This window comes from Brassica napus, chromosome C4 (assembly GCF_020379485.1).
Source record: "Brassica napus cultivar Da-Ae chromosome C4, Da-Ae, whole genome shotgun sequence".
In the NCBI taxonomy this organism is placed as follows: domain Eukaryota; kingdom Viridiplantae; phylum Streptophyta; class Magnoliopsida; order Brassicales; family Brassicaceae; genus Brassica; species Brassica napus.
In genome coordinates, this window is record NC_063447.1 from 28,787,160 (window position 1) to 28,908,183 (window position 121,024).

The 121,024-nt window shown below is 36.8% G+C and overlaps 18 protein-coding genes, 1 long non-coding RNA gene, 2 other non-coding genes and 1 pseudogene across 41 annotated transcripts; 11 read left to right on the forward strand and 11 right to left on the reverse strand.

Annotated features, from left to right (window-relative positions):
* Positions 1-10,576: 10,576 nt before the first annotated feature.
* Positions 10,577-11,698, reverse strand: LOC106421289 (putative nuclease HARBI1). Its single transcript, XM_013862133.2, has 3 exons — positions 11,450-11,698; positions 11,149-11,377; positions 10,577-11,064 (listed from the first exon to the last, which is right to left on the reverse strand). Exons 1-3 carry the CDS (start codon positions 11,696-11,698, stop codon positions 10,577-10,579), a joined length of 966 nt encoding a protein of 321 aa, XP_013717587.2.
* Positions 11,699-14,890: 3,192 nt separating this feature from the next.
* On the forward strand, positions 14,891-16,564 carry LOC106421392 (OVARIAN TUMOR DOMAIN-containing deubiquitinating enzyme 5). 2 transcript variants are annotated; one of them, XM_013862242.3, is made up of 3 exons: positions 14,891-14,998; positions 15,390-15,478; positions 15,552-16,564. In XM_013862242.3, exons 2-3 carry the CDS (start codon positions 15,399-15,401, stop codon positions 16,429-16,431), a joined length of 960 nt encoding a protein of 319 aa, XP_013717696.1. In that variant the 5' UTR covers positions 14,891-14,998; positions 15,390-15,398; the 3' UTR covers positions 16,432-16,564. The 2 variants fall into 2 exon arrangements, with proteins under 2 accessions (XP_013717696.1, XP_013717697.1); XM_013862243.3 differs by having other exon boundaries at positions 14,927-14,998; positions 15,349-15,478.
* An 832-nt stretch (positions 16,565-17,396) lies between these two features.
* On the forward strand, positions 17,397-17,988 carry LOC106421228 (monothiol glutaredoxin-S6). Its single transcript, XM_013862079.3, has one exon. It carries the CDS (start codon positions 17,490-17,492, stop codon positions 17,796-17,798), a length of 309 nt encoding a protein of 102 aa, XP_013717533.1. The 5' UTR covers positions 17,397-17,489; the 3' UTR covers positions 17,799-17,988.
* A 3,080-nt stretch (positions 17,989-21,068) lies between these two features.
* Positions 21,069-21,141, reverse strand: TRNAR-ACG. The gene has a single exon. It is a non-coding gene; the product is annotated as a tRNA-Arg (tRNA).
* Positions 21,142-21,290: 149 nt separating this feature from the next.
* Positions 21,291-24,246, forward strand: LOC106421383 (peptide chain release factor APG3, chloroplastic). The gene is made up of 15 exons (XM_013862233.3): positions 21,291-21,550; positions 21,631-21,687; positions 21,778-21,858; positions 21,944-22,001; positions 22,087-22,190; positions 22,353-22,404; positions 22,494-22,543; positions 22,785-22,850; positions 22,956-23,120; positions 23,224-23,296; positions 23,384-23,516; positions 23,608-23,665; positions 23,760-23,807; positions 23,903-23,986; positions 24,073-24,246. The coding sequence occupies exons 1-15, from the start codon at positions 21,395-21,397 to the stop codon at positions 24,136-24,138; spliced, it is 1,251 nt and encodes a 416-aa protein (XP_013717687.1). The 5' UTR covers positions 21,291-21,394; the 3' UTR covers positions 24,139-24,246.
* An 86-nt stretch (positions 24,247-24,332) lies between these two features.
* Positions 24,333-25,770, reverse strand: LOC106421385. The gene has a single exon (XM_013862234.3). The coding sequence runs from the start codon at positions 25,588-25,590 to the stop codon at positions 24,427-24,429; it is 1,164 nt and encodes a 387-aa protein (XP_013717688.1). The 5' UTR covers positions 25,591-25,770; the 3' UTR covers positions 24,333-24,426.
* A 14,140-nt stretch (positions 25,771-39,910) lies between these two features.
* LOC106421242 (outer envelope pore protein 16-4, chloroplastic) lies at positions 39,911-41,900 on the forward strand. Of its 7 annotated transcripts, none has more exons than XM_013862094.3 (7): positions 39,950-40,206; positions 40,292-40,343; positions 40,428-40,459; positions 40,583-40,616; positions 41,079-41,143; positions 41,292-41,442; positions 41,591-41,900. In XM_013862094.3, the coding sequence occupies exons 1-6, from the start codon at positions 40,135-40,137 to the stop codon at positions 41,439-41,441; spliced, it is 405 nt and encodes a 134-aa protein (XP_013717548.1). In that variant the 5' UTR covers positions 39,950-40,134; the 3' UTR covers position 41,442; positions 41,591-41,900. The 7 variants fall into 7 exon arrangements, 4 of the variants coding, with proteins under 4 accessions (XP_048609809.1, XP_048609808.1, XP_013717548.1 ...); XM_013862093.3 differs by lacking the exon at positions 41,079-41,143 and adding an exon at positions 41,144-41,211 and having other exon boundaries at positions 39,951-40,206; XR_007322136.1 differs by lacking the exon at positions 41,079-41,143 and adding an exon at positions 41,144-41,197 and having other exon boundaries at positions 39,911-40,206; positions 40,292-40,459.
* A 215-nt stretch (positions 41,901-42,115) lies between these two features.
* LOC106369161 (60S ribosomal protein L7a-2-like) lies at positions 42,116-43,656 on the forward strand. Its single transcript, XM_013809262.3, has 5 exons — positions 42,116-42,258; positions 42,435-42,476; positions 42,570-43,070; positions 43,168-43,260; positions 43,373-43,656. The coding sequence occupies exons 1-5, from the start codon at positions 42,256-42,258 to the stop codon at positions 43,502-43,504; spliced, it is 771 nt and encodes a 256-aa protein (XP_013664716.1). The 5' UTR covers positions 42,116-42,255; the 3' UTR covers positions 43,505-43,656.
* A 323-nt stretch (positions 43,657-43,979) lies between these two features.
* LOC106421286 (caffeoylshikimate esterase-like) lies at positions 43,980-65,444 on the forward strand. Of its 11 annotated transcripts, XM_048753844.1 has the most exons (11): positions 43,980-44,162; positions 44,255-44,596; positions 44,668-44,798; positions 44,891-45,348; positions 45,426-47,311; positions 47,416-47,509; positions 47,676-47,708; positions 64,183-64,329; positions 64,425-64,555; positions 64,654-64,791; positions 64,864-65,444. In XM_048753844.1, exons 5-11 carry the CDS (start codon positions 47,282-47,284, stop codon positions 65,338-65,340), a joined length of 1,050 nt encoding a protein of 349 aa, XP_048609801.1. In that variant the 5' UTR covers positions 43,980-44,162; positions 44,255-44,596; positions 44,668-44,798; positions 44,891-45,348; positions 45,426-47,281; the 3' UTR covers positions 65,341-65,444. The 11 variants fall into 11 exon arrangements, with proteins under 11 accessions (XP_048609801.1, XP_048609800.1, XP_048609807.1 ...); XM_048753843.1 differs by having other exon boundaries at positions 44,891-47,311; XM_048753846.1 differs by having other exon boundaries at positions 44,015-44,596; positions 45,073-45,348.
* LOC111202199 lies at positions 48,032-50,485 on the reverse strand. Its single transcript, XR_002655050.2, has 2 exons — positions 50,269-50,485; positions 48,032-49,656 (listed from the first exon to the last, which is right to left on the reverse strand). It is a non-coding gene; the product is annotated as an uncharacterized LOC111202199 (long non-coding RNA).
* Positions 58,836-60,836, reverse strand: LOC106421376. Its single transcript, XM_013862223.3, has 4 exons — positions 59,867-60,836; positions 59,695-59,794; positions 59,219-59,608; positions 58,836-59,139 (listed from the first exon to the last, which is right to left on the reverse strand). The coding sequence occupies exons 1-4, from the start codon at positions 60,448-60,450 to the stop codon at positions 58,960-58,962; spliced, it is 1,254 nt and encodes a 417-aa protein (XP_013717677.1). The 5' UTR covers positions 60,451-60,836; the 3' UTR covers positions 58,836-58,959.
* A 1,876-nt stretch (positions 65,445-67,320) lies between the features above and the next one.
* On the forward strand, positions 67,321-68,365 carry LOC106376377 (small nuclear ribonucleoprotein Sm D2). 2 transcript variants are annotated; one of them, XM_013816447.3, is made up of 4 exons: positions 67,321-67,456; positions 67,561-67,585; positions 67,864-68,046; positions 68,137-68,365. In XM_013816447.3, exons 1-4 carry the CDS (start codon positions 67,452-67,454, stop codon positions 68,251-68,253), a joined length of 330 nt encoding a protein of 109 aa, XP_013671901.1. In that variant the 5' UTR covers positions 67,321-67,451; the 3' UTR covers positions 68,254-68,365. The 2 variants fall into 2 exon arrangements, with proteins under 2 accessions (XP_013671901.1, XP_013671902.1); XM_013816448.3 differs by having other exon boundaries at positions 67,327-67,456; positions 67,867-68,046.
* Positions 68,366-68,547: 182 nt separating this feature from the next.
* Positions 68,548-71,429, reverse strand: LOC106376375 (UDP-glucuronic acid decarboxylase 2-like). Its single transcript, XM_013816446.3, has 7 exons — positions 70,727-71,429; positions 70,474-70,621; positions 69,798-69,877; positions 69,574-69,657; positions 69,401-69,475; positions 69,097-69,189; positions 68,548-69,005 (listed from the first exon to the last, which is right to left on the reverse strand). Exons 1-7 carry the CDS (start codon positions 71,333-71,335, stop codon positions 68,766-68,768), a joined length of 1,329 nt encoding a protein of 442 aa, XP_013671900.2. The 5' UTR covers positions 71,336-71,429; the 3' UTR covers positions 68,548-68,765.
* Positions 71,430-76,229: 4,800 nt separating this feature from the next.
* Positions 76,230-76,909, reverse strand: LOC106374585 (mitochondrial zinc maintenance protein 1, mitochondrial-like). Its single transcript, XM_013814582.2, has 2 exons — positions 76,563-76,909; positions 76,230-76,476 (listed from the first exon to the last, which is right to left on the reverse strand). Exons 1-2 carry the CDS (start codon positions 76,801-76,803, stop codon positions 76,397-76,399), a joined length of 321 nt encoding a protein of 106 aa, XP_013670036.2. The 5' UTR covers positions 76,804-76,909; the 3' UTR covers positions 76,230-76,396.
* A 174-nt stretch (positions 76,910-77,083) lies between these two features.
* On the forward strand, positions 77,084-78,474 carry LOC106374587 (protein SRC2 homolog). The gene has a single exon (XM_013814583.3). It carries the CDS (start codon positions 77,446-77,448, stop codon positions 78,241-78,243), a length of 798 nt encoding a protein of 265 aa, XP_013670037.2. The 5' UTR covers positions 77,084-77,445; the 3' UTR covers positions 78,244-78,474.
* A 6,096-nt stretch (positions 78,475-84,570) lies between these two features.
* On the forward strand, positions 84,571-86,859 carry LOC106376362 (autophagy-related protein 18a). Its single transcript, XM_013816433.3, has 4 exons — positions 84,571-85,487; positions 86,143-86,350; positions 86,430-86,556; positions 86,628-86,859. Exons 1-4 carry the CDS (start codon positions 84,651-84,653, stop codon positions 86,713-86,715), a joined length of 1,260 nt encoding a protein of 419 aa, XP_013671887.2. The 5' UTR covers positions 84,571-84,650; the 3' UTR covers positions 86,716-86,859.
* Positions 86,860-87,310: 451 nt separating this feature from the next.
* LOC106376366 (glutathione S-transferase F13) lies at positions 87,311-88,300 on the forward strand. The gene is made up of 3 exons (XM_013816438.3): positions 87,311-87,530; positions 87,619-87,667; positions 87,751-88,300. Exons 1-3 carry the CDS (start codon positions 87,384-87,386, stop codon positions 88,209-88,211), a joined length of 657 nt encoding a protein of 218 aa, XP_013671892.2. The 5' UTR covers positions 87,311-87,383; the 3' UTR covers positions 88,212-88,300.
* Positions 88,301-88,785: 485 nt separating this feature from the next.
* On the reverse strand, positions 88,786-88,856 carry TRNAG-CCC. The gene has a single exon. It is a non-coding gene; the product is annotated as a tRNA-Gly (tRNA).
* Positions 88,857-88,910: 54 nt separating this feature from the next.
* LOC106376364 (beta-glucosidase 10) lies at positions 88,911-91,652 on the reverse strand. Of its 3 annotated transcripts, none has more exons than XR_007322139.1 (12): positions 91,393-91,652; positions 91,190-91,253; positions 90,948-90,997; positions 90,766-90,841; positions 90,602-90,673; positions 90,437-90,524; positions 90,106-90,361; positions 89,914-90,029; positions 89,629-89,842; positions 89,447-89,539; positions 89,263-89,353; positions 88,911-89,189 (listed from the first exon to the last, which is right to left on the reverse strand). XR_007322139.1 is itself a non-coding variant. In XM_013816435.3 (12 exons), exons 1-12 carry the CDS (start codon positions 91,516-91,518, stop codon positions 88,952-88,954), a joined length of 1,497 nt encoding a protein of 498 aa, XP_013671889.2. In that variant the 5' UTR covers positions 91,519-91,651; the 3' UTR covers positions 88,911-88,951. The 3 variants fall into 3 exon arrangements, 2 of the variants coding, with proteins under 2 accessions (XP_013671889.2, XP_013671890.2); XM_013816435.3 differs by having other exon boundaries at positions 89,616-89,842; positions 91,393-91,651; XM_013816436.3 differs by having other exon boundaries at positions 89,616-89,842; positions 91,190-91,259; positions 91,393-91,495.
* A 673-nt stretch (positions 91,653-92,325) lies between these two features.
* LOC106376363 (beta-glucosidase BoGH3B) lies at positions 92,326-98,253 on the forward strand. Its single transcript, XM_013816434.2, has 8 exons — positions 92,326-92,539; positions 95,041-95,316; positions 95,402-95,597; positions 95,706-95,924; positions 96,009-96,357; positions 96,465-96,650; positions 97,045-97,291; positions 97,692-98,253. Exons 2-8 carry the CDS (start codon positions 95,058-95,060, stop codon positions 98,165-98,167), a joined length of 1,932 nt encoding a protein of 643 aa, XP_013671888.2. The 5' UTR covers positions 92,326-92,539; positions 95,041-95,057; the 3' UTR covers positions 98,168-98,253.
* On the reverse strand, positions 92,797-94,638 carry LOC106376365 (xyloglucan 6-xylosyltransferase 1-like). The gene has a single exon (XM_013816437.3). The coding sequence runs from the start codon at positions 94,339-94,341 to the stop codon at positions 92,971-92,973; it is 1,371 nt and encodes a 456-aa protein (XP_013671891.2). The 5' UTR covers positions 94,342-94,638; the 3' UTR covers positions 92,797-92,970.
* A 1,643-nt stretch (positions 98,254-99,896) lies between the features above and the next one.
* LOC106424656 lies at positions 99,897-100,749 on the reverse strand (annotated as a pseudogene).
* Positions 100,750-121,024: the final 20,275 nt, after the last annotated feature.

Genomic DNA, 121,024 nt, shown 5'->3' on the forward strand with positions numbered 1-121,024 from the left:
AAAGCGTAAGGGAGATCATGCTCGACAATTGCCACAGCAATCATTTCTCGAAATACCATCTGATCAATCTTCTTAGCCCCAGCTAGGGCACTACCAGGGGTCTTAGAGCAGAGTCTCGAATGGCGAAGCAAAGTATTAGTTCCACTTTTATGCAAGTTTAGGAAGTAATAGTGCTTACAGTAGTTGCAGACACATTTAAATTTACCATCAGCCATCTTATCTCCTTCTATTGTGAAGTAGTTCCAACACTTAGAATGTCTACGCTTGTGTTTACCTTTCACCATCTCGGCTGTACTCATGAGAGACTCGTCCACCACAGGATTGTTTTCGTCCATTTCCTGTTCTGAATCCTCATGCTCACTCATGTAGTCATCATCGTTGTTTAAACTCATGATATCCATCTGAAAGCAAACAAGACTCATTAGAAACAAGTCTAAGCGTGAGAATCAACAGCATGAGTACAATAAAAAAATCACGACATGATAAAACTGGATTCAAAGATCACGACATGATAAAACTAATCATAAATACAATCACTACAATCATAAATATAAAATTAAGGCATACGTACGTTCATGAACGTTTACTAATTACTACAAAAACGAACCACATTTTTACTCCAAACCCTAAACTAAGCATGACAGCTTGGTCGACAAGTTTCTCCAAATCCTTGGAATCACACTCAAGTTTCATCACATCACAAAAGGCATGCACAAACTTCACAATCAGACCCATTAACTAGACAATCAAACAAACCAAACCCAGTTGTTTTGATTTACCTGAAAGAAAGAGTCGAATGTTCTTCGATCCAGGAGAGTGAGACTCAAGCTGTACACAATCAGAGAAACCCATCAACACAAACCCATCAAGCTACATCAAGCTGAAGAAGAAGAGTGTTTCAATTTACCTGAGAGACGAGAGCTTGAGCCGGAGCCGGAGACGGTTCTTCGGATGGAGACGATTCAGACGCGAGAGTGAGAGGCGGGACGAGAGAGCTTCTTCGATCTAGGAGAGTGAGAGAGCCGAGACTCTGTGGAATCACAAACCCATCAAAATAAAAGAAATCAAATCGCAAAAGTGAGTGAGGACTGAGGAGAATGAGAACATACCTGAAGGCTGAAGCGAATCGAAGACTAGATAGAGTGAGAGACGGAGAGTCCAAGCAGAGAGAGGAGGGTCGAGACGGAGAGACACGGCTCCAGAGACGGGGAAACGAGGCGGAGAACGGAGAGGGACTCGCGACTCGCGAGAGAGAGATCGGAGAAAGTGAGAATCGATTTCAATTTTTTCCCCAAATGTTGCAACCCTAATTTTTTAAGATTATTGGAAGTCCATGTCCAAATGGATAAGCCCAATAAATTTGGGTTTAAATGGTTTTTATCCAATTGGACAACTTAAAAATTTGGGTCTAATTTGGTCAGTCCAATTGGAATTGGTCATGGATAAACCATGGTTATGAAGCCCATTTGACATCCCTATCGGTGACTTTAATTAGGTATTGGCAGTATCAGAGGCTTACTCCTTGCACCCTTCGGATTTGTCGATTGGAGGTATGAGAGATTTACAGGAATGTCTTCATGAGAGTGAGATCTTTGATCTAGCCTTCAGGGGATGTTTCTATACTTGGTCTAACAAAAGCCCTTCAAGCCCCCGATCTAGAAAATTAGACAGAGCTCTTATCAATGAGGCTTGGCTGGAAAAGTTTCCCAATTCCCTAGCAATCTTCGACCCGCCAGGATCATCAGACCACTCTCCTTGCATTGTGCAATGAACCTCCTCTAAGGAATGTCAGATTTACCTTCTTCACATTCTTCACTTCTCACCCGGACTACAATGATCTGATGAAGTTAGCCTGGACACTGCCGGTCTCATCCTCTCCTCCTATGGTATCTCTTTATCAGAAGCTCCGAGCAGCAAAGATATGTTGCAAAGGGATAAATAGAACTGGCTTCAGCAACATCGAAAAGAGAACCAAAGAAGCTCTTGAGAAACTCCAGGAAATTCAAACTCAGGTTTTAACGACCCCTTCTCCGCATCTGTTTCAAGCTGAAGCAAGTGCAAGAGACTCCTGGCTTCTCCTAGCAGCTGCTGAACAAAATTTCTTCAAGCTCAAGTCCAGGGTTAGATGGGAGACGAAGGGTGATCTGAACACGGCTTTTTTTCACAAGTCTGTCAAAGCAAACCTGGGTAGGAATGTTATACATTTCCTAACTGATGTGAATAATAGAAGAGTGTTTGATAGACAGGAACTGTAGAATATGGTCATACGGTTCTACACCTATCTACAAGGAAGATTCAATGTGGCAGTCATTCCCTACACAATCGACTATATACGGGCAATACACCCATATCGCCATGACTCCTCCAGAACTGATATTCTAGTGGCAATACCTTCTGCATAGGAGATCAGAGATATTGTTTTGTCTTTACCTAAGTGTAAAGCACCGGGGCCAGACGGATTCTCTTCTGAATTCTTCATCTCATCTTGGGATCTGGTGGGAAGGGATTTAACTGCGGCAGTAAGGAGCTTCTTTCTTACTTCCTCTATGCCTAGACAAACAAATGCAACGGTGATCTCTTTGATTCCAAAGACAACTGGAGCGTCATCCTTGTCCGACTTCAGACATGTCTCGCTATGCAACACAGTCTACAAAATAATCTCAAGGATCTTATCTGCAAGGCTGAAGACTATTATTCAAGATACAGTTCAAAGGAACCAAGTGGGGTTTGTGAAAGGCCGAGCTCTTGGAGATAATGTTCTTCTTGCATTTGAGTTGGTCGCTGACTTTCATAAGAGAGGAAGAATTACTAAAGGCTGTCTACAGGTGGATATATCGAAAGCTTTTGATAGCATTGAGTGGCAATTCATCCTCAATATTCTGGTAGCTTTCAACCTCCCACCGGATCTCATCAATTGGATAAAGATCTGCATCACAACGCCTTACTACTTTGTTGCTTCAAATGGAGAATTATCGGGTTTCTTCCCGGGAAAAAAGGTTTACGAGAGGGTGATCCGATTTCCTCTTCCCTGTTTGTTATGGCTATGGATATTCTTGCCAAAGAACTGGACATTGCGGTGCGTGACAAAAAATTCGGAGCCCACCCAAACTGTCTTGACCCCTTGGTAACGCATCTGAGCTTCGCCGATGATCTGCTTATTTTTTTCGATGGAACATCTACATCCCTTCGCGGTATCCTAGAAGTGCTCAGGGACTTTCAAAAAAGCACGGGTCTTGCTTTAAACCTTCGGAAAACTTGCGTTTTTGTTAATGGAGATGACGCTGACGCTTCTAGAAGTCTGGCTTCTGAGTTTGGTATTTCTCAGGGGTCTCTCCCAGTTAAATACTTAGGGTTGCCTTTGCTACCTCATAAGGCTCGGAGAACGGACTACCAACCATTGCTGGACAAGATTCGATCTCGAGTTACCTCTTGGCAAGCCAGGCAACTGTCTTTCGCAGGGAGGTTGCAACTAATTCAGTCAGTCTTATACAGCATCATAAGCTTTTGGGCTTCGGTCTTTCCCTTATCTAAGGGCTGTGTGGAGGATTTGGAAAAAATGTTAAACGCTTTCCTTTGGTCTGGTGCATCGGACTCAGCACGTGGAGCAAAAGTGGCATGGGAATCTGTTTCAACTGCCAAAGAGAGTGGAGGGTTGGGTTTGCGTCGGATAGCAGGACTTAATACAGTCTATGGAATCAAGCTCCTGTGGAACATCTTCTCTGGCTCTGGCTCCTTGTGGGTTGCTTGGGTAAAACGTCACTATATTCCACCAAACCTCTTCTGGACAGCGGACTTTACAACGGTTGGGAGTTGGATATGGCGTTGGCTGATGACTCTCCGAGATTTAGCTCGTCCTTTCCTCCTAACCCATCTCGTTTCTGGAAGGAACACTTCTTTTTGGCATGATAATTGGACCATTGATGGGCCAATTCTCTCAACAACAGGACCAACGGGACCCATGGTCTCGGGCATCCCCATAGACGCCTCTGTTGCATCCGCTGTAACAAATGGAGCATGGAATATATCATCAAGGAGTAGGCATTCAGTTCTTAGATACATTCGCTCTGTACTTCCAGCTCAGGCTCCGGACGTAAATTCACCAAATGAAGACAACTTCATGTGGCTCAATTCTCTGGCCGACCAACCTTCGGAATTCTCTGTTTCTAAGTTCTTCAGAACTCTAAATCCAGATCCTCCTGCAATACCCTGGCACAAGGTGGTCTGGTTTAAGAAGCGGATCCCAAGACATTCTTTCATAACCTGGCTGGCAATGAGAGATAGAATGGTGACACGTGACAGCTTAATTTCTTGGGGTATGGATGTATCTCCTTCATGCTTGCTGTGTGGAACGAGGGCTGAATCAGTAAAACATATATTTTTTGAGTGTGATTACTCTCTCAGAGTGTGGAATGACATAATGGCGAGATCAAGGCTCCAACCTCCTTCAGCTCTTCATGCCATCGTCAACTGGCTCTCCTCGCCTCAGCTTCAAGGGAAACTGAGAACCATGTTGCATCTCATCTTTCAGGCCACTATCTACCACCTCTGGAAGGAAAGAAACAATAGGCTCCATTCAAATATAGCCAGGCCTCCAGTACAAATCATAAAGGATATTGCCCTACAGCTGCGTTCGAAGTTGTTTTCACTTGACAGGGAGCCCACAGTTATGCAGAGACTTTCCACTTCAACAAGACAGCAACAAGAGACGCACCTCACCATTTGGTTTGATAAGAGTTCAACGCTAAGCAAAGGGAACTACTCAAAAATCTGCTTGCTTCACATATGTTTCATTCCTTATATGTAATATTCTCAGCCTATCAATTTCCATCCTTATAGGTCTGTAAAACAATCAAATTTTATTCAGAAATGGTATTCAAAAAAAAAAAATATATATATATATATATAATTGATATAGTACCCCACTCGAAATATATATTGTAATTGAAATGTCCTACAAACCAAAATTTCCTAGAAAGAGGCTAAGTTCTTTGTGATAGAATTTTGGATAAGAAAAAATGCTTACTCGTATGATTTTGTCTGATGGAGACTAGTGTTTTTAATTGATTTTTAATTTATATTAGAGGTGTTATTAGTTGAGTTGATCAAAAAAAAAAGAAGGTGTTATTAGTTTTCTCTTGCCATCTATTATAATGTGTATTATTTTGTAAGAAGAAAATAATAGAGATATGACATATATCACTTTCGGTCTGTGGCAGGCAGTAGCATCACATACCCAAATCATTAATCTATAATTATATTTTGTTCCTTTTTGAGGTCATAGTGGAAAACGTGGAAGGTTAATAATTTGCGGTAATGTGCCATGCAAAAAAGGGTGGTGTTAATTAATATATGAATGATATAATATAGTTAACATTGTCATGATCATATTTTAAAGCCTAAAGCATGATTATTGTGGGATTCTTAAAGTGGGGTTTTTAACGTAATATAAGAATTCGTCTCTTAACTTTTAACTAAAAAAGCTAAAAACCAGCTCTTAAATAAGAGTTTTAAAAAACCGGTTCTTAACTTTTTTAGTTAAAAGTTAAGAGATAGATTTTTATATTCCGGTAAAAACCTCACCCTAAGAACCCTCTAATGATCATGCTCTAAGACCATCATTATCTCAGGTCCTTAAGTAGGGTTTTTAATAAAAGCAATGATTTAATTAAATCAAAATAAAAGAAAATCAATGTAACCGATCCTTAATACAGAGTTTTGGCAACCGATCATAATAAGATTTCTTAATACACGTGTCAGCAAACTGTGATTTAGAATTTTTTTTTCTTTTTCTTTCTTTCCTCTTCTCTCGTGTTCGATTAGAAAAAGAAAAGCACAGAGATGCCCGCTTGATCGCCGGCGTTCTGTTTCTCTCCGGCCGCCGTTCGTTCACTCTCTCAAACCCTTATCAAGCAAAGTCCGTCAATCTTCTTCGTTTTGTTGTAAATCGTAAGCTTTCTTCTTCTCCTTGAAAGGTTTATCTCTAGAGAATTATTGTCTTAGATACAAACCCTAGTTCAAAGATTGGTCCTTTATTGAGTTTTCACCTTCTACCAGATGGTTAAGAGTCTCAATATCAAGATCCTAGTTCAAAGATTGGCCCTTTATTGATGAAGAATCTGAATATTTAAAGTAGCTTGACTTTGATTGATTATTGTTGTTGTTTAGTTTTTTAAGAACTGATTTTGTCTCTCTTTCGTTCTTGTTTAAATCAGACACCATCAACTATGGTTAGTTCTTGTTTAAATCATACACCATCAATCTGAACTTGATTTGTAGTCTTATTGTCCGAAGGTGTATGATGTTTGTCCTGTTTCAATGTTTTACTTTGTTTTTGTCTGGAGGATGCATTTAGCAAGTTTTTGCCTACAGCTTAGAGGATGCTTCTGGCTTCATTTAACTAAGGCTTCATTTTAACTAAGGCTTCATTTTTCTCCAATCTACAGCTCAGAGGATGCTTCTGGCTTCTTCGTTTCACTTCTCTTTGGTCTAGGCCCATTGCTTGGGGGAGTATTTCTGGTTGCATCGACACTCACCTTTCGTCTCCAGCACGCCCTTCTCATGGGAGTAGCCTCAGGCATTGCGTTTGTCCTCGGTCTCTGGCCTCCGCTTCAACTGCTTTTATCTGCAAAAATGGGATTCATCCCTCTGGTTAGTCTACTCGCTGTTGGAGCCGTGCTGAGCCATTTCATAAGCTCAACGATCCTGAATGTTACTTCTCGGAAGAAGTCTCGAGCTGGTAGTTTAATAACCCCAGTAACCAATTTTCCAATCAAAGATCATGAATGTTACTTCTGATGATGCTGTCTAGAGACAAGTTTCAAGAAAGTACATAACTTGGTAGTCAACTCTCTGGCTGAGTCATCAGACAACAACTCTGTGATTCTCGAGACTAAGTCATCTTCAGGTGAACAGCTCAATCTTCCTGCTACTATGTCTTGTGGTGATTGTGTACTTTGTTGATTGTGTAATGTGTTTTAAGAAACCTTATCTTTGTTCTATCTACTTCCTCTTAAGTGTTAGCAACGCTCTCGAGAGTTAATTGTTATTACCGTGTGTTGTGCAGATCATTACAGGGAATCAGAATCATCCAAGCAGCAGCTGGTGCTGGCCGTACAATATTGATAAGTGATAGTGGAAACGTTTACTCGTGTGGGAAAGATTCGTTCGGTGAAGCTGAATACGGAGGGCAAAGGTCTAATGTTCCTGGTGTTGATCTTGTTCTGTTTTCTCACTGTTTCAAATGTTCATGTTGATCTTGTTCATGCTAAAATGTTTAAAATTATCTTGTAATGCAGGTCTTGTTGTCTAGTTCGTATGTCAGGATCACTCACTCTATCTTCAAAGAACGTCAAGAATGGCTCGGGAAAGGTGTGTGTGTGTGTTGGAGTGTCTGTTGTAGTGTCACGAGATATGTGTGTCTGTTATAGTTGTTGTCTTGTGGCACATACACTTTATAAATCACAAGAGAAGTGTTGTTGTTGTCGTCTTGTGTCACGGGTGATTTATAAATCACAAGAGAAGTTGTAGTTGTTCTCTTGTGTCACAGACACTTTATAAATCACAAACACACTTGATTCTCTTTATAAATCACAATCAATTCTTCTCCTTCTCTTCACATTCTTCTCTCCATTTTCTTGCTCACATTCTTCTCTCCGATATGATGGGTGTTCGAATTACAATTCGTAATAGACAAATGCATCATCAACTCAAAGTTGATTTGGTTGAACATTTATGGAGTAAATTTGGACGTGATGAAGACAACAATTGAGTTCGAAATGTTTATTTCAAATTATTCTCGTTTATTGTACTAATCTTTATTTTTATGTTTTTTTTTCCAATCTATGTTTTAAATGTTATCTTTTAATATGTTTTATTTAATAAATAAATTTTATCTTAAAAATAATAATTTTTTTTTAAAAATCCCTAATTAAGAAACTCCCATTGGACTACTCAAAATAGGAGTTTCTTAACTAGAGTTCTTAACCTCACTAAAATACATTTATATAATTAAATTATCATTAAGAAACCCATTTAAGAGTCATGGGATAATCATGCTCTAAGTACCTGAAAGAAAAGCCACTTCTAGACAGAATCATCTCGTATTTGCTCTTTACGTGGATTACAAAATCTATCTAAAATAATGATTTCTGGATGCATGAATTTTGTAATAGGGCTATTTCAATGTATATGCATTGCGTTTTACAACTAAAACAATTAATAAAGGGGTTTATAAATTTAATGTTTCAAGGTGGCTACATTATAAACTAAAACCTAATTGTTTTAAACTTGAGAAGTGTATGCAAAGAAGACAACCCAGATGTTTGGTGGTGACTGTTGCGTCATCTTTGACATTGAAAAAATGTGAGATAAGAAGTTTATCCATATCTGACCCCACTCCACAAACATACACAGCCATAGTATAATCTGTTTACCTATAAAGGAATGTATAGAAGAATCTGTAAATGTATATGTCAATTGTCAATGATTAAAAAAAAGAATTGTCAATGATTCCGTCTATATGTAATATGTGTGTGTAAATGAAGATACTATCCATGTGTCGCCTACTTGTCTTGTTTCAACTGTAACCCATTCAATATCTAAAAGTTTTCTTTATATATTCCTTCTTTTTTCTATGAATATTGAAATCTAGAAAACGATAAATTTATTGAAATGAAACGGGGTTTGACATTTGTAAAAAGACAAAGAAGAGACGAGCCATTGGATATGACTGTAGACAGTAGGCCTGACAATTTTATCCGAGATTCGATCCGGATCCGATCCAAAAATTCGGATATCCGGAGGGGCCGAATCCGGATCCGGATAGTAAAATATTGGATCCGTCAAAGCCAGATCCGGATCCGGATATCTTAATTTTTAAGTCCGGATATCCTGATCTGTAAGTTTTATTAATAAATATTTCAAAAATAGTAATATCTATATAAAAAAATTAATTTTATTTAATATACTTTCATTTTTATAATAGTATATATAAATTTTATGTAAATTTTGTAATATTATACATAGAAATAATTAAAGACATTATATATATATATTTTTTAAAATGATTGTTAATATTTTATATATATATTAATATTATTTTTTATTTATTTTAAGGATCCAAATCTGGATCCGGATATCCACCGGATATTACAATTTTTAGAAGGATATCGACACCCGGATATCCGAGAACCCCGGATCCGGATAAAGATAGTAAAATTATAGATCCGCCGGATAAGGATCTGGATACCTTAAAATTGTCCGGATACCCGATCCGTCTCATGCCTAGTAGACAGTATCCGTCCCATTCCTAGTAGACAGTCCAGTCCTCTAGATACCGCTTAGGATCTAGTTTTACAATGTTTTTGTTTGGGTTAGATAATTGAAATCACAGTAAAATACTCTGTTGATGTTATCTTTCAGCTCTTTCAACTTTCTAATGAATTCTTTTGTTTGGAATTAGTTTTTTTTTTTGAAACTATTGTTTGGAATTAGTTACAAATGTTTTTATTCTTTAATTTTGCTACTATATACAATATTACAATATGAATGTCTCCCTGTTCATTTGACGTGTAAATCATTACAATTACCTATATTCAAAGTTTATAGGTATAGATTTTATACGATTCATATTTGCATATAGGAGTATAAAATATTTATAAATTTCGTAACATTTTGTTTGATGTGATCAAATAACGGGTGGATCTTGCCTTTTCTATGAGTTTTGTGGGTAAGATGCTTAGGAACCAAACCTACAGTTTAAGACACTATCTCCACTTGGCCATACACGAATCAATCTTTAGGCATATAGGTGAAACATATGAACAATTTTTCGTATTTATATAAATATATATACGTCTTTACTGATTGATATTCTTTTAAAAGATCTTTACCTACACAAATAGGTGAATAAATCTTTCCCCACTATCAGTGAATCGAAAACTACATAGATAATAAGGGGGATGTATTGAAATGTGGATTTTAAAAGTTTGGATGGATTTGAAAAAATATTGGAGTTTGAAGAGATTTGGGTTAAATCCCAAAACTATGGGTGGGATTTAAAAAAAAGGAAAATAGATTTGGATAGGATTTTTTAAAAATTTTAGAGTACTTGAGATCATTTGAACTTAAATTTCAGAGTACTTTTCAAAGTCCAATTATTTTAAAACATGAAGTAATCACTATTTTTTCCAACAGAGTAAAAACGTGAAATTTCAATATTTTGTCTTCTTCCTTCGTTTGTGAGAACGAGAGAGAGAGAGCTATAGATCAAAGTTTGCAGATACTCTTCCATATCCAACTTCCTGAGGTTGACTCATCGAGATCCCAAAAGCAAGAAAATCCAATGGCATATTACATAATCAATTCGTCTTGTACTTCTTCCAATTCAATCTCTGCAACCAGTTTGAACAGCAGTCTCTTGACAATATTCAAGAAAGCTCCAGAACTTACTAAAAGCCAATATAATAGATCAAAATTGTTTATCAAAAAACCAAATTCATAAACCATAACATGAAAGATAAATTTAAAAATATAGTAGCAGAGATAACATCTAAAAAAAACGTAAACAGTTGCTGCATCAAGATCCCATATGCATAGCATCTGTCCACATGGTTGCTGCTATATTTGCTCTCCAATTATTAGCATTCACTCTTTGTTGTTCTTGAGTGCCATTTTGAACATCATCATCCATGTTCTCATCTTCACCTATTTCCTGAACATCAATTTCATTATCATCAGCGACAACAACTTCTTCAGGAAACACGTCTGAACGACATTCTTTACGAAGATAATTATGTAAAACAACACATTCAAGAACTAACTCTGCTTGTGTTTTATATGGAAATGGTGGAGCAGATTTGACGATGAGGAATCTTGATTTAAAGATGCCAAAAATTCTCTCAATCACATTTCGCAAGGATGAATGACGATGATTGAACAGCTCATTTTGATTCACAGGATCTTTGCCTTGTCCCCTAAAATCTTGAAGATGATAGCGAGTACTTCGAAATGGAGCCAGAAAATTACGACGATTGGCGTATCCACAGTCGACTAAATAGAATTTTCCTGAAATCATATAACATATACAAATAATTTTAAGAAAATACAAAAATAACGCATCAATATTTTAATCATAAGAACCAGACATACCTTCTGGAACTTGTAATCTGTTAGAATTTCTTGTTAAAGCATCTTGTAATACTTTAGCATCATGAGCTGAACCTTCCCATCCACTAAGAACATATATAAATTCTAAATCAAAATTGCATGCAGCTAAAACATTTTGTGATAGTTGTCCTTTTCGATTGCGGTAGCTAGATGAATCCTTTCCACTTATCATCGCAAGAATATGCGTTCCATCAATAGCTCCTACACAATCCTAATAAAATATAGAAACATGTAAATTTTTTTGCGGTATTTAAAAAATGCATAAGAGAAGAACTACATGTACCTTAAAATAAGGATAGAATCGTGTGCTATCTCTTATCTTTGAAGGCACTGTTGTTTCAGGCTTGGCCATGTAACTTGGAGCAAGTGCGTTTAACACTTTCAGAATTGTATGAAAACTCGTACTTATTGAGAATCTTGACCTCTTGAATCTATCTTGAGCCTGAATATACCTTGAGTTTTGACCAACAATGAACAAAAAGGTGGCTAGCATTTCTTCAACTGAAACATATCTTGTATCTTTTAATCCCATCTTTACTCTTATAATAGAGCATAACTTCAAAAACACATCCGGATACATACGATATAGATGTCGAAAATGTTTAGGATCTTCAACCAAAGCATTTTGTATGTATTCATGTCCAAGTGTTGTAGTTGATCTTCTAATTTCACGTTGTATTTGTGGAATACGTGAAGCGACATTACGTACCTTCACAATGAATCGAAAGTTCAGTACTTTTCTAGAAACCTTCGTCTCTGATCTCTCGCTTCCTTGTTCTCTCTCTGTTCTCATAGGCGTGGTCAATTTTTTATTTGATTTTGGGTATTTCCAAATATCAGGTACAATGGTGGAATTTGTGTAACGATAGTTTTGACTAAAAATAACAAAAAAATAGTTTCAAATCCATTTCATAAAGTTTTTCTTTTAAAATTGTTTAACATTGAATAACAGTAGATTTGATTTACTTTTGGTAAATTGTTAATTGAATAACAGTGGATTACAAGTGATTTTAAGCTACTTTAGATAAATGTCATATTCAATAACACAGGATTTGAAGAAAAAAATATAAATCATTAGTTGAATAACATGAAATTTTAAAGAAATACCAAAACACTTTAAAATCCTCAATTCAATACACCCCCCTAAGTGTTGCGTTTCCTAATACTATCATAGTAAACCACATATCTTTTACTAAAAAAGTCATTTAAGAACATATTAAGAATGATAACTAAAAATTCCCTATATATTAATCCTGAAACATTACAACTTGTTTTCGTAGTCATGTGTCATCATTAGGATGATTCTTAGAATTCTTAAAAAAACAGAGTTGGCCATATAAATATATATTATGTTTTTTATTAAACTAACTATCAAATTGATTAGTAATGTACAAAATAATATTTTCAATTATTTCTTTAAATAAAAGTTACGAAATTACCTAATATGATTAACATATATATGACAATTAATGATTATGAATAATACATATTTGATAACAATTTTTATATGCTCTCTCTTTTTTGTTTAATTGTATATTAATAAAAGAAATTAAACAATCATATTACGCATATAATAAAAATGGATTTTTTCTCTATATGTTATATTTTGATTTTTTTAAACGACTATAAATTACTAAAAATGGTAAAATTCTCACACTGAAAATTTTATGATCAACAGTTTAACTTTTTTTTGTTCAAGCAAGATACAAATGATCATAAATTGTATGAATATAAAGTCTCATTAATAGATATTCATATTATATACATATATATATATATATATATTAATATCATTTAAATAAAATTATATACTATATACAAATATATAAATATGTAAATTTCAAAATTTGCATTGAAAAATTATTGAGATCTTAATATTTTAATTTGAAATGTGTAATGATAAATCACACATTAATATTTTTGTGATTAACCGTTTAATATTTTTGTTACGTCAAATATACAAATGTTAATAAAATCATATGAATATGAAATGTCAATAATAAATATTTATATTAAAACATACTATATATATATATATATCTACGTCAATACACTAAATTTTAATTATATACCATATATAAGTAAATACAATAATTTTTTTATTTATTTACCAAAAACATGATTGTAAATAAAGAAAATGTATTGGTTTTGATTTATGTGATTACTATTAATGTGTATACTTTTATGTATACAAATTATTTTTAAATAGGTGGTTTCTAATATGTTATTTGATCCTGAAAATCCCAGAAATACACTTCTTCAAATCGAAGTGATTTTAAATATTGGAAGCACTATATATGTATTATTTCACTCAGATTAAATATTTTAGTCTTGATTTTTATTCCTCAAAAGCTTTTAATTAAATATCATGAAAATATTCCAATCAACTCCTTTTGAGTTTGTTCAAAGAATGGGAGTTTGAACTATTTATTGTAAGTTTTCTGTTTAACATTTAATTAATCAAACATTTCTTAGTTTATACATAGTTTACATATACTAGAATGATAAAGTATTACAGTATAACCTCTTTAAATTAATACTCTATAAATTAATATACATTAAAAATCTCTATAAAATAATATAATTTTATAGTCATAAATTGAGTTTTTGGTTCAATTAGTATATCGATAAATTAATATCTCTATAAATTAATAAAAAATTATAGTTTTGGTGTAGTCATAACATTATTAATTTATAGAGGTTTCACTGTATATATATTTTTTGTCGGTATACTCTAGAGTAACTAAACCTCAAAAGCGTAGGTCAATAAAATAAGTGATTTGCTTTGTTATTCTAGAATTAGATGATTTTAAGACCGAACTGCTGAATATTTACTAGACAGACATTTATATTTTGAGTATGCACTTATATTCTATAACAGTTTGATATATTATATTTGAACACTAACTTGTGAATAGAGTTTCCGGTGATTTTCTTCAAAATTTTGATTCTTATATATGTATCTGGAGTGGAACTAATTTTATAGATGTCCATATTTTCTAATTGACAATTATATAATTCAACGAATACACATAAGAAGTTAAAAAGGAAAAACTCATATCAGTGAAATAGAAATGAGAACGAAAGCACAATTGTATAGAGGTAGAAAATAAATCACTTATGGAGAGTCAATAGTAAACAAACCGAGAGCAGAAAACCTAATCCATTTTCGTCATTTTATAATCGATGTTGTCTATATGGTTTTTGTGATTTGTGTTAGCCGCAAAACTTAATTTCTTTTGTGCATATGAATTCTTAAAAATAATTAAAATGACCTGTAACACGTTAACTTTTCAACAACGATGATACATTTAATAGACCAACATTTGTATTCTTCATTTTACAACCGATAAAGATTGTAGTGTTAATTGTAAAATGTTAAAGTTATTTAATGAACAAATATACCCCGCGCATGCGCGCAGGTTTTCCTTTAATATATTTTATACTTTTCATAAATACATGAACATATTTTGTGATTAAAAAACAATGGATCATATGGTTTATAAGATTTCTGTAACTTTGAGAAGTTCTTTATTGATATTTATTTGTTAGGTCTCGTCTCACCTAGACCATATCCACAGATTGGATTCTTTTTTGTTTCTTTTAATAAAAATCCAAGCTAGAGTTGACAGAATATAAAAGTCCACTTGTCAAAAAGGAAAAAAATCTGAGTTGATTGATCTAAATGGGCCTTAAGGTCCAATAAATATAGCCTGCACTGATTTCCTACTTGTATAGCCCACTTATATTATATTTTATTTCGGACAAATCCTTTATTTTTTTTGCAGTAAACCCTAATTTCACAAATTGAGCTCTCTCCCTCGATCAAAAGGTACGAACTTTGGTTCCTTGTATCAATGTTTTGCAAGTCGAAACCGTTAATTAAGTTAGAACTGTAGGTTACAATTTGGGAGTAATTTGAATGCCTGTTTATTTTATATAAAAAGACAAATCGGCTCTCGTGTAATTGTTTTTTAGTGTTTGGTAGAAGATTATTGAATTGATCAATGTGTTTCGATCTTGGTTTATGCTTTGGAGAATCTCTTCATAAAATGAGTTTTTTTTTTTGTTTACGCCGAGTGTTAATTATTGTCTTATTTTTAAAAAAAAATCAGGACCAAACTAAGTCATTGTTTTATTCTGTGGTTGTTTAATTATTGTTCCTTGCTCTTAAAATTTCAGCTCGTATGTTACGTTTAAGCCTCTTTTTGGTGTATTGTTAGGCTCCTTAAATGGCAGACAATAATGTATCCGAGGATGAAACCACCATGAAGCAACATGAAACGGTCGATGAGATGCTTGCTAGGCACAGGTAACACCACCTTTAGTTTCAGATTTATTCAGCTATGAAGTACTGTTGATGATGATGTTCGTTATACTGTTAGGCAAGAGATAAAACAACTACAGAACAAGGAGACAGAGTTGAAAAAGGCTGCTGCTAAAGGAAGCAAAGCCGAGCAGAAAGCTAAGAAGAAGCAAGTCGAAGAAGACATCTCCAAACTCTCCACAAAGCTCAAGGAGAAACAGCTGAAAGAGCTCGCCTCCCAAGGTTTCAGCAGCAGTGGCAACATCTCCAAGGACGAGACGAATGAGAAGAAAGGAGATATCGACACTCTAGTGAGAGCCATCGCTGGAGTCTCAGTCACTGCTCAGCAAGAACACTCAAAGCCGAGCAAAAGCGTGAAGAGGCGCGAGAAACGAGCTAAAGAAGAAGCCGACAGAGAGCAGAGAATCAAAGAGGAGCAGAGCAATGTGACAAGTGATCGTATGGTCGAGAACCAAAAGCTCGACAAGAAGCTTAAACCCCTGGGGCTAACCGTCAGCGAGATAAAACCAGACGGGCATTGCCTTTACAGAGCAGTAGAGAACCAGCTCGCCAATCTCTCAGGCGGTGCGTCTCCTTACACGTACCAGAAGCTCAGAGAAATGGCTGCTTCGTACATGAGAGAGCACAAAACAGATTTCATCCCCTTCTTCTTATCAGAAACCGAGTCTGAATCCGAGTCTGCGGAGGAGCGGTTTGAGAAATACTGCAGAGAAGTCGAGTCAACGGCGGCCTGGGGTGGTCAGTTGGAGCTAGGGGCGTTGACGCATTGCTTGAGGAAACACATAATGGTGTTTTCAGGATCGTTTCCTGATGTTGAAATGGGCAAAGAGTATAAGTCCAGCAATGACTCCAGTCTCATGTTATCGTATCACCGGCATGCTTTTGGGCTCGGTGAACATTATAACTCTGTCGTGCTCGTCAAGAACATGACTGGATGATGAGCTTTGGCGACTACTTTTGTTTGTATCTTTAATGTTTCTTGATCTCTTGGCTACCCTGTAACTTTAATTTTTCCTTTGTGCAACTGGAGAAGCATACTTTGTTCTAATACAGTTCCAAGTTTTCATTACATTAACACCAATGTAGCAGTTCTGTGGAGAAGATAACATTACTATGATGACCTTTGGGCAGTTCTTGGAGCCAATTTGGTAAAGACTGTTCTAGAGATGTGGAGGAGAATGTATGATGTCGAATCTATGCTCATAAGTGTGCTATAAGTCAAATCATGGTGAAAAATATGACACATGGCCTTATATCAACGATTCTACCAAAAGATTCCTCATTTTCTGTGGATTTTTCCAAATATGGTTTCAAGAATCCACAGAAATGGATTGGTGGTGGGTTCTTTATCTTTCTGTGAGTCAGTCCAACAACAAAGAAAAACTCTTTAGAGTTAAAGACAAACTCTCACATTCAGATGGTATTGAAGATTAGTGTAAAAGGTAAAAGCAAGAAGATCTTGGGTCTGATCATACACTCACTTGCTCTCTAGACTCCAGGTTACACCAGCAGAAAAAGTATCTCTGAGTCAATCTTTCTTTCTTTACCTTTCCGTTTCTTTTGAGCCTAAAACCTGTGGGGGGGAATCTATAATCCAATCTCCACCTCAGTAAATGCATCAAAAGCAATAAGGATATTGCAACAACAACAAAAGCAACATAATAATCACACTGTTTGTATACCACCTTGGATCACTACTAAACCATTGGCAATGATATTTCCATATTTAGTAAAAAAAAAAAAGAAGAGATTCTCATGAACTGTATATGCCACTTAGTTATCATATTTGAAAAATTGAAAGAATCTTAAGTTGATGCAGTTTTTAGTGAACGCCAAAGGGCACATCATTGGGCAAAGGAACAAAAGGTATAGTAAAGTAGTGACATAGATCTGATTTACACAATCTAACACTATAAATAGACTTACATTGTATAACACATCAAAACAAAAAATAAAAAAAACAACCATTGAGTTCCCTCTTACACTCTTCATCCAAATGGAAAGCATAAGAAGTTTAGTAGCAGAGAAACCAGTGGTGATATTCAGCAAAAGCAGTTGCTGCATGAGCCATTCAATCCAAACACTGATCTCAGGGTATGGTGCAAATATGACAGTGTACGAGCTTGACCAGTTGTCTAACGGCCAGGAGGTGGAGAAAGCATTGGTACAGATGGGGTGTAAGCCGAGTGTGCCAGCTGTGTTCATAGGGGAACAATTAATCGGTGGTGCTAACCAGGTGATGACTACCCATGTCAAGAACCAACTAGCTTCATTGCTAAGAAGAGCCGGAGCCATATGGGTTTAAAGATTGAGAAGAATATATTGTTTTACCTTTTTTCGGGTTTAGGGTGCACTGTCAAGTGTAGTAATCACACTCACACAACCCTGGTGGCTCTAAAGATCTAGAATTTGTGTATTCTAATAAATATCATACTTGTTATATCAGCAAATGCTTATTCATAATTAACAGAGAAACATATGCCCTTTTTGATTAATCTTTGAAGAATTGTTTTAACAAAATGAAAAGGCATTTCTATTCAAAAGTGAAGATGTGCTGACTTTTCAATTATAGATGAAATGAGATTTAAAACGCCATTAGCATTGTCAAGCTTTTGCTCAAAAAAAAAAAAAAAAAAAAGCATGGTCAAGCTTAGAATGTCTTCGCCAATTCTCGACTGATTTACACACTGTAGCTTTTGCCTGACGAATCTCTTGGGGCGTGAAGTTGTGTTCTATGATTCCCAATGGGCCAGGTTGCAGGACACTGATCACAGTTTCAGCTTCTTTCTCAAGCTGCCTGTCAAATTGAAAGTTTTAGAGCATGATTATTGCAGTTTCTTTTTAAATAAATTACATCATTTAATTAAATGAAAATTAAATGAAATTGCAGTTACCGATCCTTAATCCGATATTTTTGGCACCGATCCTTAGCTATAGGAAAAGCACACGTGTCAGCATGTGTGACTTCTTCCTCTTCTCTTTGTTTTCTCCTACGGCTATGGCGTTCAATCGTCTTCTCTAAATCTGATCTCTGTTCCTTCGAAACCCTAAAGTACTCTTCGATGGCGGAAGTAGAGAACAAAAGTCAAGAGACCTGGTTTCCTCGCGTCGAAGCTGAAGGTCTTTCCCAGCGTTTAGAGACGCTGCGTTGCAACACAGCACAAACAAAAGTTTTGACTTTCTATTTGACCACCAAAGAAGACGAAAACGAGTCTTTGACAAAATCACGACGAAGAAAAAAAAATGAGACTTTCTATTTGGTAACTATCTGAATTTTCGTTCGTTGTTCAATTGACATGGGATCAGTTTTAGGGGTTTTAATCAAGATCGATGCTTTGGTGCTAGTTTGGATTTGGGTAGTTGAATGAGTGTGTTCATGCAATTATGTGCGAATGTGCGATTCAGTGGGAAAGTTTTATCCTTTGTTACGGATTTTAAATGTTGGATCTTGACAGTAGCAACATTTGGATTTGTATTTGTATTTGGTTGGTGGGTTTGGCTTTAGATCCATAGGCAAGCTTTTGAGCTCTTAAAGATATGTTTTTGTTAAGCTATTCAAAAAAGCTCTTAAGCCTTTCAAGCTGATGATATATACTCTCTCTGTCTTGCTTCCTAGGTTTGTATATTTAATATAGAATCCAATCACCATGGATGAACACAATAGGAATCCATTTGCAAGTGCAAGTGGAAGAGCAGGGGGAAACACAAGTGCAAGTTCCAACTCGAGCTTTAGTAGCAGCGTGGCGGATACAGATGATGATCAAACCATTGCACGTATGTTAGCTGAAGACGAGAGCTTAAGAAGAGACGGCAGGCTTGGGAAGAGACTAAGCTTGGAGCAAGCTATATCAGTTTGCCATGGTAAGATATCTTGTGCATATCATTATATGCTGTGCTTTCATCTCAATGATCTTTTCTTTTATTGTTCACTTGATGGATAGGTGGGCTGGGCAAGCATTGTTTGGCACTCTTACACCAGACATTGTTGTTCTTACACTCTTGTACAATATAGCTGGGGTACTCTTCCTGCAAACTTTTATGAGGTTTTTTTTTTTTTTTTTTTTTTAACATTCTGGTTTCACATCATGTACTTGCAGTTGGGAATAGCGATTGTTAATGACTTCAAAAGTGCTGAAGGAGACAGAGCAATGGTACTTCAGTTCTCCCAGTAGCTTTTGGCACTGAGGCTGCAAAATGGATATGCGTTAATGCTATAGACGTTACTCAGCTCTTTGTTGCTGGTATGTAGTATGACTTCTATTTCTTGTGCTTGATCTTATGAACTACATGATCATTAGTGAATGTCTATTCTGGTTGAAGTGTATCTTGTAGTGAAAGTATTGTCTTTAAAACTTTTCTCCAAACAAGTGTAAAACAAATTCTCTTCCTTCTCTACATTTTCATCACAAAATTTATACACAAAAAAGTAATCAAAAACAATTTCTACTTTTATTCACATATATGACATCTTCTTCTCAAAACAATTTCTATTTTTACTATGTTTTATTTTTTAAAAAAAATTAAATTTTAATAAAACAATGTTTAATTTTTTCTTAACAACCCTTCATTAAAAAACTCCCAATGGAACACAAAATCTGTGAGTTTCTTAATTAAATTTCTTAACTAATTTTTATAATTAAACAAGTCATTAAGAAACCCAAATGGGGTGATAGGGATAATGATGCTAGCATTTCAACATAAAAAGCTAAGACTATGCTATTTGTACAATCTCATGTTTTCAAAGCTCGACCCTCTTCATTTCCACCAACATGCAAGCATTTTACAATATCTTCATCACCGGGGGTAGTTAAACGGGGCGATTTAGAACAAGGAAAATAAGAAGATGAAGTTGAACGAACCTGAATAACCCCGAGAAGGGTAAGGCTCTACCGATTCTGTAGATAGACATCGTCGCCGGAATGAGATGAAATTGAGGAGCTGCTGCCGCTGCTTCCAACCAAAAAAAAAAAAAAAATGTGGTTCCGACAACAGAAAGCTTCTAGATGCGTAAGAAGGTTTTGAACTTTTGGCTAGAGATGATGTAGGCATGGGCATTGGGGTCATTGGCCCGAATTCAGATAGAATCCTTCGGCTTTTAGATATTAGACCAAAAGGGTAATTAAAACTTTTTGGTTCGGTATCGGTTCGGATCTTTCCAAGTGCAAGTTGGTTTAGATCCAGTTATCCACGAAATGTTAATATCCGCTATTTTTTTGTTCCAAAAAATTTTAGTTCGGTTTCGGTTATTTAGAATCCGAAAATCCGAAAATACTTACAAATCTAAAAATATCCAAATACCCAAAAAAATACTATGATCAAAATCTAACCCATGAACCTGAAAATTATCCAGAATTTTATCCCATTACCCAATTATATTTTTGAAAATTTACAATTTTACCCAAAAATCCAAAACTTAAAAGTTTCGCATATTCTATCGAATTTCAAATTTGGTTCAAGTCCAAAATTAGCAGATCCTCCACATAAAGACTTGTATCTGATCCAAATCAGTTTTTCGGTCGATTCCGGTTTTCGAGTCCGAACAAATTGGCCATGCGTATATGAAAAATAATACATACGACTTCACTGGGGATCGAACCCAGAATCTCTGGTTTCGTAGACCAGCGCCTTATCCATTGGGCCATGAAGTCATCGATGCTTGCTCCTTTGTGAAACCAAAAACTAGTCGTGAATTATCGGAATAATGAGTTGAAATCTTGAATCACTATGGGCCGGAAGAAGGTTTTAAAGGCCCAATAAATAGGTTATAAACGAAGATACTATAGTCCTCACAGCCAAACACGTCTCATCATTCTAAACTCTAAACGCGTTTCTTCCTTATCCGACAAAAATCACGCGCCACTCTTCATTCTTCCACCACCACCTCTCTTACTCTTAACGGAGATGAATAGCTTCACGACGAGTCCAATGGCTCGAGCCTTCGTGCATCTTCATCTTTATTCACCATTAAACTTACGTTCGAGGCAGCCACCGTCAGGAGTATGTTTAAGACCGCATTCGCCGTCGTCTCGCAGGACTCCACGACTCGTCTGTATGGCCGTAAGTGGTGGTTGTAGATTCTAGGTTTTACGATATAATATATATATAGCTAATGATTTTTTTCCTGTTGAGAATTGTAGGAACCTTACCTGATTAGGAAAATGGAGTCTGTTGAGAAGACATGGAAGGAGTTATCTGTATGTCCTTTACACTTGTTGCATTGATTGGATTTTTTTTTGTTTTCTCAGTGGATACATCTTTACGAGTTTTGAATTTGTTTTTGGTAGCTAAAACTAGCTGACCCAGATGTTGTTTCTAATCCTTCTGAATACCAGAAACTTGCACAGTCCATGTCCGAGCTTGATGAGGTTTTCCCACTACTTATTTGCTGCAAAGTTTAAAACTTTTTTTTTTGGGTTTCTTTATATTGACTTTAGTTTGGATTATTCCTAGGTTGTATCCGTTTTCAGGAGATTCAAGGACTGTGAGAAGCAGTTACAAGAGTCCAAAGGTTCCTCCTTTTTTTTCTTTACTGCTTTTGCTTCATTATATTCTCTTCCTTGGAGTTTGTTTTTTGATTGGTTTTGTTGATTCAGTCTTGGCGAAAGAGGCTGGAGATGATGAAGATATGGCTGAAATGATAGGAAGTGAAATCAACTCCCTCTCTAAAGAAATTGAGGAGCTTGAAAAACAACTTAAGGTTTTACACTTTACACCCTTCATCATGTAACTAGGCAATGCTCTTGGACTTGGTTCCATAGTTCAGTCGGATGTTACTGACTTTTAATTATTTGAAGATGATGCCCTTTGTCCCTCTTGATTCGGATCCTCAAGTTGTAACATTATGTGTTGCTTGTGTCAGATGTTACTTCTTCCCACCAACCCTCTTGATGCCAGAAACATATTGCTCGAAGGTAACTGACTGCCTGTAGTGTTGACAAGTATAACATGTGTCAAATATATATACTTGTGAACGAGTATAAAGTTTTCGTTCCTTGTACAGTGAGAGCAGGAACTGGTGGAGATGAAGCTGCAATTTGGACTGGTGACCTTGTAGGTACATGCTTCCCTTTATTTCTTCCTGCTTCTCTATCTGATGCCAGTGTCTTCTGATCTCCACTACTAGGAATTTCCTAAATTTAAACGCAATCTGATGGTTATTCACCATTTTGTTTCACTTCTACTCATAATAACCTCTGTCTGTGATTGATCCTATATTTCATGGCTAAGAAAATGTAGTAGTTCTTGAAAGATTACTGAATCACTCTGCTACGCTTTATTATATTACTTGCAGGTGCGGATGTATCAGAGGTACAGCGAGCGCAGCTCTTGGAAGTTTTCTCTGGTTTCATGCTCTGAGGTAAGACGCTCTTTTTTCTGACACTTTAAAGACTGTTGTAAGAACACTGCAGCAAAGCATAGCAACTTAGAGACATAGCTTCTAATATCTTACCTACTTGATAAGGCTGAACATGGAGGTTACAAGACGTGTGTGATGGAGATAAAAGGAAACCGTGTCTATAGCAAGCTAAAATACGAATCTGGTGTTCATAGAGTCCAGCGTGTCCCTCAAACTGAGACACAGGGACGTGTACACACTTCTACTGCAACTGTAGCCATCATGCCAGAGGTCAACTACATTTTACATATGTTTTTGTTTTTTTCGATATTATGAAAACTTAGTGACCTAAAAACTGCCGTTTTTTTTTGCTTTCTGTATGCTGTTATTTTAGGCTGATGAAGTGGAAGTTGTGATTGACCCCAAGGACATTGAACTTACAACTGCAAGATCTGGTGGCGCTGGAGGTCAGGCTATAATATAAAGAAATTCACTCGATGTTTCTCTCACAGTTTCACTTGCTTATTATACTGAAGAATGGTGTTGGTGTGCAGGGCAAAATGTGAACAAGGTGGAGACGGCTATAGATCTAGTCCATAAACCATCAGGTATACGCATTTTCTGTACAGAAGAAAGGACTCAGCTACGTAACAAGGCTCGTGCTTTCCAGCTTCTTCGAGCAAAACTGTAAGCAACCTTATAAAAGTATCAGCCTCCTCTTTCTTCATCTTCAGTCTTTCTTATTGATGTGATGAGATATTGCCGTATAAATAAATAGGTATGAAATCAAATTAAGGGAACAACAAGAGAAGATAAGGGATCAAAGAAAATCTCAGGTAGGTGTTTGTAATAAATACTATTCCCATAACCTTTTTGATTCAAGCTCATCCAATGAATATTCATCTTTTTTGTTGATTCTTGCGAAAACAGGTTGGGACTGGAGCTCGTTCAGAAAAGATAAGAACATACAATTATAAGGTAATAATACACGGATTGATTATTCAGAGCGTTGCTTTGAAAACAGGATGACTTGTGTAGTGCTTATGATGATGATGTCTGAATGAAAATTACAGGATAGTAGAGTGACTGATCATAGGCTAAAGATGAACTTTGCGCTTACATCATTTCTTGAAGGTGGCTTAGAGGATGCAGTGCAGGTAACCTCCCCTACCTTGAAACTCCACAACCCATTTTTTGGTCTCAGAACTGTACAACTTGAAAACTTGTTCCGTTGTTATTGCAGGCATGTGCTGCTTTGGAACAAAAGGAACTCATGGAAGAACTGTCCGAGTCTGTAGCTGCTTCTTGATAAAGCCTCGTTACTGTACTCAACAGACATCAGAACTATAAAATATCTATTTATGTATGAAAGTCTTTGAACAGATATATCATATTTATAAAATCTCCTTTTTATTTATGTATACATCTAATCTACGCATATGAATGATTCTATGAAAAATACGGGTAAGCTTAGCAACTGAAAATCGAGCAACAAAGGTCATCTGAAACTAATATATGTTAAAACCACTAAAATCAACTCAACAAGAGATCAACAATGCAGTACATGCCACAATACACATAAAACAAAGAGAAGCGACTATAGGGATGGCTGGAGAGAAGAAACCTGCTGAAACTTGAGAACAAACTTATCCACAAAAACACATTCTTTAACCTTAAGGATCTGGAAATAGTTCAAATCCTCTTTCTTCACGAACCCTTTAGACAGAAGATCAGGGATCACCATGTTCCTTGGTTTGATTCTCTTCTCCAAACTCAGACCCAAAACAAAAGGCTGCATAGCAACTGCACTGGCCTTCAGACCAGCATTGTTTACAAGGTACTCCATGGTTCCCTTTATCTTCTCATCCGATATCTTCACACAGTTTGGAAACCTCATGAACGCTGCCACAAACTCGCCTCTGGACCAACCAAACTGTTGGTACAGCTCAAACTTGCGCTCCACAGTTGATTCACTCACATGAAAGAAAACCAACATAGCATGAATGAAATACATCTTCTTCGGATCAAAACCGAAGCTGCGTACTCTGGACAGAACCTCGTTAAACTTTCTCTCTGAGCAGAAGAACACAAGCGGACCATTTTGGACCAATCTTCTGATGCTTTGGTCTTTAACTCCAGCATCTCTACAAAGAGAAAGCCTTGCAGCCAAGTACTTCACAGTGTCCAAAGTGAAAATCCAATACCCGCGTCTCAGACATTTGAGGATACTCTCCTCCTCAACGAGTATGCTCTTGAGAGAATCATAGCAAGGGATCAGCCTGTTCTGCAAGCTGAGTGACAGCGTTGTGGGACAATTCGAGATCAGTTTCGCTGTGTCAGCGCTCGTTAGCCCGATTGAACGGAAGAACAAGAGCTTTGGCAAGAGAACTGCGTCTGGGTTAACTATGAGGATACTAGGGAATGATTTGACGACCCTGGTGATCTGTTCAAAGGTGAAGCCGTTGTTCTTGAGGAGGGCGAGGACAGAGTCTGGTCTCTTGGAAGTTGAAAACTTTACGAATCTAGACCTCGATTTAGCAGATTCCAAGGACAACCCACATGAATTCACGAGATAATTTACAGTAAACGATTTCAAAGGTGGTCTCTTTCTTTTGGCGTCCTCTGTTTTCGTGTCGGAGACTGAACTCAATGTTCTTCTTCTACTACTCAGCAGAAACCACGAAATGGAAGATGAGTGTACGGAATCAATCGAAGAAGAAGATCTCAAGAGAAAGCGTCGGCAGTATAGCAAACTTGACATGATTACATAAACCCCAAACGTGTCTGAAGAGACAAACAGCTGTTCTGTTCGCCGGTGAATTGATGAGAGAATGTCTTCTTATCTCGGACTTTAACTCGAAATGCCCCTCCCTCTCCGTTAGAAATGCTGAATTCACCCTGTAATAAAAAAGAATATATTTTTTATTTTTTTTTAAATATAAAATCGGGTAAAACGTGGTTAAAGACGCTAGGGACCTTAATGAAACCAACTTATTACCAACCCGACCTGCTCTACCCGACCCAACCAAACTGAACCGGATCCTATTCTCTAAACGAAGCGTTTTGTCTCTCTCCCTCTCCACCTAAATCTAAATCCCGTCTCGTTCCTCTCCGGCTTCTCTCTTGCGATTGCGACGAAACCCTAGCCTCCGTGCATTGTGGCTTTCGTCGTCGTCCTCCTTCGTCTAAATCAAGAATCCATTAATCTCTCCGTAGACGTCCTCTCTCCCTCTTATTTCTCGGGTCTCAACTCTCTAGAATCGAGAACCGCTTCGTTTCTTCTTCTTTCTCCGACGAAATTCTAGTCTCCATCTTCGTTCCTTTCGTAAGTGAGTAGTTTCCTCTGAGTATTGCATTGTTGAGATGTAATAATTGATGTTTGCTATGCGGTTTGCATTTGGAGTAATTGACGGTGACTTGTTGTGTTCTTAACAGCGTTTCTAACTTCTTGTACAGGAAATGAAGGGCCGAAAAAGAAAGAATCCATCTACTACGTGCGTTGGAGTCTCCAGTAGAACTAGAGCTAGAAAGGCGGTCTCAGCTGGGAATGAGCCGGCAAGAGAAACGCCTGTAGTTTCTCTCTCTGTTGATTCAGAAAGTGATGACATGTCTGCTGTATCATCTAAGGTAGTTTTTGCACTCGTTTCATTGTCAGTGTGAAAGTATACTAGTTTTAGTAGTAACAAATGACTAATACATATATATTATGATTGCAGGCAAGGCAACCACCACAGCCCCTTGAATTATACTTCAAGAGCACAGAGTTCACGAAGACTTGCAAGATTCAAACCAAGTGCTTTGTGAAGAATACAGTGGACGTGATTAAGAAGCTTAAGGAGGAGGTTAAATGGTTCACAACCCATCCTCAATTTCGTCACTTCTTCCACATGCCTGATGAACAATACCTGAAGCTCCAAGGAATGTGGATGTTACTCTTGCGCACCATTTCGACTGAAGAAGAAGATGTTGCATGGTTTAGTCTGAATGGTGTTCCCATCCGCTATTCTATGAGGGAGCATGCCCTCATCTCGGGCTTAGACTGCCATGAGTATCCAAGGAAATATTTGAAGCTCGGGAGTACGAAGTTTGTGGATTATTACTTCGGTGGACTAAAGAAGATCACCATAACAGATGTGGAGCAGAAGCTGTTGTCTATGAAGACGCCATGCAATGATAGATTGAAGATGGCTGTCTTGTTCTTCCTTGGTCGGGTTATCAGAGGACAGGCAAAGGATTCCGGACCAGTAGACCCGTTCATCTTAAGGATCGTGGAAGATTTGGATGTTTGCAGAACATTTCCATGGGGTCGTTTGACATTTGAAGATGCAATAAAGAACATTAAGCATATGATGGAGCTTCTGAAGGGTGAAGTGCACCCGGCATGCGGCTTTCCTGGATTCATAATTCCATTAGAGGTAAAGCATACAATCTAGTCAAATATGAGTTGTTTTATAACCGTAAATCTGACAGCGCTACAATATTTGTGTAGATTTTGGCTTTTGAGTGTATTCCTAAGCTGGGGAAAACATTTCGACTATCTGCAGACACACCTTCTGAAGATTGTCCTAGGATGTGCAAGAGCCGCTTTACAAAGAGTAGCATGAAGGGCTATCCTTTGGAAGATATATATGCTGCACTTGGACACACAAAGGTATATGTATATATACTTTGTAGTAAAAACTAGAAGAATATAATAAAATTTAAACTGATTTTCCTTTTCTGTTTTTTTTTTCAGGTTATTAACAGTGTGTTGGTTCCAACTGTGGGTGAGGAAATCATGTTGGCTCGTATAATTGATGAGGAGCGAGAGTATCATTGTGAGGGAAGCACAAGTGATACTTGGAACCACTGGCTAAATGTGAAGCAGAAGAAGATATTTTGGAAAGAGCTATACGACTTGGATGTTGCTGCACGAGTGTTTAAAAAGAAGAAGGACAAAGAAAAGGTGACGTTTTTAGAAGATTCGTCTTCTAAATCTGGGTTGGAGAGCTTGAAAGCTCTGGAAGAAAAGATTTTGGGGGCCATGAGTGAAGGGTTTTCTGGTCTTAAATCAGTGGTGGAGGCAAAGCTGGGTGATATGGATGTGAGGATGAGTAAATTTGAAAAGAACCAGCGCCAACTTAGAAGAAGGGCTAAGAAAATAGAAGAAAAGCTGACTTCTATTGAGAGCAACAAAAATGAGGAGAGGAACTATGGTGAAGATATGGATTTTGGATGGGATGATAGAGATTATGGTAGAGCTGAAGGGAAGGAAAACAGTGAGAAGGCTAAGGAAGACAAGGAAAACAGTGAGTCTGGCGAGGAAAAGGATGTGGTCTCGGGTGGGGAAAACAGTAAGGATGGTGAGAAAGAAAACAATGAGAAGGGTGAAGAAGAGAAAGACCAAGAACCTGAAAAAGACAAAGAAAACAGTGATTCTGTTGAGAAAAGCGAAGAATACGTGGAGGAATCAGATGGAGAAAGTTCTCTGTTAAGGCTTCAGGAAAGAGTGAGAGTGCAAGCAGAAGAATTTTGGAGGACAATTGATGATGAGTCTGAGGCTGAGGAAGAGGTTGAGAAAGAGGGTGAGGAAGAGGCTGAGGAAGAGGTTCAAGAAGAGAAAGAGGGTGAGAAAGAGGCTGAGAAAGAGGTTCAAGAAGAGAAAGAGGCTGAGGAAGAGGTTGAGAAAGAGGGTGAGGAAGAGGCTGAGGAAGAGGTTCAAGAAGAGAAAGAGGGTGAGAAAGAGGCTGAGAAAGAGGTTCAAGAAGAGAAAGAGGGTGAGGAAGAGGGTGAGAAAGAGGCTGAGAAAGAGGCTGAGAAAGAGGTTCAAGAAGAGAAAGAGGCTGAGAAAGTAGAATCCAAGGGAACTCCTACCTCTACCGGAGTAATAGTCATTACACCACGTGGTAGAACTAAGGCAGCAGCTGCGAGGAAAGCAATCTCTATATCACCAGAGATTGTTGTGGTAACAGGGATTGCTGAGCTAGCTGAGAAAGAGGTTGAGGTAGAAGCTACTCAGAAAGAGCAAGAAGCTATTCAGACTGAGATTGTTGAGAAAGAGGCTGAGGTTACTGAGAAAGATGCTGAGTTAGCTGAGAAAGAGGATCAAGATGTGGATGAAGAGGAGGAAAAAGCAGAGGAAAGTGAAGATAATCATGTGGAGAGTCCCTCTGAGAAACATGCTGAGCTAGCTGAGAAGTCAGTTGAATCTGATGTCGATCTAGATGTAGAGGAAGAGGAGGAAAAAGCTGAGGAAATTAAAGATAATCTTGTGGAGAGTCCCGCTAAGAAACAGACTGAGCTAGCTGAGAAGTCAGTTGAGGTAGAATTAAAGACTAAGCGCAAGCCTAAGGTCAAGGTCATAGCAGTGCCGTATGGCATTCCCAGAGCTGAGAGACTAGCAAAAATGAGAGCTGAAGCTGAAAAAAAGAAAGCTAGAGCTGAAAAAAAGAAAGCTAAAGCTGATGGTGCACCTAAGAAGAAAGGCAGGCCGAAGAAGACTGAGGCTACATTGAAGCCATGTACGCCGCTGCTGGAGAAGAGAAAAAGTGAACCATCACGGTGGGTGCAGTCTCCTTTCACTGAGGGAAAGACTGATGAGCTAGAAGTGCCAAAGAAGAAGCTTAAAACAAAAACCTAAAATGCTTAGCTTATGGATGTTATGTTTCTGCCTAAAATGCTTCTCTTGAACTTGTTAGGATGTTATGTTTCTGCTTCTGGATATTATGTTAAGTTTCTGGATGTTTTATGCTTTTTAAACAGGTGTGGTAACTCAAAATTACAGGGGAAACTCTGGTCAAAATTTTGGAAAAATACTTCATAATTTTGAAAAAAATTACTTTTTAAATTTTGGAAAATACTTCATAATTTTGAAAAAATTACTTTTTAAATTTTGGAAAAATACTCAATTTTATAAAATAATTAAAAACAGTTTACATGTAAAATGCAAACCACATGTAAAACGTGCATGGATAAAAAATGCACATGTAAAACGTGCAGCCGTCATATATTTTGATATTATATTTTGATTACACTTAGTAATTCTTGGTAAGTTTCAAGGACTTAGTAATACTACCTTACACATAGTAATCTTTTGGCAATTTTTAGGTTTATCTAGTAAAACCCTGAGAAAATGAGCTTTTTTGTAGTAAAACTGATGCTTTTACACTATAATAATTATTAAAGAAGACATTTTCAGGAAGCATTTGCCAGGAATACGTATTTTTTTAGATTTTCCTTACTATGGTCTAACCATTCATACAATAACAATGAAAGTTAAGAGAGTTTTTTGAAAAAATGAAAAGATTTTTCTTAAACTGCTGAAATAATCATAAAAAATAGTCTTAATATATATTTAGTAAGTAACTAGTCTACAAATTGATAATAATCATAAAATATATATCGATTATACATACTAAACATAAATACTCATACTAATATATATGTGGTCCAAATAACACATAGTAAACCCAGTATTCCTAGTAGTTCAAATAACACATAGTAATTCCAGTAGTTCTAGTAGTCCAAATAACATATAGTAATTCCAGTAGTCCTAGTAGTCGGAATAGCACAATGAAACAAATTTCAACAATCAAACACCTGAACCTAAACCACTTCCACATTCAAAATACGCTGCCATACCTCTTCCTCTGGCTCTCCCTGTGTCTGTGCTTGTGGCTCTCCCTCTTCCACTCCCTCTGCCTCTTTTTCCTCTTCCACGCGCTTCTCCTGCTGATGGTTTCCTTGTTTGTTGTGGTTTTCCTTTCTTGACTTCAAATTCTGGAGGAAGTACTTTCTTTGCTCTAATTTCTTCTGGTATAACCCAATCAGACATATGAGGAACATGATATATTGTCCGGTGATAAGCCAAAGCCCATTGCTCTACCAAATAGTACTTAGAACAATACTCAGATAGATGGAGTTCCTTTCCCGCTTTCTCAGTCATGAATGTGGCAGCAGCTACTGCATGAACACATGGATATTTGTCTTTATCAAATTGCCCACAGGTGCACGTGTTCATAGCCATGTCCACGGTATAACGCTTCCCGTCACTACCATGCACACTGTACTCGAGATGGAAGCTGTTTAACTCATCAACCCGAAGAAACCCTGCATCAACACATCTTTTAGTCATTTCTTCCTCCACTATAGGCACAAGCTTCAGTGCGGGTGGCATTTCAGCTGCCTCTTTCCTGTGCTTGTTAAACCATTCAGCAATTTTTCCAATGATAAAATCAAACATTGGAAGTAAGGTGAACTTTCTTGCGTCCTTAATAACACCGTTAAAAGATTCTGCTGAATTGGTGGTGTCAACATTGTACCTAACTCCTTCAAAGTAACATCTAGCCCATTTCTTTTGTTCACAACTTCTGTCAAGATACTCCGCTGCACTAGGATATTTTCTGCCAAAAGCGTCATAAAGGACCAAGAACTCCGCCTCTGTATAAGCGTGTGCGCACTCCATAAACTTAAATGCACATGTTTCTCTGTTGTTACGGACGTAGCCTTTAACATTTTGAGACAGATGCCATATACAATAACCATGAGCGGCCTGAGGGAACACTTGATGTACTGCCTTGATCAAGCCTTTGTTTCTGTCCGAAAGAAACACCAATCCAGGGAGATCCGATATCACTGATTTCAACTGTTCCATAAACCATAGCCAACTCTCATATTTCTCACCATCAGCAACACCAAACGCAATTGGGTAGTGGTGATGATTGGGATCCTGAGCAGTCGCAACAAATAACACTCCACCATAAACAGTCTTCAGGTGTGTTGCATCCACAACAAGGACTTTTCTCATCGCGCGGAATCCTTCTATGCTAGCTCCCAAAGCCCAAAACAGATACTTAAATTTTTTGCCCTCATCCACAACCACACGAGTTATTGTGTCAGGATTCACTTGCTCCAGCATGTGCATATAACAAGATAATAAAGAATAACTCTCTTCAGGAGTTCCGCGCACTTTATTAGCAGCTAGTCTTCTTCCTCTATATGCCGTTGTGTATGATACTTCCACAGCAACTCTCTGATGAACCAAATCGATCAGAGCATTGGGACGTGGTGTGTCAAAACTTCCAGGATAATCTTGGGCCAGGATAGATGCAACGATTTGTTGTGTGCCTCTCCTTCTATTAGGCAGTGTTCTTGTGGTAACAACAGAACATCTATGCTGCTTGATGTAACTTCTAACTGACCAAAGATCTGAATTCGTTAATTTTGCAACACGCACAAACCACTTGCAGCCTTCTTTGGCTCCTCGGCATTTTATCACATATCTCTTAGTATCCGACTTAATTACCTCATACTCAAAACACTTCACATGTGACGCCGCCTGAATATGAGTTTGCGCTTCCTCCTTGGTTCTAAATTCTTGATCTAAAACCAAATCCATACCATCATCCCACTCCTTATAGACAACTGGTGTGACTTCAACTGAGGGTCCTGCTTCTCTTTCGGTGGCATTCTCATGCATCTCAATGTCTTCGTAAAGTGTAAGCACACCACCAGTACCTTCATTATCAGTTGCATCCTTCTCAGTACCTTCTTCATCACCACCCTCTGTCTCAATAGCCTCTGTATCAATAGCTTCTGTATCAGTAGCCTCTCTATCAGTAGCCCCTCTTTCAGTAGCCTCTCTATCAGTGGCCTCTCTATCAGTAGCCCCTCTTTCAGTAGCCTCTCTATCCGATAGACTGCCATAGAAATCAGTGTCATCATCCCTTTTGTTGAACTCCACATGTAGAACACTTCTACAATTCTCTTGATTTACTTGCATTAGATAACAAAAAACGTCTTCATCTTCCCAGATATATGATGGCTTGTTCGAATACATTACCATTGGAAAGTAACTAATCTTCGCTTCCATCTTATAGTCATCTACCTTTATCTTTCTGCAAATACGCTCAACCAAAACAGAGCGTGTGATCTCATCCACTGATTTCTTCAACACAATAGTGTGAATTTCATCTTTCCCGTCACCATCTCCCGAAATCCATTTCATTTCAACCCCATCTTTAATATAATATCCTCCATAATCAAAACAAATGATTGTACAATGCGGATTTTGCATTTTCCTGAAATAAAATGAATTATAATTAGAATTAGCATTATTAAGAAGTTTAAATTTAATTCTCACGTAATATTTTACTGTTAGCATTCTTACTAATACTAATTTTTTCAATACTATATATATAGTAAAACCAGTAATACTAGTAATATTTGTAAACATAGTAATACCAGTAGTATCAGTAATACCACGTTGCCTTAGTAAAACGGGTTATCTTAGTAATACCCAGAAATTATTCTTGCACTAATTAATCAAGTTTTTAGTCCGATTTTGTTCGGATTTTGCATTACCCATGTTATATAATTCATATTAATGAAATTACACCGAAGAAATCATCAAAACGGGCTCAAAACGTACATAAAATATACCCTAAAACCAATAAATACAGTTTACAAAATCCTTTTAAATCTCTTAAAATTTGCATTCAACCTTTCTTTTGTTACACTAGCCGATATATACACTTATTTTTATAAGTATTCCAGCAAAAATTTAATCAAAAACGGACATAAATTAAACCCGAAATTCATATACACAGTTTTTAAATTCATTTTTTCTCTTTCAAATTTTCATCAATTCTTACTTTTTTAGGTTACCCATGGTTTACACAAACATTTAAAGATATTTCACACAAAATTTCATGAAAAACGGACAAGAATTACCTGATGTTAAAGCTTCAAAATCGGCAATGAAGGATGAGGAAGAAGAGCTCTTCACGCTGACAGAGGAGAGAGGAGAGGGAACATGAAGACATGTGGGCCAAGGTAAATCTGATTGGTTAAGGTTGTTTGTGGACCCCATTTGGTTGTTGTGTTTGGTTGAGTGTATTTAATTGAAAAATTAAATGAATTAATGAGGTGTAGAAGAAATATATTAAAGAAAGAAAGGTTAGTATAGGGAATTCAAAGACAAAGGGGTAATGGGAAAAGAGAAGGGACAAGAAGAATGAATTTTTTTCCATAAGGGCATTTGGAGTTAGTCCCCTCTTATCTCTCTATGTTGCTCCTCACTATTTCGATGCGGTTGTAAAATGTGAACGACCAAAAAAAAAAAAAAAAAAAAAAGAAGCTAATTCAAGGTTAACTCTTACAATTAGAAGTTGTACACACAGAATCACCTCCGACGAAAGGCCAGCGAATCCGATCAAAGGGAGTCCTCTGATACACTCAGAGGCATGTTTATGATTCAATAGCACACTTTGAGTTTGTTCATAAGCCCATTTAGGGACCAATAATTTTATTAGCCCTTTGAGAGAAAAAAAAGAAGCAAGTGGGTGTGGAGACTCGAGAGCGTGAGAGCACGCATTTAACGTCTTGTCTTGATTCTTAAGGTAAATAATTTTTTTTTTTGTGTAACTTGTTAAATATTATACCATTTTAATCTTTTATATAAATTACAGAAATCACAGAAAACAGACAAATTGAAAGAAAACTAAACAACAACGAAATACAAAACACACAATGCAACATCTGATGAAACCCGAAATACAAATGAAGAAGCTAGACATAAACTTACACCAAGGGCAGCAGAGACTCATCCAGACACAAAAATGAAGACAATGAGAATTAACATTAAAGGAAAAACCAAGGAGACGAGCCGATCTTATGGCCTCCCCAAACTCGCTTCTAATAAGGAGCTGCTATGACCTAAACTTTTGAATCTTCAACAGACGGACACAGACGCTCCGGGACACAGAAGTGAACACAATGGAGACTAGCATCAATGAAACCCATGAGATACGAGACTAAGGCAAGCCCAAACTCGACTCCAAGGAAATAGCTACTACAATCCATAGATCTAGAAACTACATCAGACGGAGCGTATGCTATGAGCATCAACACTTAACAACGCTGCTTTGCCCATTGCCCAGAAGGAACACCAGAGCCAGAACATCAGAGATGCTCTTATTTGGATTGGAGGAAGAAGCTAACCCACCACAATACTGAACATGCACGAAAATAGAGAAGACTACAACCACAGAGGAAAAGACCCAAAGACCCAGAAACCCCCAACAACGGTTAAGCCTAAACACATTGCCACCGTAAGGAGAAAAAAAACTTGGTTGACAACTTCAAGGAACCCCAACTCGCATGTACTATCATCTTTGAGAACCAGAAACAATCTCCATCACCTGCAAGGAAATCGAAACCCACAACACCTCCACCACGCCACTACTGGAAGAGCCGTAAAGCAAGATCCGAGCACCTATCTCTGATTAGACGAAACACAATCACCTAGCCACATGACTCCGCCACCGCAACCAGAGAAAAGACTCGCCAGCAAAAGAAGAGCCACCACTTCCGAGGAAACCAGCCGAAACCATCAATACGTCTGCCAAAACCTTCACCGCAAGGACAAGCCAAGGGTTAGATCTAAAAGACTCGCCACTCGAACGACCAACCTCCCAAGCCGAAAAACAGAGAGATAACTTCATCAACAACGAAGCAAGCAACAGATGGAGGAATCAGTGAAGACCCGTCTACCGACAGACAAACAAAGACCTGACACCATACGCAGTTCAGATCTGGCTAGATCCAGTCCGTGTCTCGGAAATCTCTCTCGGAGAACTCTTGCTTCAAGTAAACAGCTGTTTTCCTCACCACCACTCCAAAGGATCTGACAACCCGAGCAGCAACGTCGGACCGACCAACCAGAGGGGAAAGTATATCAGGAATAGCTGAGGGAGAAGACAAGAAGGAATACACCAAAAACAAAGAAAGAAAAAGGATGGTGAGGGAGAGCATAAGAGACCGACAGAACTCAAAGATCAATCTCCTCAACGAGATCTAGATTTTAGGAGAGAATTGAGAGGAGTGCGTGTACAGTACTCGTCGCTCAAGGGCTAAAGTATAGAAAAAGGTGGTTTTCAGATAAATTATCTTTGACTTGTATTGTATAAGTCTATACATATACTAGTGAAATTTTTTGGTTGTATGGAGGAAACTACGGACATATCGAGGGAAGGACTTGATAAATCTGCTTGACCATATTTGGTCCATTATCCAGTTGACTAGCTAGTGTTATGTCTTGACTCTTTGAGTCGTTCATCCACTTGTTATTTGTTACCTGTACCGTTTTCACCGTACGTGCATGCTTTTAGTGGAATCTACAAATATACACCTCCCGATTAGTCATTTCCTTAACAGCATCATTTGGAAGTCAGATTCAGAAAAAAAAACTAATGCTAGATATATATTCAGTGTGAGAGGGGGCATCTGCCCCCAATAACATTTCAAAATTTTCATGTATAACATTGAATAAGTTTAATATGCCTCACTGTATTTAGCAAATATATTCATAACTAGGATAATAAAAACTTATATTTTCATATTGTAAAATCTGATGATTTATGAATACATGCGTTTTTGTGGTCAATATATATTTGGTATTTATATTTTTCTCGATATAGAATAATTAACTACCAATAAATATTTGGTACACATAGAAAAAGTATAAAAAGTATAGAAGCCCAAATCAAAAACTTAAAATGTGATATCATTGATACTCCTATAATCATAAATTAAGAGTTGTGAAAAAAATTGATGTTATTTCTAAGGGAAAACTCAACCGTATATATATTAAACATAGGTAGGTTTTCGGACTGTTTGGAAAGTTAAAATTAGCATTAATTATCTAGAAACCGTATTTTAGTTTGATACATTGAACCAATATTTATGTAAATTTTCAATAACTACCACAAATATATTTGGCAAGTTGTTTTCAATGGTCGAAATTATAGACTTGGTGACAAATTATATTATTATCTTAAATTAAACTTACCATATAGAACTTGTTCAAAATTTTGTACCAAACTTAAAAATTCTGTGGAAGCTTTAACTTGGCGGAAAAGTTTCTTATTTATTTAAACATCATGGTATAAAACAATTAATTTGAACTTACCAAAAGAGCTTGATTTTAAAATTGTGTATCATGAAAATTTGGTTCAAATTTTAGGATTTTTACTGTCTTCTAATGATAATAATATCGACAGTTTACGATTGATCCTCCTTTGGCTCAATTGAAAATAAAAAGAACATTTAAGAGACCTCAATTACAGATAATTCGAAATAAGTAGTTGCTTTCTAATTAAATATTGAAAAATTTAAGAATTATATATGATCGAACTGTTTTTATATGTATAAAATTTTTGATTGTTTATATAATCATATATATGTTGGGCTGATACATTTTGATATTTTCTTTTACTAACTTATCAGTAAATAAAATTTATATATTTTCGTTTTTGAAGTTACACTAATTATCAGAATATCAGATTTTTATTTTCTTTTTGACAACATAAGATTAAAAATTAAAATATTAAAAAGATAATTACAAATTTGATTAAGCTTATAATTTGAAGTATAGTTTGGTTATGGGCCACATTAAGTTAACATAAAATTTTGCAGCCCGACTATTATTATAGTTAAGGCCCAAATATAAAAAGATGATAATATTATTTGTTTGCAACTAATACTTTGAATATGATGAAAGATAGATTAACGTGATATATATCATTAGCTATTACGAAAGGTCATTATTAATTTTTCCTAGACGACGAAAAATAATTAGGCAGGTGACAAAGCTTTTTCTTAATCTTCAATATAAATTTCATAATTTAAGTTCTAAAGAATTGTGTTGCAAGGAAAAATATTCGATATATAAGTTTGTTTGGTAATAAAAAAACAACTTAATTTATGTATTACTCTTTATATAAATTTCTGTAGGCAAGGAAGACATGAAAACTGAACAATACTCTTATTTTTTTTTCCTTTATTAACAAAATAATTTTGAATAGCTGCGTCTCTTAGCTATTTTTTTATTTATCAAAACGTCTCTTTGCAATTAATAAAAAAAAACAACACTTCAAAAAAATCACTACTTTCCGATTTATAGCAAAACCATGCAATACTTAGGCCGTAATATATAACAAAATTTGATTTAAATTGATGTCCAAGTAATACGAACTAAGAGTATATCTTATACTATTAAAAAAAGTTATTATGTTAAATCATAATATAAATCAACCTTGAATCATTTAAAGAAAGTCTCATTTAATGAGATCGACGAGTTTTAATTTAATGAGATCACCGAGTATTAAGTTTATCATATCATATACATTTATGTTTGGATTAATATGTTTTGGATTAATATATTTTCCTAGCAATTGGATTTTGGATTTACTAATTTTTCAATTGATTCTTATGTTGTCATGTAAGCCAAATTGATATCCTAATTAAGTGACATCTAAGCAATTTTTTTTTAATTAATACAAAGTTAAGGTTATAATTTTTTAAATGTTTCTCTATTAATATATAAAAGATTAATTGAATTTTTTTATTTATGCTCCAATTAAAAAAAAAAAGCTTCTGCATCCGCCCTTTAATATTGCTGAACGATCGTCAAATTCAGGTGTACGTCTGAGATGACATGACATGCACATCGATCTGAGGAAACCATACGTAAAATATATATATATATATTTTAACTGAAAAAAATATATATATTTTTTTTTTTTTTTTTGGTGTAAAATTTAGGTAATAAGTTTATTTGTCCCGATAGCATATCAGCATGTCTTAAGCTCGCTAGTTGCTCTGAAGTTAACCATTAGTTTTGTTGGTTTTATCTTCAATCGTATCGATTTATGTGTAATAAGATGGATAAAACGCGTGTGTAAAACACATGCAGGAGCTTTCAAGTGTAGCTTGAATTTCAGACCACCAGCACACCTACTGGGACTAAGGGTGGACTCGGATCAAATACTACCATAATTTTAGTATTTGAGATTTGATTCGCATTTTACGAATATCTAATATTTTCGATTTGCTTTGATTCGGAAAAATACAGATATTTTGTTTTTCTAATATCCGAAAAATGGACAGACATTTGCGGATATTTACGGATATTTCATCCACCATATTCAATACAAATAAATTTGGAAAAAAAACATACAAGTTTGTTTTCAAAATATTGTTTACATAGTATAAGATATAAAATAAAAATTAGTGAAACTATATGTTTCATAAAGTTTTATAATTAATTAAATGTTTTTATAAAACATAAAGTTTTAAAAGAGTTATATTTTTTATAAAGATTTTATATTCATTTCTTAATTTAATACTTATATAAGTAATTTTATGAATAATATTAATAAATTTATATGTTAAAATAATAATCATATAAAATTATACATTTAAACTTGTATATTTAATTGAACATAAACGTCTATTTGTATAAAATTCAGAGCATATCGGATATCTAATTCCAATTTTTTTAGTATTTGTGATTTGCTTCGGTTTTAATGGATATTAATTTTTAATATTTGTTTCGCTTCGAAAACTTATGAATATCTGGATTTTTCGTATCGAGTAGAAACGAATAACGAATCGAATAAAATTAACAGATAAAATGTCCAGCTCTAAATGGGACGTAATATGTAGAGATTTATATAAACTTCAAACTACATCCGTACGAGTTTATGAATTTTTTTGATTTGTGTTCGATGTTTATTAAAATACAACCATTAAATTTTTCTTTATAACAATTTTTTAAATTGTAGCTGTAGAGATCAAATAATTGTTGTGATTCGAACACCACGGAGGTAATCTAGTGAGATTCTACTGTCCATAAATCATCATCCACATGGACATAGAGACATGTCCAACAAGTCACTCTCATACAAATTACCGTCCACATGGTGTTAAAAATATCATGTACATATAGTTATCTTGTTAAATTTCTTTAAAATTTCAAATTTGTAATGGTGGAAATAAATCATCATACATATTATTTGCATTTTTTGATTCATATGTCCACAAATTATTCGTCGTTAACAAGTCGATCCATAATTCGTCTTCTATAATTTGTTATCCACGACTCGTCGTCCGCAATTCGTCGTTTTTCACAAAAACAAATTTGTCAAAGACACGCATAAGTTCCATCAGAAAGTGTGGACACGTGGAAAGCGACTCTTGTTTTAAAGAAAAAGCAAAAAAGTAGAAGAAAAAAAGACAAAAAAAAGCGTCTATAGGTGTGGTGTAAATGTAATCAACTCTTTTTACTTCCCTGGTTTCGAAAGGAACCGAACGAGAATCAGAAGAAGATAAAGAAAGTCATATTTTAGGAAAACCGAACTAAACCGGAATTAAATTCGGCCGCGGTCGGATTCAATTAAAAATTGGGTTTCTCAGTTCGACGGAATACAATTCGTATCGGTGAGGAGAAATAGAGAGAGAGAGAGAGAGAGAGAGAGAGAGAGAGATGGAGGACGAGTTGCTTGCGGGCGTGCCGTGCTCTTCTCGCGCCGTCGAGTCAGTGATCCGCGTTTCCACGGTAAATATCACAATCTCTCCAATTCTCGAGAATCTGCTATCAATGTTTGCACATATATGAATGAATCTGCTATCCATGCTCTCAGGCGGGTGGATTATATGGCTTTTGCGCCGGACCTCGTAACGCTCGCAAACTGGGTATAATGAAGATATATCTCTTCTTATTTATCTATTTAAGATTTTTGAAAAATCTTCATCTTGCTGATGAGTTAAAGTTGCCAGGTTTAAGCGGCGTTTCTCAGGCTTCCTATGTGGTAACTAACCCAATCTCTCTCTCTCTCTCTCTCTCTTTGCTCTTTCGTTTTCTTCTTCTCCCGGTTGCTGTGAAAATGAACCATTTGTCTCATATCAACTGGATTCTTTTTTTTTTTTGGTAGGCAAAATCCATTGGCAAAATCGGGTTTCAATGCGGTAAGTATATCTCCCTTCTTGTTTTTTTTTTTTTGAAGATGATTACTACTAGATTGTTAGGTTGCCGAATGCAGATGCTTCGGTTCTAAGTTTTTTTTGATTAGTTGGGCATACTTAGTGTTGCTGGTGATATTACTACTTGGTTATATGTTTCTTGCTTTAATGGTTGGTTGCTTCTCATATTTAGAACCCCATTGTTTTGTTGTTAGCCCTGTTCTTTTCTTAGACGCAGCGGCAGCGTCCGCGTTAAAGAAAATACAAAGGAAACAGTTTTTTTTACGGCATCCTCATTTAGTTGGTGTCACTGCGTTTTATAAAAAACCACCGCATCCTCCATTTTTTCTGACGCCGGATTTTACGGCGTCACAAATCCCCGTTAATTTTAAGTGGCCATATTGTTAGCGTCTTATTCTATAGACAGTGAAAGGAAGGATTCATTCACGATCAAGTGTATTTTTTAAGACGCCGGATACTGCCGCCGCGTCTACAAAAAGAACAGGGCTGTTGTTTCTGGGTCTTACTTTCAGGTATAGTGAGTGGTATCTTTACTCTGACTAACTGTGGCCTTCAGAGATATCGAGGCAAGAGTGATTGGGTTAGGTCCATATATTTATCTTCTTTTTTTATTGCTTATACATTGACCTGAGAGTAGTAGTTGGATGGACCCTTTTTCAGGTGAATGCTTTGGTCGGAGGAGCTGTGGCTGGAGCAGCTGTTGCTCTTCGGACTAGAAACTGCTCTCACGTTGTTACCACCGCCGGACTCGTCTCTATTTTTAGTGTTTTGGCTAATTCCACCAGGACTGATCTGAAACAACAACACTAAGGTGTGAATTTCACAGCACACTGTCTCTACCAAAGTTTTGCTCTTGACATAACTTTTCTTAACTCTAATGCTCCTCATTCACCGGTCAACATTAGGAAACAATCTTCTTATATGTCTGTTTACAGCATTGTTTGTTTTGTTGATTGCAGGTCTCGGATAAGTCCATTCATCAAGACACTTGTGTCCTGGAACTGGAACCTGACAGATGATCATACCAACTCTCTGATTCACAGACAAATTTAGTTGCCTGAACCAAGTGGATGGTCGGTCTTCTGTAGACCACAATTTTTTGGTCTTACCACCCTCTGTTATAATCTTTGCTAAGGAAAGAAAGTGAAACTCAAAGAGACTCTGTCCGAACCAAAAACATTATTTGAATCACTGGGTGATTGAAACTTGTGGGAAAATGTATAATGTTTTTTTCGCAAAGTTAAAGTATTCAAATCAAATATCCAAACACTGATACTAGTTTAACCAAATGAAGTGCATACTAAATTGTTAATAGCTATTTTGTTTTCATCTTCAACAAATCTAAATTAAAGTGCCAGTTTTTAACACAAAACTCTGAATACAGAGTATTCTATAAATTAAGAAAATAATATCACTCATATTCCATTGTACAAATTTTTGGTACTGGTTAATATATTGGGCCAACGATTTGGGCTTTTCAAGTGTATTAAACATTTTGCATGAAAGGCTTTAACAAAGAAAAACACATACCTGTCTTATTATATAAGTAGAGATAACAAAAGAACCCTAGTTACAGTCTGTGCCGCTCTTCCGCCGTCTTAACTCCAGAAATTGACAAGAGACCATGGTACGTCAATCTACGCCATCCTCTGCGGCTCTCATTTGTTTTCTGGATCTAGTTGTTCTACTCGATGTTTTGTTTGTTCTTAAACTTCGTAACATGAAGCTAGCTTTGCTTTGATTCGTTCTTTGTTTCCTATGCTGAACGTTTGATCTGTTTCTGTGACATTTGTGAAATGGTAGGCACCTAAAAGGGGAGTGAAAGTAGCTGCGAAGAAGAAGACGGTAATGCTCTTGTCTTGTTTACTTAAGGCATCATCTAGAAACATTATTCAATACACTGTCTTATTCGATTTTTTTTTTTTATTTCTTTATCAGGAGAAGGTTACGAATCCATTGTTTGAGAGAAGGCCAAAGCAATTTGGTATCGGTGGGGCCTTGCCTCCTAAGAAGGACTTGACTCGTTACATCAAATGGCCCAAGTCCATCCGTCTTCAAAGGCAGAAGCGTATCCTCAAGCAGAGGCTTAAGGTCCCTCCGGCTTTGAACCAGTTCACCAAGACTCTTGACAAGAACCTTGCTACCCAGCTTTTCAAGCTTCTTATGAAGTACAGGCCCGAGGACAAGGCCGCAAAGAAGGATCGTCTTTTGAAAAAGGCCCAAGCCGAGGCTGATGGAAAGCCTTCTGAATCCAAGAAGCCCATTGTCGTCAAGTATGGGCTCAACCACGTGACCTACCTCATCGAGCAGAACAAGGCACAGCTTGTCGTCATTGCTCACGATGTTGACCCCATCGAGCTGGTCGTCTGGTTACCTGCTCTTTGCAGAAAGATGGAAGTGCCTTACTGCATTGTCAAAGGCAAATCCCGTCTTGGAACGGTAAATACAATTCGCCTGTTTACACTTAATTAGTATTTTATACTTTTATTCACTCTTACACCTTTGGTTGATGTTCATTTCTCGCATCTGCTTGCAGGTTGTTCACCAGAAGACTGCTGCGTGCTTGTGTTTGACCACTGTTAAGAACGAGGACAAGCTCGAGTTCAGCAAAATCCTTGAAGCCATCAAGGTAAAAACAATACAATGGAAGAGTAGTAGTATAATTCCACAAGAATCATATATACAGTACATGTAGAGACTTGACCATATCTTTATCGTGATTGTCTTTTGGGTTTGAATAGGCAAACTTCAATGACAAGTACGAGGAGTACAGGAAGAAGTGGGGAGGAGGCATCATGGGATCCAAGTCTCAAGCCAAGACCAAAGCTAAGGAGAGGGTTCTTGCCAAGGAGGCTGCCCAGAGAATGAACTAAGCGGAGCATCTCGTTTGAGTTATGGTTTTGTTTAGCGATTTCATGGGATATTTCAAAACTTTATGCTCTTACTATCGATGTTGCACACTTGAGGATTTTATGCAGTTTTTGTTAAGACATTTTACCTTTGAGATTATTTACTTATATACTGATCCTTGTTTGCAAATTAAAACAATGAATTAAAAGTTGAACCCATGCTTAGAGTTACAGTGAATTTAACTCCTCAGCTTAGTTGTTTGAGATGACCAGAGTTGTTGAAAAGATCAGCTTGATCTCGTTTTAAAAGGAGCATAGCTAGTAGTGTTACTATTACCAAAAGTAGCTAGTAACTATGTAGTGTCACTATTACCAAAAATTTGTCCTTCAAAAATATAGGGCATCTAAGACCGGGCTCCATCACGGAGTTTACGAGAGGTTCTGAGAGAAAAAAAGGCAAAAAAAAATAAATGAAAAATGCAAAAATATGAAAGAACCGGTGTTTAATTAAGAGAAAGTAGGAGTGGTAAAAACCCCTAACGTGCCGGATCCGTATTGGCTTGAAAAAAAGTGCGAAATCAGATTCTCTCTTTCGCCGTGGTTTGTGCGAAATCAGTTTCTCTTTCTCCTCCATTCTCGATCACTCCTGTCTCCTCTCTCGAATCTCATCTCATCCATCTGGGTTAGGCAAAATCTCCCTACTTGGATTTGATTATGGAATGTTGAAGGAAAGAAGAAGCTTGTCATGTAAAAGTTTGATCTTTTTATGTGAAGGATCTGACGGTGGTGGGACTACTTGCTGAAAAGACGAAGGAAGTGGACGTTGTGGCACATTCATACGCCACAGTTGGTGAAATAGTTCCTTTGACTGCGTTGCTGATTGTAGCGGTTGATAAGATCAGAGTGGCGACTGTAGCGTTACAGGATGTTGATGATTCTGTGTGGACAAAGCCAAAGACAACGATCTATGAGTCTGTTATTCGAGAAGCGTTGCGTAGTAATAGCAAGAAAAGAATGCTTTTGTTGCGGGAGATTGGGCTCCTTCAGCTCTTTGGTGCTGCAGTTTTTAGTTAATCTGTGGATAAGCAAACCTCACAGCTTTTCTCCATTTTACAGGTGAGACTTGGTGACTTCATAAGGCATTGTTATGAGGGTTGTAATGTAATATTCCATTATCAATCATGTAGGCAGGAGATGAAGCTGTTCTTGAACTGCTTATAAACACGGACATTGATGTTAATGAAACAGATGCAGAAGGGAACACAGTTCTTCATTGCTGCCTGAAGGAATCATCTGTGCCACATAAGCAACAAACCAGGTATGAGTACTCTCCTTACTATTCTAATCATATACAATAACGTCGCATGGTGATTCTTCCAAACTTGAGAATGGTATATTTGTGTTATCCAGAATCATGAACCTACTTCTTGTACACAGTGCTTGAATTACCCATAAGAACAAGTTGGGTTTATCTGCAGTCCACTTAGCTGCTGCAAATGGCAATTTATCTGCACTTGAGGGACACTTTCCTGACCTTGTTTTGTGTTTCTTATCCTAAGCTGAAAGAAGATAATGATATTTTGAACCTACAGATTCTACTAGCGGCCTACCCTGAGTTGGTTCACTACCGAACAGTAATCAAAGAGACACCACTATTCTTCGCAGTGAAGAACAACCATCTTGACTGCGTTGAATTGCGTCTTCAGTGTGGAGCAAGTTCAGAATCTAAGTGTGCGATCAATGGTGGCTTAATCTAAATGTGCGATCAATGGTGGGCTTAGAAAAAGACAGACTATGTGATGGGTCCAACATTTAAAGAATATGATTGTGAATGTAATGTCTTATGTGTTGGACTTGTACAAAAAAAGGTATGACCTTTATTCAGTTTCTGTGGGAATCTCACATTGCAATTTGTGTCCATGATCATTGTTTCGTTTCCTGACAGCTACTTGTCCTTGGTGGAAATGAGTTTGTGGGATCACATGTCTGTAAAAAAAGCTTTAGATCGTGGCTTATCTGTCTCTAGCCTTAGCAGATACTCTGTTTTTTTTTATTTTGATCAAATTCAACTTTTTGTGGCTCACCGTTGAAGCTTAGCTAGTTTATGTCATATGTTGAACCATTTGTATGGGTGTTATAGATCAGGTAGGTCATCTGTACAAGAGTCATGGGCTTCCAGAGTTACATGGCATCAAGGTACTTGTTAGATTACCTCAACATGTTTTAGGAACTAGAATGTTTCCTCTGCTATTTCCAGAGTTACATGGCATGAAGGTACTTGTTAGGTCACCTCAATATATCTTCTAAAACACTTCCATCCTACCATTTGGTTCTCGTGTATTAGTTTTTGTTTGTCTTCTCAAATACTTGTAAAAATCTAAAACACTTACATCTTACCAATTGGTTCAATTTCTACAACAAAAAAAAAGAATTAAGAACCTCATAGAGTTCTCCCATTGGACCTTCTCAAAACTAATTACAATATTAAGAGTTCTAAACTATTTAAAGTATACAATTAATAATTAAATTAATTTTAAGAACCCATTAAGGGCTCTAACCAATGGAGGTGCTCTAATGGTGTTCTGATTCACACTCCTAATTCTTTTTTTGGGGGGTCATTTGATAATATATATATGTTAAAAATGCAAATAATAACATGGCAAATCCATCTCTTCACAGACCCACAAATAGGTGAACATCTATCCAAACACCTACCTTCCCAAAAACATTAAAGCCAAAATCCAGAACACAATGGACTGTGAATTGTTTTAAACACAAACAAAAGTTTTTTTTCTAAATTATTTCACTAAAAGTTAAATGTCTTTTTAATTCGTAGAGAAATATAGGTAAAAATAGAAATTAAAAAAAATATCAAACTCTAATGGAGCTTCTCTCTCTTCCTCGTTCTCTCTCGTATCTTTCACGAGGAAGATGATGAGATGAAGCTTCGATTCCCGTCGTCGATTTCCTTTGGTGACTCTGTCTCTGGTATACTACGGTTTATTCGACGGAGCTATCCGGATTTTGTCTCCGCATCGCGTTTCTTCTCGAAAGCGGCGGCGGCTTCTCTCCGGGATTTCTCTCCAGTTGCGTTGATCTACGTTTTCCGTTCTTCTCTGCCCAATCGCCTCTCTTTTCTTAGCCTCGATTTCACGCTTCCTCTCCTCGTCGTTGTCGCGAACCGTTTCATCTTCGAGCTTCTTCTAATCATTAAAGATAATCGCCTTTTCAAGCAGGAAGATCGACGGTGTCGGGTTTGATTGTAGGCGTTTCTTCTTTGTGGAATCGTAGATCTGGTGTGCGACTTGATCAATCGTGAAGATGGTTCCTTCGTGAACTGTTCTTCATCGGCATGGTTCTGCTTGACGGCGGATTTCCGTCGAGTCTCCTCCAAATCGCCGGTGGAAGGTGGTCCGCTCTCTTCTTGACGCGTGTCTCTGAACGCCGAGCGTTCGTCCACGTGGTGGGATGCGTGGATGCCTTCCTCAACGAGTTTTCTTTCCTTTGGGCTTATGGTCCAAGGTGTTCGTAATGTTTGGTCCTTTCGTTGGGTCTTTGTATATGTTTGTTTGTTTTGGGCTTGGTTTAGTTGGGCAATGATCCGTTAATAAAATCCTAGATGACAAGAAAAAAGAAATAAAAAAAGTATCATCAATATCTGTAAATTATATATAACCGCCTCCACTCCAGGTTTCTTCTCTCTCTGAAACGCAGTTTAGCTCGTTTTCTCTCTTCTCCTACCGGGCAGCGATAAAACGAAAATAATATTTCACAGGATATTGTATACACTAACGAAAGAGCATGATGAAGTTCAAGTTTGATTACCAAGAGGTCTCTCTCTTCGGATCCTTGATTACTTGTCTTGTAATAATCTCTCTATATCAGAAAACACAAACAACCTTCTTATTTTTTTTTTTTTTTTTACTACTAAACAGGAATGCATAAGAAACTCGAGAGACGTTCAGTTATTCGCTTGCAGATGGGTTCCATCCCCTTCTCCTCCCAAAGCTCTCATCTTCCTCTGCCATGGTAACACCTTCTTCTTCTCCTTGTTCATTGAATATTTTCTTTTAAGTTAAGGTTACAAAAAAAAAAGGTTACAAAATTTCTTTTAAGTTCATCAACTACCCTATTTTATAAGTGTTTTAATTATTTGATCACAAATAAAAAAGAAGAATTGATCAATGTGCGGCAGGCTACGGGATGGAGTGCAGTGGCTTCATGAGAGGTATTTAATTATCATCTTTACTCTCCTTTAATACTCCTCCTCTCTCCACAGTCTAGTCTACCCCAAACAAACTAAGAAATAATCTTATTCGATTAAACCATAAAATTAAAACATGTGTGTAGATTATTCAACTTCCTGGTGATTCTCCACCACTTTATCAAACCATGATTAACCGCGATGTAAGAAGCTTGATTTGGATACATAAAGTATTGGAGAATCACCAGAAAGTTGAATAAATCTCATAGGAGTTAGGATGAAGTTTGTGAACATAATCAACTGTGTACATATATATATACCAATGAATGAGGATATATGCATATACTTATTTGCATGGTCTGATGTTTTTTTTTTTTTGCTAAAATGGTCTGATGTTTTTACTGAATTAGAATCGTAGTTAATTAAGAGCTACTCTCTGTATAATAACTGTGATCTATAGTCCAAGTTTTGTTTGTTTGCTTAATATGTTAGCGTTTGTTACAACCGACATGCATGCAGATCGGATTTATATTAAAAATAATTAATTATCAGCTTTTTGTGTGGTAATCCATAAATTTTCTTTTCCCTTGAATTGAAACTTGTATCCACCATGTAGTTATTGCAGATCCGATCTCTAATCTAATGGTGGATCCTTTTGTTACTTTTTGGTTTTTATAAGTAATTTTATTGGAAAAGAATAGACATAACAAAAAGATTGTTTCTATAGTATAAAGTGGACGATTACAATATACTTTGAAACAAATAAAAATATAATGAACTCCTTTTTTAAGTAGCAGATAGAAAGAAATTTATAACAAAAGCTGTTGTTAGTTGCAAGGTATGACCATTACACCTATGTCTGTTTCGTACTTACTTCCTCTGAATTTAAATATAAAATATTTAAAGTTTTACATACATATTAAAAAATAATAAATACACTATTTTAAATATTACTTTTTGATTATATCAATAAAGTTTCATCATTCATAATTTTACTTTTTAATTTATGTTTAAATTTTAAAAATAAATATATTAATTATATCTCAAAACATCATATATTTGTATACAAAATAAAAATATAAAACATTTTACATTCATATTGGAAGGGAGTATGATTTAGTCTTCGTTATTCATCTACATTCTCCACGTGTTCTTTGACCCCATCTTCCCGTCTAAATATATATATACTATTTTGTACCCCTTATTTTGGGGAAACGTAACACTATCCTCATCTTTCTTTCTTTTTTTGCTTTGCTCTAATTTATGGTGACCGAGTGTTATAGAGGAAGTAGTATAGTAGATAATAAAAAAATAGTCATAGCTTTAATTAGTAAAAGGTTATGGAGGGTATGGTCATGGCGTCTCTAATTGTATCCAATAATGATCAACGTGATTGTGTACCTAACAATAGAAGTAATAAGTTGTTGGCAAAAAACAAATCTCGAGAGTATATAACAGAGTCCCCACGGATCTAAATATTTAGTTCCGTTTCTCTCAGCCCTTTGCACAACGAGAAACTCGTGACCGGCCTTAATTGATTGTCGTCTTTGACAACTAATCATGTTACTTGAATATCTGCCTCATTAAATTTTTTCTTACAAAATATAATAATTGCTTCTCTCAGCTGCCAGCAGAGAAGTGAGCAGGCATTGCTTAATCATCTACTGTTTGGGTTAAACACACCTTACTGTAACACTCGTCACCTCCTATAAAGAGAACACCTCCTATAAAGAGAACGGCGTGTTACTTACGGTAAAATATCGAATTAAACCGAATTATTCAAAATCGAACAAAATAACATAACATTTAATAAAAGAATTTCAAAAAGAATACATTTTTGAATTGAAGTATAAAAATATATCAAATAAATCGAATGTAAAATTCGTATAAGTCATTAGTTAATACCGAAATAAAATACGATCATCCCAAAGACACCAAACCGTCCAGATATCCAACTACTCGGCAAGCTCACCTGCAATGGGAAGATGAAGGGTAAGCAACAGGGGAGTTACTCCGTGAGGTATGGGAAGCTAAACACGCAAACCACTGACTTGAGTAAATAGAACTCCCACTATGGAAGTTTGAACAAAGAAGATGCCTAAAGAATCACACAACACAAACAATGCGATGATAGCATATAGCTAGTCCATACACCCCGCATCTCCTCATATGGATATATAATACGTAGCGTCGCTAGTACAGTCGTCTCTGTACCCCCGCCCTCTCAAGTAGCGTCTATGGTACAAACGTCTCCGCACCACACGCCCGCACAAGTAGCATCGCAAGTCCAGACGTCTCTGAACCCTTGCCCGCAAAATCAAAGTAGCGTCGCTAGCCCAGACATCTCTGAGCCTCCGCCCGCGCACATAGTCCCTACTCATAGCTATGTATACATACATATATATATCGCATCTCTTAACATCACTCAATCAATCAACGGTTGAATCCTCTAGACCCCTAGTTCCAGTTTACAATGAATGAACTAACTACAATCACAATCAAGACAGACGGATCATGATTCGAAATCTAAACTACGATAGAGAGAATTCTACACTGGTAGAAGATTTACGGAATACACCCTCACCTTAGCCAATATTGGAAATGAATCACGAAACGCCCGGGAGGGAGTGGATTTGTCTCGACTAACAACACACCAAAGTGTCTTCCTATTATTACTGGTGTTGAATGAACGTGTACCAATAATATATTCATACACCATCCTTCTAAATGATGCACGAGAAACTCCAAGTCTAGGTTGGCACAAGATTAAACTACACACATGCAAGGACACGTTATAGGTTTGTGGTATATACGTTACTTGTGGCACAAGTAAAAAGGAGGCAACACTTAGCTAATACGGCTTGGATAACGGTTGATGACGGTGGCTGGTACGATCTCCGGCTACCACGATTCTCCGGTGACATGACTGGCTCCTCCAATGGCTTGCGGCTAACAACAGTGTGGATCTGATCGGTGAGGCGGTGGCTCCGTCTTTGTGTGCCTCCTCCTCACGTCATATATACATCTCTCGAGTTCGATGCGAGACAACAACACGTGAGGCGTTTGACCAGTGATGGTGAGGCTCTCTCTCTCTTTGACATGGCGTGATGGCTCCAAGACGACGGGAAGAGCCGGTGGTGGCATCGCGGTGCATCAGATTTTTGGAGGTGAACAATGGGTGCGTCTCGTCTCGACTTCTGCGATAGACATGGAGAAGAAGTGAAACATGTGATGAGCGAGAGAGACGGGAAGGAGATCATAAGGCGTGAAGGTAGGCGGCTAGGTTTAATGGAGATGGAGGTGTATATGGTTTATATAACGCTTTGGTTCTCCGACCGGTTTAGACCAATTAAATAATCAAAATAACATCAATACCGGTTTATTGTAAACCGGGTCGTTACAATTCTCCCACACTTACAAGGAATTCGTCCTCGAATTCAAATCCTGAGCCGGTTGTCTAATATCATCGTGAAAAAGTTTTAGATCGTCAATCCTCATCTGTGTCTCGGTCTTTTAGATTTCCTCCTGGATCTTGTCTTTCTTTCTCAACAACATTTGAACAACATGGTCATCATCTCCTGAACCTCTTTTACTTGCCGATTTATAATATCTATTGGCTGACAAGGTGCATACAATTTTTTTTTTTTTTTTTTACCATGAGCACTTAGCGGCTGCTGCAAAATGAGCTTTGGCCCTCTTCCGACCATCCTCAAAACTGTCACATGGACCACGTCATAGAAGTCTGATACACTGCTGATAAAATAACTACAATAAACTGCTCCAATTCGCTCCACCGAAGGATACAGTCCAATGTACATCGGTTTAAGTTGCTTCAGCTTATGAGTCTTAAGTCCTCCCTGAAATGTCATTATTTTCATGTACACTAGATCGCTCATATGTAACTCCAAATCCTTACGGCGCTTCGCTGCAAAAATCCTCTGCCGTTATGGGCTTCCCAAAGCCAATCCTTAAGCATGTCCATTTGCTATACCATCTCTTGAACCATTAATAGTTCAACTCATGTCACTCCCTCACTTTGGTCCAACAAAGTGGTATACGACAAGGCCTACCATAAATAGCCTCATACGGTGTCATCTCAATGCTCGAACGATAGTTGTCGATGTAGGCAAACTCTGCTAGATGTAATGCTTTCCGATCTTCCATCCCACTGTAAGACGCAATTCCTGAGCATGTCCTCTAAGTCTGAATAGTCCTCTTTGACTAACCATCTGTATGATGATAATAAGTTGTATTCCTGTGGATCTTTGTCCCAAGTTCCTTCTGAATGACTCCAAAAATGTAGACGTGAACTTCGAATCCCAATCCGATACAATGTTGACATCCATGAAACCTCTCAAACTCAATAATGTAGGTCTGCTTCAACTGATTAGCTCTGACTATCTTCTTAATTACTTAGGAAATGGGCTGACTTGGTAAGTCTATCCATGACTATCCATGTGGCATCCTTTCCACATATGGTGATTTAAAATCCCATAACAATGTCCATAATCACCATGCCTCATTTCCACTCCGGCAAAAGCAAGCTCAAAAATAACATGATAGATAATTGATCCTCTGACATAGCCATCTGACATGTCTGACACTGTGACGCAATGAAGCTACAACTCTCTTCATACTGGACCAATTATAGTTAACATTTCATCTCTTTGTACCCCTTGGTGTTCCCGATGGGTAGAGAAACACAAATGATGTATTTGCTGTAAGATTCCTTTTCTTAACAGCTTATCGTCCAACACACAACTCGGTTTTGGTACAGGTACATCCCGCTCAAAACTATCCCGCTCAACACTTATGATATCCAATACTCTCCATCTCGATCGTCTTACAAAGCCATAACGCTAACATGCGCTTGGCGTATCCGCCATAGCAAGACTGCCTGCTCCAAAGTCCCAAGGCCATCTGTCTCTCCATCGACAGTAATGACACACAATCTGAGACTAGCAAATGTCCCAGTAAACTCATGAACCTCCTTGGTTCCTGATACGTCGCTCATGTGCCTACCCAAGGCATTTGTCACCTGGTTGTCTTTACCAGATGGTATGCAATATCCAAACTGTAGCCTGCTGCCAACTCAATCCAACTGCACTGTCCAAGTACAAGTTTTAATGAATGAAGATAGATTTCAGACTCCAATGATCCCAGAGAATCTGAACTTCCTTCCTGTACAATTACAATCTCCAAAACTATAACGCAAATACCACTGCAGCCACTATGAATCATGAATAGGGTAGTGGGTCTTGTGAGGTCTCAACTAATGCAATGTATATGAAATGACCTAATCCTTATGCATCAATACACAATCCGCAAACGCTTATCATGCTCCCTCTACTCCAAGAATAACTCAATGGGGGTCGTCAATGAGTACAATCGCGCACTTGTCCAAGTGTTTGCGAAAAACATCATTCATAAGCTTCTCAAATGCTATCGGTGCATTCGTCGATCCAAAATGATATCACCAAAACTCATAATATCCATAACGTATACGGAAATCCACATTCCGTACATACTCCTCAACTATAGCAATCTAATGATGTCTTGATGCCAAGATAACCTTCGAGAACCACAAACCTCCATGCAGCTAATTCAACAACTCATCAATATGATGGTTACCATGTTCAAGTCTATGTAGTCGATACAAAGCCTGAAACTCCCATCATTTTTTTTTCTTTACAAACAACACTGGTACTCCCCACAGTGAATTTCTCGGCCTGATAAATCTCTTGTCTGATAAATCTTCCATATGTTCTTTCAGCTCAGCCATCTTTGCTGGCGCTAATTGGTATAGAACTCGTGAAACCGGTGCTGTCCCTGACTCCAACTCGATCGTAAGAACATCTCCTCTGGCTGGTGACAGCCCTTTCAAAGGCCTTAAATACATCTCCATACTCTGAGATAACTAGAAGATCCTGCAACTCATGTTGACCATCCAAATGATCACCAAAATCCATTTACTCCCCATATCGAATAACTCCTCTACATGTAGCAGGTATGCAAATAAAATCTGCTCGGCTCCAGAAATGTGAATTCTTGCCCTCAGGCAATCCAATAGTACTCGATGTCGTGATAACAAGTCCATCCCAAGAATGATATCGCAAAACACAACTCCATCTCTGACGAGTCTCTGAATAACTTGACTCCCCCATGCATAACTGGTACGCCACAATGAATATGAATATCTCCCAATGCCCTATGTCAAATGTTCGAACTGACACATCTCTGCAGCGATCAACACTGCCAGAAACTGGCAAACATACCAAGCGTAACTCCAATATCACACAACGCAAGCTGTCGCACCCCATTCCAAAAGCAATCCCCACGAGTTTACAAACTAACTATGCCTCCAAGGCAGTCAATACACTCATACACACGAATAACACATGCCAACTCATGGCTCACATCTCAGACCACATAATCTCCAGTAATAAAAAAAAAACTCGTGGAGTGATAGCTTGAAGTTAGGGTGGTAGCAAAAATGTCACATATCCCCATGCAGACAATCTCCAAACACGGCTGGCGAAACTGATACACAACTGCGCAATCTGTTGAGCTGTGACATCGTCCATTTGTCGAACCTCTAGCTGAAACCCTGCTTGCTAGAGAACGGATGACGATGATAAACTCATCGTCAATAAATAGACAATTGGGTTAGAAGTTACTGAACGGAAAGGTGCTGTACTTTTCTTTCTTTAAAACTCCCAAATCCCTGGATTCAAAAATCTTTTAAAATCGATTAAACCGAATTAAAACCGAGTCGAAACCACTTCCCAACAAATCGTCATCCCGGTTCAGAGTCGGGACGGAACCCCGCTCTGATACCAAATTGTAACACCTGTCACCTCCTATATGGAGAACGGCGTGTTACTTACGGTAAAATATCGAATTAAACCGAATTATTCAAAATCGAACAAAATAACATAACATTTAATAAAAGAATTTCAAAAGGAATACATTTTTGAATTGAAGTATAAAAATATATCAAATAAATCGAATGTAAAATTCGTATAAGTCATTAGTTAATACCGAAATAAAATACGATCATCCCAAAGACACCAAACCGTCCAGATATCCAACTACTCGGCAAGCTCACCTGCAATGGGAAGATGAGGGGTAAGCAACAGAGGAGTTACTCCGTGAGGTATGGGATGCTAAACACGCAAACCACTGACTTGAGTAAATAGAACTCCCACTATGGAAGTTTAGCTCTAACATGAACAAACAAGATGCCTAAAGCATCACACAACACAAACAATGCGATGATAGCATATAGCTAGTCCATACACCCCACCACTCCTCATATGGATATATAACACGTAGCGTCGCTAGTACAGTCTGTCTCTGTACCCCCGCCATCTCAAGTAGCGTCCATGGTACAAACGTCTCCGCACCACACGCCCGCACAAGTAGCATCGCAAGTCCAGACGTCTCTGAACCCCTGCCCGCAAAATCAAAGTAGCGTCGCTAGCCCAGACATCTCTGAGCCCCCGCCCACGCACATAGTCCCTACTCATAGCTATGTGTACATACATATATATATCGCATCTCTTAACATCACTCAATCAATCAACGGTTAAATCCTCTAGACCCCTAGTTCCAGTTTACAATGAATGAACTAACTAACAATCAAGACTCAAACAGACGGATCATGATTCGAAATCTAAACTACGATAGAGAGAATTCTACACTCACTACAAGAAAACTGCGCGATACCGATGGACAAATCCGTCATAATCTCGTCGGGAAAGCCGCATACCGATGGAATACCGACGAAAAATGTCCGTCGGTATCATCTCGTCGGTATACTGATATTCGTCGGAAATTTGTCGGTAAATACCGACGAACATATTTCGTCGGCAAATACCGACGAACGTATTCCGTCGGTTTTTATCTAAATTTCCGACGATGCAAATCCGTCGGTATTTATAGAGAATACCGACGAAGAGAATTCGTCGGAATTTCAGAAAATACCGACAAAGGGTGTTCATCGGAATATTCAGAAAATACCGACGAAAAACGTCCGTCGGTAACTGAAAATAAAACCGACGACTTTATTCCGTCGGAATATCATGAAAATACCGATGGATCTTATTCGTCGGAAAAATGTAGAAATTCCGACGGATAACTCTATCCGTCGGTATTCCTTTTTTAATTAAAAAAACAATTTTTATAATTCTTAATTTAATTTCAGGAAAAAATTGATAATTTAGAATTTAAAAACATTATAGATATATAAATTCAACATTATTATACATTAAAGTTATAAAAAGTAATAAAAAGTTTTTGAAAATTAAAAAACAACTAAAAGTCTTCACCGAATCGGGTCCTAAACTTCTGCAACAAGGTCTGGGTGAGAACATTGTTTTCCTCCATAGTCGTTCGGTTTTGCTGCAGCTCAACCCGGATTTCAGCATTGTCCTGCTTCAGGAACTCAATCTCCGTATCCTTGGTCTTAATCTGCTCCATAAGCTCATCAACGAGTGGATAGTGAGCTGAAGAAGAAGAAGAAGAAGCCCCTCCGGTCGAACGAGCCAATCCAACATAACGGCCCTTTTTCTTTGGAACAGCCTGAATGAGAAATAACAAATACATATCACACACATACGCACGCACACACACATATCACACATACATAGCAAAAAGAAATTAGAATGTACCTCGAGAACAAGGTTGTTGAGTTGCTCTACGGTTAAGGAGTTGGAAGATGCAGAATCGCCTTCTTCACACATAGAAGCTTGAGTCGCGAGGAGATCCACTTTTCGATTTTCCACGACCTGGATTACGCCCTTAATAAGTCCATCCTGAATCTCCCCAGTCTTCTTGTTGGTATAGGCGTTCTTCATCAGGGTAAAATCATCTACGGGAACTCCACCGTTTTCATTCATCTAAAAACAATATATTTAGTATCACATATTTAAAAATGAATAAGAAAATCAGATTAGAAACTTACTAGCTGAAGTGCTCGGGTCTGTAAACTTGTTGCCCCTAAGTTGTGGACAAACATCCCTTTCCCGCCACGCCCTCTACACCGATTTTGCGAGTTGATTGTCGTTAAAGACTTTGTCTCATCTTTCGTCCAATGAGCACACAAATCCCGCCAAACGTCTGGGTTGATGTGCTTCGGGACCTCGCCAACATCGAATTTTTGCTTCCACTCATTGATCCGCTTGGTGTAGTGCGAAGCTGCTTTGCGGCGGAAAACAATTTTCACTTGTTCTGTAATCCCTGATTCCCAAGTGAACTCTTGCTGCAAAATAAATACAAATTTTTTTTTAGAAAGTTACAATTGTAGAAATTTTTTTATAATATTAAAAATTGACAACATATACCGCAAATTACCGAAACCATAGTTCTTGATCTTCTTCAGGCATGTCATAGAAAGTTGGATAACCACGCTTTAGCATCGTGTACTCCATCCTAAGAAGGATGTTGGTGATACCATTGCCAGACAAATCAAACCTACGAAATAAAACCAAACACAATTAAATGTAAAAGATGAATATAAAATGAAAGAACCTTTTAAGACAAATACTTACCAAGTGGTGTTTGGGACAATAAGATAATTTGGATCAAGGCGCTGAAGCGATTCTCGGCCAGGTTGCCTAACTAACTCCGCAACAGTCATCGTAGTAGGCAATCCTCCTCCTCTTAACTTTGAGAAGGGCCGGAAGCTACAGAAGGGGGGGGTGCGGGCTGCTAGAGGGGTGGGGGCTGCTGGAGGAGTGGTAGCTGCAACTGGGCTACTAGCGGGTGACGTACTCTGAGTACTCTGAGTGACTGAAGAAGTACCCCGGCGAAAACGACGTCTAAGTATAAGAGGAGGTGGTTAATCCCTACAAAAAAAAACAATAGTAAGCTTTTTTATTATTTAGAAACGTTTTATAATTAAAATATTTTTATAATAATTAAAATGTGTTTTATAATTTATTTAACGAATTTTTATAATGAAAAAAATATTTTTTATACCATATGCTGATTTTTTATAAATAAAAACGATTTTTATATAATTAAAAACATTTGATTAAAAAAAAACTTTATAACTTCAATAACTTCAAAATCTATAACTTCAATCACACAAATCCTAAATCAAAACTTCAATTCCGGCCCTAAACTAACTTCCAAATCCATAATCAATCTCAAAATCACATAAACCCTAAAACTAACATTGTAACCTTTAAAATCCCATGAGCAAAGTTAAAGGAATTGAAAATCTTACATGACTGGGTGAAAGAGGAGGTCGAATTTGGGGGATTTAGCCGGAAATCGCGAGGGAGGAGGAGAGGTTGGGCGGAGAGAGAGAAAAAAGGGGAAGAAATGAGGAAAAAGAAGAGATTTTCTCTTATGTATTCATTTAACAAACTGACGGATTACCGACGGGTTTTTTCCGTCGGTATTTAATATACCCGTCGGAAATCCGTCGGTTTTTTAATATTGGCGGTTCGCTGAAATTTTGCTCGGTACAGCTTCACCCGGGTAATTTTCTAAATACCGACGACCATTTCCGTCTGTTCTTCGTCGGTATAGTTAATTCCGTCGGTTATTTGTCAGAATATTCCGACGAGATACCGATGGATTACGGTTTAGAGTTTACACAGGGTGTCGAAATTATTTATATTTGTTATACGACTTTCTAAAACCGATATATTATGTTATATAATCATAAAACGTTCTCAAAAAATGTTATAAATTTATTTGAGTGTTACAACTTCTGAGAACTGGCACAAGCCAACTTAAAAGTGTATGATGTTGTTCGAACGGTTTTGATTGAATGATTATATATATGTCATGTTCAAAGTTTTAAAACTGTGAGAATACAATGGGTAGATTTGTTGTCTGATGTTATATATGATATTTAATACAACTGTAAAAAAAACATACCTGTAAGAAACCGAAACTCTAAATTGATAATGTCCGTCGGTATTCCGTCGGAAATGCGTCGGTTAATACCGACGGAATACCGACGAACCCCTAGAATTTGAGGGTTCTGTCGGAAATGCGTCGGTAACGCATTTCCGACAAAACCCTCAAATTCTAAGGGTTCGTCGGAAATGTGTCGGTAAATACCGACAGAATACCGATGGACATTATCAATTTAGAGTTTCAGTTTGATTTTTGTTTTACAACCGTTAGATTTTTAAATCAACAAATCTAATTTATTTTTTTAATTTTAAAGTATACAACGTTTCAAACCCATAATTTGTTTTTAGAAGAAATCTACAATGTTTAAAAGTAATTTGCATATACATTCATAAAAGAGTATCTACTCTGCATCTGAGGAATTATCTGATGATGAACATGATGAATCTGAATCGTCTTCGTCAAACTCTCCAATCTCACCGTCCTCTTCGGTTAATTGTTGTTGTAGTGGATCAAATACTCCTTGTACTCGGCTTCTTGGATCGTTCCTTTGCTTAATCCGCGGATAACGAATATAGCAAACCTGAAAAATTATAAATTATATAAGTCGAAGTAATTATATATGATTACTTCCGATGGAAAATATATTTCAACATACATACCTGGTCAGCTTGTGAAGCAAGAATGAATAGGTCGTAAAAATCCAGTCGTCGTCGCGAATGTACAGATGTAACACCGAATGCGTCAGTGCTTACTCCGCGACCAAAAACGTTGCCGTACCACTCACAGTTGAAGACAATACATCTCATGCCAATCATTCCCGGGTACTGAATTTCCAAAATCTCGCGTACGTTACCGTAGTACACATCGTCTCCGGATGACGAAGAAACCCCACAATCAACTGTTCTCCTTACAGTATTTTCCTTAAGAACTCTGAATGCATATCCTCGAGTGCAATATCTCGGATATGACTTCGCAACAAACTTTGGACCACAAACTATCTCACGTAACCAATCTTTAGGTGGGTGCCCAGTAGCTAAACAATGGCTTACCTATAAAAACAAAAAAAATGTTTTCTTTCATTAAAAGATAATAAGTAAAATGATTAGTTACCACTAATTACTGAGTAGACACTTACATAATCAGAAAGCCATGTTGCAAAGTTGTTTTGCTTGAGTTGTTCGAGTTGTTCTTCGGTCGCATCCGGGTACTTTAAGCGCATCTCTGCCAAGTAAATACTGTAAAAAACACAAAATGATAGATATGTGTCAAAAATATTGCAAATAATTCATAGTTTTAAATCTATGTACCTCTCATATTCAAGAATGTCTTCGCAGTTTGTAAGCAAATATGTGTGCAAATGAGCATGCTCAGCCACTGTAAGTATCCGGTCCGTTGACTTTCCACTACGTCGTCCAATTTGTGTAAACATGTTTGGCACATAAACATAATAAGTTGCCCTTTCACCTCTATCATCATGCCATGCAGGTCTTCGACTTTTTGTTCGAACTTTTGATGGAAAGTAGTATTCAGCAAAGTTTGAGGTTTTCTCATTGATGCACTGAGACACTATTGATCCCTCCACCTTGCTTAAATTCTTGACCTTCTTCTTCAGATGAAACATAAACCGTTCGTACAAATACATCCACCTGTACTGCATGGGACCACCGAGTGCCGCTTCTCTCGCAAGATGAATAGAAAGATGCTCCATAACATCAAAAAAAGATGGAGGAAATATCTTCTCGAGGTTGCAAAGGATCACCGGTATTTTAACTTCCAAATTGCAAATATCATCTGATGTGAGTGATCTCGAGCATAAATCATGGAAGAAAGCACTTATCCCTACATACACGAAGAAAACAAATTCCATAAGCATATATATATATATAAGCATTAAAAAATAATATGACAATTAATTTAACTATGTTAAATTTTAAAGTACCTGCGTTGCTTCGTGGACATTTCGTGGCAATAGTGCGGAAAACGCAAAAGGAAGGAGGCGCTGCATCATTACATGACAATCATGGCTCTTCAAGCCAGTAAACTTCCCGTCACTTTTGTCAACACAATTACGCAAACTTGATGCATAACCGTCTAGAAATTTAACACTGTGTGTTATCCAATAAAAAAACTCTTCTTTTGCAGTTGCATCCAGTCGATATATGGGAATATGACCTTTACCGTGCTCATCAACATGAAGTTCGGGACGAGCACAAATATCAATCAAATCCAGTCTTGACTTCAAGTTATCCTTCGTCTTGCCTTGGACATCAAGGATGGTGTTCATCAAATTGTCGAAAAAATTCTTCTCAATATGCATGACTTCTAAACAGTGCCGCAACAAATGAGTCTCCCAATAGGGCAAATCCCAGAAGATACTTTTCTTATGCCAATTATGATTTTTCCCTACACCATAAATCTGTTCATGTCCGTTTCCACCCACGTCTGGCGTTCTATCTGCACCAAAATCTCTTAATTGTTCCTTCAACTTTTTGCCACTTACTTCTTCAGGTGGACTGTCAAACACCCTCTTGTTCTTTGTAAACAATGTCTTACTCTTACGATATGGATGATCGTGTGGTAGAAATCTCCTGTGACAGTCAAACCAACACGTTTTCCGACCATTTTTTAGTTGGAAAGCATCTGTGTTGTCTTGGCAATAAGGACATGATAGCCTCCCATGCGTGGTCCATCCAGATAACATACCATATGCTGGAAAATCACTTATTGTCCACATAAGTACGGCTCGCATCTGAAAATTCTCTTTCCGCGAAACATCGTATGTATGAACACCGTGCTCCCATAATAATTGCAGCTCATATATCAATGGCTGAAGAAACACATCCAGTGATCTCTTAGGATGATCTGGCCTGGGAACGAGAATTGAGAGGAACAAAAACTCCCGTCGCATACACAAATGTGGTGGTAAGTTGTAAGGTGTCAAGATTACCGGCCACAATGAATATTGTCTTCCATGCTTTCCAAATGGGCTGAAACCATCTGTGCATAATGCAAGATACACATTTCTTACCTCAGATGCAAATTCTGGATATGTTGATTGAAAATGCTTCCACGCCTCTGCATCGGAAGGATGTGTTATCTCACCATTTGTTAAGTGCTCTGCATGTCATCTCATTGGTTCTGCTGTTCGTTCAGACTGATATAACCTCTTTAATCTTTCAGTCAACGGCAAATACCACATTCGTTTGTATGGCACCGAAACTCTTCCACTCGTATCCTGATAACGAGGTTTCCGACAGAATTTACAATTCTCCCTGTTCTCATCTGCTCTCCAGTAAATCATGCAGTTATCGATGCATACATCTATCACCTGATATGGTAAGCCAAGACCAGCGACCAATTTTTGTACCTCATAATATGAGCCAGGTGCAAGATTATCTCCAGGTAGAACATCTCTAACAAAATCTGCAATCGCATCCACACATTCTTCAGCCAAATTATAGTCAGTCTTTAGCGCCATCAATCGACTTGCGGATGATAAAGGTGAATGCCCATCTTTACATCCTTGATACAATGGCTGCTTAGCTGCATCTAACATTTCAAAAAATCTTCTCGCTTCTAGATTGGGTTGTTCTCGTTCTCCTTCCTCTTCACATGGGAAATTTTCTAAATTGGGTTGTTCTTGTCTATCTCCTTCCTCTTCACCCGACGGTAAATTTTCTCCATATGCATCATATACCATCTGAACAGTCCCTACCCCAAAATCTACATTTGTGGTAGGTTCATCTAACTTATCGGCAGTTTGAGGTTCGCTACTACTACCATACTCAAATCTTTTTCCATGAAGATACCAAATCTTATAACCACGTGTAAATCCTTTCAAATATAAATGACTTCATACTTCCATTTTTTTGACACGGATATTATTCTTACAAGTAGAACATGGACATAATAAATACTTACTTGTTCTTGCTTCCGGTTGACTTTGAACCACCCCCATGAATTCTTGAATACCACGTGCGTATTCCTCCGTAAGTAAATTTGTATTTGGATCCATATGAGGTTGATCTAACCAAGAACGGAAATTATAAGGAGTACCCAATTTATATTGTTTTGTTGTGATTTGAATGAATGAAGGAGAGGTCGTATTTATAATGAATCTGGAAAACTTCCCGACGGAAAATATTCGTCGGTATTCCATCGGGAATCATAACGGCTAAATTAACGTACAAAACCCGTCGGTGTTCCGTCGGTAATTTAAACGGATACTAACGGCTACATAATTCGTCGGTATTTCGTCGGGAAGTGCAACGGGTGCAAATTTGTCGGTATTCCATCGGGAAGTGAAACGGCTGTTCAATCCGTCGGTATTCCGTCGGAATATACCGACGGAATTCTGACCGAATTCCAAAATTGCCGGTACTGCGTCGGTATTTCGTCGGTATGTGTCAATTTTTTGCAACGGTCATATTTTTGTCAGTTTTTTGTCGGTTTTCTGTCGGGATCGTATGACCAAATACCGACGAAAGTATTCTGTCAGGATTTTCCGACGCAGTTCCGACGAATTTGCCGAAATAGATTTCCGACAAGTTTTCGTCGGAATTCCGTTGGAAAATCCTGATCGATTTTTTCGGTCGGTTTTTCCGTCGGTATTGTCCGTGTTTTCTTGTAGTGACTGGTACGGAATTTACGGAATATACCCTCACCTTAGCCAGTATTGGAAATGAATCACGAAACGCCCGGGAAGGAGTGGATTTGTCTCGACTAACAACACACCAAAGTGTCTTCCTATTATTAATGGTGTTGAATGCACGTGTACCAATAATATATTCATACGCCATCCTTCTAAATGATGCACGAGAAACTCCAAGTCTAGGTTGGCACAAGATTAAACTACACACATGCAAGGACACGTTATAGGTTTGTGGTATATACGTTACTTGTGGCACAAGTAAAAAGGAGGCAACACTTAGCTAATACGGCTTGGATAACGGTTGATGACGGTGGCTGGTACGATCTCCGGCTATCACGACTCTCCGGTGACATGACTGGCTCCTCCAATGGCTTGCGGCTAACAACAGTGTGGATCTGATCGGTGCGGCGGTGGCTCCGTCTTTGTGTGCCTCCTCCTCACGTCATATATACATCTCTCGAGTTCGATGCGAGACAACAACACGTGAGGCGTTTGACCAGTGATGGTGAGGCTCTCTCTCTCTTTGACATGGCGTGATGGCTCCAAGACGACGGGAAGAGCCGGTGGTGGCATCGCGGTGCATCAGATTTTTGGAGGTGAACAATGGGTGCGTCTCGTCTCGACTTCTGCGATAGACATGGAGAAGAAGTGAAACATGTGATGAGCGAGAGAGATGGGAAGGAGATCATAAGGCGTGAAGGTATGCGGCTAGGTTTAATGGAGATGGAGGTGTATATGGTTTATATAACGCTTTGGTTCTCCGACCGGTTTAGACCAATTAAATAATCAAAATAACATCAATACCGGTTTATAGTAAACCGGGTCGTTACAATTACTCACTAGTATAGTTTACTATAGTAATAAAAATTAGTTAGGCATGAATTCATATCTTTTGTTCTCCATTGTAAAGATTAGTCATTGATAGTTGTTTATGTTTTTTTCTTTGCTGAAAGTTGTTTATGTTTGGATTAGAATGCGGGATAAGGCTGGCTTCAGCAGGATATGCAGTATTTGGAATGGACTACGAAGGTCATGGTCGGTCCAAAGGAGCTCGTTGTTACATCAAGAAATTTAGTAACATTGTAAACGACTGCTATGACTACTACACCTCAATCTCTGGTACCTGAAAAAATAACATACTCTAGCATCATCTCTAGTACTGATATGCATCCATAAAACTAACTATTAGCACACAATATATCTGTGTATTGCAGCGCAGGAAGAATACAAAGAAAAAGGCAGATTCTTGTATGGAGAATCCATGGGAGGTGCGGTTGCGTTGTTGCTACACAAGAAAGATCCTTCTTTCTGGAATGGTGCCCTTCTCGTCGCTCCAATGTGTAAGGTAAGGTGACGCGTTTCTTCTATAACCAAGTTGATACACAAATCCAATTATAATCAAACAAGACTTGTTAGCATTTACCTAGTTAAGTGTGTGAGCAGATATCAGAGAAGGCGAAACCACATCCAATAGTGATTAATCTACTAACAAGAGTTGAAGAGATTATACCAAAATGGAAGATCGTGCCCACCAAAGATGTTATCGATGCTGCCTTCAAAGATCCGGTCAAGCGCGAAGAGGTATACTCAAACCTAAACTACTTACTTGATACCAAAGTAAATGTCCCAACACACATGGCTCCTATAATGTAGATAAGGAATAACAAGCTGATATATCAAGACAAACCAAGGCTCAAAACAGCACTTGAGATGCTTAGAACGAGCATGAACCTTGAAGACAGTCTCCACGAGATCACGTTACCCTTCATTGTTCTTCACGGTGAAGCAGACATATTGACCGATCCAGAGATTAGCAAAGCTTTGTTCGAGAAATCAAGCTCACGTGACAAAACCATTAAGCTTTATCCAGGGATGTGGCACGGGTTGACTTCTGGTGAGACTGACGCTAACGTTGACCTCGTTTTTGCTGACATCATTAACTGGCTTGATGTTCGTACCGCCGACTCTGCTTCGCTCACTGTCACTCCGGTCCGAGATGTCACCGTAAATGTTCAAAAGGTCGTGGAAGGCGCTTCTAATGATCAAGGGAAACCTAAACGGCAGTATGCTAGTCTCCTTTGTGGGTTAAACGGTGGTGGACGCCGTTTGGTCCATCGATCTTCTATGTAATAACCTAATCACTACAGCTAATAATCTGTTTCCTTTGTGTTCATTTTGTATTAAGGTGATGATTGTTTGGATAATTTTTAGATTTTAGTTTCTGTTTTTTGGTTTTTGGTTTTTAGATTTTGGTTTTTGATTTTGCAATAGATTTTAGTTTTTGAAAAAACATGAATGTTGATTTTGGTTTTTAACTTTTGTTTTTTTTAAAAAATTAATAAAATATTTATTTTATCTTTTCGATTTTTCTGTATTTTTGGTTTCTAAAAAAAACTTGAATAGTGATTTTTTTAGTTTTAAATTTTACTATATTTAATAAAAAAATTATGAAGATGAAATAAAAATTAATTTAATTATTTATTTAATAAAATTTTTTCAAAAGATAAAATAATGCAAACTAAACAGATAAACCACAATATATATATATATATGAAAATATATAATTAATGCAGTTCAAAAAGAAAAGACAATGCATAACTAAAAATTTAATAAAAATAAGAATTATTTATATTTTAAAACTTTATATAATTTAAATATTATAAACAAAAATATCAATATTTTAGATTTTCAAATACTATTCACTTCCACACATATTAAAAAAATAATTGATAGTTAGTTTATTATTTTAACATACTAAATATATTTTTATACGTTTGTTAAACTGTATATAATTATTTAAATATATTTTGAGTTCTGAATTTTTTTTTTTTATCTTTTCAGTTTTTCAAAAATTTGATTAATGATAGTTTGGTCTGATATTTTTTAAAAAAATAACATTGAAGTTAATTTCTGGTTATTAAAACAAAATAAAAATTATTAAAAGAATGTATCACGGATTTTCATAAATGGTAGCAATAGTAAGCATATTATTCTTATTAAACCTTATTTGTTTATAGTAATTATAATTTTTATTTTTTCTTATATTAATACTTAAATATAATAAAAACAATTTTTTTTTGAAAAAATGGAAAACCAACGTAAGTGAAAACCATGAAAAGTTGACTTTTGGTTTTTATGTTAAAAAATCAGTTATTTACAAAAACTAGTTTCCCTACCTTTTAGGGAATCTATTTTTTTCAAAATCATGATTGGATGTAAAATAGTTTTTGAAGAAACAAAAACCAAAAACCAATCCAAAAGCTGCGAACAATCATTCTCTAAGCCTTGTTATTGATCTACGACCTACTTAATAATATCATGGTCTAAAAATTATTTATCATATAAACTTAATAATATAAATTTTCTTACGGTTAATACACTATCGATCTTCATGATGCGATAAATTAAGATTTCAAGATCGCAAGAAAATTAATAAAATTTATAACTCTATTAACAAAAGACCTCTCCAAGATAATATTTTCGAACTATTCTCTATGTTCTATGGTTTTATGTATATTTTTATCCATACTATTTGTTGTGACTCCGTTATTATGTATGTATCTGTATAATGTGTTTTACCATTTAATTAATAAAGTTGTGTTGTTGTTAAGAAAAAAAAACTTAATAATATAAGTATTTTTCATGTGTTTAAAAAAAAAGTATTTTTCATAAAATTGAGTTACTTGATTAAAATTTAATATTTAAAACAAAATTAAACATTAGTATATATATATATATATATATATATATATATATATATATATAAACACATGATAAAAATATTTCAGGGATATCTAAAGGTTTATTTTTCTCTCTTTTAAAAAATTTATGGGATATTTTTGGGGTATCTATCAGTTCTATAACAATTTTGCTTACTAGATTACATAAAAATCTTTTCAAGAAACACAAAATAGGTGCACAATGTACAAGCTATATACAAGTGTTTCTATATGAAATGAATACTAAAAAAAATGTTTGCTAAATAGATTTAAAATATTTAAAAATTAAATAAATAATAGTGCGAAAAAGCTGAAATCTTTGGGGTAGTACAGGGAAATCATAAGCGTGGAAATTACGGAGGCCCAATAGTTATATGGGCTTTAGATGCAGGCCTCTTTTAACCGCCATGTACTATCTAACTCTCGGCACCGCCTGGAGCGTGATTAAGCTGATAAAACCCTAATTTCTTGGATCTGCGTCGGAGAGTTAATTTTTTGGAGCGGAGTTCTGTTCGAGTCAACATGAGGTAGGAGTGTTCTTCGCTTCGTCTACTAGTTTTATATTTCTTAATCGAATCAAAGATTGTTCTCTCTTCTAACACTCTGGTTTTGGTTTCGTATTTTTTTGCAGTAGGCCAATGGAAGAGGATACCAACGTAAGTGAAATGTCTCGTTTACTGATCTCTCCATCTATTAGAAGCTCTGGTTCGCGAGTGTGTATCTTGTAGAGGTTATGCTAGTAGTAGATCAGATACACAACTGTTGAGAGAATTGTCTTGTTGAATCTTCTGTCTGCTCAGAGATAGTCATAGAGTTTTAGCTTTGTGAATGTTTCTGGTGTTGGTTTCTTCTACTTGATATCTTTTTTGATTGATTGATTGATTGATGATGATATCATAGTCCCTCGTATAAGCTTGTTATGTACTTTGATTAGCAGGGAAAGACGGAAGAGGAGGAGTTCAACACGGGACCCCTTTCTGTTCTGATGATGAGCGTCAAGAACAACACTCAGGTGTTGATCAATTGCCGCAACAACAGGAAACTACTCGGCCGTGTTAGAGCTTTTGACAGGCACTGCAACATGGTTCTCGAAAACGTCAGAGAAATGTGGACTGAGGTAAAGAAAGCCTTTTGTACCTATTTTCTATTTTGTATTGAAAGTCCTTTCCTTTCTTACATGGGGGCTTCTCTCTATGGTTTCTTTTAGGTTCCTAAAACTGGAAAAGGAAAGAAGAAGGCTCTTCCCGTCAACAGAGATCGCTTCATCAGCAAGATGTTTCTCCGTGGTGACTCTGTCATTATCGTCCTCAGGAATCCCAAGTGAGAGAGAGATGTCAGCTGCTTGTAGTTGTTTTTTCTCATCAAATCTTTATGGTTGTATCAGAGGAGATACCATCTTTGACTATGAGTCTTAAATCTAGCGTTTCCTTTGTATTTTTCACTTGTGTTTTCGCCTCTCTCTTATGACTAAGGTACAACGCTGAGCAATGCCACTAAACTTTAAAATTGCAAAATACGATAAAAAGTCTTTGATCTTTGAGTCTTAAACCTACTGTTGTCTTGTTGTTCACTAAAGCGCAGCAGCTATGTTGTGAGTTGTGACCGCAAAACTTACTAATTGCAAAAGACAAAAGCTTTCCTTAAACTGTAGTGAGGTCCCATGAATATAATAAGTAAAGGCAACCACTCTTACTCTACGTTACACGAATATAATATCAAAATAGAAAAATCAAAAACAAAATAAATCTTATGAAACGAAGCTCTCTTTCTCTCCTCATTGTGGCTTATGATTTCTGGTTATAAACCACAATGGCAGCTACATGCAACTGCGTTTGCTCAAGCTGAGGTTGTTTTGGTGGTTGTTGCAGTCGCGGAGGAGCCTTCCTTCAGGTCACCAAATACACGTTGACGGAAGTCTTTGACCATGAGAGGGAGTCCCTGACGAAGAGACACCTTTGGTTCCCATCCTAAAAGCTCTTTGGCCTTTGTGATGTCAGGCTTTCTCTTGTGAGGGTCGTCTTCTGTGTTTGGTCTGAACTCTATGTTTGCGTTTGGATCTATAGTCTCTTGAACCACCTGCCAACCAAATCAAAGACATCAGAATCCACCAGGCTTCATTATAAAGAAATCAAAAAGTTTTATTATATATATGTATAGAAAAAAAGACCTTAGCAAGCTCGAGCATGGTGAATTCACCAGGGTTCCCAAGGTTAAATGGCCCGACATGTTCTCCTTCCATCAATCTCATCAAACCTTCGACCTTTATGCATCACACAGTAACACAAAACAAGACTCAGTAATAGATCCCACAACACACTAACTATTCTGTTACAGTACACGTGAGGGCATTTCACACAAATTAACTTGCCCTGTTTTTTTTCCTCTCTAACACTCTACAAACTCTTTCCTACGGCAATTTGTAGTACTAAATTGAATCGTTCTTAGCGGGAGTAAAAAAACAGAGGACTTACCAGATCAGAAACAAACTGGAAACTTCGTGTCTGCTTCCCATCACCATAAACAGTCAACGGTTCTTTCCTTAGTGCCTGTTCAATTATAACCAATTCAGACCATCATTACTCTAATGATCCACGAAACTATTCTTAAATCATTTACTGTTTGTGACACTAGATTGTTAACCAACCTGCGCAACAAAGTTGCTGACAACACGTCCATCATCTATACACATTCTTGGACCGTAGGTGTTGAAGATCCTAGCAATCCTGACCTGTGACCACAATCAAACAAGGCAGACACAAATTTAGTCACTGAAATGTACTCTATCTCTTTTTCCTCATCAGTTACTAGTCAGAAACATATCTTGGCTTGAAAGGGAGGGAAAAATTGAAAAACTAAAAAACAACCAACCTCAACATTGGCTCCACGGTGATAGTCCATGGCCAACGTCTCTGCCGTACGCTTTCCTTCGTCGTAGCAACTACGAACACCTGTTCCAATCATTATTCAATACAACCACAATCAGTCATCAACCACAGCACAAGCAACATGTTTACTGTAAGTTTCAAAAAAAGACGAGAACAGTTCAAAGAACACAGTCAATAAAGCGTTACGACAGCCAAGTAAACCCATCCGAGGCAGTCACGTGTCGGAAAAAAAAATGACTTGGGTAAAAGAAAAATCATTTAAAGCTCTCGAATTTGGAAAGCAGGTTTTTAAAAAAGTCATGCTAGCAGTTAAATGTGGAGGCTTCTTGTAAGGCAGAGATACGTATCAGAGCAGCTTGTTCAGAAAGACCCGTTTTCACGTTTGAATGGGTTGACCAAACAGAGAAGGGGACCAGATCCGAAAGGAAAGCACATGAGACACACTACGAAACACCTGTTTTTCAGCTCGCATAACGTGCGAATTTCCAGACACGGTCATAGAAAATTCAAAAGACAAGAGACTGAGAATCCCTAAACGTGGTCGTGTCACCTTACGGTGGAATATGTTTCAGATTCCGATTCAAGAACACAACCAATGAACGAACAAGCAGCAAAACAGAGCACGCTATAAAAAAAAAACTTAATAAAGAAGGGATTACCGATGGGATTAACGTTGCCCCAGTAAGTCTCGACCTGAGGATGCTGAAGAGGATCACCGTAAACCTCACTAGTACTCGTCAGGAGAAACCTAGCACCGACTCTCTTCGCCAAACCAAGCATGTTCAACGTCCCAACCACATTCGTCTTGTACACACACATCGAGTCAAAGAATACACACAACAACAACAAACCAAAAACATTCCATCTCCAAAAACAAAAACAAAATTCAATTTTTTTTTTAAAAAAGGATATGATAGTCTTGACGGGATTGAACTTGTAGTGAACAGGGGAAGCAGGGCAAGCCAAATGATAGATCTGATCCACCTCAAGAAGAATCGGCTCCACCACATCGTGGCGTATGAGCTCGAAGTTAGGGTTACCGAAATGATGCATCACGTTCTCTTTACTCCCCGTGAAGAAGTTATCCACGACGATCACCGTGTCTCCTCTCTCCATCAACCGATCCACCAGATGCGACCCCACGAACCCCGCGCCGCCGGTGACCACGACTCTCAGCCCCTTGCGTTTCAATCCGAGCGGGATTTTCCCGCCCGTTGACCCGATCCGGCTCGTGTACTCAATGCTGGGCCTCCTCTGGGCCGGAACGTACGACTCCTCGGGTTTGATTCCGTAGCCGGAGAACGGATCGGAATAAGAGATGGATCGGGTGGAGCGAGGGAAGATTGTGAACGCTAATGTCGCGATTGCGATTCCGACGACGACGAACATGAGTCTCTGTTCGCGCAGCATGTAACGCATCGGGCGGGTGGCGGAGAGCCACGGTTTGGTAGGTCTCGGGTAGTACGCATCGGCGGCGGGTTGATCCGCCTCGTGTCGCCGGTTGATCAGCTCGCTCGCCATCTCGCTTCCTTCTTCGTTTTCTTTAAGGAAAAAAATCTCCGAGTCGAACTCGCCGGGAACTGAGTCGACTTTGACCGAGACGAGAGTGAAAAGCGAATCGGGCCTTTCTGTGTATTTAAGTAGCGAATGCGTTACAGATCAAGGCTGGGTAATCATTTTTATTTACGAGAATACCCTTTCGGTTAGGGTGCGAATAAAATGGGAATTTTTATTTATTTTTCTTCGACTTTACTTCAATATCGGACATTAATAATATTGTTACTTACTCCATTATTTGCAGCAACAAGAAAAAAAAAGCACATATAATAATGTGATTTATAGTGTTTCTAAAAATTTAATTGTAAAAATAAGTGTAACTAATGATGTCATAGGTTCGTTAGGTATGCTAATGACCACAAAGTCAATGCCAAACCCTAACTTAGCACTCAAAGCCAAATCGGTAGGAGCTTTGAGTGATTTCGACGTTCGTTTTTCTCTTTTACTTTTCCCTTTAGGTTATTAACAACCAACATGCATATAGAATTAGTAATTTGCCAAACAACTACAAAAAACATAATGTTCGTTTTAAACAAAAGCTAGAATGTCCTAACAAACTATTTTTTACATAGTCACATTCGTAACGTTTTTGGCCCTAATGGTTTGGGAAACGTGATATATAATACACAAAAAGTGTCTACCTGAGCTTTAAATGTGACTTGTTGTTTGTTTTATTTTGTCGTATCCCCTAGAGTATATTTGCGAAATAATTTTGCCACATGTCTTTTCTACAATCAATTTCACAAAACAAATATGACATTGCTACTGAAATTGATGACATGGTTTCCGAAAAAAATATGACATGGATAATTTCATTTAATGTTGATTTATATTTTTGGCAAACTTATTAGAATATGGTAATAATTCGTATATTACATTTAATATTGATATTTCTTTTTGGTAAACTTTTTTAAAATATGGTAATCGTTCATACATCATCTATAAAATAAATATATTCATATATAACATTTCAAATTTCGAAATATTATTATTTTGTATACTTATACAATTTGTATTACTAAAGTTTTCAAAAATTTCTACAATTTTTTAAAAATTTAAATATCTAACCGTAAGGTCATTAGTCTTATTTATCTACAAATTTTATAATATTGTTTAGGTTAAATATTTGATAATTATACAATTTTATATTATTTTTATTAGTTTTATACAAATTGATTTAATATATATCAAATCTATATTAAATATTAGTAAGAAAATAGTAAAATCTATAATATTTAATAAATTTATTTTTAAATATAAATTAGATTTAAAAAACATTTTACTGCACCATTGTGCAGGAAAACACCTAGTTGTTAACATAAATAAAAACTCCAAATCAAACATATTAATATTGTTTTAAGTCATCTAAAAGAATGGTATGGGAAAATGTTTAAGAGAAAAATGGGTTGGTAAACATGGACGAGTCAATAAAGTTTTTAACTACGTATCATTGTTTGATTTTAGAAGCATATCCTAACTATATGGTTGGTTGGAACATTTGCTTATAGTAACATTTATTTGATTAACTAGTCAAATGAAAACTGTATACTTTGAGATATTTCCTTAGCTGTTTTTGATGATATATGTGAAAGATATTGAATCGGTCCGTGGAGCAATATAAAATATTTGATGGAAGGGAACATTTGGATTAGTGGTGAAAATATAGGAAACGTGTATACTGAATAAAAACAAACATCATTAGCTGTTTTGGGTGCAACATTTTAATTGGATTCGTAGAGTAGAGCCGACGTGGGTGGTGGTGGGTACAAATTAACATAATATTAGGATCTAATTTCGTTTAGCAATGTAGCAGACCCAAAAAAAAAAAACATTATTGCTTCCAACATGCATTGTTTTGGATCTAATGCGTGAGTTAGCTACTATGGAGTACAAATTGAATATACTATTAAACTACGTTAAGATCCGCCCTTTGCGCGGAATCAACATTATATATAAAAATTATTTTATGTATTAAATATTTTTACATATTATAAAATAATAAATATATATTAAATAATTAAAAGTCAGTAACTATTAAAAATATAATTAAATTGGTACGAACATATAAATCAATTGTATTAATCCAAAATTTTTTTTATTTGATAGGATATATTATTAAATTTAAATGATACTAACATAGATAATATATTTTAGTATATTTTTAATATTAATGTCTATTAAATGATGATTTATACTCATATAGTTTTTTGATCATTTGTATCTTTTATAGAAAAAGATTTAAATTACTGATAACAAAATTTTCATTGTGGGATTAATAGTTTTAGTAATTTATAATTTAAAAAAAAAATAAGTTGTCAATGATCGTTCAAAACTTTTATCAAAAAAATTGTTCAAAGTAAATTTTGAAACTAAAATATTGTATTTTATATGGTTTATAGTTTAATTTAAAACGATATATATATATTAATCTTATTAATTAATTAAATTAGACTTTTTACTTATATAATTTTTGTAATCATTTGTATTTTGTCATAACAAAAATTTTAAACCATGGATCATAAAATTTGAATGTGAGACTTTTAACAGTTTTAGTAATTTATAGCCATTTGTAAAAATTCAAAATATAACATATACATAAAAATATAAATTTTTATTATATGGTTATTGTGGTTTTTTAATTTATTTAATAGCTTAAAATTAAAAAATATGATAGAAGATACACTATTTTTTATCAAATCTTAATTATTCAAAATCATTAATTGTCATATATACTTTAGCCACATTAGGCAATTCCGTAAATTTTATTTAAGGAAATAATAAATTACATTAATGATGAATTTATTGTTAGTTTAATAAAAAACTTATTATATAATTAGATGTACCAACATATTTCTCTAATGATTCTAAAAATTATTCTAGTGATGACATGTGGCTATAAAAAGAAGTTGTAATGCTTCTCAAATAATATATATGGGATATTTTCATCAGTTGCATTTGCATCGTATATTCGTATTGTTCCTAATTCCCATGCAGTCTTTATGATACAAGAACAGACCATCAGTTATATCTTTTATTCGTATATGAAATGACAACAAAATATGCACAATTAAATGATTGCAGTATAACTTGTCTTATTTATGTGTTAGTTGAGGCTATCAATTTAATATAAGTATTTGTTGCTAAAAAAAAGTTGAGGCTATCATCTAATTTATGTCGGAATAATTCACCTGGCCACACAAATTAGTTTTGATATAGTTGAAGACATTCATAGTACATACAAAGCAAAACTACAAAATTTCCGAGAACCTGAATTATATAATATTGTTATCTGAATTTAAATGTTACTATAAACTATGATCAATCATTGAACTAAAAACTCAAATAAAAACTTTGCCAACATTTATAAATTTTATATAAAATCCAAGTTTATTGGATTATTCATTTGTATAATTTCTCTCGAATTTCAGCTTATTGAAAAATATGTATTTTGTCAATAAAATCTATCATACGAAATTTAGTGAGATTTGGATCATATTTTATAGTAGAAAAGAACGAGTTAAAATACCACTTTTTATAATGGTATATGTTTTTAAAAAAAAATAAAAAGAAAATTACTTCACATTAAAAAAAAAGAAAAGAAAATTCTTTGAAATGAAAAAAAAAATATTTAAAAATTGATTTTAAAAACTTTTATATATTTTATATATATCATAAAACGATAAAATATCAAACTATAGTAATTTAGAAATAAAAATATTATTTTAAATAATTAAAAAAAAACTCTGAATTTTTTTTTCAAAAACTCTGAAATTTCTTCAGAAAACCTTAAAACTTGTAATAAATCTTTTTATGATTTACTTAAATCTCTGATTTTCTTGGAATTACTCAAATTTTGAAATCTTTGGAATCCTTGATTCAATAAGCCCTGCTTAAATTTGGAGAGGAACTCCTAATTGCCAAGACCAGGCCGAGATGGCTTTTATGCCACTTGCCCAAAGGTTCTTGGCGGCATCGTACTTTGCCGTATAAAAAGAACATAAAAATGATTTCAAATGGATCAAAAATGGTAGAACTGAAAATTTCGAGCATTCATGAAGTTGACACCGACTTCTTCTTACGTTTTGACTTTATGACAGGTTGGTTACTCGCTTGGTGGCTCTTGAGCTTGGGACGGTGATAATAATGGGAACTGTAGTACTACTGGCCCAATATATGACATTAGGCCGCCTACAATATTTCGGCTGTGGGATGACTGATTAGGCTTAATACTGATTAGGTAGAAGAACAGTGCAATCAATAAAATATGAGCTTAGAAATTCCTGTAATGCTCATTTTTAAATACAGTAATACAAATTGAACTCACAAGAGAAACAAAAGACAGTGCTCCTCACCACAAGAAGTAAATGATTGCAGAGCATGAATGAGACATTAAAGATAAACGTAGAACTCTGAACTTAAACCATGGAGAACATAATGGGCTCCTGAGCAAAACCATGAATAGGGTTATTGGTTCTCTTTTAGAAAATGAACCCCATATCCAAAACTATTCCATTGGTTTGAAAACTAGACTAAGATCATGGCTTCACTCTTCCCGCATTCAATTTTTTTTTCAAACTTCCGATCAGACTCTATGAAACCGCACAAGCACGGACCACTAGAGAGATAAACATCATAACTGATGTAAGAAACAATTCAATTCCAAAGTAGCACGTAACAAGGAGATAGATATAGCCACGATGCAAGAAGTGGGTCTCTGAGACAAGATAAGGCTTCCAAGAGATGTGGAAAGTGAGTGTCTATAGCTAACAAAAAACTAGAACCAATATGAGGCATGAAAAGCAAGTGAAATCCTGTCATTCATGGACAAATCATAGATCAGAAATGGAAGAACTTCATCTAAAATTGAATGTGATGAGCTCTTTATTAATAAAATCTGAGTCGGTTTGGCTGTAAAGAGAGAACAAAACAGAGAATCACACCTTTCCCTATTAAAACAAAACAAGCAAGGGAGAAGAAATCCAGTTTCAGACAGTGACAATGTGGTCTCAGAGACCAATACTTAACTCATACAGATTTTTTCCGAAGCATCTCCTCTGTCGGAAGCTCCAAAGTCGCTCCCGCGTGTTCCTGACTTGCTTTCACCTCTGAGACACGTCAGTTTCGAAAGATCAGTTTCCAGTCAGACATTTCAACAAACAGATGGTGCGCAGAGGAAAGGTGTAATACGTACCGTATCCGCCGCGTTCGTTGAGTTTGGCCTGAACGATCATGGTGGAGATGAATTCAGTCGCCTCACGCGCTTCTTCGAGTAGGCGTGGGATGTCGGAATCGGAAGCCACGTGGCGATTCTCTTCGAACTTCTTACGGATCTCGGAAGCCGAAGCCTTGAGCATCTCGGTATCTCCGGCGAATGATTTCCTTGTAGCCCTGAGCAGAGCTCTGTATGCGATCAACGCTTCTCTGCTCACCATTTCTTCTCCTTTCAGCTCTTTCGGTCGTCCGCCGTCTCCTCCGCCAAGATTGGGAATAGAAATAGTTTCCGACAAACCTTCTGATCAACTTCGAAGGTTCCAAATGGGCCCTCTTAATGTTTTAAGTTTAGACCCCACTTTATTGGGCCACTAACGGATATTTCGAGTCGTACCCGTTACGTCTGGACTAAACCCGAATTTTTCGGATCCTATATGTCTGTCCACTAGTTTTTTTTTTTTCCGGCTAAAAGTCTGTCCACTAGTTTTGATGGACAGAAGAAGGTTTTTTTTTTTTTTTATCAAATGGACAGAAGAAGGTTAAAAGCTGGTTTGGTCTGTGTGACTCTAGTCTTACCTTTTGACTGAGTTTGTAATATGGCCTTTGGACTGTTCACACACACAGACTCCTTCCTTCATGGTAATACTTTACTCTTACAGTTGCATATTAAAATCTTAATTCGTTAGAAATTTCAAAGAGACTAGTGGATGTAATAATGAAATAGTCTTTTTGACCCAAAGAAAAAAAAAAAAAGAAAAACGAAATAGTCCATTGACTTTCTCTTAGTCGTCTCTGCAACTTCTATATGTACCGTCTTTAGAGATGAACCAGCCTTTTGCATTTCAATCTTGGTAATTTTCAACATGGAGACGACGAGATCTATTGAAATAAATGTCACGTCAGCAAAAGGGCTTGAGAAAGTCTCTAAGATGGATGTTTTCGTGGCTGTCAAGTTATCCGGCGATCCCAAATGCTCCGACCACCGTGAGCAGCGGACACAAGTGGCTAGAGACAGTGGAACAAGCCCCAGGTGGGTCGACGGCGTAATGAAATTCACCATCGACCAAACTTTAGCTGAGGCCAACCGGCTTGTGCTAACATTCAAGATCAAATGCGAGCAACGTGGAGGAGGAGGTGATAAAGACATTGGCGAGGTTCACGTTCCGGTGAAAGAGCTTTTGGATCATCTCGGAAACGATAAGGCCGGTCAAAGATACGTCACGTATAAGATCAAGAAGGCTAACGGAAAACAAGGAGGCGATATCAGTTTCACTTATTCCTTCACCGGTCCGGTGACTGCTACGAGCGGTGTGGGATGCTCACGGTACATAGCTCATGAGCCGGTGCGTCCCCCTGCAGCTACGTACCGGCCAGTTTCGAATGGACCCGTGTTGAGTCAGTTGCTTCCAAGCGTTGGATCGTTTAGCTATGGTCACGTTCCTTCTCATCAGCCACCGGTTTATCCACCACAGGCTCAGCCGGAGATTCCGCCTCCGGCATGTTTCCCCGGCTTGTATCCACCTCATGGCTATCCGATGAGTTACACACCGGAAAGGCCACCGACATTGTATACATCTATATTTCCTGGCTTACCATGTCCACCTGAAGGCTATCCTACACAACCGGCACTATATCCACCCATGAATCCTTACAGATTTTAACGGGTCGCCTCGTCGGTGCAAAGTCGTTGATAAGGAGAGTTGTAGACATTTACTTCTTTTTTTTTTTTTCTATTCACTTTCTATTTATTTGTTCAAACTTGAAACAGAAAAAAAAAGATTGTTTGCTTGTTGTTGATTTTATTACTCATCGAAAATCTTGAATATATTGGTCATATTAAATTAAAATGTAAAGAAACTTACCTTCAAATCAATATGAAAACCATTTTAAAATAATTATATAAGAATGTTACAATTTAAGTATAATATTGGTTAATTGATTATTTGTATTATCCATTCACAGTTTAAGTATTAATAATATTGTTGTTGAAAAAAAAAAGAGAATGTTGTTATGAACCAGATTGTGAATAACTCATAACCAAGAGATTATGATTTGTAATCTTTTCATTTATCTATGACGGTGTAATCTTATTTATAAGGAACTTCTATGTTATGAATAAAGATAGACTTTTCATTACTTTTATAACACGTTATCAGCACGAAACTCTAAATCCCTAAGCTAATACCCAAATAGAAAAACCCTAAAACCCTAACCCTAGCCGGCGATCCGACGAACCCTAAACCCCGATCGCGTCTCTTGTTCCCGCATCTGTTCCAGCTCGCGTCCCCGATCAGCTGCAGCCCAAGGCGTTCCTGATCCTAGCTCAGACGTTCGCGACCCGAGAGCAGCTCCAGCACACGACCTCTTCCTCGTTCGCGACAACATCAGACAGCTCGCGTCCGACGATCAAGGCGTTCCCGATCAAGCAACAAAGGACGTCCGCGACCCGATAAAAGCGACTCGATCCATTCCAGCTCGCGTCCCGTTCGTGTCAAGCTCGCGGCTCAACTCCTTTGGTGGTCCGATTCAACAATCATCTAAGGTTAAAAGGTAATTCAAACCTAAGAACCCATAATCGAACATGGATTGATTGATAAAGAATGAAACCCTAAAACCCTAATCTTTATGAATCAAAACCATAGGGTGATAGATCAAAAATCCTAATTGAGTAAATCGAAGCTCTAAAAGTTCGATACCCCAAACCCTAAATCATGTTCCTACATGATTAAAACCCCAAATCGGTTTTTACAAGTTAAAATCCGATAAACCCTAACCCTATATCTATAAACCCTAAATAATATAAGTTTCAGAATTAATTATACTATAATTATCAAATCACATATTAAAACCCTAATCGAATATTTTGAAATCAAAACTGTTTTCGGTTTTGATCATTGAGGTTTTAAATCTGATTAAATCTGATGCTATGTTGCTAGAATTGTTTAACCGTTACATTGATAGATTTATTTTCTCATCCTGCTTGGTTAATTGTTCATCTGATTTAAAATTGTTTAAACCGACCAGCCTGTTAAAACATTGATTGAATCCGATAGGTTGCTAGCTTGCTTTGCTTATATAATCCGATATGTTGATAGATTGATTGAGGTTTACTTGTTTAAAATCCGAATGATCTGATTGCATGATTCTTGAGGTTTAATATCATCTGCTAGGATTGATAGTTTTGTAATCTGATTTGTTTTAAATAGAAACCCTAAATAATCCGTATGATAGGTTATATTGATATGATTTGGATGTCTTTGAGAATTGAGAATTCGTGTGCTAGGTTGATAGATTCATGATAAAATCTAATGTCTTGAGGTTTAAGATTGCATGCTAAGTTCGATTAAATTGATTGATCTGATTATATGTTTTTGAGGGTTGATAAATTCGGATACTAGATAAATTATTTACACATGGTTTATGCTAAATACCAATCAGCCTTGAAACTGATTCATTGAAATTCTTGCTTGAAATCTATGTTCTAGTATTGCTAAAATCAGCCTTGAAACTGATTCATTGAAATTCATGCTTGAAATCTATATTCTAGTATTGCTAAAATCAGCATTTAAACTGATTGAGTGATTAATAAATATTTTTACTAGTCTTGCTAAAATCCATTGATTTTTAAACCCTAATTGCATGATTAATTGAATATGTTTTTGCTAGTCTTGATAAACCATAATATTATAAGCACATAGAAATAGTATTGCTGAGACTTGCTAGAAATTGACTGATTGATTTGAGATGTCGAAAATCAACCTGGATTTTGTTGCCCTAAATCTTTCTGGAGATAATTATTTACAGTGGACATTGGATACAAAGATTATCCTAAAGTCAAAAAAACTTGGTGAATGTATCATAGAAGGCAATAATGCCAATGAGAAAGATTTATACAGGGCAATATTAATTATTCGTCATCATCTTATTGAGAATTTCAAAGATCAGTATTTGACAATTGAGAATCCTCTAGACCTTTGGGCATAATTCAAATCGAGATATGATCACCAAAGAAATGTGTTATTACCAAAAGCTATGGAGGAATCTCAGAATCCAGGACTACAAGTCCGTGGATGAGTCTATTTCTAACTAATAAGAAACAATGAATTGAGACCTCCTGGATCAACCCCATTACCTGAAGCCAATAAGGCCGCAAAGGAAAATAAAGAATCCAAAGAATCTAACCACGTCCAGGATGATGAGGGTAGAAAGGATGTGGCCATGATCACTATTATACATTTGGCCGTGGGAACTACTATGGCAAAGGCCCTGGGTATCAACCTAATTTGATCCATGGTCGAGGCAGAGACCGTGGTATATCCTTTAAACCAGAAAGCTCGACCAAATCAGTGTGCCATAGATGTGGAATGGGGAACCACTGGGCTAAGATATGAAGGACTCCCAAACATTTTTGTGACCTCTATCAAAGAGAGTCTGAAAGGGAAGAATCCTGAAACCCACTTGGTCTATAAAGATGGTGAAAATAATTTCGAACATGATCAAGATGATCTTATGGAATATGAGACTTTTTTTTGGTCCAAAAAAAAAAAATCTTTCTCTGATTTTTATCTCATTGAATTTATTTCTATTACATTGTCTGCTTAGATTAAATGAATGAATGATTTTTCTAAATGAGTACACTGAAAAACACCAATATAAGTACTAAAGCAGATATCGCCAGTCTGAAAGAAAACTATGGCTAGGCTAATATATCATTCCTTAAGGGTATGCATCTAGAAATCAGTGATGCCTTATATTCACCCAGCTCTAAGAGCAAGAACAGCCTATTGAGTTTTAAAGATATAAGAATGAATGATTTCTATATTGAAACAATGGGCGAAGGAAACAAAAAGTTCCTTCAGATATATGTATAAAATCGCCCAAGGACATAATAAGTCCTAAAGACTATACATGCATTCTCTACTGACCTAGACTATGCATAGATCAGTATGATAGAGGCTAAAAGCCTGCAAAAATATACAGTTTATGGCACGACCGGATTGACCATCCTGGTCCAAACATGATGCGAAAATTGATAATCAAAAGGCACACATTAAAAGATAAGAAGAGTTATCCCAAAGAATCTCACGTGTGTAGCATGTAAACAAGGGAAACTCATTAGGCCATCACCAGTAAAACGGATATGAGCCCATTTTTCATAAATAAAGACTATATGTCTAGATAATACTGGTGAATACATGTCCCAAGCGTTTAAATGATTATGATATGTCCATGGGGATAAGTGTGGACAATTCTGTGATACATGTCCATACCAAGAACGGCTTGGCCGAAATCTTTTAAAACGCAAATATCTGAGTGATAGACCATAACTTATGAGGTCAAAACTCCCATTCACAGTTTGGGCCACACGAAATTTACATGCACCTAAGTTAATACGCATCAGGCCATTTAGTGAGTATAGATATCCCCTATCACAATTATTAACGGGTCAAGAGCCAGACATACCCCATCATAAGATATTTGGATGTGCTATCTATGTACTAATTGCTCTACCACAGAGAACTAAGATGAGACCTCAAAAGGAGGATGGAAATATATGTTGGATATTATTCTCCCACAATAATAAAGTACTTTGAGCCAACTATGGGTGATTATATTTGAGGCCAGGTACGTGGATTATTTTAAGACCAGGAGGAGAAAAAAAATAAAGCTGGTAAAAGAATGGTAAAAGAAATAGAATGGAATCAACCATCAATGTCTTGGCAAGATCCTCGGACTAAAGAATGTGAAATAGACGTCCAAAGATTATACATTTAAAAAGCTAGCTAATCAAATGCCAGACACATTTGCTGACCCGAAAAAAAATTACTAAGTCATATATAAACCAACTTGTAAAGCACCAACGAATTTGATGTCCAAGAAGAGACACAGTTAAGTTGCTACAGAGTCTAGACAACATATGAAACGTGGTAGACCAACTAGGTTCCAAAAGATAAGAATCCTCGGAAACAAAAGAAAGGTGCAAAGAATGATAATCAAAATCCAAATCCGAGGTTACTAAGGAAACCATCCCAGACATGGAGATAAGGCCGGCCGGCTCTAAGGTACAGGTACCAAACAATGTAGCTTGGGACGTCAAGCTGCAAAGTATTAAAGGTCTTGATAATAATGAATCTCAATCGATTATATCATGTCTGGAACATAATGGAACCAATAAGGAATGTCGACATATGAAAATTTATTTGCATACAAGGTAGCACTTGAATTTATGAATATAAGCGAGGATCATGAATCCACGTCAATATAAGAGTGCGCACTCGTAGAACAAATTGGATTGAATGGAAACGTGGGGTTAAATAGTTTAAGGAAGAAAGACGTATTTGACCATATGATTAAGACGCCATATGATGTTAAAACCAGTGGATATAAATGGGTCTTGTGAGGAATAGAAATCGTGAGATATAAGGCTGATGTTGCACAAGGATTCTCACAAAGACCAATAATAGATTATGAGGAGACATACTCCCATGTGGTGGATGCAACTACTTTTAAATTTCTCATAAGTCTGGCTATATAAGAGAGAAAATTAGACTTGCAACAAGTTGATGTAGTGACTGCATATTTATATGGTCCACTGGATAATGAAAGTACTAGAGAGTATTGAGCTGAAAGTACAACAAGTTTCTTGAGAACAATATTGATAATCATCAAAGTATATGATCTGAATATCCTATGAACCTCTGGATACAATTTTCCAAATAGTTGAATATCTCAAAAAAGAGTTTGAGATGAAAGATCTTGGAAAACAAAGTTTTGTTTGGGATTACAGCTTGAGTACATTAACAATAAAATCCTTGTGCATCAAATAGTATATACATAAAAGGGTACTCAATAGATTTAATATGGACCAGTCTCACCCATTATCTAGTACATGGGCGTGATATCACTTATTTTTGACACTGATCCATTCAGTCCAAAGGTGGACGATAAAGAAGTCCATTTAGTCCTGAGATGGACGATGTAGAAGTCTTGTTTTAGACAGTGATCTGATTGGTCCATAAGAAGGACGACGAAGAAGCCTTTGATTTTGGTTTATTTTATACTAACCAGCCCAAAGAGGGGTTATTTGGTTTTGTTGATTTTGACATGTTATGTTTTACACATGGTGGTACACGCATATCACAGCAACATCATCCAAGATTTCGTGTGTGTATTTAAGGTCGATGACTCAATATGTTCGATCAAATTGTGGCATGGCCGATGGTAAAGAAGAACCAACTATCATGTTTGAGGACGAAGCATATTCTGCCTAAGATCTTCATCACCCACGGATTGCGGAAAATTGGAGAGGTCCAAGGGACCTTCAGTAACGTGTGTTGTACTCTTTTTCCTTCACCATGGTTTTGTCTCATTTGAATTTTCCTAATAAGGTTTTAATGAGGCAACATTAAAGCACATTACAAGTTCTAAATGGTTATGGCATCCAAGAGAGAGTGTTATGAACCAGATTGTGGATGACTCATAACCAAAAGATTATGATTTGTAATCTTTCCATTTGTCTATGACAGTATAATCTTCTATATAAGGAACCTCTATATTATGAATAAAGATAGACTTTTCGTTACTTTTATAACAAATGTTACAATTTAATATATTAGTTGCTAGATTTCTGTAACAAGCAAAAATACTGTTAACAAATAAAACAGAACATATCTATATCATATCCTTCTAGATAAAGAAAATTATGTACACATAAAATATTCAGCTTTGTAAGAAAATAATATACATTTGTAAGATGTAAATATACATTTCTGGAGTCTTAACAGCATTGATAGCTGTATAAAACTACTAATTTATATAAGGGGTTGTTGATATGAACTTGAAATAGAAAAAAAACTCTGTATTATTCTCAGGTTAATAAAAAAATTATGAACAGTTAATAATTCATGTATAATTTTCGGTAATATAATATTTGAGTTTTATCCCAAAATGGATTTCTTTGATAAGAAGGTGAGTAGCCGGCGGCTGAAAGAGAGGACGGCAACAAGCAAACCAGGAAGCCCTTATTCCAGGCCTTCATTCTCTCTATAAGATTCATTTTATAGATTCCATGGCCACCGTCTCCTCCGCTTCTCCCTGGCCAAGCGATTCCACCTCCGCCTCAGATTCGAACTCTACTGTTCCCTCTCACCACCGCGATCGTGGAGACGAGACCGAGTCTCTCGATTCCTTCTCCTCCATGAGCCTCAACTCCGAAGAGATTACTCATAATTCCGATCGAATTCCGGAGTCTCAAACACCGGCGAATCCTCCCCCGTCGCTGCTCCACCTCTCCTTCAACCAGGACCACGCCTGCTTCGCCGTCGGCACCGACCGCGGCTTCCGGATCCTCAACTGCGATCCGTTCCGCGAAATCTTCCGGCGCGATTTCGATCGCGGCGGTGGAGTCGCCGTCGTGGAGATGCTCTTCAGATGCAATATCCTAGCGCTCGTAGGCGGCGGACCTGACCCTCAGTATCCGCCGAACAAGGTCATGATTTGGGACGATCACCAGAGCCGGTGCATCGGCGAGCTCTCCTTCAGGTCCGATGTTCGATCCGTTAGGCTCAGGAGGGATCGGATTATCGTCGTCCTCGAGCAGAAGATCTTCGTCTACAACTTCGCGGACCTTAAGCTGATGCATCAGATTGAGACTATTGCGAACCCTAAGGGCTTGTGCGCTGTCTCTCAGGGTGCTGGCTCTATGGTGTTGGTGTGTCCTGGTTTGCAGAAAGGACAAGTGAGGATCGAGCATTATGCTTCGAAGCGGACTAAGTTCGTCATGGCTCATGATTCGAGGATTGCTTGCTTTGCTCTCACGCAGGATGGGCATTTGTTGGCGACGGCTAGCTCTAAGGGGACTCTGGTTCGGATCTTCAATACTGTTGATGGCACCTTGCGCCAAGAGGTAACTACGATATAATCATCGAATCTCTCTTTTAGCAGATTTGGTGGTTTAGTCACTGTCTTGTATGAACTATGCAGAGTAAGGCTGGATATTGATGATCTCTCGTTTAGTCCGTTATTAGCTTAGAGTTGCAGAGAAGTTGGTTCAATATATGATCCTCAATGACTGTTTCGAGCTGATTTGCTTGCTGTTGTTGGATGGGTGTATATATTTGATTTTAGCTCGAAGGATCCCTCTATTTTTGCACCTGACATCCCAATCTTTTTAGATATTACTTTTGAGGGAACATGGTAATAGTCTGATATGATCACTTTAGATTGTTAGGGTCATTGATGAATCTATCGTCAGAGCAATTTGGTATTACCAAAGATGTGGTCATGCATGTTGCAAAACTGATCTTGTTTAAGCTGTAAAGTACTTAGTTTCTTAATTAAGCTCATTTGCCTCGGTTACTCCATAGTAGAGACTCCCAGTATTTATTTTATCATCTGTGTTAGGATGTTGGATTTCTCATCATATACAAGCCTGTGAAGTCTTAAGAATCTTATTATGTTAGGAAATCTCAAATGTAGTTTTGATCCTTTATAGTAATAATATTGTATTTGTTTGGAGTCCATGGGTTCATTAATGCCAACGTGTGTATGTGAATGTACAGGTTAGGAGGGGTGCAGATAGAGCAGAGATATACAGTCTGGCTTTCTCTTCAAATGCTCAGTGGTTAGCTGTCTCAAGTGACAAAGGAACCGTCCATGTCTTTGGTCTCAAAGGCAACTCCGGTGCTCAGGTGAAAGACACACCCAGAATTGCATCTGATCTTACTCGTACTTCCTCATCCCCATCCTCGTCCCTGTCATTATTCAAAGGTATATATATAATTACCAGCTACTTTCACCATTTAGCAGTCTCTTGGTTCAGTAAGCATAAGTCTTTTTGCTCTATTAGGAGTGTTGCCCAAGTATTTCAGCTCGGAGTGGTCGGTGGCTCAGTTCCGGTTGGTTGAAGGAACTCAGTACATAGTCGCCTTTGGACATCAGAAGAATACTGTTGTTATTCTTGGCATGGATGGGAGGTAAGCAGAACAAAACTTGTCAACTCTTAGTGCAATGTGTCTGAATTATATTCTTTGTTGTGTTTGAACAGCTTCTACAGATGCCAGTTTGATCCGGTGAATGGGGGAGAAATGTCTCAGCTTGAGTATCACAACTGTCTAAAACCTCCTGTTTTCTAGATGCAACTATTTTCTTAAGCTCCTTCTATCTTTTATCTCTGCTCTACTTAAGTGGTGAGAGTCGGTGTAACCATATGGTGTTAATGTATATAGTTTGTGTGTATAATAATTACGAATGGTTCTTCCAAAAACCTTTTATCGCTACCCAAAACAGACTCAGGGTTCTTCAATTTGTGTCTTCCCCAGACATTCCACCAAACCAGCTTGTCTTGTTGGGTAAGAAGAACAGTTCAGTCAACATTGTTCCGGTGAAAGGACGAGAGACCACGTGAGCTAGCAGCTGAGTGCCATGTGAACGCTCACGGATCCTCATGCACATACGCTCACGGATCCTCATGCGCATAGTAACGATGGGAGGTAAAAAAATATCTTATACCGAGTTTCGAGGCACGAGGAAAAGGAATCCTATTTCAAACTGGCAAATTTCAACGACCAGTCTCTGAAAGAACTGCAAAGATTCGACTGCTTGCGTAACCTAATTGTTAGATTTCATATTTCTATATAGTTGTTAAAAGTTCAAGAAACAGTAGGACCATGTTCATATTGGCTTGGTTGTACAAGACAAAAAGCATAGTTATATATATATATAGAAGCAAACAAGATCACAGTTCTATCTCGCACTCACTCTCTCTTCCGCGTTACGACGTTAGTGTGTGATAAAAACAGAAATGGTGATGAAGGTGTATGGAGATGGGATGTCAGCGTGCGTGGCACGTGTTCTTCTCTGTCTTCACGAGAAGGAGACTGAGTTTGAGCTTGTCCCGGTCGATCTCTTTGCTTGCCACCACAAGCTCCCTTCTTTCCTCTCCATGAACGTACGCTTATTTAATTATCAACACACTAGTATTATAAGCATGTATATTAGTTATTTGATGTATCTAATCACATATATCTTACATGCAGCCCTTTGGCCAAGTTCCAGTTCTACAAGACGAAGATCTTACCCTTTTTGGTTCGTATCAATGTCATAATAGTTTTTTTAATTATGCTTTATGTATTTTGACAATATTGATATCAATAAATAAACAAAAACAGAGTCGAGGGCAATCACGGCATATATAGCAGAGAAACACAAAGACAAAGGAACAGATCTGACGAGACATGCAGACAAAGAAGCAGCCATTGTGAAGCTGTGGTCGGAAGTGGAGTCCCACCACTTCAACCCCGCGATCTCCGCCGTCATCCACCAGCTTATAGTTGTGCCGCTTCAAGGCAAGACTCCTGATGCAGCCATCGTGGAGGAGAATCTGGAGAAGTTAGGGAAAGTGCTCGATGTGTACGAAGAGAAGCTCGGGAAGACAAAATACTTGGCCGGAGATTCTTACACACTCGCGGATCTCCACCACGTTCCTTACACTTACTACTTCATGAAGACGGGTCATGCTGGTTTGGTCAACGACCGTCCTAATGTCAAGGCGTGGTGGGAAGACCTTTGTTCTCGTCCGGCTTTCCTTAAAGTCTCTCCTGGCTTGACCGTTGCTCCGGCAACGAACTGATCCAAAGATTCTCTACATCTTGTCTTTATGTTTCTCTGATAAGGTGTTTCATTTGGGTTGTTGTTTTTCTTTTGCATTTACTATTTGTCTGGAAGGTTTTGTCATTCTAATCAAAAGTTATTTGTAAATGTAAACGCAATACATAAAATAAATTATGTATGTTTGCGTTTACATTTTACAAATAAATTTGGTCAATTTAAAAACTAATGAATACCTTTGATTTATGAGAGTTATTATTTGCTTAAAATAAGAGTTTTCTAATGAACCGTTGCTTTTTTTTTTCTATACAGACCTATATGGAGAAACATCCATAACAAAATCAAATATCTGCACCTATCCGGTTAATGACTGAATACTGATACACACCTCAGTTATCGATTAAACGGAGTAGCTTATACTGTTCGCATAGGAAGCAGAGATTTTTAATAGATTTGAGAAATCATTCAAAAGGAATAGCTTTGAGCACAACTCCAAGGTAGAGCTTTGATGGTTGTCCATATACTAAAAGCCTTCTAACAACATAGGAACTTAGAGAAAGGATTTATATTGTGAAAATGGTAAAATAGAGGAAAAATGCGCATCCAGGCAATCGAACCCTGGTCAGTACCGTGGGAGGATACTATGATACCACTACACCAGATGCGCTTTTGCTTGTTGGATCAATATGTAAACTTTATTTTTGTTTCAGGGGAAGCTTATGTGTTGTTAACCAGAATCTTTATTTTATATATGTAACTACATCACAAAGATGAGAAACCAGAAGAGTGGCTCTGCAGCTGAGTAATATCATGAGGATCAACATCAACTGTACCATTGAGAAAACCAGAGTACCAAGAAGCAGAGAGTTTTGGAGACCTCTTGAGACCAGCATCACTGAAATTCACATAGTACAATCCAAAGCTGAGCCTGTATCCAGCCAATAGCTCGTACAAGTCAATCATAGACCAATAAAAGTAACCTCTCGTGTCCGATCCATTCCTAATCATCAAAAAGATTCTTCAGAGTCAGAGAGTAGAGTAAACCAGAGTTAAACCAATTATACCAATCACACCTGATGGCATTCAACATAGCACCAATGTAACCTTGAATGTATTCAACTCTTGATGTATCTTGTAGCGTCGAATCATGTTTCGTAGCTAAACCTGTTGGCAACTGGAAGCAATCTTAAAAACAAGAAGAAGGATTGCTTTCAAAGCAAACAAAACAGAGCCAAAAGACAGAGTAAAGAGAGTGACCATTTTCAAGAATGTAGATAGGAGGATTGTTGAAGCTCTGTTTCAAATACTCCAAGACACCTTCAAAACCCCATGGAACAGAGTTCCCAGTGGCTTTCCACAAGAAGAACATTTATAAGCTGATAGAGTTGATAAGATGGACTGATACTTGAAAAGCAAGTAAGCTTACAGATAGTCTCTACACCCATGTCTGTGGAAAAACTTTGGTTGCTAGGAAGGATAGAAGGCGTGGGTCTACTCTCTGTGACATACAGTGTCGTGTAATGGATAACTCCTACAAAGTCAGATGATCCTCTAACTTGGTCTGACTCTTCCTCTGAGAAAACAGGTAACCTAGATCCCACCACTCTCTTCATCACATCAGGATAGTCCCCAAACACCAAAGGCTTTAACAACCTGTATTATATCATATTCAGATTTTGTCCTCAACGTCACTGAAACAAAACAAAAAAATATATTATCCTCACCAGCCAAAGTAGAAATCTTTAGCTCTCTGAGTTGCTATCTCATCTTCCTTGGAGCTAGTATAAGGAAATAACCCATATGTATATATGCAAAGGCCTAAGGATCCTTTCTGCTTACTCTGCACCATCATATTATTATGTTCATTAGGATTCAAAAGCCTAAGAGTAGACCTATATACGTGTGTATTTGTGTACCTTGTACTTGAGTCTATACAAGTTTGAAGCAGAGGCATGAGCTAGCAATATGTTATGGCCTGCAATATATGGTTCAGTTGAAGAGTTTCCAGTGGAGCAATTGACGTATTTGGAATTAGAACAATGTCCTGGCGGCAATGTTCCTTCGCTGTAAGCTCCAATGGCGAATATGTTGGCTTCGTTAATTGTAGTCCATAGCTCCACATCTTCACCAAACTCTCTGAAGCAAACATCTGCAAAAGCAGTGAAGTCCTCTCTGCAACCAACAATCTTTTTTTCTTCTTCAGTTCATCATTAAAAACAAAAATATTAGATCAGAATTATTATATACATGATTTTGCGGTTGATCCATCCTCCATACTCATCTTCAAGAGCCTGAGGGAGATCATAGTGGTATAGTGTAACGTGTGGTTTTATTCCTGTTCCCCAAAAACAAATATCAAAAAGAATGAGATTAGCTTAATTAATTGCGATTATTAAGGAAAAACAATCTCACCATGGGTTAGTAGTTCTTTGATGAGGTTCTTGTAAAACAGTAGACCTTTTGGGTTGATGTCTCCTCTTCCATCTGATAAACCACAACAGTCACACAAAATATGGTTTAAGAGTGAAAAGGGGTTTTAAACTTGCAAGTCAAGAAACCAGAAGAGGAGGTGTTACTAGGTATAAGTCTTGACCATGAGATAGATAATCTGAATGCTTCTAAACCCATATCAGCCATTATCTTAACATCTTCCTGGAAAAGCCCACAATAAGAATAGATCATAAGAAAACAAAGCTAAGCTAGAGACTTATAAAACAAGAACAGAACAAAACAAAGAAGAGAAGAAAAAAAAAAGCACCTTGTACTTGTGATATCCATCACATGCTATATCTCCATTGTCCATGTTATCTGCAAGAAAACATACTCAACCATGATCTATGAATCTAATCAAAAAGTTCTCAGATAAGGAACGACTCGCTCAATATTGTTATTTTTTTAAATGCCAATGAAATGGAACCACACGGTAAAGCTATGATATGACTATGGCATACTCTTTTTTTGGTCAACAACATATGAACATAACTCTCTTTTTTTTCTTACCAAAGGGTGAGAAAGTATCCCAAACGCTAGGAGTTCTTCCATCCTCATCAACAGCTCCTTCCCACTATATCTCCCCCACAAAGTTCAAAGCAAGAAAAAGGCAAAACCTTATAAAACAACTTGATGGTTGTAGTTTCACCATCTTCTAACACTTTCATTTCCAATAGCAAAAAAAACGAAAGATCACAGAAAAAGAATGGAACCTGATAAGCAGACGTGGCAGCTCCGAAGAGGAAATCCTCTGGAAAATCGTCTCTTGTGAAAGCATCAATGTGACTTGTTGCCAAAACGATGACCACAGAAATGGATAACACAAAGAAAGCTTTCATTTTTGTTTTAGTTTCTTCCGTCTCGTTTTGAGTATAAGATACGGGAGCATATGTAAAAACTACAGAGTTTTGGGTACATAACTAATAATATTAAGTTTTGGGTATAGGGGTAAATTATTGAAAATATCGGGCACACAAGTATAACCCCAAAAGTCACGGGAACAAAGGGTAATAAACTATACTTTTGAGCACTGATTTAAATATTGAGAAATTACACTGAACATATGTAACGTAATAACAGTTACGAATCCTTCTTTTTTGGCTTAAAAACATCCTTTGCGAGTGATACGTAAATCATTAAAATGATTATGTAAAAGAAAATCATTAGATATTCCTCCATACACGACTCCACCATCAATGGGCGATCTCAAGATCATAGTAGTATAACTTAATTAAGGAAACTACAAACAAATAAAGAAATGAATGTGTCCTAAAATATGAAATAATACTCTTCCTCACGTCGACTTCGTTAGCTTGGCCGCTGTAAACGACGGATGAAGCAGCCAAATGTATTCCTTTAGAAAAGCAATTTTTAATTATTAAAATTAAAAATTGCAATCTCTATTTTAGAAGAAAAAATAGAACACCGTTTTAGATTTATCTCTAAATGCTATTATAAAAACAAATGTAAAAGTGAATTAGAGATACTCTAGGAGAGTCAACATCACTTATATCTGGTGTGTAAAGATGTTAACTAAATAATTGTGTGGTGTGTAAATGTAAGATGTCAAATATCTAGAGAATATTCCGTGAAATATTCTTTAATCATTGTACTATAAATAAAAAGCTTATGAATGTGTTAAGTGAGTTGAGTAAATTAAGTCCTAAAATGTCTATTGAATCCTTTGTAATATTCTTTGAGTGTTATTAACAAAATAAGAATATTGTGTTCTAAATTATTCGTGCCTTACCCTGAAACACTTTATCAATAAACCTTCAATCATATACACTTTCGTATATACTGTGAGTTTGTAAATTTGGTATCAGACACACGTATAACCCAAAAGTCACGAGAACAAAGGTAATAACAAACTATACTTCTGAGCATTTATTTAAATATTATGAAATTACACTGAACATATAACCAAAAGTTCTAATTTCACTGGGCTGGGCTCGATTTAACACTTAAGCTGTGGCTTGTAAACTTTTTTTTTCTTTCTCCTGCAATTTTAATATGAAAAATTTGTTAAAAAAAAAAAAAAACCCAGCTATCTTTGGAATTTTATCCCTTTTTTCTCAACAAGAAGTTAACATTAACAACTTAAAAACATCGGGTAATGATAAGTAAATCTTTAAATTGATTATGTACAAGAAAATCACTAGATACTCTTTCATACACGACTCCATCGTAAATGGGAGATCATAGTAGTATAACTTAATTAAGGAAACTACAAACGAATAAAGAAAGGAATGACACATTAATGTGTGTCCTAAAGAAAACAACACTCTTCCTCACGTCGACGTCGCGAGCTTGCCCGCTTTAAACGGCGGATGAAGCAGCCCAAACTCGTCTTTAGCATCAACCGGCCTGTCCGTCTGGCTGCGCGTTGGCTTCACGCTCCGACTCCCTAGCGACTTATGCGTGAACCCATACATCTGAAGGATCTGATCGTCTCCAAAATTAAACGCTCTATCCATCTGCCGGAGACACCTCTCAACCGGATAATCCCCAAACTTCCCGCACGGTTTGCACCCCACGAAATGAGTCACGAGCGGCCACCGATGGTCTCCAAAACCCGGTTTATGATTCTCAATCATCTCCTCGTACCGGTCCACCAAAATCCCCCAGTAACCGTGCAAGTAATAGCCACTCTCAAGATACACTTTCCCTCCCCATTTCTCTCTCTCCGTCGCCAAAAGATAAACCATCGCCGACTGATCGTCCGCTTCGAACGCGGGCCGGTCTTTAAGTTCCCGGGTCAAGACTTTACCCGCTTCTTCTCGGATCCTCCCTTTAGGGCCCATGGGAGCCCAAGCGTCGAGGAGATCAAGGGCCCACTGCGAGTTCCTAATCAAGAAGCTTCCGGTGTTTAAACCAATCCAATTCTTCTGATCGTAAACCATCTCCTTCCAGCCGTGCATCACGAGGTTGTAATCCTCGTACCTCTCCCACGGAAGCTCGAACACCATGTCCGTGAACATCGCGTCACTGTCCATCCACCATAGAAACTCGATCTCGGGATGAGACAATAGCAACTTCCGAATCAACGGAAGCTTAGCCCAGAACCCAGCCATCTCCGCGTCGAGCAAGGCCATGTTGTAGAAGATCTCGATCCCGTGGATCCGACAGTAATCGATCTTGTTCTTGATCGATTTCAAGAGGTAATGGTCTCCCACGGGATTCTCGCACGGCTTGGGAGCTGAGCCTGTGACGAGAAGAACCCTAGGCTTGTTCGCCGCCACGAAGTTCGGGAAGCTAGGGTTTTGTTTCAGCCAATCAATCCTCTGTTCGTCCCAATCAGAGATCTTCGGACCGAGAGAATACGGTTTACTCCGGTCTAAAGCTTTCTCTTCGTCGACGAATATCTTCTTGAAATCGAAGTTCTCGTAGTTGTTGTTGCTATCTCCAGCTCCGTCTTTAGTCGACGTCGTTTTGGAGGAGACCTCGACGAGGACGCGGTGAGTCTCGGCGCGTTTGCGGGAGTAGAAGAAATGCTCGCGGATCTCCTCGATGTCTTGCTCCGGCGTACCGAACTTACCTGCTCCGATTGTGCCACGTAGGACGACGACGGTGAGAACGAGGCAGAGAAGCGTCACCTTTCCTTGACGCCAGACTCTCTGTAATCTCCTTAAACGCTGCGTTCCTAAGCATCTCTCTATCATCGTCTTCTTCTGGTTTTCGACACACGGATCTTGTCCAGATTCAGACACAATCTAAGAGAGAGAATCAGAGAAATTTAAGGAAAATCTAACGAGATTTGACGACAGGAATTAATTATACGCGTTTATGAGATTTAACCACGTAAAAGGAAGGATCAACGAAGAGATTAAAAAGAAGAAGGTAGTATTGGATTTGGATTAAAGAAGTAAATAATGATTTAAAAAATATTTGAAAATTTGTGAATGTCAGACAGAACATGCCTGCCTGTCTTGTTCTAGACGCGTAATCTTGGTCCTAAAATGTCAAGACACAACAACACTCTTGATAGGCTATCTTTGTCTGATACTAGTTGGGCCGAAATAATCTAAAGCCCAATTACAACTTCGGTCCTAAAATTACAGGTTGTTTCGTTAATAACAGAAAACGGCAATTCGTTAATGAGATCAAACGCAAATCGACGGTTGATATTCATTTTAAGATTAAGCTCACACAACTGTCCGGTTCAAAATTAGGGCGCCAAGAAATAACAGCCACTAAATACTTTTCTGTTTTGAGATTAATTAACGGGACTATTTTTATATAACAAAAATTCCTATAAATTGATTAGTTCATGTTTACTTTCAATTCAGGATTTAGAAATATTATTATTACTATTTTTTTAGAAAAATTAATATTCTGAATTCTCTTTGATTAATATTAAGGGAGAGGGTCTCCACCAATGGCCGGCGTCAGGAGCTTTTTCTTGTTCGCGGCGATTGCTTTATTGTTCGCCGGTCGTTACGGAGACGCTACCGCAGCCGCCAGAGGTTACATTAAGTACAAAGATCCAAAAGCAGCGGTTGAAGAGAGAGTAGAGGACTTGCTAACACGAATGACATTACCTGAGAAACTTGGTCAAATGTGTCAAGTTGATAGGTTCAACTTCTCATATCCCAATCCCAGTATTGGCCAAGAAATCTTCACAAAATACATGATCGGTATGTTACAAACAAAACTATTTGTTATATATCCAAATATCGAATAAAAAAATGATTTATGATTTGTATTGGTGCATGAGTATAGGAAGTGTTTTGAGCAATCCTTATGATACTGGGGCTAGTATAGCAAAGCGGGTTGAACTAGCGAACACCATGCAGAAACTGAGTCTTTCCACGAGGCTTGGAATCCCTTTGCTTTACGCTATTGATGCGGTTCATGGCCACAACACTTTTATAAATGCCACCATCTTCCCCCACAACATAGGTCTTGGTGCCACTAGGTATATATATATATATATATTTAAATGAAACGTAACATATATATATACATGTAGAAATACCCTATTGCGTTTTATAGTTTTCTTGACTGTGAATGCGTCTTGTTGTAGGGATCCTGAGCTTGTTAAGAAGATTGGAGCTATCACCGCGCTTGAAGTAAGAGCTACAGGAATCGCGCAAGCTTTCGCGCCTTGTGTTGCGGTATGCAGAGATCCTAGATGGGGAAGGTGTTATGAGAGCTATAGTGAAGATCCGAAACTTGTGAATCTGATGACCGAAAGTATCATGGATGGATTACAGGGAAATGCTCCTTACGTCGCTGATTTCAAGTAACTAATTAGTTTTAAACCTAAATATTTTAATGCTATTGATCACTAATTAACTAATGTGAAAATGTATCTCCACGCGATCAGGACTAAACTGGCTGGTTGCGCCAAACATTTTGTTGGGGATGGAGGGACGATAGATGGAATCAATGAGAACAACACTGTTGTTGACAACGCTACTCTCTTTAATGTCCATATGCCTCCTTTCGAGTTAGCGGTAAAGAAAGGGATCGCATCAATTATGGCTTCTTATTCTAGTCTTAACGGTGTTAAGATGCACGCAAACCGAGCAATGCTAACTGATTACCTCAAGGACACACTCAAATTCCAAGGCTTTGTTATCTCTGACTGGCTTGGAATTGATAAGATCACAACTCCACCTAGAGCAAATTACACTTACTCTATCGAAGCTTCCATTAATGCCGGCATTGACATGGTTGGCTCTCTTCTTTCTTTCTTTTTTTCATTTTCAAGAATCAATAAACAGGTTCTTGTTATGCTACAAATGTTTAGACTCAAAAATAAGGGATTTTTAACATGTAGGTTATGGTTCCATGGGAGTACAAAGAGTTCTTGGAAAAATTGACAAACCTAGTAAACGGTGGATACATTCCTATGAGCCGTATAGATGATGCTGTCCGAAGAGTCTTAAGGGTCAAATTCTCTCTCGGTCTCTTTGAAAATCCATTTGCAGAGGGAAGTAGTCTTGCCACTGAGTTTGGATCTGAGGTAAATTCAATTGTACTTTCTGACCATGTCTAAACTTGTATTAGATATATATATTATATTAAACATGCTAAAAATTAAAGGAACAGAAAGATGTCTATGCATGATAGATAACATGTGGACACAATAAATGAAATTAATATTAGTCACCATTACATATTAGACCATGTGAACATACCACATAACTATTATAGTTAGTCTTATTATACACAAGGGATGTGGGATTAAGGGAGCAAATAGATGTCTATGATACAGAATATGTGGAAAACAATATAAAAAATATTAATATTAGCCACCATTTCATATTAGACCATGTGAACACAAATTACAACAAAACTGTTATAGTTAGTCTTAATAAACATATAAGTGATGTGGGATACTTAACACAATGTTGTAGGAACATAGAGAAGTAGCGAGAGAGGCGGTGAGGAAATCAATGGTGCTTTTAAAGAACGGGAAGACAGACAACGATAAAATTGTTCCGCTCCCGAAGAAGGTGAAAAAGATCGTTGTTGCTGGCGCACACGCTAACAACATGGGTTGGCAATGTGGTGGCTTTACTCTCACTTGGCAAGGATTCAACGGAACCGGAGAAAACATCTCTCGTAACAAAGCCATGAACCTCCCTACCGGTAAAACCAGAGGTACTACAAATAAATGTCTAAAGATATACGTAGAATATTAATCCGTTCACACATGCATTATGATATAGTGATGTTTACTCTCTTTTTTTTGTGCAACCTGATTGCATTCATAACTTAACTTTGTTTCAGGGCCCATAAGGCCTGTTTGGCAACAGAGTCAGCTCTAGCATTAGCTGCTTTTGGAATAAAATTAAACTTGATTGTCTTAAATAAAAGGGAGAGGAGGTATATATCACGAATCATGCCATAGATCTCCAAGTTCATCTGATGTCGCTTGATCGTGTTGATAAGGACTTGAGAGTCAGAGAACATTATAGGAACTACAATCTAAAATGTTGTTTTCTCTAATGCTCTAACATTAGATGTTTACTCTAAAATGTTGTTTTCAAAACATATATAGGAACTACAATCTTGGAAGGAATCATGAAAACAGTGGATGCCACCACTGAAGTTGTCTACGTGGAGGAACCAAACCAAAATACAGCTAAGCTTCATGCCGACGCAGCATACACAATTGTGGTTGTAGGTGAAGCTCCATACGCAGAGTCACAAGGGGACAGCACCACGCTAAACATGGCCGCACCAGGTCCAGACACGATCAGCCACACGTGTGCTAGTGGTATGAAGTGTGTAGTGGTCCTAGTCACAGGACGTCCTCTCATGATCGAGGCCTACATTGACTTCATCGACGCTGTTGCGGTCGCTTGGCTTCCAGGAACCGAAGGACAAGGAGTCGCTGATGTTTTGTTTGGTGATCATCCATTCACCGGCACTTTGCCTCGCACGTGGATGAAGAGTGTGGTTCAGCTTCCGATGAACGTTGGCGACTCGGCCTACGACCCTCTCTTCCCCTTCGGATTCGGAATCACAAATTAAATGAAGAATCAAATCATCTATATCATGTATGTTAAATATGTGAAAATGTTAAATGTGACGCTTCTTCAATGAATAATATTTGATCACTTTATACTCTGCTACGTACGATGCAACTTGTTCACAGATCAAAACAAACTTGTTCATGACTTGATGATTGAGCATGCCTTTTCCAAGATGGACATGAGCCCAATGCATATAATTTCTGAATGAATTTGATTAGAAGATTCATTAAGCTCATTTATAGTTTACAATATCAGCATAACAACAAAATCCTACGTAAAGGCTAGATATCCATGCACACACATAATACGTCTAGATATCCATGAATCTCTATTTTCAAAATATATATGTAATATGATTCCAAATAGGAATATAAACATAATATTTAAAGCAGTAGAACAAACTCAAAATTTGACTAAGCAATCTTGGAATAATTGCGCAGCAAGACCCTATCCCGAGCACGATAATATTTGGTAAACGTTGACCAACTAATTAGTCATCCAGCTAGCACTGATCAACTTGTCTATTAGGGCAGCCTCAACGGGTAGAAACCCAAAACAAACATTTTAGTGGTAAATTATTATTACTAGGGGTTTAGCATTGTGTTGTTTTGTGCATGTAATTGTATTGTTTGTTTTTTGATAAAAGTTAATTTTGTCATGTTGTCTATAATTGTCTACGAATGAAGGATCTAAAGTTATACATGTTGATTAGGTAGATCTAACAATGACTATAGTATTCATTTCGTTGTATTTTTTTTAAATCTTATATTGGTATAGATTTGATTGACCTCTAGCATAAAAATGATCAAAGATAACCGAACTTTTGTAGTTGTTAAGTTCCGGTTAAAGTAGTGTAAGGAAAATGGTTTAAATTTTGATTTTTAAATGTATATGTACAGTAAATAAAATAGTTTTCTTAGTTTACACGGATTTTATTGTGAATCTTCTCAAATGTAGTCTTTTTTGTAAAATTAAAGTAATAAGTGAAGATATGTATATATTTATATTGTTATACAACTATTTAGTATAGAGTTTTAGCTATTTTTTTTACTAAAAATGGTTTTGTGGTTTAAAAAAAAAATCAATCGCAGACCAAAAAAAGAAATTGGTATAGCTTTATGTTTCAAGAAAATAAACTGGGTTTAAATTGTTTAGGTTTGAAATTTGGTGGGCCTTGGAACATTAGTTTTCTCTGCTTCTAACTCAACCGTTAGGTCGTTTTATTTTTCATCATCGGGAGAGCTTCTAGGTTTCCAGTTATTAATTCAACCCAATGATCGTCCACCCCGCCAAAGGCATCTAGGAGCGTAGTCCCGCGCTTCCGAAAATATATTTTTTCAATATGGAACATTATTGTATCAAACATGAGTAAATGTATATAAACTGACCAAGGCTTTAAACTTGTGGTTCCTTGCTGCAATTGTTTTAAGTGACTTTGCACAATGATTAATATGGTGTCATGAAATTATTGAAATACTTTAGAGTTTGTATGAATGGTCATTAAAGCTAATTTTGTTTAACTAAATTAAACCCTACAATTCACACAATTTATGTAAATCAAATTATATTAACACAATCATATATAGATCACAAGATTTTCTCATAATATTAACAAAAGTCTTAAGACTGATTGACAAAAGTCTTAAGACTCAATTGACCAAAAGCAAGGCCAAGTCAAATAAAAAACATTGAAAATGCTCAAGAAACCTCTGCATCTGTAAGTAAACTTACTTCGCCTTTGTCTTAGATTTCTTGAGAAGACTGGAAGTTCTGAACTCATCATCGTCTCTAATAAAGCTCCACCAGAAAATGATTAGAGGAACTGTGGCGAGGTGCCAAATATAGTGAGCATCAAAGTAGCCTCCATACGGAGGGAAGTCATATATCTCTAAAAGCATAGCTAAACCTGAAGCTATCACAACCACCCACAGTTTCCAATTAGAAGGATGCCTAGAAACAGCTGCCCATCTTGCCCATAGGAAAAACTGAGCGACTCCCATGGCCACACACACAATCATGTTCCAACCTGTAAACAACATTGAACTCACAGAGAATGTGGAGAAAAAAAATGGAACTGGTTTCAGATAGGGGAAAGAGTTCTCTGTATACCATAATCAAGTTTATAGAAGTTAATGTACAGTACGTGGGTGGTGACTAAAGCTAGTAATGGAGCGGATACCATGACTCTTGCAGCCTCCACCCGAACATCAAAGGTTCTTAGGATGGATACGATGAGTGAGAATCCGAGAACGGCTATTGCAGATGAGTAGTCCAACCTCTTTGTGATGTCAACATCCCTGAGAAACCATAGAGACAGATCACCAGAAGATTGAGGATGATAAAAGTAATGTGTAGATGATTACCGAGTGTGGAAAACTGCACTCCAGAACCAAGAGTTCATGGACAGAAACCAACATATTCATAGTAACCCGTCCTATCATGTTTGAGAGGCAACTTATAGTATAGTGTAATGAAGAAGGAGAGCCAGCCATGGAAATGCATCGCTAGGCTTAGCACAGAGAAAGTAACAGAAGCAGGGTCCTGACAATGACCATGGGCTCTTCTCATCATGGCTACCATGTATGTTTCCTGAACAAATTAATTAATTATTCCAGTTCTCTAAACATAACATCTAAATGTTGTAGCTTCTCAATCTTACCATGGTATTCTCCATTGAGCCAGACATGCAATGCGTTGGCCACGTTAGAAACTCTAACAGTAGGCTTGCCTCCTTTATTCTTAAGGTCACTGTCATCTATCTTGAACCTATAATATAGAAATTTAATCAGATAAAATTCTTATGTTCTTTTTGATGTTTTCTTCTTGAAATTCTAATTCATAAAAAGAAATCAGACTTGTACGCTTACTTTGTTGTGTACCATCCGTAATCAGACCGGTCTCGGTGAACACCTTGAAATCAAACTTCTTATTTGCCTTTTTTGACTTCATATAATTCCCTGCAGTGTGATGAGAGACAATCTGAAACATATAGCAAAAAATAAAATAAAAGTAAATAATCTCTTAATTTTTTGTCGATACAATACCCTGAGTAGAGTGGTTCCCATGAATTCACCATGCTTCTTGATGTTTTTCGAGTTCCAAAAACGGGGGAAGTCGAGCAACAATGAACGCTTGATACAGAAGATTAACTAACAGAGGTTCTGAAGATTCATCTATAATTTATAGGTTTGGCATGAAGGAAACAGAGAGGTCGACATCACTTCTGAATTAAATGACGAAAACATTAATTGGTAAATCAAGAGACATATGTTGAACAATAAGGAAGATTAATGTTTGGTGTTTGCAGAGAAGCTGAACGGAGACGGCAAAGGTAAAGAGACGAAGAACAATTAAAAAAACCCTAATCGACAAAACGCTGTGTTTAATAACATAATAAAACATTAATTGAACGGGAAAACTCAAATCATACCATATAGTTTAAAAACCAAACGCGAGAACATAATTACTAAACCAAACCGAGAATCATGGACCCCACAATCTTTATAAAATGCATACATGTACAGCTTAAGGAGAGAGTAACCTCTCCTATCATAAATATATATTAGTTTTGGCCATCAATGTACAAAGTATCCTTTAGTTTAGTGATATAAATGTTGGTGTTTATATGTCAATAACCCGGGTTCGAGCCACATACTTGACACTTTTTCACACTTTTTAAAAGTGGGACTCACAGACCGCTGACGTGGCGGCACAGGAATGAGGCAACCGCCTCATTATATTATAGATTCTACTTTTAATAGATGATAAAATTTTAATAATTTGGAAAGAAAAAAACCATTAAGTTTACAAAAAAAAAGAGAACAAAACCATTCACATCTGGACAACTGGCGAATGATGTTTGAAACCGGTTCTTAGAACACTTCCATTAGTTGATACTCATTGAATATCTCTTAACAATAAAATTAAAGAAAAAATAAAAAAATTAAGAGAGAGACAAAGAAAAGTATCCCAAAAGTGATACTAAGAGCATGATTAATGTGGGTTAGGGCATAATTAACCCCGATCTCTTAGCCGGGGTTCTTAACTCATGATTTAACATTTTTTTTTTACATTTTTCGGCTAAGAGACGGCTCTTATCCCCTATATATTAATTGAGAAGCATTTGAAAAATTAGAACCTTAATTTTGTATTAATTAAAAAAACCCCAAATCCTAGGTGGTACTCTAAATGCCTTCTAAATTCCATTTCAAAGAATTCTAGAGCATCTAATATAAAGTATAGTGTAATCTATTGGTGTCACATTATTCCATAATTATATAACACTAGAGAACATTATATTAACCTAAAATATATGAAGTGTGTATTCTTTCCTTAAATAAAAGCTACGGAATTACCTAATATGATTTACATATATACGGGAATTAATGATTATGAATAATAAAGATTTGATAACAATTTTTGCATCCTTCTTCATTTTTGTTTAAATTTATATTATTAAAAAAACTTAAACAATCACATTAACCATATAATAAAAAAATAGATTTTTTCTTATATGTTATATTTTAATTTTTTTTTAAAATGATTTTAAATTACAAAAATGAGGAAACCTTTATATGTTATATATTTTTTTAAATGACTTTAAAATACAAAAATGAGGACACCTTATATGTTATATTTCTCTTATATGTTAGAATTTTCTTATATGTTATATTTTGAATTTTTTTAAAACGACTTTAAATTACAAAAATGTAAATTTTCCTTAAGTATACGACTAAAAACATTAAAATGACATGTATCAATTCGATGGTTAATTTGAAAGCTTTCAAAACCATATGGAAGATAAAAGTCAAAATAATTCAGCTATGAAAACAATACTGTTCACTTTTTTTCAAGAATGTGTTCGCTGAAAAAAATAAGGTTTTTTTGTCATAATTTGTTTAATGTCCACTAGAGAACATTATATTAACCTAAAATATAAGAAATGTGTATTCTTTCCTCAAATAAAAGCGACAAAATTACCTAATATGATTTACATATATATGACAATTAATGATTATGAATAATAAAGATTTGATAACAATTTTTGCATCCTTCTTCATTTTTGTTTAATTTTATATTATTAAAAAAATAAACAATCACATTAACCATATAATAAAAAATTAGATTTTTTCTTACATGTTATATTTTAATTTTTTTTAAATGATTTTAAATTACAAAAATGAGGAAACCTTATATGTTATTATTTTTTTAAAATGACTTTAAAATACAAAAATGAGGACACCTTATATGTTAGATTTTTTCTTATATGTTATATTTTGAATTTTTTTAAAACAACTTTAAATTACAAAAATGTATGTTTTCCTTAAGTATACGACTAAAAACATTAAAATGACATGTATCAGTTCGATGGTTGATTTAAAAGCTTTCAAAACCATATGTAAGTTAAAAGTCAAAATAATTCAACTGTGAAAACAATACTATTCAATTTTTCAAAATTGTGTTCGGGGAAAAAAACAAGGTTTTTATGTCATAATTTTTTTAATGTCCACTAGAGAACATTATATTAACCTAAAATATAAGAAGTGTGTATTCGTTCCCTAAATAAAAGCTACGAAATTACCTAATATGATTTACATATATATGGCAACTAATGATTATGAATAATAAAGATTTGATAACAATTTTTGCATCCTTCTTCATTTTGTTTAATTTTATATTATTAAAAAAATAAACAATCACATTAACCATATAATAAAAAATTATATTTTTTCTTATATGTTATATTTTGAATTTTTTAAAATGACTTTAAATTACAAAAATGAGGAAACTTTATATGTTATTTTTTTTAAAACGACTTTAAAATACAAAAATGAGGACACCTTATATGTTAGATTTTTCTTATATGTTAGATTTTTTCTTAGATGTTATATTTTGATTTTTCTAAAACGACTTTAAATTACAAAAATGTAAGTTTTCCTTAAGTATACGACTAAAAACATTAAAATGACATGTATCAATTCGATGGTTGATTTGAAAGCTTTCAAATCCATATGAAAGATAAAAGTCAAAATAATTCAACTGTGAAAACAATACTGTTCACTTTTTTCAAGAATGTGTTCGATGAAACTAAAAATCCCAGTTAAGAGACTGGGGTAAATCATGGTCTTAGGGGTGGAGTTCTTAGTGTAATTTAAGAACCGGTTCTTAAATTACGATAAGAACCCCACCCCTAAGAACCTCCATTAATCATGGTCTTAAATACTCTTAAAAGCTTATGAAACCACATGTCTCTTTTTAATTGGTTCAATTTATCAACAAAATTAATTTTAATTAGATAATTAAATTAATGTTAAAATAACTATTCTTTTTATTTAAGAACTCCTATTTGAGATACTTACCATAAGGTTGTTCTTACTGGGTGTGTTTTTAGAACTCCACGCACCTTTTTTCTTTGCCTCTCTCTTAATTTTTTTTTTTAATTTTTAATTAGTTTAGAACTCCGTAACAACCTAGCGATAGACATGCTGTAAAAATACTGATTCTATGATGATACAAGGGCTAGACTTTGTTCCACGAATAAATTAGTACCTGATTCATAGTGTTCTTAGTGATTTTCTTATCTACAATATATATACTAGGTAGTTTTTTGGGTAATCCGAGATATTTGCTGAGCCCTCCTTCTTTCTGGATTTGTAAGCAGTCTGTGATCTCTGTTTTGATGGACAATGGTGCTCTCCGAGAGAAGGTGATGGAGGATTTATTGGTGTTGATCGACTGGTCAGAGGCTGTCTCATATCTGGTCAAGATCTGCTTAAGGGTGGAGGCATTGGTGCTGTCCGTTTTGATGAAGAACATAGTATCGTCGACAAAGAGAAGGTGATTGATCTTTGGACTCTCGTTTGCAACTCAGATGCCGGTTAGCTGGCCCGTTTCTTGAGCTCTGTTACAAAGTCCCGAGAGAACTTCACTACACAAGATGAAAATGTATGGTGATAATAGGTCTCCTTGTCGGATACCCCTGCTCGGTTTAAATCTTCCTCGCCGTTGATGAGGAAGGCGTAAGTAACAGAAGAAACACACTCCATGATCCACGAGATCCAGCGCTGGTGGAATCCCAACCTCTCTGAGCACAAGTCGGATGAACTCCCACTCCAATCTATCATAAGCCTAGCTCATATCCGTCTTGACTGCCATAGAAACGCGTTTCTCAGCTTTAGAGGTTTGGAGATAGTGGAGTACTTCGTGGGTGATCAAAACATTATCCGCAATTGCTCGGCTCGAGACGAAAGCGGATTGAGTTTCTGAGATGATCTCGGAAAGGAGGGGTTGCAGTCTCTTTGTCAAGATCTTGGAGATGATCTTTTAGTAGACGTTGGAAAGTGCGATCGAACGGATTGACCGATAATTTGTGACTGCTTGGGGACCTTAGATTAAGGGTGAATTTGTGAAATGACCAAGTTTGGGAAATAAACTAAGTGCAGAGCATTGATTTTGACATAATGTATTATCTAACAATTGTGCTTCATTTCCACCGGTTTTACCCTTGATTCTTACAAGTTGCCGGTGGCTTAAAGATGTAGAGATGACGTTGACAAAATCCAAGTGTGGCCAATAATTAATGCAAACTGTCACCAACAAAAGGAAGATAATACAGCCACATCACATACATAATAACCACAAACATTTCATTAATTCTATTTCATATCACCAAAATAATATAGAATATTAATTATACATCAACAATTAAATCTAGATACTAAAACTTATCTCAATCTAAAACTAATTTCTAAATATTAAACCTTAAACCCTAACCACTAAACCCTAAATCCAAATATAAACCATAAGCTCAAATATAAACCTAAAGCTAACTCCAACTTTTAAATACTAAACCCTAAATGGATCACTAAACCCAAACTCAAATGTAAACTATATTATATATTTATAATTTTAAAATAAAATTAAAATCTGAAAATATAAATAATACTTTGTGATATTAAACTATACTATATAAAGATGGAAAATATCATACTAAACTCTAAACCCAACCCCTAATTACTAAACCTTAAATACTAATCACTAAACCCTAAATACTAATCACTAAAACCTAAACCCTAAATACTAATCACTAAACCCTAAATCCTAATCACTAAACCCTAAACCCAAGTATAGACCCTAAACCCAGATAGAATGGAACAAAACATATAGTATAGTACATAATTGTGAACAAAATTAAACAATCTTTATTAATCGTCAAATGGAACAATACATGATAGGGTCACTAAACCCAAATCTCAACCCCACCTTCCAAATACTAAACTCTAAATCTTAATCATTAAACCCTAAATGAATAAACTAACATTTATACTTCATATTATCCAGTTATACCCTCCACATATGCAAGTTGCCGGCACAAAAGAAGAAAGAAATGACCCAAAGAAAGAAGAAAGACACACCACTGGTTAATTAAGCTAAACCCAAATTAAGGAAGCATAAACCCAAATAGAATATATATAATATGGTTTACTAAAACCAAACCTCTACTTACTAAATCTAAACCCTATGCATGAACCTATAAACCCAAATACAATCTATAAATTATTTCCCAATATTAGACACTTAAAGGCACATTTACTTGGATAGCGTGTTACATTTCTTCTATTCCATATAGTCTAAGTAGTATAGTACACGAATGTTTCAAATAATCAAAATTTTTCAGTGGTGCATCCATAGTATGGAATGCAAATAGTAAACCTTCCCCACCCGCAAAAATACAACAATACAAGACACACCATTAATTATTAAAGTTAAACCCTAATTAAGGAAGCATAAACCCAAATAGTGTATATATAATATGGTTTACTATACCCAAACCTCTACTTAGTAAAACTAAACCCTAGGCAGGAACCTATAAACTCAAATACAATCTATAAATTTTTTTCCAATATTGGACACTTGAAGGCACATTTTGAATATTAAACCTTAAACTGTTATTACTAAACCCAAACCTTAACCCCACACCTTCCAAATACTAAACTCTAAACTCTAATCACTAAATCCTAAACCCAAGTATAGACCCTAAACCCAAAATGAATGAAATAAAATAAATAATATAGTACATATTGGTGAACAAAATAGAACATTGTTTATTAATCGTCAAATGAAACGATACATGTTCACTACACCCAAATCCCAACCCTCCCTTCTAAATATTAAACCCTAAATCTTAATCAATAAACCCTAAACCCAGTATAAACCTTAAACCCTAAACTCTAAACCCAAATCTCAAAATCTAATACTGACCTCAAACTCACCCATATTACTCTAAATACTAAACCCTAATCAGTAATTACTAAACCATAAACTCAAATATAAACTTTAAATCCAAATATCAAAATCTAAAATAATACATAATATTATGTAATATTAGTTTATACTATATAAATATTATTTATGGTGTAGAAATGTAACATAGTACACTAGTATAAGAATTTATTTATCATTTATCCAAAATTGGTTTTAATCATTACACTTAAACCAATATAGTATGAATTTCATATTACAATCAATTACACAAAATGACATAGAAGAAAACTATCAAATTTGAAAATATAAAGATGATTACATTTTTAAGGAGCAGTATATATATATATATATCCCAAATAGTATAGTAACTTTACATACTAAAGAATATATACTATACCCACTACAAGAAAACAGCGGTATTCTGACGGACATTCCGACGGAAAATGAAATCCTCGGAATATCCCGAGGAATTTCCGAGGATATTCCGAGGAAACACAAAATTTGGTTTCCTCGGAATTTCCTCGGAATATACCGACGGAATTCCGAGGAAATATAAATCCGTCGGAATATTCTTATGGAATACCGAGGAAACATGTATTCCTCGGAAAAAACCGATGAATTCTGAGGATATATTATAGCCGTTAGCGAGCCGTTGGGAGATTTTTAAAACTCCGAGAAAATTACGACAAACTAGCCGTTGGCGTCGGAATTCCGTCGGAATTTCTTCGGTCTGTCGGCAGGATTTCAACTATAAATACAAGCACCCCTCTTCCTCTTCATTCACTCCATATCTTCATCCTCCCTCTTACTCTCTTTACACACGAATTTGATTCATAAAAAACATGTCTTCTTCAAATTATTTTTGTTCTTGGATCGATCGACCTCATTTGGATCCGAACACGAGATTGCTTACGGAAGAATACCAACGAGGTATAACCGAATTCATGGGGTTAGTTCACCGACAACCGGAAGCAAAAACATGTATGTTAAGATGTCGTTGCTCTAATTGTAAAAATAGAAAGGTTATTAAAGAGTGGGATGTTTGGACTCATCTATATTTGAGTGGGTTTACACGAAGTTACAAAATTTGGTATCATCATGGGGAAACTGATTATGAACATGGTAGTACTAGCGAACCTCAGCCAGCGGTTAGATTAGAAGAACCAATTAGAACGGATTTAGATTATGGTGTAGGTACTAAGCAGATGGTAAATGATCATTTTAGAGGGGAAGATTTACCCAATGCACAAGCTAGAAGATTTTATGATATGTTGGATGCTGGAAAGCAACCATTGTACGAAGGTTGCAGAGATGGTCATTCAGCTTTATCATCTGCTACAAGATTGATGGGCATTAAAACAGATTATAATTTGGCTGAAGACTGTGTGGATGCGATTGCTGATTTTGTAAAAGGTGTTCTACCCGAGGATAATGTAGCTCCTGGTTCATACTACGAGGTTCAGAAACTCATAGCTGGTCTTGGTTTATCGTATCAGGTAATAGATGTATGCAGCGACAACTGCATGATTTATTGGAGGGCGGATGAACAGCGGGTTACATGCAAATTTTGTGGGAAGCCTCGTTATAAAGATACGAGTGGAAGAGTTCCAGTGCCATATAAAAGGATGTGGTATTTGTCTTTGACGGAAAGGTTGCAGAGGTTGTATCTGTCTGAATGCACAGCGCAACCAATGAGATGGCATGCGGAGCACTCAACAGATGGTGAGATCAGACATCCTTCAGATGCAAAAGCGTGGAAGCATTTCCAATCAAAATATCCCGACTTTGCGTATGAGAGAAGAAATGTCTACCTTGGATTATGTACTGATGGTTTCAGCCCGTTTGGCAAGAGTGGAAGACAGTATTCTCTATGGCTAGTCATTCTTACACCATACAACCTACCCCCAAACTTGTGCTTGCGACGAGAGTTTTTGTTTCTCTCCATTCTCGTTCCCGAACCAGAGCATCCTAAGAGATCACTTGATGTGTTTCTTCAGCCACTAATATATGAGTTGCAACAACTATGGGCTCAAGGTGCTGAAACATACGATGTTTCGTGTAAAGAAAACTTTCAAATGCGGGCAGTACTAATGTGGACAATAAGTGATTTTCCAGCATATGGTATGTTATCTGGATGGACAACGCATGGAAGGCTATCATGTCCATATTGTCAAGATAACACTGATGCTTTCCAACTAAAACACGTAAGGAAAACGTGTTGGTTTGACTGTCACAGGAGATTCCTACCACCTGATCATCCATATCGTAGGAGTAGGAATTTGTTTACGAAGAACAAGAGGGTGTTTGACAGTCCACCTCCGGAAATTTGTGGAAAAGATTTGAAGACACAACTAAGAGATTTTGGCGCTGAAAGGACGCCAGACGTCGGTGGACATGAGCGTTTTCCGGTAGATGCTGTTGGAGACCTACATAACTGGCACAAAAAAAGTATTTTCTGGGATCTGCCATACTGGGAGGATCATCTGCTAAGGCATAATTTAGATGTCATGCATATTGAGAAGAACTTTTTTGACAATCTCATGAACAAGATCTTTAATGTTCAAGGTAAAACAAAGGATAATTTGGAGTCAAGACTGGATTTAGTCAATATATGTGCTCGTTCAGAACTTCATGTTGATGAGAATGGTAGGGCTCCTTTTCCCATATACCGACTTGATGCAGAGGGAAAAGATGCGTTCTTTGATTGGATTTCAAACGATGTGGAATTTCCAGACGGTTACGCATCTAATTTGCGTAACTGTATCGAGAGAAAGGAAGGAAAGTTTACTGGTTTGAAAAGCCACGATTGCATGTAATGATGCAGCGCCTCCTTCCGTTTGCCTTTAAGGAACGATTACCACGAAATGTTCATGAAGCAATTGCAGGGATGAGTGGTTTCTTCCGCGATTTATGCACGAGATCAGTGACTCTTGAAGGTATTGAAAATTTGAAGACTAACATAGCCGTGATTCAGTGCAACCTTGAGAAGATATTTCCTCCCTCATTTTTTGATGTTATGGAGCATCTTGTTATTCACCTGGCAAGAGAATTGGAACTTGGTGGTCCTGTGCAGTATAGATGGATGTATCTGTATGAGCGGTATATGTTTCATTTGAAGAAGATGGTGAAAAATTTAAGTTGGGTGGAAGGTTCTATAGTCGCACATATGATCAATGAAGAAACTTCAAACTTTGCCGAGTACTACTTTCCAGCAGAAGTTCATACCAAAAACAGAAGACCTGCTCGGCATGATGATAGAGCGAACGGGCAACATATCATGTTACGGTTCCAGACATTTTCACAGACGTTGGACGACTTAGCGGAAAACCAAAGGACCGTCGACTTACTGAGCATGAGCGCAGTAATTTGCAAACATATTTGCTCACCAACTGCGAAGATATTCTTCAATATGAGAGGTAAATAAATTAGCTTACAAATTTTTATTTTAACAAGTTGAAATTTAAATCTTAATTAATTATATTATTGTCATCATATGTACATGATTTTCATGGCAGAAAAGCGGTTCGAATATAGATACGCCACAGAGGACGAACTAGAAGAAATGAAGCAGAGATAATTTTCTGGATGGATGTTTACTTATGTGAGTGCTTTAAACAAATTAAAATATCATTTATCACATATTTATACTAATTCACATTTATTGATATAACATATATATGTGCTATTAATAGGTGTCTGCTGGTTTGGCCAGAGGTGAAACATTTGACAATTGGATACGCGAGATGGTCGTTGGACCAAACTTTGTTGTGAAGTCATATCCGAGATTTTGTACTCGAGGATATGCATTCACAACTCAGAAGAGGAGACGTTCGAGTACGACTTATGATGCTGGCGTTTGTTCTGCATCAGGAGATGATGTATACTACGGACACATACATGAGATTTTGGAAATCAAGTATTTGGCATGGTTGGATTACGCTGTACTGTTTTCTATTGTGATTGGCACGACAACACTCTAGATCGAGGTGTGAGAACAGATGCATTTGGTGTTACATCAGTAAATTCGAGGCGAAAGCCGCAATATTATGATCCTTTCATTCTTGCTTCTTAGGCCGATCAGGTAATTAAATGTTAATTATTCAGAATGATTCATCATCATGTGTATTAATTTATAATTTTACTAATATTTTTTTAAATGTTATAGGTTTGTTATATCAAGTACTCCAGGGTAAGGAACAGAGATGATCCATGGGTTACTGTTACAAGACTCAACCCGAGAGGCCGAGTTCAGAGAAATTCTGAGCTGGCAGACCCACTACAACCAAGCACATCCGGCAACTTAAGTGCAGCAGAAGATTTAGCTGGAGTTGGCCTTGTAGTCGATTTAACCGACTTCGGAGAGGAAGCCGTCATTCACGTAGAGGATGAACCAGTGATTGGAGAGTTTCACCAAGATCCAGATTCAGATTCATCGGTGATGATGACTCGGAAACAGACTAGCATCGACTTTTTTTTTAATAGAAATACCGAGGAAATTCTGAGGGAAGATAGGTTTTCCTCGGAATTTCCTCGGAATAAACATTGTCGGTTTAGGGATTTGATTATAGATTCTTTTTCCTCGGAATTTCCTCGGAATATTCCGACGAAATTCCGAGGAAGATAAGGGTTTCCTCGGAATTCCCTCGGAATATTCCGAGGAAGTAGGGTTTTTAAACCGAAAATAACGCTTTGCGGTTTGAATAACACTTATATAACCCTTATTAAGTGTCTTAGACTGATTATGAAGTCAAAAATTTGTTTCTTACCCTATAATAAACACTTTTCCGATTGTATGAACGAAATCCCCACAACATAAGAGAAACACTTATACACTTTAATGAACGGTAAAGGGAATACTTACAATTCGTTTTGAAATTTTGTTATTTCATAGTTTATGATCATCTATACAAAGATTCCTCAATGGTATGCATTGCATTTGTATAAGAAATGATATAGGGCAAAAAAATTTGATGTTTTGAAACCCCAAACATGTGTTCCTCGGAATTTTCTCGGAATATTCCGAGGAAATTCCAAGGAACAATATAAACCAACAGAAATACATGCATAGGATATTCTTTTTCCTCGAATTAATGAAATATCCGAGGAAATTCCGACGGATATTTAAGTGTCCGTCGGAATTTCCTCGGAATATTTTCATTTAACCGGGCAAACCAGCCGCGAAATATTTCGCGAAAATTGAAATTGAAATACCGAGGAAATTCCGACGGAAACTATCCGTCGGACTCTAGGTTTTATAACGACGAAACACTTCTTCTTCCCCATTTCTCTCTTCTTCCTCTCCGGCTCCTCTCCCTTCTCTCCGGCAATCTCCCCCTTCTCTCCCGACGATATCTTCGGCGAATCCTCTCTAAACCTACACAAATCATGTAAGGACCCTATCCCACTCTCTTAGGTTCTGTTTGTTAGGTTTTTGTGTAGATTTGATGATTTTAGAAGTTTTTTGATAAATTTTTGTTAGGGTGATTGGTTAGGATTGTGATTTGGTTGTATAATAGGTTTAGAATTGTGATTTGGTTGAATAATTTGTTTTGTTGAATTGATTTAGATTTTTTTTTATAAATTTTTTTATTATTTTTGTATTTATAAAATCGATTTTTGTATATAAATTCGATTTTTGTGCATAAATTCGATTTTTTGGATTTTACAAAACGTTTTTTGTATATAAATTTTATTTTTGGATATATAAAAGATGATTTCATATTTATAAAAATATTTATATTTATTATGTATATATAATATGAAAACGTTTTTTGTATATAAAATCTATTTTTTGCATTATAAAATCATTTATATATTATTAAACATTTTTTAATATCTATAAAACTTTTTTTGTGATTAAAAACTATTATTTGGGATTTAAAAAAAAAAATATATATAATATAAATTTCTATATTTATTAAACATTTTTAATATTATTAAAACTATTTTTTTTGTAATTATTAAACTATTTTTTATATATTAAAACTATTTTTTGTTTATTAGAACTATTTTTATATATTTATTAAACATTTTTAATATCTATAAAATTTTTTTTGTGATTAAAAACTATTATTTGGGATTTTAAAAAAATTATATATTTTTATATTTATTAAATATTTTTTTTTTAATTTACAGGTCTAATATCAGACCCGGCCTCGACATCGTCGTGGTCGTGGTGGTACGGGGAGCCAGTCTCGGGATTCCTGCCATTTTCAGGATTCCGCTTCGCCCCACAACTCCTACCATACATCTCCCTCTGCTGCACCCGCTCCTTCTCCTCTCGCTCCCGCTGCTGCACCCGCTCCTGCTCCTCCGGGTCCTTCGGGAGTGATGAGTGTTGCGGAGTTGGTTCGACAGCCCGGTCGTGACCCTCTTCCCTATCTCACACCGTATCCACATGGATGGGGTCAAACATGGTAATTAAACGTATTTTTTTTTCATTGAAATTTGATTCATTATTAATAATTTGTTCTTTTTATTAGGTTCAACCGATCCGGGAACGAGATCAGCGCATGAATCAACCGTATGATGTACTCGGCCCTCGACAAGGGACATCCGACTTTCCTACCGACAAGCAGCATATGTGGTTTCGTCAGTTTGCGGTAAATATTCTAATTTCTTACTTATATTTTTAATCTTTAATATAAATTTTCTACTAATTGTGTTTTTTTTTCCAGCAAGAATTCAAGCTTAATGGACGAAGTGGGGATAGATAAAGTGCGTCTCATCGGAATTCAACGATGAGACGCTCTTTATCTATCACCACTTCGTCCATAAAGTTATGGACAACTATGGGAAGCAGATCCACGAGTGGAAGAAGAAGTGGGAAATCAACAAGGTTGTTTTTAATTTATTAAACAATTTTTTAATTTATTAAACTATTTTCTTTTTTTTTATTAAAAGGTCCCAAAGTCGATAAACAACACGGCCTGGACGGAGTTGTGTGCGCATTGGGGTAAGGAAGAGACGAAAGAAACTTCTTCCACCAACTCCACCAACCGCAGGAGCGACCGTAAAGGGAATGGCGTCTTCAAGTATAACTTGGGTGCTCAATCTATTGCCTCTCTGGGGGATCGCATGGTAAGTTCAGCCGCTTTTTCTTCAATTATTTAAGTTTTGAAATTTTATTTTTTGTGCATTTCTTCTAATTTCTAATGTTTGTTTAATTTATGTTTTTTTCAAGGCGGAAGAAAATGATGGCGAGCCGGTTGATGATCTCGCCCTAATGAAGAGGGCGTATACCAACAAGAAGACCGGCCAGATTGATGACGGTCTTGTGAGGGAAGTGGTCACCCTGGTCCAAACTCAGGTGCAAGACGAAGTGTCTCAGCTTCAAACCGAGGATGACGATTCGACGGCTTCGACCAACTTGTCCCGGTTTCGAATCAACGAAATCGTTGAATCGGTAAGTTTTTTTTTTCAAGTTCAATTCATTTCTTTCTTGATTTTTATTTTATCATCTTTTTATATTATTTAAATTTGGCTATTTTCTATTTCAGTCGGTTCCAAAGAAGAAGGGACGTTTGGTCAGTTTGGGTCGTCGCACCCGGTCGGTTCCTCCTTCTTCTGCACCACCGCCCTTTGTTGATCCAGAAGTACTTACGGCTCAATTGAAGGACAAGGATGATTGCATATCTTTGTTGGAAACCTAGATGGCGGCTCAACAGGCGGGCTATGAGGCACAGAAGAGGCTGAACCAGCAAATGATGGAGATGATGCAGAGTATGTACCCGAACGAGGTGTTCCCGAACGTGCAAGACCCGTAGTTTTTCTTTTTTTCAAAAACTCGGAATGTTTTATTTTTATTTGTTCAACTTTGAATATTATCTAATATGTTTTCAATTTTAATTTTAATTTTATATTTTCGAATTTAAATTTCAAAAATTTTATTTTAAAAAAAAAATTAATTTTTTTTGAAATTCCGAGGAAATGAACCCTCGGAAATTTCCGACGAACAGTTCCTCGGAATATACCGAGGGACTCATTCCTCGGAATTTTCCGAGGGCTCCGTTCCTCGGAAATTCCCGATGAAAATTCCGAGGAACATTTCGTCGGAACTTCTGAAGACTGGACCATCGGAAAATCCATCGAAATATCCCGAGGAAGTTCTCCCTCGGTATATTCCGAGGACCTTTCCGACGAACTGGTGGTCCTCGGAGTTTCCTCGGAAATTCATTTCCTCGGAATTCCGTCGGAAATTTCCGAGGGATTTCCGAGGAAAAATGAATTTCCGAAGAGTTATTTCCGAGGACTTGTTTCGTCGGTATGTCGTTGGAATAACGTTATTCCGACGACATACCGACGATTTTTTCCCTCGGTATGCCGCTGTTTTCTTGTAGTGACTATCCCCTTCCTGAATATAGTATAGACGATAAGTTCATCTTCTTCAATTCTTCTTTTTGTCAAACATGCTGATACACATTCACTTCGTTCACCGTCGTTGCACTACAAGAAAACATAATTTTTACGAGGGCGGTTTTCCTCGTGAGTTTGTCGTAAAAGAGGCTTTACGAGGAATTAGCGAGGAAACACGTTTTGTCGTTACTCATTCGTCGTTACACATATTTCCTCGCCAATTCGTCGTAAATTAGCGAGGAAAATATTTCGTCGTAAAAACGAAGAAAACAAATCGTCGTAAAGACCACGTAGACAGTCGACGTAAGAATGTCGCTACCGTTCCTCGTAAATACCACAAAAACATTTCCTCGTAAACGACACGTACATATTTCCTCGTAAAATTCACGTAATTACCTTGAAATGTTTTCTTCGTAATTTTCACGTAAATACCTTGAAAGTATTTCCTCGTAAAATACTCGTTTAACATTTCTCGTGATTTTCTCGTAAATGTTCAACGTAAATAAGTCGTAGATTAGCTACGAATCCACTTCGCTTTAATATTTAACAAATTTAAAAATATAATTAAAAAATATTTAAAAATATTTAATGTATTAATAAAATTAAAATTTTAAAAATAAATAAATACACAAATATTTATATATAAATAAGTTTTGAATTTATAATACAACCACGGAAAAAAAAGAACTAAGAGTTGTGCATCGCCCGGAGGAATTCATCATTCCTCCTGTCTACATCGTCCTCGGCATGTGTGTCGTCGGATGGTCCCTCGCCTGGAATGAGATTTTGTCGTCGCATGTTCCTCAACATGGTTTCCCATTCCGGATTTGTGGCCGCTATAAAGTCCAAGAAGCGATCGAGTCCACCCACACGAGCTGTGAACGCAGATTTTGTCGCGGTCAACTCGTTACGCAGCTCAGTGACTTCATCATCCCGTCGCTGACCATAAGACGATGTCGCTCTCAGAACATCGTTGACGGAACCAATCCCCAACGTCTGTCCCTTTTTTTTGGGACAACCTTAAAAACAAAAAATAAATATTGTTAGTAAAAATTTAAAGTTAAATTAAATGAATAATAAAAAATTAAAATTTTAGAAAATTTACCTCCTCGTAAATCTTATCCACTTCGAGTGTGGATAAGGTGACGGGTAATCCGTCGGTAGACTGCTGGGTCAGCTGGGTCTGGCGGTCTTCAATCCGAGCAACCACTTCGTTGTAGATTTGCTCGGACTTGCCATCAACAATACACCCGCCTTGTTCTTATGGGTCCTCTCGTAAAGTTCCATAAGATACGGGAGATGTCCCGTCTCTTTGGCCTAAAAACATTTAAGAAAGTTAGAATAAAAATATATATATTAAAAATTTATTTAATAAAATATTTAATTACCATTTCCAAACGGACACAGGTGTGGGGTTTTTGGCCCGTAGTGTGAAGCATCGGCCCGTTTCCGTGCTCATCGACCGTGTTACGGGAGTTAGAGCAAGACTGGACGATTCTAATGGAATCAGAAAGACGCCAATAACGGATGAGGCCATCCCACACATCCGTGGTGAGCTCAATGGGTTTGCCACGCTCATACCCCTTCACGATCTAGTCACCCTTCCAGTTGGAGACCGTGTCCAACAAGCGAACTTTCGCCTTCGCGTTAAACTTCTTCCTCACCCTCTCAGTGATCCCCAAGGCCCAATTATATTTTTACTGTTGGAAAAAATAAATTAACAATTAGTTTTTTAGAAAGTATATATATAAATCATGAAAAATTAAAGTATATATAATTAATTAATAGAAACTTACAGCGTAAATTTTGAACCACGTCTTTCTGACGTATTGAGGCGTCTTACTCCAGTTTGGATGTGCCATGGAGAAGTAACATTTGATTGTGTCGGTTATGTCCGATGCAAGACAGGCGTCAACCCCCCACCTGGAAAATACAAATTTAAAATATAAATTATTTTTAATGTTATAAAAGAATTTTAAACGAATTAAAAAAAAATTAATGCAACATACCACAAAGTTCCGTCCGGTCGGTCGGGGTCGATGACTGGTAAACCTTCTCTGCCTGGCCGACAGGGAATGTCCTCTACAGTGTACTACGAGTAAGGAGCACTCGGAGGCACCATCAAATCGGGATGAATATCGGCGGCCATCGGAGGTGCCATCGGAGGAGGCACAGGAGGAGGCATCGTCGGATGAGCCATCGGGGAAGGCACATGAGGAGCCGATGGTGCACTAGAAGAAGTAGACCCAGAGACTCTCTGAGTGTACTGAGTCTCGGGGACAGTCTCCTGACCCGAAGAACCGGGAGCTGAAGAAGAGGGGTCTAAACGACTACCCGGCTCACCAAACATCTCTCTGTAATGGGCAGTAAGTCTTCCTTTTCGAACCTGGGAAAAAAATTTAATTTTTAAAATTAACATCAACGGTATATTTCCCAACATTATCCACCTAATCAACACTAAATAATATAAAATCCGTAAACCTATCTAAATTCCCTATACTAACCACCTAATCTATCCTAAACTAACCAAATTAGAGAGGAATTAGAGAGGCTTACCATTGCTACGAAATGGAGAGGAAGTGGAGAGGAAGTAGAGAGAAAAGAAAGTGTGAGCACTCGGGGGTATATATAAGATTACATATCGTCGCAAATTCCTCATAAGGTTACGACGAAATATCGAGCAGTTACAAAGGCCCGTGTTTTATTGTACGAGGAAATAGCGAGGAATTACAAAGGCCCGTGTTTTTATATACGAGGTATTAACGACGATTTTGTTTACGTGGAATTGACGAGCTGCGCTTTCTATAAATATACCCACAACTCTCATTCTCAAACCACACACAAACTCCCAAATCACACCCTATCTCAAATCACACTCCTCAGCAAAATCCTATTCAAATTATAAATATTTGAAAAAAAGGAAAAGAAGAAGATATTAGAATTCATGTGGGCGAGACTTACGTATTATAATTGCTGGAAGTCTTGCCACATATGAATCTGGTATCTTTCTCCTTTTTCTTTTTTTTCTAGTTTTTACATTACGAGGTATTTACGATGATTTCGTCCTACGTGGTGTTTATGACGATTCCTCTTACGTGGTGTTTACGACGATTTCGCATACGTGGTGTTTACGACGATTTCATCCTACGTGGTTTTTACAACGATTTTTACTTACGTGGAATTAACGAGCCCCGCGTTCTTTATTTTTATATTTCGTCGTTATTTCCTCGTTGGCTTACGAGTCCTTTACGACGATTTTTACTTACGTGGAATTAATGAGTGTTATGTTTAAATCCCTAAAATCCAAAACCCCAAACCCCAAACCTCATATTCCTTATTTTCTACTTCATATATTCCAAACCCCATCTTTATTTCCATTCCAAACCACAATTCCCACATTTGCTTATTCATAAAACAAACTCCCACATTACCTTATTCATAAAACAAACTCCCACATTATCTTATTTATAAAACAAACCCCACATTACCTTATTCATAAAACAAACTCCCACATCTTATTCATAAAACACACTACACAAAATCAAATACATCAATCGGATACATCGACATTCTCATGTCATCACTAGAAACATCATCATTTTCATTAAACTCGTCTTCAACAGCTTCGTCTGTGGCATCATCGGTAAGATCTTCGTACTCGTGATTATGCGGATCAATGAGAAGGATGTCATCAATTTCTTGTTCAGGTTCCTCGACTTCATTTATCTGTTCTTCTTGCAATGGTGGTTCTTCTCCACTGATGATTCGTCCTCGAGGTGTAACTTTGATCACTGCTAACCAATTTATACCTGAATCTCTCATCCGAGGGTATGGAAGGAAGCTAACTTGGTCTGCTTGTGAAGCTAAGATGAAATACTCGAATTTGTTGTACCTTCGTCCACCGTTGACATCAACTACACCGAATTTGTTAGACCGAACACCTCTGTTGACGACAGGGTCGAACCATTCACATTTGAAGAGGACGCATTTCAGCTTCAGTATCCCTGGAAATTCGACTTCAATAATCTCCGTAAAGATCCCGTAGAAATCTGTTTCCCCTTTCACACATATTCCATAGTTACTGGTCGCCCGCTGTCTACCAGACTCATATGTGTGAAAAGTATAGCCTCGTGTGAAATACATCTGTGATGTGGTGATCTTTACAAGTGGAAATTGAATTACTTCGTGTAACCACTTAGGATAATCTGCATCGTCGTCATAATCAACCTGCAAAAATAAAGAGAATGTTAATGAAATACAGATCATGTATGAAAAAAGAGTTTGAGTTAATACCTGATTCCGCAGCCACTTAATGAAATGTTGATCTTTCCTTTTGTCTACGTCACTTGTGGATATACCAGGAAATGTTTCTTCGACTTGAGAAACAAATAGGCTGTAAAATCACATTTTATAGGAATGAATCTCTCGCAATTATATAATTAATTATACTTATATGTGTTTCGAAGTGTCCATATATGTTACCTTTTAAAATAACGCATCAATGGATCCTCGCAATTGAGTAGAATATAGGTGTGTGCACTATGAGCGTCTTGTTCACTCGACCACCAAACCTCTTTAGACTTCCCACCGAGTCGCCCAATCTGGCTAAAGATGTTTGGAACACCAAAAACTGCATATGTTGGCGCAACACCACCATCATCATATCTTCTTGGAGCTCTTCTCCGGGTACGTACTTTTGACGCAAAGTAGTACGATGTGAAGTGAGAAACTTCTTCCGTCAAACTTCCAGCAATTATAGAACCTTCAACTTTGGCGAGGTTCTTTGCTTTTCCCTTCAAATATTTCATGGCTCGCTCATACTGATACATCCATTCGTAATGTACAGGTCCACGAAGCAATGCCTCATATGGGAAATGGACAGCTAGATGCTCCATGACGTCAAAAAATCCAGGAGGAAATATCTTCTCCAAGTTGCACAATAAGATGGGAATGTTCTCCTGAAGCTGTTCCACAACTTCTTCTTTAAGAGTGCGTGTGCTCAGATCCCTGAAAAATGCTCCAATGCCTTTTATATTCCAAAAAAAAATTTAACACATTGTTAGTCATATATTATTTTGCAAATTAGACCGTTATAAAATTATTGTGATATAATACACTACGTACCTGCAAGTGCTTCATGTACGTTTGTTGGAAGTAGCTCCGCAAATGCAAAGAGCAGTAGTCGTTGCATAAAGACATGACAATCATGACTCTTCATCCCGGAGAATTTTTGACC

Excerpts from the sequence above, each read along its gene's own strand:
- LOC106421289 (XM_013862133.2), bottom strand. The coding sequence starts at position 11,698 with ATGGGATTAAAAGATACAAGATATGTTTCAGTTGAAGAAATGCTAGCC. Across the intron at positions 11,378-11,449 it reads GATTCTATCCTTATTTTAAG|GATTGTGTAGGAGCTATTGA; the intron begins GTACATGTAGTT and ends ATATTTTATTAG. Across the intron at positions 11,065-11,148 it reads CAGATTACAAGTTCCAGAAG|GAAAATTCTATTTAGTCGAC; the intron begins GTATGTCTGGTT and ends ATATGATTTCAG.
- LOC106421392 (XM_013862242.3), top strand. The coding sequence starts at position 15,399 with ATGGCAGACAATAATGTATCCGAGGATGAAACCACCATGAAGCAACAT. Across the intron at positions 15,479-15,551 it reads GAGATGCTTGCTAGGCACAG|GCAAGAGATAAAACAACTAC; the intron begins GTAACACCACCT and ends TTATACTGTTAG.
- LOC106421228 (XM_013862079.3), top strand. The coding sequence starts at position 17,490 with ATGGAAAGCATAAGAAGTTTAGTAGCAGAGAAACCAGTGGTGATATTC.
- LOC106421383 (XM_013862233.3), top strand. The coding sequence starts at position 21,395 with ATGAATAGCTTCACGACGAGTCCAATGGCTCGAGCCTTCGTGCATCTT. Across the intron at positions 22,405-22,493 it reads CAGAAACATATTGCTCGAAG|TGAGAGCAGGAACTGGTGGA; the intron begins GTAACTGACTGC and ends TTCCTTGTACAG. Across the intron at positions 23,666-23,759 it reads GGGATCAAAGAAAATCTCAG|GTTGGGACTGGAGCTCGTTC; the intron begins GTAGGTGTTTGT and ends TTGCGAAAACAG.
- LOC106421385 (XM_013862234.3), bottom strand. The coding sequence starts at position 25,590 with ATGTCAAGTTTGCTATACTGCCGACGCTTTCTCTTGAGATCTTCTTCT.
- LOC106421242 (XM_048753851.1), top strand. The coding sequence starts at position 40,135 with ATGGAGGACGAGTTGCTTGCGGGCGTGCCGTGCTCTTCTCGCGCCGTC. Across the intron at positions 40,460-40,582 it reads TTTCTCAGGCTTCCTATGTG|GCAAAATCCATTGGCAAAAT; the intron begins GTAACTAACCCA and ends TTTTTTTGGTAG. Across the intron at positions 41,212-41,291 it reads ATCGAGGCAAGAGTGATTGG|GTGAATGCTTTGGTCGGAGG; the intron begins GTTAGGTCCATA and ends ACCCTTTTTCAG.
- LOC106369161 (XM_013809262.3), top strand. Across the intron at positions 43,071-43,167 it reads GCAAATCCCGTCTTGGAACG|GTTGTTCACCAGAAGACTGC; the intron begins GTAAATACAATT and ends ATCTGCTTGCAG. Across the intron at positions 43,261-43,372 it reads AAATCCTTGAAGCCATCAAG|GCAAACTTCAATGACAAGTA; the intron begins GTAAAAACAATA and ends GGGTTTGAATAG.
- LOC106421286 (XM_048753843.1), top strand. The coding sequence starts at position 47,282 with ATGATGAAGTTCAAGTTTGATTACCAAGAG. Across the intron at positions 47,510-47,675 it reads TCTCATCTTCCTCTGCCATG|GCTACGGGATGGAGTGCAGT; the intron begins GTAACACCTTCT and ends AATGTGCGGCAG. Across the intron at positions 47,709-64,182 it reads GTGCAGTGGCTTCATGAGAG|AATGCGGGATAAGGCTGGCT; the intron begins GTATTTAATTAT and ends TGTTTGGATTAG.
- LOC106421376 (XM_013862223.3), bottom strand. The coding sequence starts at position 60,450 with ATGCTTATATATATATATATGCTTATGGAATTTGTTTTCTTCGTGTAT. Across the intron at positions 59,795-59,866 it reads GACATTCTTGAATATGAGAG|TATTTACTTGGCAGAGATGC; the intron begins GTACATAGATTT and ends TGTTTTTTACAG. Across the intron at positions 59,140-59,218 it reads TTGCTTCACAAGCTGACCAG|GTTTGCTATATTCGTTATCC; the intron begins GTATGTATGTTG and ends ATAATTTTTCAG.
- LOC106376377 (XM_013816447.3), top strand. Across the intron at positions 67,586-67,863 it reads CAATGGAAGAGGATACCAAC|CAGGGAAAGACGGAAGAGGA; the intron begins GTAAGTGAAATG and ends TACTTTGATTAG. Across the intron at positions 68,047-68,136 it reads TCAGAGAAATGTGGACTGAG|GTTCCTAAAACTGGAAAAGG; the intron begins GTAAAGAAAGCC and ends GGTTTCTTTTAG.
- LOC106376375 (XM_013816446.3), bottom strand. The coding sequence starts at position 71,335 with ATGGCGAGCGAGCTGATCAACCGGCGACACGAGGCGGATCAACCCGCC. Across the intron at positions 69,878-70,473 it reads GGGCAACGTTAATCCCATCG|GTGTTCGTAGTTGCTACGAC; the intron begins GTAATCCCTTCT and ends TGATTGGAACAG. Across the intron at positions 69,658-69,797 it reads ACCGTGGAGCCAATGTTGAG|GTCAGGATTGCTAGGATCTT; the intron begins GTTGGTTGTTTT and ends TTGTGGTCACAG.
- LOC106374585 (XM_013814582.2), bottom strand. The coding sequence starts at position 76,803 with ATGGTGAGCAGAGAAGCGTTGATCGCATACAGAGCTCTGCTCAGGGCT. Across the intron at positions 76,477-76,562 it reads CAACGAACGCGGCGGATACG|AGGTGAAAGCAAGTCAGGAA; the intron begins GTACGTATTACA and ends GACGTGTCTCAG.
- LOC106374587 (XM_013814583.3), top strand. The coding sequence starts at position 77,446 with ATGGAGACGACGAGATCTATTGAAATAAATGTCACGTCAGCAAAAGGG.
- LOC106376362 (XM_013816433.3), top strand. The coding sequence starts at position 84,651 with ATGGCCACCGTCTCCTCCGCTTCTCCCTGGCCAAGCGATTCCACCTCC. Across the intron at positions 85,488-86,142 it reads ATGGCACCTTGCGCCAAGAG|GTTAGGAGGGGTGCAGATAG; the intron begins GTAACTACGATA and ends GTGAATGTACAG. Across the intron at positions 86,557-86,627 it reads ATTCTTGGCATGGATGGGAG|CTTCTACAGATGCCAGTTTG; the intron begins GTAAGCAGAACA and ends GTGTTTGAACAG.
- LOC106376366 (XM_013816438.3), top strand. The coding sequence starts at position 87,384 with ATGGTGATGAAGGTGTATGGAGATGGGATGTCAGCGTGCGTGGCACGT. Across the intron at positions 87,531-87,618 it reads CTTCTTTCCTCTCCATGAAC|CCCTTTGGCCAAGTTCCAGT; the intron begins GTACGCTTATTT and ends TCTTACATGCAG. Across the intron at positions 87,668-87,750 it reads CGAAGATCTTACCCTTTTTG|AGTCGAGGGCAATCACGGCA; the intron begins GTTCGTATCAAT and ends AAACAAAAACAG.
- LOC106376364 (XM_013816435.3), bottom strand. The coding sequence starts at position 91,518 with ATGAAAGCTTTCTTTGTGTTATCCATTTCTGTGGTCATCGTTTTGGCA. Across the intron at positions 90,842-90,947 it reads ATGGATATCACAAGTACAAG|GAAGATGTTAAGATAATGGC; the intron begins GTGCTTTTTTTT and ends GGGCTTTTCCAG. Across the intron at positions 90,030-90,105 it reads TGTATAGACTCAAGTACAAG|AGTAAGCAGAAAGGATCCTT; the intron begins GTACACAAATAC and ends ATGATGGTGCAG.
- LOC106376365 (XM_013816437.3), bottom strand. The coding sequence starts at position 94,341 with ATGATAGAGAGATGCTTAGGAACGCAGCGTTTAAGGAGATTACAGAGA.
- LOC106376363 (XM_013816434.2), top strand. The coding sequence starts at position 95,058 with ATGGCCGGCGTCAGGAGCTTTTTCTTGTTCGCGGCGATTGCTTTATTG. Across the intron at positions 95,317-95,401 it reads CTTCACAAAATACATGATCG|GAAGTGTTTTGAGCAATCCT; the intron begins GTATGTTACAAA and ends GCATGAGTATAG. Across the intron at positions 95,598-95,705 it reads ATAGGTCTTGGTGCCACTAG|GGATCCTGAGCTTGTTAAGA; the intron begins GTATATATATAT and ends GTCTTGTTGTAG.